General features: G+C 41.9%; 4 protein-coding genes across 5 annotated transcripts; 1 reads left to right on the top strand and 3 right to left on the bottom strand.

Moving 5' to 3' along the window:
* Positions 1–2,674: 2,674 nt before the first annotated feature.
* On the bottom strand, positions 2,675–8,740 carry COX20 (cytochrome c oxidase assembly factor COX20). The gene is made up of 4 exons (XM_074168340.1): positions 8,502–8,740; positions 6,331–6,445; positions 6,124–6,187; positions 2,675–5,566 (listed from the first exon to the last, which is right to left on the bottom strand). The coding sequence occupies exons 1-4, from the start codon at positions 8,532–8,534 to the stop codon at positions 5,425–5,427; spliced, it is 354 nt and encodes a 117-aa protein (XP_074024441.1). The 5' UTR covers positions 8,535–8,740; the 3' UTR covers positions 2,675–5,424.
* A 21,330-nt stretch (positions 8,741–30,070) lies between these two features.
* Positions 30,071–45,499, bottom strand: DESI2 (desumoylating isopeptidase 2). The gene is made up of 5 exons (XM_074168401.1): positions 45,461–45,499; positions 38,417–38,489; positions 36,455–36,548; positions 35,607–35,748; positions 30,071–33,714 (listed from the first exon to the last, which is right to left on the bottom strand). Exons 1-5 carry the CDS (start codon positions 45,497–45,499, stop codon positions 33,481–33,483), a joined length of 582 nt encoding a protein of 193 aa, XP_074024502.1. The 3' UTR covers positions 30,071–33,480.
* Positions 45,500–49,460: 3,961 nt separating this feature from the next.
* Positions 49,461–72,557, bottom strand: CATSPERE (catsper channel auxiliary subunit epsilon). The gene is given in 9 exon segments (XM_074161645.1): positions 49,461–49,640; positions 53,588–53,687; positions 57,611–57,727; positions 57,729–57,862; positions 57,864–57,919; positions 57,922–58,081; positions 62,692–62,796; positions 63,880–63,957; positions 72,225–72,557. Coding segments are annotated over 9 exon segments (1,263 nt in total).
* ADSS2 (adenylosuccinate synthase 2) lies at positions 72,260–111,748 on the top strand. 2 transcript variants are annotated; one of them, XM_074164391.1, is made up of 14 exons: positions 72,528–72,723; positions 86,355–86,465; positions 89,926–90,028; positions 93,031–93,099; positions 93,853–93,903; positions 96,114–96,180; positions 98,165–98,272; positions 98,574–98,655; positions 100,448–100,574; positions 103,363–103,517; positions 103,951–104,075; positions 105,124–105,221; positions 109,947–110,096; positions 110,841–111,622. In XM_074164391.1, the coding sequence occupies exons 1-14, from the start codon at positions 72,556–72,558 to the stop codon at positions 110,891–110,893; spliced, it is 1,467 nt and encodes a 488-aa protein (XP_074020492.1). In that variant the 5' UTR covers positions 72,528–72,555; the 3' UTR covers positions 110,894–111,622. The 2 variants fall into 2 exon arrangements, with proteins under 2 accessions (XP_074020496.1, XP_074020492.1); XM_074164395.1 differs by lacking the exon at positions 86,355–86,465 and having other exon boundaries at positions 72,260–72,723; positions 110,841–111,748.
* The last annotated feature ends 32,431 nt before the right edge of the window (positions 111,749–144,179 follow it).

The following is a 144,179-nucleotide window of genomic DNA, read 5'->3' as shown; positions in this document are numbered from 1 at the left end:
CTTTCCTTTAATCACTGAAGTAACATAACCTAAACGTTCTGTTGGCAGGGACCGTGGGCACCCCGACTGTGAATTTTGTAGAGAAGCCACGAGCAAATGGGCTGGGTGGATCTCTCACCCTGCGTCCGCAGCATCTGTGCAGTGCCACAGTGATGAGGTGGTGGAGAAAGACCTTTCTCGCTAGGTCTGGCCACCTGGCATAGGTAAAGGTGGTAAGAACTCTTGCCCTGGATGATGGAAAGCATGAATATCACCCAGAGTTGTAAAGCTTTTAGGTGAAATCTGAAAACCTGTCGCGCACATATATGCAAGATATCTCATGGATAAATGCACACCGTGATCACCAGAGCTGATCACAAGCCATCTGAGGGGAGACCTCATTGCCCTCTACAACTACCTGAAAGGAAACTGTAGAGAGGCGGGGGTTGGCCTCTTCTCCCAAGGGAATAACGACAGGACCAGAGGAAATGGTATGAAGCTGCGGCAAGGGAGGTTTAGATTAGATATTAGGAAGAATTACTTTACTGAAAGAGTGGTCAAGCACTGGAACAGCCTGCCCAGGGAGGTGGTGGAGTCACCATCCCCGGAGTTATTTAAGAAACGTGTAGACATGGCTCTTCAGGGCATGCTCTAGTGCCCGGGATTGTTGGTTTGTGGTGGGGTGTTGTGTGTGAGGTTGTGGGTGTGGGGTTTAGTTGATGGATGCTGCTTTTTTTTTTTTTTTTTTTTTTTTTTTTGGGGGGGTGTTGTTGTTTGGTTGGTTTTGTGTTGTGTTTTTTTGTTTGTTTGTGTGTTTTTTTTTTTTTTTAATGTGGTTGGACTCGATGATCTCAAAGGTCCCTTCCAACCACTAAGATTCTGTGATTCTGTGATTCTGTGATTTGCCATCAATAGGAGAGATGAGGATCTGTTGTCCGGGGACCTAAAGCCGCGTTGGCCGAGAGCGCACCTGCTGCTTTTTGTAACAGCATTTCACAAAATAAACAAGTTTAAAAAATAAGCAAAGCGTGCCTATCAAGGCCAGGCTGGATGGGGCTTTGAGCAACCTGCTCTAGTGAGAGGTGTCCCTGCCCATGGCAGGGGGGTTGGAACTAGATGATCTTTAAGGTCCTTTCCAACTCTAGCCATTCTATGATTCTATGATTCTATGATTTCCCTCTCTCCAGAGCATGAAGACAGAGAGGGGGAATCTTTGGTTCTGTTCGACACGTTACCACAATATACAAGCTGGGTATTTTTGGAGCTGTGGCCAGTCTGAAGAGAAAGAGCCCTGCGGTAGTAATTGTCTGCTCCCACGGCACATTTGAGGTTCTGCCAGTGGGCTCCTGGCCCGTGCAGGAAAGTTGAGGGCTCTGACAGTCTTGCTCACGATAGCTGACAGAAGCCAGCAGGATTAAAATACCCTCCTCAGACAAAGAACAAGCAGATACAGGGATGCTGTGACCTATTCCCGCAGGAGCTGCCAGACCCACTACTGGAGGGCTCTCAGGAAAACTACGCAGAGCCCATGAGATAAAAATAGAGACTGCGTGAAAACGTGGGGGCCTACGAACGGTCTCGGCCAGGGTGGTGCTAGCCGGGAATAAAAGTCCTCAAACCATCTCATCCAAGGCTCTACCTTCTCCTCACCACCCTGCTCCCCGCCCCTGTTTGAAGGTTTAGCAGCCATCCTTGCTTCGTGTAGTATTTCCATTTTAAGCCTAAGAAGGATAGATGTTCCAAGGCCTTGAGTCACATTAACTAAAACTCAGCTCCACATCTGGCATTTAACTAATTCTTGGCTCTTCAGTTTAAAGAAAAAAAAAAATCATCAAAGGATCATCTTCTTGATCATCTGACCATACTGTAAAACCTTTGTTTTGATCATTTTTGCACGGCAATAACAGATTTCTTTCAGACTTTAAATGGAGCAAACCAAACAACTTTCACTGGTGACCACTGAGCTCTTGATCTAAATGCCTCGATAGGGGAACGAGAGAAGTATGGGAATTAGTCTGCTAAGCTGGGGAAAATCTTTCACTTGGGAGCTCGTTACAACAAAGTTCACACAGTACTTCATTATATCCTGGGTGGCTTACACCAGAAATAATAAATGTAATTTCCCCCTCCACCTCCCAAAAAATCACCCTACCCAAAAGCCCAACTCATTTGTTAATGCCAGGAGGTGACCCCTCCTTTCTAGTGCTCCAGGATTTGGGGTGGGTGGTGACAACACCGGAGCTGGCAATTAACCGATTACCACCTTCCAGCCTGTTGCCTTGCCAGTGACCTTCCCTCGGGAAAGGCTTGGAGGACGCACACCCTGCTTGCTGTTGGGAGCCCCCAGCCAGTGCTCCTGCCCCCCCCCGGTGGCAGGCAAACACCTTTTCCCAAGAGCTATCGCTCCTGTGGGGACAGGACAAGCAGGCGTGGGGGTGACAATGGGGCCATAAACCCAGCTATTGATTTTGGTGGCCTTTTAGATTGCTTTTAAGGGAAGATTTTACTAACTTCAGGGATAAAAACTAAGCGTGCTTGTCAGTCACCGTTCAGTGAGCAAGTAAGGTAACTGTCAGTAAAACAAGATGTTAGCAACTTTATAGCTTATAGTTGCTATACTTCATTCTCTCCTTTTTCAGGCTCCGTCAGAGGGCTGAAAACCAAACACCTTCAAAAGTAGTATTTCTCTTCCTTTGTAGTAACCGTCCAGTAGGTTTTAATTGGAGCAATGTTTTGAACCTCGATAAAGCAAGAACTACCACATCTGCCAGTAGCAGCAATACTTACAGATATCAAGTCCAACAACAAAACACCGATGCATGCTGTGTTTCCACCAATAAATTAGATTTTAAAAATTAGCATTAATAGGGATATGGCTCACTAATTTAAAAAACAGTTAGGAAACTGTTTTCAAATGTTACAATTACTTCTATTAAGTTACTACAATTTTTATTTTCTTGTGAATGTATCCCAATTTATGACAATAGCTTTGAGATTGGGGGGGGGCGTTGTCCTGTCCCTCACCCTTCCAACAGGGGTTTGTAACCCACCACTCACTTTCAATCCACTTTCCAGTAGTGGATTGAAGGAGGAGCCGCACTGGCGCTTGGAGGAATTACATCAGACTTCCTCCTCCCCCCGCTCCAGCCCCTGCATGTTTAACCATGAGCATTCTTCCCTCTGCTACTGCGGGGCCCCCCCTTTCACACCAACCCAGTCCTCCTCACAGCTTCCTTGTCCTACCCCCTCTCCTGCCCCACGCAGCAAAAGCTCTGATTTTTGGTTAGCTCAGTTCCTCCTCAACTTTTACTAGGTAATGAGGCTCAGACGTGTCAGCCAGGCTGCCTGTGTCTTGTCTCTCTCCCCATTTTTAACATCTGGCACGCTCATTTTACATTTTGCACAGTGAGGCAGAAGTATTAGATGGGTTATCTACGCAGCCCAGATACCGCCAGGAATTCATGCTTATTGGCCAGAATTGCTAATACTGTAGTTAAGCTGCTATTGAGCTAATAGCCTTAAATGCAGTAGCTTAAACCAACACCAATTAACACCGAAGAGGATCTAATGCTGCAGTTTTCCCCAGATTTTTTTAATTTACAGCATCATAAAGCTTCTGCTTTTTTATACACACAGTCACAGTACTTGGGCACTTTGAAGGATGCATTTCTGTGCACGCTAACTTCTTTCCTATCAGCACGAACCAGCATTCTCTTTTTTCTCTCCAGCCCCTCTTTGCCAAAGAGCACATTTTCATCCGCGTCCCTTTGTTTCCCAACTCCCCAGCTGAACTATGACCTCGCAGGCAAAAGACCGCCTGCTTAGGTTGCAGCTCCTTTTCTTAGGTCAGATAGGAAAGAACTCCACCATGTATTAAAATAGGAGCTTGCTAAGCCCTGGCTCACGGAGGAGTTTCCCACTGCTGCTCCAAGGGCTTTAGGAGGCAGCACCTCCTACCCCATCCAAAGAGAAGGAGCCTCCCTTCCCCCAGCACACAACCAGGGGAAACATTTTTCTCCGCAGGATTAGAGTCTGCTTCCAGTTAACCAGTTCTGAGTTTAGATTTTGCCGTGAGGACAGAAAGTGTTTCATTGTGCTAACTCAAGTTTTTTTTGGAGACTTTTTATATAAAACTAGTGAACTGAACATCCTCCGTAAAATTTATCTTCATTGTTTCCTCCAGAAGAAAGAGGAGGAACGGAGGGAAAAAAAGGAACCAGAGTATACAGGTTGGTTTTCTTCTTGTAAGAGGCTAATCCACAGAGGGTAAAAGTTTAATTATCTTAGTGTAAATAGCATGTTTGTTTAGTGCTCTTATGTATATTTAGAAATTAAATAAGTAGAGCAATGCTGCTGTTCACATCTGGATTCGCAAACCTCCCCACACCTACTTGAGTTAACAGATTGCAAACTCTCTCAGACTAAGTACAGGGTGGGGGGAACACACCATTTTTGCTCAGTGAATGCCTTTAGACCAAAGAGTGCTTACAGCGTAACATACTATAAATCGTTTTGTGAAAAAAAGTAAATACATTGTGTCACTGGTGTAGACAGAAGCAAACAAGGAATCACCCATCTTTTTACCAATATGCAATTAGCTCTAACACTGTATTTCTAAATAAGATGGTTTCATTGAAATTATAGTTATTTCATTTAACTGAAAATGTACAGTGAAATATACAAGAACATGCCTTTTTAAAAAAAAACCAAACTACTGACCATTGCTACTTACAAATAACATAAATTATTATTCCAGCAATTGTAAGGAAATTACTTAAATAGGAGAGCAAGATTTTTAACCAAGTAAAAAGACTAATTACTTACACAGCTTAGACTGCTTCTGAAGTGTAATTTTATTCTTAGCTTCACACAGACGGAACAAAAATGGAAATCCTTCAACTTCACAGTGTATATAAATTATGTGAAGTTATTCTGCAGCTGCAATCTAACAAAGGCTACTGAAATCACCCACCTTGCACAAGCAAAGCCTTTACCTACTGTTTAAATATTCCTGTTTTTACAAACAGCACAATGGACAGTAGCACTGAAGGAACAGCTGATGAAAATATTTTCCTGTATTTAAATGAGACATAAGTACAACTTTGCTAAAATGAACCATTTTGTTTATAATGGAAGTTAAAGCAGTCCCAAAACACTGTCATTAATCGTCTGAGACCCTGTAGTAGAACATATCAGTTCCCAGATGTTTAACAGGAGATCATTCTTACCTGTGTACATAGTCAAATACACAGATACATACAGACATACAAAAAAAGGCTTGTACACTGACTTAAAAGATTTGCTGTGAATTTCGTGCTTGGATTTGTTAGGAAAGCCAGCATGATTTGTCAGTTTTAGGCACCTCACACGTTTACAGGGAAGACTGCCATTTTTGGACCACCTTCTCCCAAAGCTGTATTAGAGCACAGATTCCTCTGTTGCAGACTATGAATCACTTCCTTCAGTGCCAGTTTGTTTTCTTTCTGGATCAAGAGAACTGCCTTCAAATAAAATTTTGTTTCTCATTCCTTCTTTAAGCATCCTTTGCCGGATCCTGTGTTGGGCCAAATTGTACCTGCAGTAAAACCTAGAGGAGGGGATGAAAAGAAAACACGATTCCCTGCTTTACATAAGTGACACTATCAAATCAGAGTTATTCAGCCAGTTGAAAAGTTTGAACCACATATAATAATGCTAGTAAAATTCTTTATGAAATGATGCACAATGAAACTACTAGAGTAACTGCTGTTTCTTTAAGGCAAACATTAAGCAGGCGCTGAGGAGCAGGATATACAAGTCCAATGGAAAACGCTAACTTCTGTAATTTGGATCTTAATTTCATGACCATTTAGTATGCTGCCTATATGATTAGGACAGAAGGATGGCATGTGTGAAGGAATAAAGAAGAAAGATGGAAATAACTGGGTGGTTTGATAAGAAACAACAGCAAATTAGAAAAAAAAATGTAAAAATTCAAAGGCATTGAACTCTTTTAAAAAAAGAAGTATTTCAGGGAGAAGGAAGAGGACACTTTGCTAGGCAAGTTTTTTATGGAGTTTCAAAAACACTGTGAAAGGTCACACAGGGATCATGTACAAAGCAGCCAACATAAGTCTGTCAAAATTCAAGAAGCGTTTTACATACCAGTATCCTAACATTGTGCAAATAAAGCCACCAACTGCAAAGTCACACGATCTTCTAACTCTACCTGAAAGAAAAACAAAAATCCTCCAAAAAATCAGTGAAATAACTTTGGATGTCTTCCCATTATTGATAAAACCTAACAGCAAACAGGAATTAATTTTTCCTTTATATATAAATATATAAAACCCAAAAGGAGTAAGTACTTACTAGTTGCTAAAAAATGTCCAAGACCCACAACTAAAGATCCCACGGAGCCATACAGCACTGATTCTCGTGAGCATGGGACACTATTAACATCAAGAAATCCTAGGAGTTTAAAGGACTGTAAAAAAAAAAACGAAAACAAAAGCAAAACAAAACCACACCATAAATTTAAAAAATTACATTTGTAGAAGACTATGATGCCAACTCAGCAAAAAGTGAACATGCACAGTCTGTATCTGAGCACAAGTGAACATGCACAGCTGTATTAGGAATGGCTTTGGAAGAGTTAACTATTGATTTAGGCAACATCATTTTGTACAAACCCGTTGATCCATCCTTTCTATTGAATCTTATAAAAGAACTATTTCATTTTTCCCTTTTCATTCCCCAAAAAAGGAAGGGAAAAATCCCTTAAGAATCCAAGATCTCTATTCAAACCAACATACATCACAACAAACAGGTTGCTTGTACGGTTTGTACAGTTACAATCAATTATGCAGTTAGTTATGCCACGTAATTTTAATATCTGAAAAGACAAATGTGCTTAAAAAAAGTGCAATTACTGGAGAACGTGCATGTAGTAGAGCGCCTTATACTAAGCACTGCATAAAAACATAAACGAGTAATTTTTAACCTAATCCTATGCACAGGCAGGGGCTGTGCACATAAATTCTTCTATACACAACACAGAAGTTTTTAAATGAACCTACTGGTAAAAACTATTCAAACTATTTCAAACTCTGTCTCACATCTATAACCTACTCTAGCTTATACCAATCAGTTTTCTATTTGATTTTCAAACGGTAATTTCACAATGGCATTCATAAACCCAACTGTGAACTGACAAATACATTTTTCATTTCAGAGATGTCTACACTGGCTTCTGCATAACCCAAGTTTTCTATCTTGAATATTACTAGATTTCCCACCTGACAAAGATCCCTGCAAATGCACATTGGCACCTCAGGCAGAAGTGGGAAGCCACATACAAAAAGGCCTCAAGATGACTTGGGTCAGGGTTAAGGTGGCCACACTGAAGTAACATCTGCACCTCTTTCTGCTATTAATTATTTTGTTAGGGATGGTGTCAGAATTAGTCTTCATTCTACTGCGTTTGAATCCTTAGACCATTAAATACCACATGTGCAACTGTATCAACTAAAATGTTGAAAGAAGACTTTTAAATGCTTTTGATTTTTTGTATTTTATTGTACTTGGACAGAGTAGATTCTGAAGATGGAGTACTATAGTCAGCTATGTGTGGAGGGCTGGCAACTCTGTGAGACAAGTCACTGTGAAACACCTCTGACCGGGGCATAAGGGATGGCAAGCATCTGATAACAGCTGGATTTGGATGCAAGTATGGAAATCCCCATCAATAATTTTATCTATGTTCCCTAGGGACGACCATCAGCTGTTTCCACATAACCCCTGTGTGCAAATGAGATAGAAAGGATTTGGTCAATGTTGGTCCAGTCTCCTAATGAGTAATTTCAAGTACTCTCCTACGGAATAAGTCACTTGATATGTTGCTGTTGTTGGCTAAGAAGGTACTCCTGCTACAGCCACGCAGCATGATGCATCCTTTTAAAATAGTATTTCACCTGTTGCTATACTTGAAATCACTTGTTGTGACTCCATCCACTGCTAAATACCGGCGTTACGAAGGCTCAAGTGTCACGACGGCGTTTCACCCGCGGGAGGGAAAGCCCCGCAGCGGCGTCCGTGGAAAAACAAACACAAGCCCCCCCACCCCGGCCCGGCCCTGCAGAGCCCCAGCTCCACCGTCGCTTTCCGTGTATTGTTTCCTCATTATTTCCTCTGGAGCAAAACCAGCGGGGGATCACCGCTGCCCTGCGACACCCGCTCCTCTCCCCGGCACAAGGCTCCCCCTCGCCTTTCGGGGGCGCGGGGAGCCCTCCTCATCTGCTTCATCCTCATTCTCCTCCTCCCAGCGCCCGGCTGCGCTTCAGCGGAGCGGGGGGGAACCCTCACACCGCCTGACAGGCTCCGCGCACCGCCTCCTGCCTCTGTGGGGATCACAGACCCGGCCCGGACGAAGCGAGGCGGGACCACAGCTTCCTCAGCCGCCCGCCTCAAGCCGGGCCGAGGAGGGAGGCTACGGGGTGGCAAGGACCCGTCACCGTCCCTCCGCCCCCTCCATCCTCCATTACCTTCCTCGGCTCAGAGTCGCCCTCGCCCGCCATGATGTGACAAGCGCCTTCCCCGCCCCCGCCTCCCGCGCACCAGCGAGTCCGGACTACGGCCGCCTAGAGAAGGCAGGGGGAGGGGCCGCTCTATCCGCCCCGGCCCGCCCCATCTCTATGGTGCCCGCGGAGCAGGGGGGCCGGGGGGGGGCAGCCGAGCGCGCCGGCGCCATTTTAGGTCTCGCGCTGAGATTCCAGCAAAATCCTTTGTTCGGTGAAATGGGTCACGGCGCGGGGCGCGCGCACGCACGCACGCACGCACGCGGGGGAGGGGGGGAAGGAAGCGCGGCGCTCGCGCTTATCCTGCCCCGCCCCGGCCCGCTGGGGGCACGCGCCTGCGCCGAGCGCGGTCGGCGGCGGTTGTGTGGCGCGGTGGCGGGTGCGGGCAGCGCCCCGCGGGTTCGGCGCCGCACAGGCTGCGGGGCAGGGCCGGCCCCTGCCGTTCCGCCGCCGGGGTTCCCCGTTCGGTGCTGCGAGAGGGGCGCTCCGGCACTCTCACGGGCCGGCGCCGTGTTCTCAGGCCCTTCCTGCGTGGGGAGGATGGCGCAGGTCAGCCATGCGCTTCCCCGCCGCGCTGTGGGACGCGGCCCTTCGTGCCGCTGCCGAGGGCGTTGAGCACAGGTTCAAAAGTAGCTGGCGGCTCAGGGCAGCACCATAAATCCTCGCGGAGAGGCCCTGCCGCAACCCAGCAGCCCGGGGGCCTAGGCCTCAGCCTGTCTTGAGCTATTAAATCTAAAAGGGTAATAGCAGGACGAGGAGAGGTGAACGTGCTCAATGAGTAGCACCTACTGGGAGAAGGTTATAGGATGCCTCACGGGGTGCAGGTAGCCTGAAGGACACAGATGTCATGGTCTTAAAGGTCCCTTCCAACCTAGAGGTTATTTTCAGTCTGGGCAGGAAGGAACCCAGAGTGCTGGGGTGGGATGAGGAAAAGGTGACATGCAACTGGGACATAAGTACCCTGGTGGTAGGGCAAAGGAGGTGGAGGAAGAATTGTTTCAAAAGAAGTGAAGATGATCTTGTGTGGGACATTTTACAACTAAATCTGGCAAAACACTGTAGTGACTTCAGGAAGGGGAAGTTCTGTGCTAAATTAGGTAGGCATAGTGGAGACGAGGCCTTTGATAACTAATTGTACCTGTAGTAATATTTGAAGAAGTAAATAGTGCTGAGTAATATAGGGCAGAGTTTTATAGTTCTGCAAGAGACTGTAAAAATGCATTTTGCTTCAAGAAAACAAGTGTCCAGTCAGTAGTGAATTACAGGGTGGGTTCAATTTAGGACCTTTTCCATCTCGGCAATGAAATACAACACAGATGAGAGATGTGTAGTACTGCTCTTTGATTTAAAAAATAGTGTGTCTTGAGGCATGTAACTTTCCTAGGAGGAATGAAATATCTTGAGACCTTGGGTTTTTTGTTTGTTTGTTTGTTTTTAATCCTGTGCTAAATAAAATGGTCTTTCGCACACTGAAGTTTAAGCCAGTTTGAATTTTCTCTTACTACTTGTGTTTCCAGGATTTTAAAAACAATGCACGTTTACACGGAATTGGTTTTCATGTATCACTAGTTGAAAAGTCCTATTGTACGTTTGCATAAGCTATTTTAAATCTCTGATGGACTAGAAACAAGTCTCAGTCCTTTCCAACAGTCCTGGTTTATTACTGATTTAACATCTTCATAGACTTTACAGGCAATGCTCAGAACTCATGGAAGACACTGATTGGATACATTTACTATCCATTTTTAAAGAATCAGTAAACATCACTTGAATTGCGAGTAGTTTAGCCTGTACAAAGCTATTGTGTATTATGTATGTAGAGCTGTAAACATAGGACATCTGTTATAATACGTGAAGAACAAAATTACTGATACAATCTCTCATTGGAAAAGTTAGTAATGTATGTTTTTTATCTTGGTTTAAAAAATGGAATGGCATTTTATTAAGCAATGACAAGCGTTGAGGAATATAGTAAGAAATCACAAAAGCATGCTATTACATCTGGGATTAACAAGGCCACAATGGTGAAAAATGGGCATTGCTCTTACTACTGATGAGGTGGCCTGGCCTGCAGAAGTTTTTATTTTGAAGAAGAATGATGGAACAGTTTTTGGTTTTTTGCTTTGAAACAGGCAATTGGTTTTAGAATTAAGGTGCTGGAGAGTGGAGCGCACAAATAGAACATCTTCTGCCTGATAGTCAAGAATAGGCTACGGAGAAGCACATAGTTTTCCCTGCATGTCATTTACCCCTTTTCCAAATACCCGAGTCACACAAATTAGACTGAAATATGCGTTGGCAGTAAACATAACATTCTGTTTTTTTCCCCCTTTCATTAGTACTCATTAATCTGCTTTACTACTGCACCTCACAGTTCTGCTTCATCTGTTTTAGAAATTGCTCTACAGTTACTGCCCTTTGTGGAGCTGGAAGTACGCAGAGCTTGACAGTGGTTGGGGTCAGCGAAGACACTTGAGCTGGAGCCTCCTTGGATTAAAAGCGGAGGTGCCGCTGACACGATGCTTTGGGAAGGAGCCTGCCACCTGCAGCTGCCATTCCCTCCTGGCCCGGCGGGACCTGAGACCTTTGGGCACACCGGGGCACGGGCTGATGTCCGGCTCTTGAGGAGGGCAGGGCTCTTGAAGTGCAGGCCTCACACTTCTGCTGCTTTTCTCCAGACATGTTTTGAAGGCTCTGGAAGTGGGATGTTGTTTTTCACATCCTGGATACAAATGAAAATGCAGATAACTTGTTCTAGCTAGCTGAAACGCAGGGTTCAGCCTGTGAGTTGGTGAGGCAGGATGAGGTTGGGCGGCTGTGCGGTGCTGTTACGTTTATGATGGTGATAGCAGAGGGAATGTGAGAGCTGTTGAAATATGCCTGCTGCCTTACCAACGTGATTTGCTACAAGGGCTGGACCAGCCTTTGATTAAACCCTTGGTACAGCTGGCCCAGCAGAGGCCCATCCCAGAGTGTCTTCCCTTGTATCCTGCTCGAGTGTCCTACAGGGAAGGTGATTGAGTAAAAGCCCTGGCCTACATGCCTGCCTTCCTCCTTTGACAGGGATACTGCGCTGTTTCTGGAAGCTGGGCACCTTGTATATATGTTTGGGACTGCTGCCTTGGTTTTCTGACCCTAGTAGACAGGACTAATAAAGAAAGATACTTCTTTCCTTAATGACCTTATCTGGATCTGGAGACCCTTGGCGGAAGCTGCCTATGCATGCTTGGTTTTATCCGTCATAGCGTGCTGACATCTGCTCTTAGCTGTTTGAACTTTTCCTGTATTTATGCAGTCCTTATTTTTATTAATGATGTTGATCAATAAGGTGAGGCATCCTTTGGTCTGAAGCTGCATACCCGTCCATTCCATCCTGAAATTGCCAGCTTTGGAATGGCTTGGATTGGTCTTTGGCAGCAGTCCTTGTTGTGTCCCATCACCCTTCACCTCCGTGGTTAAAGGTCAGGCCTGGCAAAACTCTTGCCAGTCCAGCAGTGGGAAAGAGGTCACCATGTACAGGACATGGGGCAGCGGACAAGAGGCCCTCATGTCACAATGGTGGCTTACTGACTTCTCCGGTGCTGATTTCCTTCATCACACAGAGCACTTTCTTGAGGAGTCTGGAGCTACATACAAGGATCTCGTCACATCTGAAACAATTTGGGCTGTACACCCTAGAAGGAGGAAGCCATCACACAAACATGGAATTTCCTACCTTTAGCACCTCTTGGTCATGTAAGTAATTCCTATACCACAAGCTGTTTATGTAGCCTTGTGGAGAAGCAAGCACTTGCAAAAGATGTGACAGCCTGTCCTAAGAAATACAGTTGATAGGCGATAATGGATGATAACCACTCTATGTTGATGGCTACCATAGACCTTTCAGATAACTAACCTTCAGTGAGGTGAATTGGGCATCTCCCCAAGGATTGCATATTCCGCCCGGCCGGGTAGTTGGCGAAGGCTCTTCTCCCGGTCTGTCCATAGCAGTTGTTGCTGGCAAGCGGGAGCTGCTCTGTCTGTTGGTATGAAACCGCTCTCGGCTTTGCCTTTCAGCTCCTCATGTAGCTTAAGCTGTTCCAAGGTGGGCTGCTGACACCAGAGGTGTCTGGTCCAGGCCTTCCTCTTCTTTGCTGTGCAATCCTGCCTTCTCCTTTGTACCACCAGTTCTGCCACCTGATGCAGCTGAAAGATTAACACCACACAAAAAGCTGTTTCGTCGCCATTGTGAGGGGGGAAACACACTGATCTTTGAGAGCAATACGGATTTAGATCAAGTGCCTCAAGAAGATGCTCTGTTGCAGATGTTGTTTGGTAGGTAGCAGGCCATGAAGTTCCTGGGCGGGTAGTTGAGGCATGCCTCAAGACAAATTTTGGAGATGTCCAGTGGGATTTATGTCTCTTCATGGTCACCCTGAAGCTAATTAAATAGCAGTCGAGCAATTGCTTGTGGTGGCCATTTCATAAGCCGTGAAACCAAGGGGTACTTAGAATTGCCAAAAGTCAGGAAGAGGATGGCTATTTCACTCACGTCCTCGGTTGTCATGAGTATGTTTGTCCTTCAGGAGGAGGATGTTATGTTAGTGGATGCTAGTGTGTAGGAGTTAGGTATTTTGATAGTTTTGTGGTGGTAAATAGTTATTGTGAAGGTAAACCACCCTGTGGGGACAGGGCAGGCACAGAGTGTGTGCCGGCTGCTGTTGCCAGGGCAGTCAGCAACCACGCGCGTGCAATTCAATAAAAAAAATTACTTCCCTTCCTCCGCCAGCATTAATGCTAATGCAAATTAAATTTCAACTGCAAGACAGTTTTATTCTGAGTTGGCTTTGCTGATTGTTTCTGTAGGTTGACTTTGCCTAACTTGTTCCTAACTGCCTGTACAAAATGGTCTTTTCAGCTGCAACACGTAAGAGATGTTAGTTCAACGTACTTTTCTAAAAGCCAAGGAAATAAGAGCAGGCTTCTAATGGCTTTATTTCTTCTGCCAGATCTTTTAATCTGTTCATCTAATTCAGGCACTTGATTCAAAAAGAAAGAGGGGTTTATATAAAAAATGCTTATATAAAACATAGCGGTTATAATTGCAGCTATGCTGTTAGAGCTACATTTAGAATTCCCTGACTTATTAGTAGCAATTGGACTTAAGGATGCTTCTGACTAAAAATAGAACCGAGGTTTTCTTAATTAACAAATATTTTTCATATGGTGTAAATGGCTTCTATTTTGTCTATAAAGCATGTCTTTAATGTATTGGTGGCAAATACTGACAGACACTAAGCTGTCTTGTATGGCACTGTAATCCACTTCAAGCGGATAATGGTAGTATTTATTTCTGCCTTTTTTTGGTCCCTTTTTTTAAGTTGCAACTTTGTAAGATGTAGAACTTGTTTTCTGAAACTGAAGACATTAGGAGATACATGCTATTTCTGAAACGAATCTGAATAATAATGACTTAGTAACCATAGGTTTATAGGAATGGGAATGTGGAAGGGTACTCTTCTCTTGCGTCAGAGCTACTTTACTTACGCCTGTTTCATTCCTAACATGTCTATCTAACTTTATTTTAAAACTTCCCCTTCGTTTCACATATTAATTTTTCAAAATACAGTAGCTGTCCTGAGGTTTCTATCATGAACAGTGTGGAGGGGGGTTATTATGAACTCTGAGCCTTGTGTTCCACGTCTGTCATATGAATGTGTCAGGCTTAATCTTTATTAATTCCTGAGGGAAAATTGGAGACTAGAACTAATAAGATATTTGTATGGTAATTGTTTCTTTTGGGATGTGGTTTCTGAGAACTCATAACAAACTGAAGAGGGTTGCGCCAGTAAGAAATTTATTTAGAAATAAGCTGTTTAAACAGCACAACACAACTAGAAAATTCATAGGGGAAAAAAAATATCTGTTGAAGGCTATTAAATGCTCAGGCACCCTCTCAGGGGTAAGAATTCCCTCAGCACAAGTCGCTGGCGGCTGCAAGGGTATTCTGAGGCATCATCATGGTGTGCTTCTTCTGGCCCTACAATTTTCCCAATATATCCAACACTAGGTAAATTAACTTTTTGCATTACACACTGTGGCTCTTGCATTTTTGCCAAGATTAGGCTAAAGCCCAGAGAAGGGAAAGAACCTTCTTATTGCTTTAATGTACTGTGGTCTGGACAGCCGGTTCATTTTTAACACAGACAGTGATGTAATGTAATGATATCACCGAACTGAAGGGTAAGGGAGAAGCGGTGTGCCAGGACCCACTTTGACGATGTGTTTTGCATGCAACATGCCGTTAAAGTAGATGTATAATTAGCAGCACACAGGGAAAGAGGAGTCACATTCGAGGAGCAGTCTACCAAAGTAGACACTCAGACAGCTGGAGAGGATGTTCAGAAATGATGGCATGTATCAACTACAAAAAAAAAAAGGTACATCAGGTAGATCTCATTATATTTTGGGGTTTTTTGTTCTTTTTCTTTTTCCTCCTTTTTTTTTTGGGGGGGGGGGGAGGAGTAGAATCTAAGGGGTTTGGGGTTTTTATTTTAATTTTATAATCAAGTACTGAACATTTTAGAGTAGGTTTCACTGACTTATCCCCACCCCACCCTGTCTGGTGACACGACTATCGGCTGGTACCCTGCCAGATGCCAGGTGTTTTCTTCCACTGGAATTGACAGTACACTCCTAAGACAGCCGCCATCCAAAATACATGGAAAGGTTCAGAGGAGTCAGGGTATATTTTTTCATTGTGCTACAAAGGCAGGTTTCAGTAGGCTAGGGCAGGGTGTCCTATACAAAATAGCGCACCTTTGGCAAGGGGCAAAAGAAAGAAAGCTCATGGCTTCAGAAGGATCTCATAAGAAACAGCCAGTCTGCAAGGCTGAGATTTGAGACATCAAAGTCAAGTACAACATATTATTTCCCAACAGTTGTTCCAGATTTGCAGGCACCTCAGGTGTCCCGCTGTGGTGTCCAGATTCCCTGGCAAGAATTCAAGGTTTTTCTCATTTGTGACAGGAATGACTTCATGTCTTGCACACTGAGAGTGTTGATTTAGCATATAAGAATTTCTGTACCTGGTGTGGTTTCTGCTGCTTTCTGAGAAGGATCAGAGATTAAAAATACTTCCTATCTTGTTGCTAGTGATTTCGGATCCAGTATTTTTTGCCCTTTTCCTGATGCCACACTGTGACCTGGCCTGAAGGCTGAGTCAGTCTGCTGGTGACTGGCTACGGAGGGCTGCAACCTTCTGTCAGATTTTTGTTCTGGAGGATCCTAGTGTCCTACCTAAAGCATTGGGTGCTGGGCTAAAGTCTCTTACATCTATGAATTAACTCTACAGAGCAACTGATGCAAGACAGACAGCAAAATTGGGTGGGGGGCAGAAGCTTTGGAAAAGCGTAGGGCAACTGGAGCTCTCTGGGTTGCTGGGGGAATTGTTCCTGGGTGGACCCGGGGGATTCGTGTGCACCCTCCACATGCACAGTGGTGCTGCTGGGGAAGCCTTCAGGAGTCTCCCTCAGTGTAGGGCCCAGTGCTGTTATCCTCACCAGTGAGAGGGCTAACTGCTCCCTAAATTCAGTTTCAGACTTCCCGAGCGTGAGCATCTGTTCAGTGTCTGCTGATGGATGCAAAAGGTTTCTTTAGTTATGCTGGTAGTTTTATTTTCCCATACATTTTCCCATGCTGATATAGTTTTATTTTCCCAGCAAGTCAGACTTGTGCCTTCTCGGTACCTCTGCAGGAACAAGAGCAGAAGCTAAACATGTGCTTAATTACCTTACTTACAAACTGTTTAAAATTCTTGGAGAGCTGGATATAATTGATGTCTAATAGATTAGTTTTTCTGGTCTGCTAAAGCTAAAATAGCCTACAACCAGCCAGAGCTAGCTGGTGAGTTATTCTTCAGTCCTGGGGAAGGCTGTGTTGGCAGGAAGCTTCAACGAGTTTCAGCAGACTCAGTGCTTCAGAGAGGGGCCATTTCTAAGGTGAGGAAGGGAAAGGAGCGCTTATTTTGATGAATGGTCCTTCAGAGTGCTAACTTTGGCTTATGATAGTATAGTTCTGAATAATAGTGTTGGTTATATCCGATTCCCATCTCGTCCTTGTGCTTAGGAGCGATACGTGTGTTCCCATATTTTATGGTTTCCTTTTTGCATTTGTTTACCTCCTGTGAGGGTACTTTAAACTCGACGGTCAAGATGATCATTGTGGTACAGCAGCTTGTCTTAAATCCCCCATCTTTTTCAAATGCTTGTAATGAATATAGAAAAAACTAATGCTGTTCAAAGTTCTGGGTTTTGTGGTTGGTTTTTTTTTTTGTTTTGTTTGGTGTTTTTTTTTTCCAACCTAACTACATGCAGGCCTCAGATTAATTTGGAACATATTAGATGTCTCTTTAAAATCTTATCTGTAACTGGCATAATTAGCTGCTCAGACGAGCGTGGCGAAAGACCAATCACTAAGAACTTCAGGCATTACACTGTTATTTTTAAATCAAACCATGGAACAGTACCCAAAACCTCACCATTTCATTTACTAGGTCTTTCTCCAAAAAATGCAGAGCTGCTATGCACTCAGAGAAGTAGAATTTAAGCATTTTGATTTTATTTAAATCTTGGTAACCGTCAGCTCCTTAGTTACCAGGGGTGTGTCTGCTAAGAACAATCTGTCACCTGTCACTGGGCTTTTAAATGACTGTGATTTCAGATCCAGAGCTAAGACAGGTAATTAACGAAATCGTGCAGACTTCAGTTGAGAAAAGTGCTAATTGTTTTTATGTTATCATTATCCACAAGAGTGCTGCTTTTTCAGTTAATTTCACATTCTTGTCCAATTTCAATTTATAGTTATGAAAAATGATATATGGGCTGATTCTAGCTCATTTGTAAAGGTGTATCAGCTACAAACTGTCCAGAATCTGGAAATTTATATAAATGCTGGTTAAACTGATTTTTTCCATAATTAACACAGCTCACTTTCTGGAAAGTTTCTAGAATCCATTTTAACAGACATACACTGGTATTTCACCAAAACACTAAGCTACCCAAATCCTTAAAGCTTACAGATAACTTCAAATTTATTGAGGTTATTACTAAGATTTTTTTGGGAAAAAAGAGGTCAGAGTACAGACACTGAATTTTGACAAGTGCTAAGAAATCATGTCATCAGTGAAGAACAGCAATATTAAATAAAAAAAAAAAAAAACGCAACTTGTTTTCTTGTCCAGAAAGATAAGAAATTGTTATTGAGCCTCTATCCCACTGACAACAAAGTTACCATATTTAATGGCACTATAAACTCAGGAGAAATAGGGGTGGGAAGGGATCCCAAGACGTCATTTTGTCCAAAATTGTATAGGAAGTATGGATTAGATGAAAACTGCACACAAATCCTTTTTGCCTCTAGCATCTCCCTTGCGTATGTACACCTTTAGGTCATCATTACAAATGAATGCTGCCACCAAATACTTGTGTGCAGGGAGCATTGAATTTCATGTATTTAATTTTTAGTACCAATATACTATCCTGTTGGTGCAGCCTGCTTTCACATCCAGGTAATGTGTCTGATCAGAGTAAATCAAACACCTGGGAAAGCTGTCATTTGGAGGACAGGCACTGTACCTTGTATGTCTTCTGTCGTGAGTCGGGGTGGTCTGTGTGCCTGCACGGAGCAGGAACCTGAGCAGCCTGAGCAGGATAGTGGGAGGAGCCCCATGAACTGAGGTCTCTCTTCGTTTTTAGACCCACTGAAGAGCAGCTGTAACTGTTCCCTTCTCTCATGGGGAGCCGCTGCTGGCTGCTTTGTTGGTCTCCCCTCCACCTTCCAAGCCCAGTATTTGCTACAGCTTTGGTTATTCCTGGGGATCTTTGTGCTTGCGGAGCTATGTCTATATACCTATGTCTATATAGCTATGTCTATAAGGGAGGACCCTAGAGAACAAGCAGCGTGCCAGTCTTCCCGACCGCCTCTGAATTGCTGATAATTGCTGTGCCTTGCACGACCTTGGTGAGGCAGCAAGACACTTCCTTGGTTGGCTTGCGACCCACCATCCCATCCTCACTGGCTGGCTGTGTCCTTTTTGACTTTCCTTTTGTCATCTCCTGGCTGAGGGCTTTGACAACAATATTGAGAGCCCTGAGGAACCATGCCACATTTCTCCAGAGTTCTGGATAACCTGTCCTCACTTGCCTTGAGCATACTCGCCTGTTAAGAGAGAGGAAGGCTATGGAGCAATACACGATGGCTTGTGTATTCCTCCCTGTAGAAAGCAGTGGTAGAAGACTGCTTTTATGCTACTTTGTGAAGAGCTGACAGGAAAGGGACCAGAGATGGTGTGTGGTTTGCTTAAATGATACTTTAAAAGGAGTTGTGGAGGGAAACTGATAAAGGCTCTGCAAGCAACAGCCACAGATGAGAACTTCGATAAAGGTTAGAGAGGTGGGAGGTAGAGCTGGTGGCTCCTGCCCTGGAGGGTTTGAAGGAACCTTCTCAGTAAAGAAAATTCCTCCTCCCCCTCCATGATCAAAAGCTTTCTCTCTCTTTTCCCCACTTCAGCTCTCAGGAGAGGTCACCTTTCCTTCCACTGACAGCTTCACAACCCCACATGCCCCATGCTCCCTCCCCGGTAGGGTCCTGATAGGCAGACCTCTTCTGTCCCAGAAACTTTGCCTCCTGCAGGAAAAAGCAGTGAGGTGTGCAGGTATCTTCACCTCTGTTTTCCAGGGGAAGGTTCTGGACAGCTCTTCATCCAGGGTCAGGAGAGGCCATCAACAACCCTTGGACCACATTCTCTGCCCCTTTCCAGGTTCCCCAAAATGTGCAGCTCTAGGCAAAGATCAGACATGTAGTTACAGAAGTGAGTCAACAAAAGTGTCTGAACACCACAAAGGCTTCTTAGTACCACCATACCATTCCCACTCCGTCCCAACAGTGCTGAGCCCCTCCTACAGATCTCGTTGTTGACCTTCCATGGTTAGAAGGTAACACACTTAGTCCAGGCTTAGTTGATCAGTTGAGAAATACTCAGTTTCACTGCTTTTTTGAAGGTTCCTTCCTGCTTCAGAAACTATTTTAAAATTGTATTCAAAGTTCCTCAAGCTGCTCACCAGCAGTTACTGACCAAGGAGGTTCCATCTGGGGGAAAATTCTTCCAGTTACTGGAAGCAAAATTGTTCTCACCTACGTGTTGCCCTCAGAGGAAGTGAATGCATCAGTCAGATTAAAAAAAATAAAATACCTCTATTGTTTTATCACTCATGGATACATGGATTTCATATGTGTCATTTGCTCAACTTGCCTGCAGCAATTTTGGGTGTATATCTGCCAGCCTCAGTTTCTTCTCACATTGCTGAGGCTACTCAAGTCAGTGTTCAGTGCCAGTATCAGAAGGCCCTGCTATTGTGATTCAGGATAGAGTTCAGTTATTACTGTGTGATCAAATTGGATTTGTCAATGTCTCAGACAATTTTCACTTAACAAGTTGTTTTTTACAAGGCTGATGGGTGATTTTCCTGTACTTTGTGTGCTGCTATTGAGAAGGAACACTGGGAACCAATTTTGAAACTCACTCTCCACTCCCATAGTGACTGTAGGTCAAGCAAATTCTAGACTGAAAATTGTTTTTGCAAGTTGATGTGTTTGGCTGAACAGAGGTAAGAAAGACCAGCTGAACAGCCTGGGAGTCAGACGTGAGCACTCATCTCCTGATCTGAGAGTTTGACTGTCTCAGGGGCAGCTAGAGGCTTTGACAGCACAGAAGAACGTAAGGACTCGCATCCCTGAGCAGCCAGTGTTGCTGCCTGTGCTGGGATGAGTCAGCCAGCGCGCTGAGCTGACCTTACGCTGCTATTCTCCACTTTTTCTCACATGGCTGTCCAAGGCTGTTTTATTAGAGTAGAAAAGCAATTAAGTCTGACAACAAAACTCTTTAAACTACATTGTAAGACAGAATGAAGAAGATTTTGAAAACAAATCTATCCTCTACTCAGTGGGTCATTACAAGACAGATAGCCTTTCCTCTAGGGTTCCCTTGAATCCCTCTTGTCTCCTATCCTGGCTTCTGCCTTGTCTTCTCAACATCTGACCAAGCTTCCTCCCTAAATTCTCGCTTTGATACAAAACTTGGCTTCTCTGTTTGCTGTCCAAGACCTCTGTTATGGGATACATCTCCTGACTCTGTTCAGACCCTAACCATTTAGACACCACCCTGATGGTATGCTTTTCCTAGCAGCTCCTAAGTGCTAAGCCACGGCTGGACCAGCTGGAGCATGAAGCCACGCACTTTGCAAGATCATCAGGAGAGTGACTGAGCTGTTCTCTCAGGGAACGCCACCCACGTGGGTAAGAGGGTTTCGGAGGAGATAGAGTACTTCGAGACAAATTGCTCATCCAGAAAGAAAGGTAGTAGGCTGGAAAGCTGATTCCCTCACATCAGCCTCTCCCTTCCCTGGCAAGGCTCCAAAAAGCATCTGAGCCTCTTCTGACATGAGCTAGAAGGAAGATTCAGAAGGAAATCTGGGAAAGGCTACACAATGGAGAGCTTACTCAATCCTGCGAATCCTGTCCATGCCAAACAAGTTTCTTTCAAGAATGTGTGAGTTTCATTACTCCCATGACAGTATTAAATCAGCTGGAAAAATACCTTGTGTTTGGGTGGCTAAGGCAAGAGGGACCCAGTGCCAGTGTGTAGGCAACTGAGTCGAGCCCTGACTGTCCAGCAGCTTGAGTCTGAGGAACCCAGGCCACAGACCCCTCTCTGCATATTTAATCACTGCCTTATACATTGTATAATGTATTCTTCTTTTGCTGTCCTCATCTATGGAATGACCATCATGTTCTTCTCAACTAATTAATCACTTTCTTGATAGGCTGAGCATACATGTAAAATCAAGTAATTGGCAATACCATGCGTCTGTTCACACTGTGTATCTTCAAATGACAGTTAGACTTCTGAGCTACACGTTTCTTCCATAAAATACCGTATCTGTCTTCTGAGGGGCTTTTGATCTTTGATGGACTATAGACCATCACATTCTGCTTCTTAATTTAGTATCTAATTGCTTATTAGACGTACTGTAAATTTCTTTATGACTTCTGTTACATGGCTACAGTAATTAGTGTTTATATTCCCAAGGCCTGCATAGCAGCGCTTTAACACTGCATAAGGAGATGAAACACTCCACAACAGGGCACAAATTGCTCCCAGGATTTCTAATTTTACATCCTCAAGTCATGTGGAGCCTTGCTGTGGGAGTCTCTCCAGAAACAGGGTCATGGGTAACCCGGTATCATCATTTTGAGTGGATTTCACAGCAGAGATGCAGAAAAATATTCATGAGAAGCTTCCAAGATCGTGTAGCTTTCACTTCACAGAGGAACACGAGGACTTTTCAGTAGTGAACACTTGCTTGTTAGTGCTATAATCAGCTGTCATTTGCAGGACTTGAACAAAAAAAGTTGATGTTTGATTTGGCTGCCTTCAGCATTTCTGTGTTCTTGACTATGTTATTGTAAAATATTGGAGCAACTTCTAGAAACATATCAGAACTCATGCTAAAAATGAATTCCACCCTGCTGACATCTGTTTCCAGATGTTTTCTCTGATTTGCCTGATTATTATCCACTGGGAAGGCTGTTCTTCCACTGAAGCGATTACCTGCAGGTGTTAGCACTGCATTAAGTTGAACATGCGCAGGGTGAAGTCCACACGTCTGTTCTGCCACCTTTCAGAGGAGATGGGGAGTTGCTGCTGTCGTGGTGGGCACAGCTTGTCTTCACACTGCTGGTTCTGAGCATTAACCACAGGTCTCCGCCTGGGCTGTGGCATTTCTCTTGTTAGGCTAAATGCCTCTTTATATTTTCATGGACTCTTTCCAAATGAAACTTGATCGAGTAATTAATAATACTTAGGGAGAGTTAAGCTTTTTATGTTTTGGACGTTCTCCCGCCAATTATGCCATCAAAGACTGGCTCGCTTTGTTGCTACAGAGCTTCTCTGCGAGGCATGACTTCGGTTTATTCGATAATACGTGTATTTCTGAGAGCAACTTACGTAAGAGTCAGCTTACCCAAACTTTGTCTTCATATAAGACTGATTTTTGACCACTCGGTGGCGATGTCAAATATGAAAGCAAACACTGAATAAAGTGTCCCCCCGTTTAGTATTTGGGTAAGAGGGACAGGCTGCCTCGCAGTAGCTGCACTGGTCTGTAACCTGCCATTGCTGCCTTTACACCTTCTACGCAAGGTGCTGCAACCTACTCTCCTTGCAGCCGCTTGGAGATCTCTCCATGCCGTCACACCTTGCTGCTGCTCCTGCTGGTTTGGCTTTTCCAGGGCAGACGACAGATTTCAGCCCTCAGAGATGGCAACAGCGCTGCCTCTTGTACCGGTGTGAGCTGTACCCACCGGCAAGGAGCTGACGGGACCTAGAAGTCCCTGCTCCTTCCTCCTCCTCCTATCCCCTGCCTGGGGTTTGTGGCTGTGCTGGATCTCAGCAACGTGGGGCGGGCCACGCAGAGCTCGCTGCCGACAGGTTGTCTCGGGGGAACCTGCAACTTCTCTAAAAAACATTTTTACACCACACGCAGGGCAATGAAGTGATGAGTCCCTCTGCTCTCCTTAGAGCAAAGCAAACCAGTTAGCTTTAATCTTGGCATTTTCGTAACATCATTTCTGCAGCAGCCGGTTTCCATGGAAACCAAGAAATGTCTCTCAGGACCTACAGGAAAGACAGCCACTGACCTGCTTGTCCTTCCCCAGCCCGTGCCACTGGGCTTCCCTCCACTGGCCCATGCACACCTCTCCTGGTCTGAGCGACACGGGAATAATTTATCTTTCGGTAATTTTACTTTTCAGAAATGTCTCTTCTAATGCTTGGGGAAACGGCACTTTCAGAAGACTCTAGTGTCTGAATTTGTGAAAATATTTACTTTGTAGCCATCTATGGTATGTGGGTTTCAAGGTCTCAGTGTTTTCAAGCCTTGCCAGATGCGGGGAAGAGGAGCGAGACCCAGGCTCTTGACCCAGGCTGGGCAACAGAACTATTTCATACCATAAATGTCACATTTGATAGAAATTAGAAAGTTTGCTGAGAAGTTCTCTCTCTCTCCCTTGATGGCAGAGGTCCAGAGAACTCCTTGCCCCGGTGCCGGACCCCTGAGCCCTTCCCTTCCTCCCGAAGCCACAGCGCTCGCAGTGTCGCACATTTGCTGTCTCCTGCTGGGAGTGCACAGCTTCCTGCTGATAGAATGGGCTGAGTGTAATCCTTGTATATTTTATATGGTGTCAGGATCAATACTGGTTCTTTAGTACTATTAATGTGAATTATTTAGTCTTATTCTGTTAAATCTGTTTATATTTCAACCCTCAGGTTTCCTTGATTTTTCCCGATTCCCCTTCCTGGATGGGGAAGGGTCATTGGGTGAGAGAATAATTGTCTAAATGACAATAAATTGTTTTGAGTTCCTCAAACCGTAACAACACGCATTGCTTGTTGCCGTGAGGGGAGAAAGCCCAGGACCAAAGGCTTCAGCCCGTTCCACCGTCAGCAGTCTGAGTGCCGTGGATCCCCCAGCTGCTGCCCGTCTTCCTCCTCCTCGTCCCACCTCATCCCGCCTCTCCAGGCAGCTTGTCCAATGGGCGGTGACAGGTTAGGGAGCAGTTGAGAATGAGTAATTTCTGGAAAAGCTTCACAAAGTTAAAGCAGTATCAAAGACGGTCAGCCAGCATGAGTCTGCTCTATAGGGCAGGTTCCACTAGTCATTGTAAATGGAGGAAGACGTATAACATAAGGGATTATATACATAAATTCAGGTTTGAGTTGCATGAGAAATCCTTTAACAGCTTCAGAAGATGCCTAGGAAAATGCTGTTGCATTGACAGGACTCAAAAGGAAAAAAAAACATGATTTCAGTGCAGCCAGGCCTCTATTGTCAGTATTTAGTCTGTTTAGCTAAAGTATTTAAATGCTAGCTTGTAAAAATACACAAAATGACAGATATAATATCTTTTATTTTTACAAAAAAACGCTGGTAAAAGATGATCTAAGTAAAAGTGTAATGCGCCACTAAATAAAACTACTCATCCCCAGTAAATACTTAATACTTATTAAATAATATAGAACACCATCTACAGTACCACAAAACCATCAAAATGATTGTTTCATCAGGGACAGGGAAAAAAATATGGTGATTATGGCTGTGCCTTGACCAGTTACAGAGGGAGCCAGGGGTGAGGAAGGGCCTCGAGGTGTCTGCACCCCCCCTCCCACCACTGTGGCAGGCCCAGGCCCCAGCAGAGACGGGAGAATTTGCAGTTAAGGTTATGTTACCTACTTCTCTTCAAATGGCTAAAGGGCACAAGGTGCAAACACAGTGTTGTGCCTTTTGAGGCCAGCTTTGAAGAGCGAAGCTGTACAAGCAGCGTTAGCATCAGTCTGTGCTTGTGTTATATCCTTATTGAATTCTCCTGCCTGGGAGGTGCTCTTTTCCAGCCACAGACCATGAAGGGATCGGCGAGCAGAGGGACCAGAGGGCTACTGTCTTGCGGGGGCGATGCCTGAGGTGTCCCGGCACTCTTACTCTGGCATGAAACACGGCAGTGCCAGGCGGATGCTTGCTTGGGACCAGCTATGGGATGACTTGTAGCATCTCCATAATCAAGACTATGATTTGTATCAGGAGAATTAGCAACTGGCACCAGGCGTTAACTAGGTGTCGACGGGTGGTTTTTTTGGACTTCATTAGCCTTGAAGGCCAGCTCTTCCAGCCAGCAAAGAGCAGTGACAATTTTGGATGGCCTCTGTGGCTGGGCCCTCTCAGAGCAGAGCAGCCGCCACCAGTGGCTCAGCCTGTTTGCCCGTGGTGACTCCTCCTTTGCCTGGCTACTGGGGCTAAATGCTCCTTAGCATGTTTGCATTCTCCTGAGCGTGATCCCTGTGCCCACAGGAGGGAGAGGTGACTGAGGGGAAGAGTCTGTCATTTAGCCCCATGGTGGCTGAGCTGTTCCAGCCCCACAGCCAGGAGTTTACCACAGAAAAAACAGTTTCCACCTTTACTCTTGTTTGAACATCATGTAATTGTGGTGAAACAAGCAGAATCCTGCCTTCTTGTTTAAACAGGAACATTGTGTTTTGCAAACATCAGAAAATCCCTTACTTTCCTCTCAAAAGTATGAAAGCCAGGCTGCTTCCTTCTTTGTTGCTTGTCCAAGAAAACCAGGTTATTGACAGAGTGCCTTAAGCATGTCCCAGTACCAAAACCTGCAGTAGAACCTTACCCACCCTGTTGCACCCTGTCCCGTCCCATCCCGTCCCATCCCATCCCATCCCATCCCATCCCATCCCATCCCCTCATCTTCCCTTCCCTCCTCTCCCCTTCCCTGTGAGGGACTGTTACAGGAGCCAGGGTTGCTGCACAGTTTGGTGGGACAGCGTTTCGTTCCCCATTCAGTTTCAGAGCCCAGCTTTGTTATTTTTCAGGCTTGCTTATCAGAGTCTCACGGGATGGGAATGGAGGGGAGCCCTCCCTGAAGGCTGGCCGTTCCTTTGCCTGCTGCCGGGCAATAAGGGCAGTGCCAGGATGGACAAAGGTTTCCTTATTCTGAGGTCATCATGGAAGGATGATGTCATCAGCACAGGCTTCCATAGCTGAAAAAGCAGAAGAGCTGTTAATCGAGTACTTTGGCTTCTCCAGCTGCCTATGGACATGGGGATTCTAATGTTTCTCAAAGGCTGGCTTCTCAAAGTCAAGTTGCCAGTCACTAGTACACTATTAGGGTGGGTTTTTTTTTCCTATACAACTGAAAGATTAAAATTTATGAAGGTGATTAGCTGAAAAGTAACCTACTTCAGCACTTTTTTACAACTTGCAGACACGGCTCAAAGGCAACCGCAGCTCAGAAAGTTGCCAAAGTCACCTTGGGATCTGCGAGGAGGGACAGAATTGAGCTTTTCCAGGCTACCAGGTATACGGACATTAAACGAGAGCCTGTTTCAGGGCTGGGTGGGGGGGGGTTGCTGCTACTTTAAGACATTCTCAGTAAAGCTCCCCACCAGACAAGGAAAAAGCAGTATCAGTTAGCTCATGACACAGTCAGGAAAGAGGGCCATGACCTATAGGATTCCCTGGTCTGCAGGTAAAAGGCAGGTCCTCAGATACCATTTAGGAAGTTCAACATCTGTAGAGGACAGAGTGAGGGAGAAAGAGATGAGTCTGAGGAGCTGATTACTCTGGATGTGCTACATATAGGTTATGCCATGGGCTAGGACCTGGAAGGTGCATAGTCCAGCTCTGAACAGATTCCTCTTTGTATTTGGTTTAATTCTGCAGTATATTATCAATAAATAATTAAATGTCAGTATATTTAGTGTAAAAGCCTTTTCTTTCTCAATTGAAGACAATCTCAGCAATATTAGCACCAACCATTACACCTTTGAAACTCAGTGCAACCTGGAGAGGTGCTAGAGGCTGCCTGTCTCTCTGAGGGATGCTTTGCAGGTTCCTACACTACACTCAGCTGTACTCTCCGAAAGCATGGGGCGAGCGTGGCATCCCCATGTGCGTGCCATGGTGTGGCCATTTCACCAGAGGAGCCTTTGTGTGGGGAGCCGTGGGGCAGAGGCAGCTCTCTGGGCCACAGGGACCGTCCTCCCTTTAAACCTCTTAACGCGCACGGAAGCCATAAGGCTCCTGGGAGGGCAGAACAGCTTAAAGAAAGCAATTGCAGGGGTGAGAGCATCCTCAAAAGCTGGGAAACTCCCTGAAGCATTTCTCTGCCCTCAACTCCAGGGCGCTGGGGGTAAGAGCCAGCCCGAGCAGCTTCCGCTCGGCCGGTCACCCCGACTATCGTTGGTTCTCGTTCAGTGCTTTTACTAAAATTTCCAGTTCTCTCTGACATGAAAAATAATTGACCTTTACAGTTGTGTTTGAGCTGGCTATATTGCCACCAGCTCTTGCTAGTCCTCACTACTCGGGTCATATTTGCTTAATGGCACGTGAATTAATTTGTTGGAAGCTGACGCTTCACCGCAGGATTAGTGAGTGACTCTAATATGGGGCTGGTGCACGAAATTTAAGATGCAGAGCAGCTTTTGGGGAGGAAAAAATAAATTCCAGTGCTCTTGGAAATCTTCACTTCTGGGATGCTATGACTGGAGTAATGAATGAGCTAAAGTACAGAAGAAAAATAAACTCAATTCCAGCTATTTAAAGGCTCAGCAATGCCTTCCAGGCGAAAAACAAGCAGCTATTGTGTGCCTGTGCTGGGAGGGCTGGGGGGAGGCAGCGTTTCCCACAGGCAAATTAGGAATGGGAAAAGCAGAACAAAACCCGCAAGCCTCAGAAGCCCGAGTAGGGAACACAAGCCATTTTCTGTTCGACATGATTTGTGTTGTCATTAGGTGGGCTTAATGGGGAATTATTCTTATTCTGGGAGGAAAGCCCGGCTTTGCTTGAGCTAACAGTAATGACTGTTCAGACCTGGGAAACGTGAGGGAGCCGGCCGAAACCGCATTGGCTGTGTCACTCAGGCACCCACTGGGAAGGGAGGATCTCCTCCTCCCCGCCGTCCCTCGCTGGCAGTGGAGGCTGGGCACGTTTCGCTACAGCCCGATGAACACTTGTCTGTGCCCTGTTTGGCGTGGGGGATCTGATTCACGTCATTCGTCTCACTGTAAAGGAAGACCCGCATTGGCCGCCGTGCTGGGACCAGACCCAAGCCCCACAAAAGGTGTGTGTTTGAACCCCCACACTGCTGCCCCACAGTCACCTGGGGCAGAAGATGAGGCCAGCATCATGGCTGCGGGAAAGGCTTTTCTCATCTGAGGTGTCTTGAACCCCTGCCTAACCCGCCTTCCGAGCTATGGTGAGCCCTGGCAGGAACCGTTTGGCAACACAGTCGTGGCTTCTTGAAGTCCAGTACTTGGGCACCTTGTTTCAGGCTGTGTAAAGGTGAAAGGGGATAAAGAGGTAAGAAAGGGTCCCTGAAAGGAAATCTTAAAAGTTGAAACCCATGAACTGAGTTTGAACAGCCCCTGCGGGGCGCACGTGAGGCCCCTCTCTCTCAGCTTCCTTGGCTTCATTCAGAAGACACCAACAGTGATTCCTCTCCCTTCTTTCACACAACCGCCCGGGCTAGGAGCAGCTCAGCAGGTAATCAGCAAGTGCATCAGGCTTCCTGCTTTAAGCGCTGCAGGACTGAGACACCGCTTGGCAAAGAGTGTGAGAACCGCTGGCCACCCGTCCTCCACCTGCGGCCGGAGCCGTGTTACCTCAGCTCTGCTTCTCCTGAGCTGCTGCTCAGCCACGGACAGGGATGGAGAGCTGGTCTGGTGCGAGTAACCTCCCTCTCTAAGGAGACCTGGAGACACAGGTAGCCCTCTACCACCCCCAAAGCAAGCTAAAACGGCACCAATATAGGAATCTTGCATTTCTTCACGGCTAGATCCTGGTTTAGTTTGAGATACGCTAATTTTAGTGGACCAGATCATGTGAGAAATATGGGATTCCTACTCTAGACCAGCAGGAATCAGAGTTACTGGTGGAGTAGAGCTGCTTTCTCAAAGCAATGCCGTGGGCTTCCCTGACAAGTTGTTACACTGAAAAGTTTGTTGAAGTATTTTTATTAAATCAAACCAAAGGGTATCAGAGAAAGTCAGGAATTATCCAATAGCCATTTTCATTGCCTTATACGAAGTACTGTGAAAGAAAACATTTATTTTGGGGGTGTGTGTGTGATATCGCTAAGGTGCCTTTAGCCATAAAAAAGCTTTGCCTGTTGAGAAGCTGCTCTGATGGCAGATTTGCACCATAATCCCTGTGTGCCTGAAGAAACCATTTTAGAAATGTCATTTGAAACATTTTTCTTCAAGAACGGTTCAGTTAACCTTGGCTACTCACCCATTAACAAACAATGCAATATATATTTTTTGTGTATTGATCAGCTTCCTAGGAGCAGTCAAATGCCGCAAGTGAATTTTTCTGGAATTCACAGTTTTAACTGATGAACTCCGTAAAAGTTATCAAGTTTCCTTTCAACAGGAGTGGGAACGGCCCAGGTAGCAGTGGCTTCGGCTGGTGCTGCTGTTGGTACTTCACTGTAGCCCAGGTCCTTCTGCTCTGCTCAAAGGAACTGGGAGGTCACAGGTGTCACAGCCCCCCCACGCCTGGTGGCTGCTCAGTCTGGTGCAAAGCCTGGCAACAGATCCACGCGTTCAAGCAAACTGACAGAATAAGGCACGTCGTATCTGCAACATATCCCAACCCACCCAGGTGCTTGGGTATCCCAACAGCTGTAGTTAGCACACCAAACCTGAAAATATTTTTAGTTTAGTCTATTAAAAACTACTGACTCTTGATAATTCCTCAGAGAAACCAAACTGCAGCTCCTGATACCCGTGTCAGAACATGGCCTGTAAGAAACCCTTGGATATTTTTACTATCCCATGAAAACGTCTTTTTAAACCAAGATGAGCGTGGGTGGCACCAACAAAACAAGCTGCAGGTACCAGGGGAATAAGACACACAGCCAGCTGTCTTTTTTTTATAAAAGTATTTTTAATAAACCGATGGATTTAAGTTTCAGATGCTAGACAACTTGTTGCCATGTACAGGTAACAAAAGTCAAAATTCTTTGAATTTTATACAAATACTATGTAGTCCTGTAAACTTGTATTCAAGTTTACAAAAAAATGCATCAGTGAATATTCAACTTGTAACCAACTTCCAACAGTGAAAATTCTCATGTATCAATAGTGATCAGAATTGCATTGCAAATTTTAGAAGTAATGCAACTATGTTTTTACCAAGCCACTCTGGAGTTACTGGTGCAGACTGACAGTACATTGGATTTTTTTTTTTTGGCTTGCTGAACAGAAAATGGCATTTAAATAAAATGACTTCGAGTTAAAGAATATAATACGTATCAAAAGCACTATCTTACAGAAAATTAAATGAGAATGAGAAAGTAAACAGAGCAGAACCCTGAAGTAGTGATATTTTTCTACCCGTTTTGATGGAAAAAAACTCCACAGGTGTCCAGCTTTCTCACAGCATTTTGGAGTGTTCTAGTCCTAGCACAGTGTGGTCATTAGTCGACTAAAGTAATCCCTGCTTGGCAGTAATGCTGGTGAAAGGTAACTTGCTCTATTGCTAACAAATCGGAGTAACCACTGGCAGGGTGACTTCTTGGAGGCATCCAGCGGAGGCTGAGTTGACAGCACGCGACTAAAGTTACAGTACCGCTTGCTTTGATACAACATCCAACAGCCTTCAGGGTTCAGGTGTCAGTTTCCTCACAGGATTTACAAATGGATGGTTTTGAAACAAAAAACAAAAACGCCAAACAGGAGCATGAGACAGTATTTTCACCTGTACAGCTACCAATAAAATGAATGTTTTTGTTACAAACTTTCCAGTCTGCTTTATAAAAAATAGTCTTAGTTTTACTTCTAAATAAAAACTGTGCTGTGATCTGTCACGTTCTTGCATTGTACATGCTGTAGTTGTGTGTGTTAATGAAGGTGTAGAGATTTGTGACCTAGCGCTCTGGATATATCAGAAGCCTAAAAAGCTGATTTTGGTACACAAAAGTTAGGTAGCAATGAAAATTCATTCTATTTATTTTTCCTAAAACCTAGGAAAAGCTACAGTACATTGCTAGATCAGTGGCCTCAACCCTGAGCTGAAATAAAGGACCTGCCTTGGCCAAGAGACTTAGTCACGTTACTACCACAGCTGCACAGCAGGGACGAAATAACCTGTCTGCGGCCCGTTGCCTGAGCTGTAAGTAGTGTGAGATTCAGTTCTGTAATGCTTGAGAGTTGACTGGAGACCACCATATTCATTTTCACTACAGGACAAAAAGAAAGGAGAACTGAAATTCGGAGATTCAAGTGAAAAAGCACTCAACAGGGAGAGTCAGTATGTCCAGCTTCTGGAGACCAAACAGAGAAGGTAATTAGTGGCAGACTTGTCAGTCTTAAGCGTTTCCCACTTGGTAGAAGAGATTATTAAAACACGTACCAAACTGCAGTTAAAGAGACTTCTACTATTATCCCACTCATTCCAGAAAGTCTCACTTGATTTTTTCCCACGGAACTGAGCATTTCTCTCTCTGTACCTACACTGCATCACAGAAGATGAGTGAAACCTTAAAGACTGGCTAACAAAGGATTCAACCCAACTGGCAGCAGAAAAGCTTCCGCTCGTTTCCAGCGCGAGTCGGAGTTGGCGATCATAAGAATTCTTTCCATGATACAGCCTACGGCACCTTCCTGTGGGGTTCAATGGCACCGGCTACCCATGGCTAGGAACATCCGTAACATGAAGCATTCTTGCCTCCTAAGAGGACTTCTTTTTCTTTCCTTTAGAACAGCAGGAACTGTAGAGTCAGTATTTCACTTAATGGAAAAACTAAACCCAGCAACAGACTGAAAATAAAGCTTGGAAGAATCATTTATACTTCTAGTAACGCGCACTTCCTCGTGAGCTGATCAGTTTACGGATGGTATGGTTTTTTGTTAGTTTAAGGCAGCAAGTCTTACAAAATACCCAAGCTCACCTCCCTCATGTTTGTGCTACTGTATCCTTATGTGCACAATGGAACCTCACTAATTTACACTAATGACTGGAAGAACCATTAATTCTCTTGGTAAGTGAACACGAATAAGGCATTCCATTATATATTCTGATCACTAATTATAATTTAGTTCTAATTATAATCTACCAGCAAACATACTTCTGTGTTTTAGAAAATAGTATCTCTTACCTTCAGATATAATTATGTGTGCAGATTAGTGGGTTCTGCTGTGTAAACACGCAGGTGCATAAGCAATTTTCAGGTTTTTCTTCATTACATCTGACAAGAAAGCTAACGCCACAGACAGAGACTGTGGGAAAATAAATTAGGATTTCTCTATAATTTGTGCAGATATGCACAACTGGGCAGTAATTTATAGCTCAAAAAAAAAAAAAAAAGGACATGAATGTTTACAAACTCAAATGAAGCAAAATCAGCAGCAGAAAGCAAGGCCATTCCCCAACCATAAATGGCTTGTAGTACACTATTCCAAACTATATGAAACAAACCAAAAAAAAAAAAAAAAAAAAAAGAGAATACAACTACTAGCTTTTACATACATACAAGTTTGAAATCAAGTAAAGCAAAGAGTGAAAAATTTGTTGATGCTTCTAACAGATGATATACACTGTCTAAATCCTGGTTGAAGTAGACTGAAATACAGACAGAAGATGGGATGCAAACTACATGGTTCAGTTTAAAAAAAAAAAGGGACCAATGTGCATTGTAATGAGATAGAAATTTCCCTTCATATGTGCAAAAATCCAGAGTTTCATTAATGTAGAGGTCATAATTCTAGTAACAGATCTTAGACAAAACCAGTCTCCCTACATTCTGGAATCTACCTGTTTACATCAGCCACTCTAAGTGCACAGTACCCTGTTCACACATATAGCATTCAGCAGTTTCTGGCATTTCTCAGAAATTTAACGTTCACCTGCCTTTAATCTTGAGAACAAAGGGGAGAGTTCATCCAGGGCATCATACCACTGCTTTGGAGTTATATCAACAGTTAAACCAAACTCAAATTCTTTCTTCTTCCGTGGTGGCAGGAGTCCTTACAGGACTTGTAAACAGCAGTACACAATACTGTAAACAAATAATTTAAGTTCTGCTTTTTACAAGATGTTAAGTTAACCCAGGTCTACCAAACAGGTGAAAATGAAAAGGGTGGCTTCACACAAAATCCTTCCCTTTTCTCCCAGCAATTCTTTTCACTACATAAATAATCCTGAGCTGAAACAGGGGTTGGCGAGAGCCTTTTTTGCATATAAAAACAATGTTCTAGAGTCAGCTCTCATGTTCTGTCAGGAAGTCAATTGCTGGAGAGATTAAACTGAAGTAATTCGAACCGTTTGCTACTTTGGAGGAGGACTTATAATTTGGTGTGGCGACCAGTTCTAGACCCAGATGCTGAGCTTGCCAAGGAAGCTGATGCTGCTGCATCCTCAGCTTCCTCCAGCTCATCGTGTAGCTCCTGGCTAACGCTGGACTGGAGGGCTGCAGGAGTGAGCCACTCCTTCGGCAGACAGCTTTGGAGAAACGGTATACAAGAGCTGAAGTAGGCAAGGCGATTCACCCATCGTGGAATCTCTTTTCCACACAGAATCTAGGAGGGAAGGGAAAAGAAAGGATTAATTTGTCTTCTGCATTCAGCAGCAACAAAACTACAGTACTGTAAATAAAAAGCAAAGGCTGCGGCAGCCTTACAATTTACTTATTGCAAATGCCCGTCAAGAAGCACTCAAATTAGCTGCACTAAGACAACTTTCTCCATCAGTGAAAGCAGCATCCAAAGTCTCACAAGGAGACTTGTTTTCCCACTGTGAGAGTTTGACACATGGTTCTACACTTTTTTTAGAAGTCCTGAAAAGCCTAACCACCTCACTCTTTTTGAATAACTTCTATAAAAGGCATAGAAATGAGTTAAGGTATGCTTTCTAGTCACCGGTAATTCCTTAGAAACAGAAATTGCAGGAGAAATCTCACTATTACAAAAAGCACTCTGAAATCAAGTGGTCAAGATGATGGTGTCAATAGTACAGTTCCATGGAGTTATGCATACAGCTGAGGCTATTTATTGTGACGGCCTCTGGTGACTTTGCACAAGACATCACCATCTTACAGCACCCAGGCAAGGCAGACACACACTCAGGCTCACTGGAACAAGAGAAGCTGTACAATGCAAAGCTGGTTTCAACTCCTCAAAAATATATACAGCTACATTAAATACTTGTTTTTACTATACACCAGTTGTTAAATGGTTTCATTGTCACTCTCAAGGAGTGAGCTATTTAATTAACTACCTCCATATTCACTTCTGGTATCACTTACTCCAGTGCAAATCTGGAGAAAATCATAGCTAATAGGAGCATTAGTCTGCTGTAACTGAGCAGCATTTAACCTGTAATTATATCCCTGTTTTTATAGTCAATTTGAACACTAAATAGGACAAGACATAAAATAGAAACAACATGACCATGTGGTTGAAATTATGGCAAAAACCTGGCCATATAGGCCAGATTTCATGCCAACTGCAGCTTTGTCAGTGTCTCACCCTACTTACTTGTACCAGCATTGCACATGAATCATCATCTCAATAAAGTTTTTCAGTATCACTGGAAGATCAAACAGTCTACACAAAACACAGGCTATACACTAAGTGTGCATTAACTCGTTTGAAAAAAAAGAACAATTAAATTTTATGGAAGCTCACCATGGAAAAAATAGCCACCCCTTTTTTGGAGTGCTTCAGTGAAACATTAGAATAAATTCTGACAAGCAGAGACTGCCAACTACCAATAAAAATCACAACTGCCATTCCCCTCTGTCCTAGGTGTCCTAGGTTACTTCTTCTTGACCCTTTCCCTTGTGTTGATACACACGTGAGTGATCAGGCGTTCAATCATACTGGCAAACCGATCATGTTAAAATAAAGCTGAGGGGAAAAAGCTAAGTCCACTTGACTCCAGTCAGATATTTTGCACGACTACTCAGGCATCTACATATCCAGGACGCAGGTGCTGGCAGAGCAGTAACTTGACAAAAGCCTCTGAAGCAGAAGATTAATATTTTCTGTGAAACTTCAATGCCTCTGTTATTCTTTAACAGTAGGTCATAACTTTAAAAATTATTTTCAGTGTGATGGTTCTGTGGGGAAACACTGATAAAAATAACGTGGTTCTATCTTCAGTAGTGATCTTTAAAGCATCTGAAATGCTTTTGAAATCCTCTTAATACTTGATTTATTAGGTCTCTCAATTAGGAATGCACCCCTGCTCGAACACAAACTATGTACGACAACAACATTTAGCATCTTTAGCAGCAAAATCTTGTGCTTTCGACATAAGCACAAATAAAACCTGAAAAACGGAGGCATTTGCCCAAGATAACAGACATGGTAAATTGGAAATTAGGCCAAACGCTCCAAAGGACAGGAAGGAGATGAGGCTCTGTAGCCACCTGGGAAGCACCTTTCTGTAGATCTTCATGTTTGTTTACCTCGGATAAAGCTGAAGAAAAGTGGTTGCAGTTTTTGTGCATTAGGTGATAAGCATTTCCTTTGAATTCTTTTCCAAGCTCTTCTACTATTTTTTCTATGTCATCTTCCATAAAGTCAGTACTGCCTAGAACCACAGCCTCCCTAGAAGAAAAACAGAGTAGAAGGCGATCAGGTTTCTGTGATATAGGTGGATTACTGTTCACACAACACTCAAAAATCACCCCACTGTAGGTGGTGAGATCTTTCTGCCCTCCTAGAATAACACAGATTCTTCCTATTCCATTTTACAGCACCACTTTTGTCTTTAGCATGAGAGATTATTTCCACCTGTAGCTCACTTAAGTTATTTGCAACTTAACTCTGACAAACACTGGATGCAATTTTTCCCTCTTTTCCAAATGATATTGTTTCTAAGAGACAGCTGAGAACAGATAAGAAATTGTAATGCAGGGAAGGGTCAAGGCAATCACACTGAGAAAGTAGAAAAGAGACATGGAGAAACCTTGAAGAGCAGCATTTTTCAGCTTTTTTGTTGAATAGATATTTCGCTACCTCAAAAAAGTTACCCCCTTGTATATACTGTATGAATAGCAAAAGCTAGACACAAGTCCACATAATTTGTACACATTTAAGGAATTTAACAGTATGCTAACAATAATGTTCTTTGCTGTAGACACTTCACTGTCTCATCACTTCCATCCATCTTTCATTTCTAAGAAAACACAGATTTCTCAGAAAGTCAGAAATCCTGTACTATCATTCAACACATCTATCCTCAAAAATAAATGCAACACGTTGTCTTTTTAATATGCCTTCTCAAAAGCAAGAAAATAGGTATCTTTCTTACTTAAATTTAAATGTTTCCCCCAACTCAGAAGCATTTCCTGGTGAAATTTCAAATATTCCAGAAAATGGGTATGGATGACCACCATAGGCAAATTCTGAAAGAGAAAGCGGAGATTTAACAAAAACGGCATACAAAGACAGTAAAAACTAGCAGAGCTCACTGACTGGAGGATCACTTTACAGGGACCTAAAGCTAGAAACCAGACAGCTAATTTACATAGGTAACAAATGCAAGGAGCTAGAAATCAATACCTTTGTTAGTTACTAGTCAAACTAATTAGAATTTCCTACATCAGTGTACAGGTTTTACTTGAATAACTTTACAGTAAGCATATATTGTTTTTCAATGTATAAGTGAGGATTTACAAGCATCCTACCAATGAATGCTCTTTATACATGGTTGTCCGTAAGAGTCCACTTATGTATTTATAGATTAGGGATTCAAAGTACTTGCATCCTCAAAGGTGTGATGGCGCTTCTATTCAGTGCACACTATGGTTGTAAGTGTGGCAGCGCATAGTGGCCTAATCGGTTCTTTAATTTCTTGATTTGCAAGAGTTCAACTGTCCCGAGTTCTTTACTATAACAAGAAAGTAAACCAGTGCATGCTCTGAAGTCTGCACGTAGCATCTACTGGCATAAGCACTCACAGTACATGAAAATATCATGGTGTGCTTTAGCTTCCTTCTGTGTCTGTGAGATAAAGCCGCATGCCACACCCGGAGCGCAATAAAAAGCTTTAAGCATGACTTCACGCTTCCTTTCCTCAAAACTCATAACACACCATCCAAGTCTAGCATCCAGTTTTGTGGATAATCTTTTTTACAACAGGTAAATAAATTAAAGTTTGATGTACTTTGAAAAATGCAAGTCATTGTTCTAGCAGGGGTATGACCTGCTATGTGAGAAACCTCTTATAATCTGAACAGGAAGGGAGGCACATGGGTTTGGCACAGCTCAAGAACTGGGTTTCAGGCACAGCACTATTAAAAGTCAGGTCTTTCTGGTTTGGATTAAAAAGAAATCCAAAAAAGTTTTAACAATAAGCATTGTATTTTGTCAATTTGTTGCTTTGATAACACTTGCAAACCCAGTTACAATGTGACCATTATAGTAGCTGAAATGTCTATAGTTTAAGACAACTGTGTGCAATGTGGTCTTTGGACTGCATGCCACACCTTTTGCTGCTTCCCCTCACCTCCAAACACATTCCAAAAAAAGAACCAAAGTAGATTTTTCTTCTTTAAATGGAGGCTACTTTTAGCAACACCATCACCTCAGAGCGTCACTACATTGCTGGGCAAGAGCACCTCAGACCTGAGCCTGTGCTACAGCAGGCTCAGAAACACCTTCTGGCAGCAGGGGGGATTCAAAGTGGCCTGAACAGAGCAGGAAGATGCATCCCCAAAGTCCAACCTATTTAGCAAAATCGGAATGTATTGCCTTATTTATCACAAGTGCATCTTTTGTGAACAGTATGCATAAGATGCCTTTTAAAGAAACTGTCTCTTCAAAGCAAACTAACCTACCAATAAGGAATAGACTTTTTTTCCTGAACATCATGCACTTTCAAGTGCCTATCTGCAACAGACTATTGTTTCTGTAGTTAAAAATGACCTCCTTGCACTAAGCAGTGGCAGAATACTGAGAAAACATGATTCAACCATGCTTACATGAAGCATATATTTGTTTTAACAACAGGTATTTCAAAACTTAAAGATTTCTAAGCCTAGCTGAATAAATTGCACACTTTCTCACAGTTGTATAGCTTCATACAAGAATGCAACATGACTACCACATCATTCATATCCAAGGTTTTTTCCAGAGGCAGAAGAGATGAGAACTTCAAGAGAAAACAGATGAACACGTTTCAGGAGCCAGACTTCCCTCATTACCTGAAAAACCTTTTTGAAATAACAGCATTACCGGAACACAGAGTATGTTATGTTCTTCTTGTACGTACCTCGGCCATACACCTCTATGCCTGAATGGAACACTCCAATTCCAAGGGAAGAAGTATATTCATTCATCCAGTACTAACAGGAAAGAAGAAAACAAAAGAGACTCTAGTTAGCTTCCAATACAGATTTGTTTTCTGATAGCAGACTGACATGTATTTATTCCCCACATCAAAATCACGAAACCCTACCGCAGAGGGAAACTGCACAACCCATTTTACAGGAACAGAACACGCCGTTAAAACTCCCCAACTATACACAGTGACTTAATTCCATTAGGTTCTACTCCAGTGTTTTAGTGCTGTCAATGTCTCTCAACCCAGACGACCGTACCTGGGAGAAATCCAGATCCGCTCACAATTTGTCGACAAATTACAGGTTATAAAGTTTTCCATGAGGTGGGATACATTCTAGAATCAACTGCAGTAATTTTGCAGGAGCACTCCTTTTTTTAAAAAATAACGTCAGAATGTAAGACTGTAATATACAGACACCAACTGTCATTTACAGCAGTGATCACACTTGTTTATGACCAGATGAGCACGAGATATACTCAGAGATATGTAAGATGAACTGAAATTACTTTAGTGTATTTTGTCTTTGACTACTCAATTGGTGGACACCACACAAGAGACTAAGTTCTCTCCAGGCTCCTGATGTATGTATCTCCATACATCAGGTGTAACTAAGTCTTTTGCATAGGTCTAACACCTCTTTCCGACCTATCACTTTATTGTAGCCAACAGAAAATAGTTGCATTTCAAAAGGAAACCAGGAAGTGATAATTAAAAAAAAAAAGGGGGGGGGGGAACAGGAAAGAAACCCCCCTTCCCTTAGTGCTTTCTCTTCTCTTTTTGAAAAGCAGGAGCAGCAGCTATTAGCATCATATAGGAGCTAGCTATTACCCTCAAGACCTTAAAGATGCACAGATTTCTGGAAAGACAAAACCTCAAAATTACTGTCTTTCCTTGGCTACATCACCACCCTCAAAATATCAGTCTCCAAGCAGTAAGAGTTTTCAACCAACACAATTTAAAAAGGAAACTAAAACAAAGGCTAAAAAGAAAAAGCCTCAGTCGTGTCCTTAAAACTGACATTGGCTAGCAAGAAAAAACTCTCAAAAATACAAGAAAAACATTATTTTGTCAATTATTCCAGCAGTGGGATATTTCCTCCCAGGTCGTCTGGTCCCAAAGGGCACCGCTGAGAACTTCTTCAAAGCAGAATTCAAGAATTCAGCTGCCAGGCAGGACACAGGCTGAGGTAGTGCCCCCAGCAAATTCATATTTATCTAGCAAACAGGAAGAAAAAGAAGCTATCTTATTTACACAACCTGTTGACATAATAAGTGCCTTCTGATGTGAAGTCACTATTAAAATGGCACAACTGATGATAAATGTAGAAGGTTACAGGTATCACACTTTGTTAAGCGTGCTAGCTGGCATTAGTGCATAATTTACAGGGCCATTACAGACATTATGGCATATAACGTGCATTTCTGAAAGCTAGTTTTCTCCCAATAAAAATGATTCACTAAATTTTGGACTGAGAAGCTATTCATGAAAATCAAGACACGTTAAATGGCAAGAAGAGCAAGTCAGGCCAAAAGTTACAAATTTTCAGCTGTAAGATATGGATGCATTTGGCTTTTACAGTCATCCTTATTCTAAGTATCATTAAACTAAATTAAATGGTCCCCCACATTCAGTTACCAGCAGCTGCCAAACATCAGCACATGATTTTTTTCCAGCCTAAAATTCACAATTTCACTAGCAGGCAGAGGACACAAATGACTTATCTAGATAACAAGATGCTCAGGATTTGATGTTCTCTTCTATAGTTGTGGGAAATTTTGTCAACGTGAATTAGCAGAAGACAGATTTTGCTCCTTATATTTATTTAAAGTTAAGGCTCATAGAGATCTATGGATAAATTTTGCTTAAGACAAGACTTTACCCTTTGCTTTAATTTCTGGCTTTGTCAATGCAATGCTATGTTGGCTAGTGGGGTATGGATGACTATACTAAATCATCACCTCAGTCTATTGAAAGGGCTTAGCAGTTCTTTCCTTCCTCTAGTCCCTACGATGAAGCTGCATCCAGAAATATACTGGGTTAGATCTACTTTGTATAGAAAGACATAGAACAGGGAGAAAACAAGGAGAGGGGAAGGAAGGAGAACAATGTTCAGACTACCCAACTAACTTAATGGGTTTGCGCACATAAAAAAAAATTGGATTCTGTTCATTGAAGTGAAATCAAAAGCCCCCTGGAAAATGGAAGAGCTACTTCAACGTAAACCTGTTTCAGTTCTGAAGCCAGTCCTATCCCATACTTTACCAGCTGACCATTTCAAAATAGTTTTAGGTTTATATTTATAGTCAAAGCTGTAGGCACATTCAATGTACAGTTTGTCAGCACAGGAAGAAAGTGTGTTTGCTTAATGAGAAGGTGTATCCAAATGAACCTAATTTAGAATTAAGCTAGACAGGGTCCCTGGTCTTTCCTCTCCTGAACACCCATTCAGCCAGAAAACTCCGAGTCCAGCCTCTGAATTCCAAATAATCTGCACATCACATACACATTGGATCTGTTAATGCCAAACAAGGTTATCGCTGCTCTCTGGAAATGGAAAAAAAGCTACACAAGATATCCCCTAAGCAGCAGAAGTAATAAAGCTGAGTTGGTTACTAGGTGGAAAAAGAGAAAAATTATTCATGCTCCTCCCCTCCCACAACCCCGTGAAACAACCTAATGCAAGGTATAGGGAGAGGACAGGAAAGTGGGTCCCCAACCCTCCCCATCGATCCGTACAGAAGCAGGCGAACGGGATGGGTGTTCAGCAAGTCCAGCGCTATTCAAGCACACATTCCTCCTTATGGTGGCACCTAAATACAAGGGGCTCACTGGACTACAAAAAACTGAGCAGCTTTGGAAAAAGTGCCTAAAGCAAGCTGGCACTTCACTTAGTATTTCCAGTAAGAACAGAGTAGGTTAATTGAAGATAAAAGAATTTCAATAAGGCAGAATTACTTTCCCCCTAGGAACAGTAATTATATCTAATTATTACTTAATCTGGATCAGCTATTGGAAGGTTGGTCACATTTTTTCATTGAACAAAACACCTTATCTCACTGAACAAAGAAATGCAGGACAAGTGCAACTTAAAATATGCTGAATTTGGCTACAGCCAAAAAGATTATATATGACTTACAAAATAAAGATTGTAAATTAAATTACATCTATATAGCTTGCTGGTTCAGTAATATGCTGTAAGTTTTGGAATCCCAAACTGGTCCCAAAACCTACATCCTGGCCTCCATTACACAAACTGGATTCCCTTCATTTAGTCTTGAACGCATGAATGTCTAGAAGCACAATGCCATATCCTCAATATTTTGCAGTCAGTCGGTCTTGTAGAACAGGGATTCATGTTTAATGCAACCACCAGAACAAAAATATTAGAGAAGTATTTTTCTATGTGCACAATAAGGTCATGTCATTGAAATGAAAGAAAAACACTAATCCCAGTGCTTCAAAAATATCTTCATTACTTTCTTCAGAGCTTTCATTTATGTTAACACTTTAGATTGTTATAGCCTTCTTTGACAAGGGGAAAAAAATAGGATGCTACTTTGGGCACAAAAAACCTAGACTCCTAAAAATAGCATGTAGTTAAAATGAAACTATAAAGTACTCTGGTTCTCAAAACACAATATATCAAAATCTTCACTCTACCCTTTTAATGATCATAAAACATTTTTCAAAGGCGTGAACTGCGGCACGTAAATATGCCCTTAAGCTTCTCTCTTGCCATAAAGTTACCAGTACTTGAAAGTCCACTTTCTTGTACAGCACACGCAGCCCTCCTCGCCCTTTGGTTTTATCAAAGATTTTTGCTTTTTCAAGCGCTAAGGACAACAGAAGGGTGTACGCTCCAAAACCGACTCAGCCCTGTAAGGAGTTTCAGCAGCAGCAAGGTCACCTAGCATTCCCCTGTATATAAGCAGTTGTCTGGGAAATGAAGCTACAGTTAGCACACAGGTTAAAATAAAGCTGTTCATACAACTGTTGCAATTATAGTAGTGTTGATTCTGTCATCCAGGTGACTAACAAATAGCGGTCTCTTGTTCCAAGACAGAAACAAAAATACCCAGTTCCAAACCTAAATTACAAAAAAAACCCCAAACCCACCTCCAAGTGACACAAAACGTGGGAAGCAAAGAATAAACCTGCCAGTGCCTCAATACACAGTTTGCAGTATTTGATGAACAGCTATTATGAAAGATTCTTCCCTTCTCCCCCCGGCTCTTAGAGCCCCCAAACAAGACAGTATCATTGATTTCAGCAGGCTGCCTACATGCAGTAACGTAACTGCTATGCAACATTTAAGTGAGGTGTTAGTTTAAGCTCCTGCTTCAAACAAGTTTAAAATGGACTGAGACATCGTTCAGCGAAAGAAGTTTGAGGCAGGATGTACCTCGACAGTGTAGGAACCTCAGCTTTTCTTTCCAGTTTAAAGAAAATCTATTTCTCTCAGGGTCAAATAATGTAGACATCATTATAAAACACCACACACAGCTGAAGTAGGACATAGAAATATTCTGCTTAGTGGTCTATGCTTACACTACATCTAATTTGTGGTGATGTACAGCTTCAACAAATACCACAAATGCAGATCAATGCACAAAAAGTCACCCCTCTGTGTCATCCAACATCTGCAAACAAGTGCGCTTGCTTGCTTCTTTTGGAGTGTTAAGTTCCAACCACAGATGGTGGCTTTAGAGACTATGCTACTTCTTGATGTAGATAGAGCCCCACTAATCACAACAGGACAGCCATCAGTCCCCACCATGCCCCAAGGAAAAGTATGACACTACTTTTCATGAGCACAAACTTCCTTTTGCTTTTTTTCCCCTTCCTGCTTGTCAACTGTCAGCCTTCCTAGGATGGCTGGAGTAAAGCTGATCGCAGCAATTCAACTCTGGAGGAAAAAGAAAGGAGGATATGGGTTGTCGCAAAGACAGGTAAGAAGTAAGAGATGAAGGAGAACCATGTGAATGGAAGAGTAGATGATCACAAGAGAAACAGAAGAGGCACGCTGAAGTCACACCCCACCAATGCTATCATCATCATGAGAATGAAGTTTCCCCCAGAAGCCAGGGCATGACTTTCCAGGCAGGCACTTACACAGAAGACAGTCCGTTCTGTGCACTGGTCACAGCCTGCCTGTGAACCGGGCCCAGGCGACACCGCACAGCTAAGCAAGTCTTCCTGAGAACGCTGGGTCTTCCACCTTGGTGAGTCAGAAGTACGTCAAGCCTTGACTTCAAAGATACTATCTTATGTAAGAGTCCCAAAACTCAAGTCCTGCTTCTTTCTCTGTACAAATATTTATAGTTAATATATGCAAAACCATCTCTTTTCATGCTAAAAGAGCTTCTCCAATGTGTATTTTTGAACTGTAGCCCAGAGAAGTCATACATATGCATGTGACAGGGCATCCTTCCCTCCCGAAGTCTAGTATAAATAAGGCACACTGACTTTTTGTCATATCAGCATCATGTGTGAGCTCAACCAGGTGAGCAAAGACACCATCCCCTCTCTCAGAAAAAAGACACCATTTCCCCCCTCTCAGAAAAATCACAGTGAATAGACTGGTTCTGTCTCCAGTCTCCCCTCATTCTCTACAAGGAAGGAAAAACAAAGTACAAGTAACAGGTTATATTCGCTGGAGACAGAACTTGGACATAGGAGGGGGGCAAAAAAAAAAAAAATCCTTTGACAGGGACACCGATTTCTGTGATGAATATTAGGGTGAAAGAAAATAATGGTAAGAATCAGGCTAGTTCATACAATTTCATATATAAATGTAATTTCAAGCCAGACAGCTCCCTATTGATTGCTATTAAATATTTTGGCATTTGAGCCTGAGTATTTCCAAGCAAACAAGCTGCCATTTCTCTCTGCCAGCAGCCACAGATCGTACACTATACACCTCCACCTTTTTAAACCACCAAAAGTTCACTTCAAAATGGTGGTGGTGGCAGGAGAGCTTACCCAAAATAAGCCAAGTATCGCAAACACAGTCACCTAAAGCCAGTTGTGAACCTTACTGTCCCTCTCTCAGTAGACCCAAAATGTGGTCAGAGAACTAGTGCTACTTGTTCCAATTTCCAGCGATTGAAACGCATTAACGGATAATATTTTCTTAATATTACTTATCCGCACCTCCTGTTCCATGCAGGTACTTACACCTCATTTGTTACCATGGCATCTGAGCAGCTTCCAGCTGAACGGAAGACAATACAGCAGTTGCTGTGGGTGTCACAGAAAGATTACCCAGAAGGGAGGGGAGGGGGGTGAGCTCACAGGGCTGCAAATCGAGCTGGAGAAACTCCTTTATTTCTACCAAGTTGCAGCCATACCAAAACTGTTCAAAAAGCCTGGTCTAGGAAAAAAAAAACAAAACAAAACAAAAAAAAAAACCAAACAAAAACCCCCACGTTACTGACACTGCGCTAAAAAACTCCCATCCCTACAGAGACAGTGGTTCTCCCCGGCTAGTGTCCTGCTGGAAAATCGGCCACTTTTACGGTTTTCAGGCGCGGGAAAGTCCCCCCCCCCGAGCCCTGGGGACAACAACAGGGTCGCCACCCTTTCCCAGCGCGGGGGAAGAGTTTTCCCCGACACAGGGCGCGGATCGGCCCCTCGCTGCCAGGCCCGGCCCGGCAGCAAACTTTTGTAGCGCAGCACAAGAGATTAGTAGAAACTGACGGACACCCCCCCCCAGCCCCCCAATTATCCACACACACACACACCCTCCCCGGGTTCGTTATCTCTCCTGCGGGAGCCCACGGAGCCAGCTCCGGCGGGGACGGGCAGGAGAAGGGCAGGAAAAGTTTCCCCCTCCCCGCCCCCGACAGGGCGCTCCCCGCCGCGGCCCTGCCGGCACGGGGGGCCGGCGCCCCCGCCCGCCGCCACAGGTGCCTGCCGGGCCACCCTGCCGCCAACGGCCCCGGGCCGGGCCTGGCGGCCGCCGCGGCTCACCATATCGTAGACGTTGAGGATCACCAGCTGGTTCGCCATCGCCGGCGGCCCGCGGGCGCCCCCCGCCCGCTCGGTGGCTCCCGCTGCGGCGGCGGCGCTGGCGCTGCTCAGGCCGGTGGCGGGGCGGTGGGGACCCCCGGGGGCCGCTTCCTCCTCGTCCTGCCTGTTGCTGCGGGGCGGGGGGGGGCGGCGGGCACCATGGAGCCGCCGCCGCGGAGGGACCGGGGCCTCGCCCCCGGGACGACGCGCTCAGCCCGCGGCCGGCGGCGGGGGCCGGGCGGCGGGGGCGGGGGGGGAGCGGGCGCGGGCCCCACCCCGGTGGCTATGGCGGTGCCGGTGGCGGCGGGAAGGGAGGGAGGGCAAGCGGGAAGGAGGAGGCGCGGCGGTCAGGGAGAAACGCAGGCAGCGCCTGGCGCTGGCGCCGCCGCCGGGGCCGCGGGACGGCCTGGCGGCCCCTCCAATGGGCGCAAAATGGAGCCGCTCGAACCCGCCCCCATCTTCCGCGGGGAGCGGGCCGGCAGGGAGGACTACAGCTCCCGGCGCCCAGCGCGGCGGGGAGAGGGAGGAGGACTACGGCTCCCGGCGTGCCCAGCAGCCCCGGCGTTGCTCCCCCTGCCTTTGCCCACTTCCGCCATGGGGGGATGTCGGGGTGGGCGAGGTGGACGGAGGATGCCGGTGCGGGATGCCGAGGGCTGTCGTGGCGCCTTCCTGGGGTCAGACCCCGACCCCGGAGCTGACAGGACGGCCATTTTATGCTTTCCCTCTTCCAGCGTCTAACCAGATTCAATTTCATACAGACAACTACTGCCCTTTCTGGCACGTTAAAAAAAAGTGTGGTTTGCAACAGGCTGTAGATGCGCCCTTGAGGGGAAGGTGCTGCAGGAAGGGGGGTGTACCGCCCCGGGGGTGTTCTGGCTCCTACTGTCATTTCTGGCTGTGGGTGTTTAGATGTTTAGCCCCCCTTTTCAAAGAATCATAGAATGGTTTGGGTTGGAAGGGACCTTAAAGACCATCTAGTTCCAAACTCCCTGCCGTGGGCAGGGACACCTCCACTAGAGCAGGTTGCTCAAAGCCCCATCCAGCCTGGTCTTGAACACCTCCAGGGATGGGGCATCCACAACTTTCAGCGCCTCACCACCCTCACGCTAAAGACTTGCTTCCTGATATCTAATCTAAATCTCCCCTCTCTCAGTTTGAAGCCACTATCCCTCATCCTATCACTACATGCCCTTGTAACAAGTCCTTCTCCAGCTTTCCTGTAGGCCCCCTTTAGCGGAAGGCCGCTATGAGGTCTGTTGCGAAAACTTACCAGAGGTTTGGCTACTGGTTGTCAAAATATGACATTCAAACACCTGAGAGACTGGTGTGTAAACCTGGTGTTTGTCTTGGCCATATGAGAGCTGTTGGTGGTAATGCCTTACATTGCCCGTGAAGGAGTGAACCTGTGGACACAGGGTGTCTGTAATTCCTTTGGGTCATGTTCTTCAACTGCTGCTTTGGCTTTGGCTGGCAGCTAGGAATCAGGTTGGTAGTTACTAAACAAAAAAAGTTTTGTGCAGTAAAGCTGCTTCTATATCGAGGAACACTAAGGAAAATATGATTAAATAGTTAAAAACTGCAGGCGTCAAAAACCTTATCTGAAAAGACAGGGATTCCATTTCCAACCAACAGTATGCATTAACTGGAAGAGAGGAATACAAATGCTGGAATGACTTCCAGGGAATCACTTAGTCTTCGTTCTCTCCTGTTCGTTGCCTGTCTACAAGACGCACTGTGAAGAAAAAGGAAAGGAAGACGTAACTTCTAGCCTGTCGTGACAGGAGAGAGAGATAAAATTGTATGAATAAAGCCAAAGAGTAAAGCTCAGTGTCATTTATTTGACTTAAAAATTGAATTTTGATATTTAAGTATTAGTCTTACTACGTAGAGCATTAACACAATACTACAGCTCTGACTTCCTTAGTGATGCAGTTTATCTTTTCACGCCGTTATCTGCAAAATATAGGAAAATCCTTTTGAGCAAAAAGACTGATTAGGTAGGTGTCAGAAGCAATGTTAAGCATGCATGAGTAATGCAGAAAGTTATGCTTTATGTGGTGCGTTTTATAGCAGTTAGCGTTTACCTGAGTAGTTTGGAGAGTGCGAAAGTATGGTATGGGGATACTCCAGGATACGCACCAAGATCAGTCTGGCAGTTTGGTAAAGGGGCAGTGGTCAGTAGTGGGCACTGCTACTGTTACCAAAGACAGGCCTCTGCTTTGTTGATAAACATATGCTAACTTAAATGAGTGAATTTCTGAGCTTCTTACTGTGTGAGAAAATAGTTGGTCACCGAGCTGACAGTGATAAGGATGGGATAACAAGAAGTAGTTAATCACCTCAGGGTTCTCTCATACGTCAAAATATGTACTCCTATACTAATTAGGACAGAGCTGTGGCTACTTCAGAGGACATCCTTACCATCCTCAAGAAATTGGCAAACTTACAGTAAACTTTTACTGTCCTGAGGTGACTCAGTACCTTAAAAGGATAATGTGAGGAAGGGTATCCCTACCCAAATGGCCACCAAGGAACTCACGCCTGCGCAGAAGGGTTTTGTAGATGCTGCAAAATTTAATACGCATGCACAAAAAGGGCTATTCAGTCATCATCATGAAAATGTAAGCCTAGGTGGAGCTATGTATTAGGTAGGCGGAATAATGAGAATCTATTGTGTATAAATAATGGGTGAATGTCCCCAGTAAGGTGTGCTAGGTTTGTGGATTCCCATCTAGCACCTGATGTCGAATAAAGCAATATCTCCTCTCTAAACTGCTTCTGGTTTTGAGAGCTTTTGTTTTAGGTAACAGTACCACAAAAGAAGTATAATGTGTGAACCCAGGGACTTCTGTCTCCTAAAACTGAAAGCCAAGCTGCTTGAGCCCTTAATAGGAACACAGAAAATCTCCTCAGGGAAGAAGACAAATCAAAATCATTGTCTACCAATCTATACTACATTTACTTTATGCCATGACATTTTCCTATCCTTGTATGGGAGAAATACACTTAAAGAGCAGTCTGGTTTCTTGTCTTTATGGAAAATGCCAGTCTGTTTAGTTCTCAAAGGTGTAGAAATAGGCAAGATTAGAGGAGCACCAATTTTTAGCCATGAAAGAGAACTGAGAGGAGACTAAGGCACTTTAGATTCACAGAGAGATGCAGAGCACTCCACACAAGTGTTGCTACAAACCTCCTGTATGTCTCCTGCATTTGGTATACACACAGATAAGGTATGGTATGCACACAGATGTGCAAATGCTCCAGAAGGAACTAGGGGGCTCTCACCCATCCTTCAGCCCATGTGACCATCCTCTCTTAAGGGAAGACCGACTGCATGTTCAGTAGGAAGAGGCTGTTTTCACTGGAGATGAAATTTCAAAACTGATTTCTGATTTTTTCTGATTTCTGTTTTGGTACAAACTGTACTGAAGTAGATGGGATATGAATCATGCAAAATGAATCAGTAAAAAATGATTAAAAATGCTCATGTATTCTTCATGCCAGATTTGTACAGCTTTTATAATCTTTATGAAAATTTTCATAAACTGTGAATATCACATGAAGTGATCATGAGAAGTTCAACCATTTATGGAGCTTTATTAAACTTATTTTAGGACAAACAGAACAATTGCCCTTAACAGAATAAACTTTACAAGGTGTCTTAACTTGCCAAGAAGGCAATTCTGACTAGAAGTGCAAAAATGTCCTCAGCTGGAATTAAAAAACAGACTCAAATAGGACACAACTATTATAACAAATATTGTAACCCTTACATTTATATATTGAAGGCGAGAATAAGATTGAGAGGATGTATAATCCAAATACGTACTTTAGAGGTAGAATTAACATTTGTTAAACAAGAAGTAAAACACAGTATCAAAAAGAATATCTTCAGGAACATACAATATTCCCTCTATGGACTGTGCTGTTCATTGTGGGAACTGAATTACATTTTATCGTGTTAAAAAATAGACAATAACCTGTAGTTCTGATCTAATATCCTCACTTTGAACACATAAATGGCACTATGACTACTAGCCCAAACAATGTAATTGTTCAAAGTGTTGTTTAAAATTGGATACTGCTCATGCAGTCCTTTATTTGTACTGTTCTGATGAGACACAAAACAGGATCTGTAATTCTGAACAGAAACAATGCAAGAGTTACTTATTTTTGAACTAGCTTTGAAAAGCAATTAAACACAGATTCGGTGTGGTGGGGTTTTTTTTGTACAAGTAGTGGTTGAAAATGATTAATAGATTCTGCTATGTAAATGTTCAATTGAGCATAAATTAAATGCCCATATGAACATAAATTATATAATTCAGTCCCTTGACAGAGCTATTAAGAAACTGCCAGTAATTTACTGAGCACAGTCCTTACAGTAACTGTATTTCTCCTAAAGACATCATCTTAGAGAACGTTCCAATATTAGAGTTGTAAGTCAGTCTGTATTCAGTTTATCATGTTTAGTCTATTATACAGATCTGAAGGCTACCACTAGACAGGAGAGACAGAATATAGAGAACTTTGAAGATGCCTCAATTTATTTCTGAAGACCTTCAGAAAATATTTTCCTCAATCTGAAATGGGCATGAAGGTGCTTCAGAGTTATGGCTAAAGTCCCGGACAAAGCACTAGTTCTGTGAGTGTTACAGAACATGTTCTCTCTTTTGCCATCCAGCTTGGCTGCTTGAAGGTAAAACCACCAGATGACATGGTTCATACATTCTCTTTACATTCTTTCAACTCATAACACTTGTGGGTTCCTGGTATGCCTTCCAATGGGAATCTGATCAATCAAACAGCAAAAATAAAAAGAGGTTGTTCTGTGCGCTTCTTCAGATGTATTGTCTGTGTGTATGTGTCTACATTTATACCATTGGCATGTGTATGTAAGCTCTGCTAGTCAGAAAACCATCCTGTTAATATAGATATAAAAGGTGCACTAACATGTAAGATGTGAAGGGTTGCTTCTGCAGAAGAATGAATTTTAGGAAAAAAAAGATGCATGCAAGCATTTCTTTGGCTAAATAAAACTTTAAAAAGTCTTGGGTAAGAGTTTTATGTATGTTCTAAAAGTCATGTTATCTTCATAGAAAACCAGGAAAAAGGTCAACCATGAGACCGAACTCTCACCTACACTAATGGGCCAAGGTGATGGTGATTGAAGAGGTTATTTTAGTGGATGGGTTTAAAAGAGGCTTGTAGACCCATACACAAAGGATTTTCTTATTAAAAGATGCAGAAATTTAATTAAGGTTCCATTAATAGAACAGTTTGCTGCTGCTTTGCTTCTTCAAAAGTCTACCATCAAGAGGGAGGGAAAAGTAGATTAATCTTCACATAGAATAATCTATAACCTTAACTGTGCAAGGCTCAAAAAATGGCGTGAAATGAGCTGTCAGAGCTATCAGAGCTCTAGCAGAACTAACAGAGAGACCAAAACTCTTCAATTTGAATAGACAGTAAAGAACCGCTGCTTGGAGGAGAGCTTATAATGGAGAATATGATCTTCATGATTAGCGAGCTGAAAGACTTTTCAACTTGCCTGTCTCAATAGATCTTCTGGATTCCTTTCTCCTGTTTACAGGAATGTTTCTCACTGGTAAGAGCCAGGTTATATTAACCCCACTGGCATCCACATCCAAACAGTTAGATGAAAAGGATTTAGGCGGAAAAACATATTGCAAGTTGGTATAGTAGTAGTGGAAGTGTCCTGGTATTTTGGACTGAAAGTCTCAGAAGATCCTGAAGCCAAAGTTGCTGAGGCAAAGTTAAACTGTTGAAGGCCAGCAAAACCACTTGATCTTCCTCGTACATTACCTTGACAATCTCCTACGAAAGGCAGGAAACCAGGGGAGACGTGCATCTGCCCTTCTAACCATACGATCAGGAATGAATCGGATGCTGACCTGAAAGCCAAGACTCCCCTAGAACATAATATTGAAAATATTATTGATACAAAAGGCAAAAAGAGCAATAGCGAGTAAAAAGAACTCCCTTCAAGTTGCACCAGGAGAGGTTTTGTCTCAATATAAGAAAGAATTGTTTTACAATGAGAACAACCAGTCACTGGAACAACCTCCCCAGGGACGTGGTAGAGTCCCCAGCGCTGGAGGTGTTCAAGATGTGACTGGAGAGGGTGCCAGGTGATCTCATCCAGGTTCCCTTTCCCATGAAAGGTTGGACCAGATGATGTTTCGAGGTTCCTTCCAACCTGAGCTCATCCATGATTCTATGATTCAGAAGTATTTTACAGAGATATTTACATTTATCCAGAGTTATATTTGTGATTAAGATTAGATTCTAGCAACAAGAAGTACAAATATTTCAGGGTTTTTAAATATGAATTGATGCATAAAAGCAGCACCATTTTTCTTAGAAGTATATTCTAGTGGTAGAAGTATTTTAAATAAACAGATGTAAGTGTAACGATGAGATAGATTTCACCCTAAATTTAACTATAGCTATGTTTCTAGTACCAAGACCACAGATAGACTACTAAAAATACCTACTGAATTGTAATGACATTATTGCCCCTTCGAACAAAAGCCCAAATCTGGGGGGGGTTCTGTGAAACAATTTTTGTTTAGATGGGAAATAAATGCTATGAAGTTGACATAAATGCCAAGGAAACTACTGACAAATAGGATATCCAAATGGGATCCTTTCCAAACTGACATCGGTAACAAAACTGTGTCTGACTGATGTGGAGAGGATTTCAGGGAAATTTCTGTCTCTCTGAACAACACAGCGAAGACAAGATTTTGCAGAAATTTCAAGCCGGATGCTCCGACCTTGTGCACAAGAAAGAACATTCTTTTCTTCATTTTTTGGGAAGGATGAACAATTTTTGTTGCTTACTCTACTTCCACTGGTTTGAACCCACTCTTCTTCTGACAGCTTCCTGCTGTTTGCATCTAAGGAATATCTTTTTTCATTCTATAATCCCTTCTGGCTTCCTGTCTAGCACTCTTCTTTGTGTTCCACTCTTCTGCATCACAAGAGTTTCAATTACTCCTATTGTTGACCACAAAGAATGCTTTACTGAGTACTCAGTGATAGCTTTGCCTTTTTTGCAGTACAATAACTAACAATGCTGATAACGTATTTTCAGCACAAAATTATCCTTTTAGATTGTTTTATGGTTAGCCCAATGCAGTATTGTCATATGAGCTTTATTATACCCTGTCAATTGTTCACCGTGCCCCCTTCCTCCAAGGATATTAGTAATGCAAGAATATGAAGTAAGATAACAATAGATTTTATTCATGCTATCACCAGCTATTTCTAAACATACATTTTCACACCTTTGGCCTCCATATTTTAGCCAATGTAGAGTTTTTACTTTGTTTAAGCATCATAAGATGTGCTTTGTACAGACAACCTGCCTGTTAAAAATATAAATTAAAGAAAAAAACCCCAAAACATTAAAAGTGTGAATTTGAAATGTGTATCATTTGAAAGTATGGTATATGAAAAGGCGACATCATGCTTCAGTACATTTGATATACTTATCTTTAAGAGATAATTGTTTGTCATGGTTGCAAATGAATAAGTAGGATCATGTCCAAACCTCCAGCATAACTGTATATATACACATAGAAGAATGTCAAAGAGTTCTTTCATAAATTGGGCTGTCAGAGGAGTTCCTGTAACAGTATATGTAGATGAGAAGTTGCCTTAAATACCCTTTGTCATCCTACCGAAAAAGGAAACAATGTACTAATTTTAATTATAAACAGATCAGGCAGAATTAGTTTTGATAACCATGTGGATTAGTGCGTATCATTTTTTTTTTCTCTTTGGAGAGAAGGCAGTCTGAAATGTCAAAGTCGTCTTTGAAGTTTCATTTCCCAAACCATATTGTATTTGGCACATTTTTCTTCTGTTTATTGTATTGTTTCGATATACCTCCCACATGCATAACTTTGAGTAGTCTATGATATGAAATTTTAAAATGTTATGCAGCTATATGCATCCATTCAGACTAAGGAGGTCTCAACACGTGTAAGAACAGTCATACTTTGCATGTAGAATATTATGCATAAAACATTTAAATTACATTCTCAGTAGATAGCTTGCTTCTTTCATGAATGAAGTGTACCCATAGTCAGTTCTGCCTTTCATCTCCCATAATATCAGATTTGCTTCAACATTTCTAACATAAGAATCGCCATCATGTCTGTAAAGCATGTGGAATGTGACATCTCAACACAGCAGCACAAACACACAAACAGCCTTTGTATTCAGCGCTGTGGGTGGGTGGGTGAGCACGTGGAGCTGCCGCAGCTGTGGAGGGTAGGACAGGTAGGCAGCACGCTGGCAACAGGCTTTACTCTAAGGCATCTTAGGGCATCTTGCAATTACAGCACTGATGTCGTGCAGCAACACCCACTGAAACCAAAGCATCCTGCACGATGTGTGAAAAGGAGCAGAAAGATTTGATAGCATTACTCTTGCCATTGGACTTGGATGCTTTCTGCAGCTTCACATCCCTACATGACTGTGGTAGAAGCTCCCTTCTGGTCCACAAACTGCTTCATACCTTACTCATCTTGGATGCTTTTTTGTCAATACTGTACTGTGAACTTCTCTCTTCTGTACTTCTACTTAGACAGTGTTTCTATTCTTTTACATGATGTTAGTTAATTGGAAGGAAATGAATTGTAGTGAAATCCTCCTGGCAGTGGGTCAGGATTTGCTCATAAGAATCTGAGAAGCATTGTATTTATTTTTCAAATTACTTTATCAAGCTACAGTGCATACCTGATGTTGTAATTTACATGCATTTTCAAAGATGCCAGGCTGCAGTTCAACTGACATAATGCTGCTGGTTAATTCTCTACAAAAGAATCCCACACACAAAACAAGAATTTGTGTTAGAATTTATTTTGAAAGAAGTGAGTTAACACCAAAGAAATGAAACGCAGCAATTTCAAGGTCACAGAATCACAGAATCACCTAGGTTGGAAGGGACCCTTTAAGATCATCTAGTCCAACCAATGAAAAAAAAAAAAAGAAATAAGAAAAAAAACAAACAAAACCAACCAAACAAAAAACAAAAACAACAAACAAACAAACAAAAAAAACCCACACAACACACCACACACAACCCACACAAACACCACCACACCACCCAACACTAATCCATATCCCTGAGCACCATGTCAACTCCTCTCTTGAATACCTCCAGGGATGGTGCCTCAACCACCTCCCTGGGCAGCCCATTCCAATGCCTGATAACCCTTTCAGTAAAGAAATATTTCCTAATATCTAACCTGAACTTCCCCTGGCGTAACTTGAGGCCATTACCCCTTGTCCTATCATCTGTAACTTGGGAGAAGAGACCGACCCGCGCCTCTCTACAGCCTCCTTTCAGGTAGTTGTGGAGAGCGATAAGGTCTCCCCTCAGTCTCCTCTTCCCCAGACTGAACAACCCCAGCTCCCTCAGCCTCTCCTCGTAAGACTTGTGCTCCAGACCCCTCACCAGCTTCGTTGCCCTTCTCATTTCATTTGGAGGCAAGAGGCACCTATTATTAGTACTTATTATTTCTTATTTTATTATTACATCACCTACGATGTCAGTGATCCATTTTACTCCCACTGTACTAACACAGGTATAGTTGTGGTGTTCCAGGTGGATGTTTGAGGAACTATGAGAGTCAGTCCTGGCAGTCAGTGAATTATAAATGCTTATTGATTCCAGAGAAACAAATTTGACATTGTTAGACCTCCTGGTTACTTTTTAAATAACTCAGCAGCTATCCAAGGACAGACTACAATTTTTCAAGAATAAATTTTGCTTTGGGAGGATGGATTAATGATTGCTGTGAAATGGGTCTTTATAGATAAATACAAGTCCAACTAAAGTGAGGTAGTGAAGACAGCCTAGGAAATGTGAACACATGAAAGATTTTTCTTTAGTTTGCAGACAAACCACATTGTGAAATGCAGAAAAGTCAAATTTGGGTGGGAGGTTGATCACTGTTGTGGGAGATTTGGGCATATTATTGAACCCATTAACAGGTGCAGTAGAATCTGGAATTAGGAAAATGGAAATAAGCAGAATTACAGACAGCCTATCTGAAGTCACTTTTTGCAGAACTCTGGCTTGTGTTAAGATGAAAAGCGTAAGACAACCTACTGTAGCACTGAAGCTGAAATCTGTCAGTCAGAGACTGTTGACTTGGGCAGCCCTAAAACAGAATACTTCGCTGGTTGCTCCTGCTGTAGTTTTCCATAAAGAGATCAGTTTCAGGAAATCCTTGGTCCTTGCAAACAGTACTGAAGACAGCTAATGTATTTCCCATCTGTGATATGCGATTCTGAAATGGCAAGGTGTGTTCACCAGCATTTTTAGCGCTCCTTGAAGGAGAATATTAGAGGAGAATTGGAAGCTTGATTCAAAACTTTTAAAGATCAACCATTTCTGACAAAAGAATAATCAGGCTACTTTGTGCTGTGATGCAGAGCATAGTGATGATATTATCAGATGTTCATAGGGGTCTTTATGGCTCTATACTTCAGGATATTAATTTAAAGACCCTTGTCCTTGAATCCTGGGCTAAAATCAGCAGCATGAATTCTATAACTTGTCAAGAAGCAATCCATTTTGACTGATTTGGTTGGAGGAAAAAAAGGATGGAATGGCATATCCACACAGACATTTTGAGGATCCTGCCACCATTACAGGTACGAGCTGATAGAGAAACCAAACAGCATGCTGTGGGGAGGGAGCAGGGAGGAGGAAGTCAGAAATAATCAAACATCCTTAAATGAAGGGCTCAAAGATGGATTCACATTACAAAAGTGAGTAGGGAAGTCACCTGCCTGAAAGCAGCCAGATTTTACTGCATGGGGGTGCTTTAGCAAAACACAAGTAGGAAAAAAAAAATAAAAAAATTAAAAAAGTAGTAATTTCTGCTCATAAAGTAAGCTTGATAAATTTGCTACTCTGAGTTAGAAGGCAGCAGAGGAATATGTGTGCTAATTCTAGGCATCCAGACCCTTACAGTCCTTCTCCCCAAGTGCGCAGAGCAAACTGATAATACATGTTTGTTTGCCTTCTTCATGAATCATTTGTCAAGATCTTTGGCTGGATACTTCAGATAACCAAAAATGTAAAAATCTTGTCTTGGATAGAAAGCAAAAGCAGTTATTCAAAACAAAATGCAATACAGAGTCTGAGCGCATTACCAATTGTCAGATCAATTTAAGGGGGCACATGAGACCGGCAAAATAACTTCTAAAATATAATGGGTGTAATTATGGGAACAAATAAAGAAAAGCTGGTAGTAAAGCACAAAAATCACAGTAGTTAGGACTACTTTTGCTTTCTGAGTTACCTCAGGACATTATAATTACCTCTGGATTCTTCTAAATAAAGCACAGTAAATTTAGTTAGCTAAAGCATTTCAGTTCTTAGGTGACTACTTTGTGACATATGAAGCTTTGAAGCCTCTGAAATATCAGGGAATTGTAATTGATTTTAAATATAAGAATGAGGTCCAACCACCCATGCATCTATGGAATAACACTCTCCCAACTACATTAGTATAGTGGCTTAGTCTATCTGATACCATATTCATCTGTGCTTAAACTCTAATGCTTCAAAGGAGAGTGAAAATAAATGCGCCTTCACTTCACAGAGAGTAATTTGACCATTCTGTACCATTTATGACCAAAGTGAATGCCTTAAAAAGTCAGAAATTTGCAAAATAATCACTCTTTGATGTACTGCAAAAGTTGTAATGACATTTCAGTCACCTGCTCTTGAGAAAAATCAGGGCTACCATGCCATTAAACTTCTAGTCAAACCGAATTGGACAAAAATAATCAACTTCCTGTAACAAATGCTAAGGCTGAAAGACAGAGTTTTCTTACTAGAATCATACTGAATAGGGGGTGCAAGTGAACAATACCTGAAGAATAACAGTTTGCTAACTCTCTTCTTGGTATGTCTGTCCCTCTAAAAATAATTTTCAGTCTTAACAGACCAAATGACTACTGTCATTTACAGAAAGGTAGCTTTGGTGATCTCTTACTTGAAATTCCTTTATCACTTAAAAAGCCCCCAACTTACTAACTACTTAAAATATAATGTACTTAACCAAGAATAATCTGGTGAATAGTGCTTCCATGAGACCATTCTGATAGAGAAAGCTTTGATCCAGATACTTGAAAATATCCATTATCTGTGTTGTTTTTGTAGGTGTAGTAAGCGTCATCCCTCAGCAACCCAGATGATAATGCTGCATTTATGTATATCATCCTCATAAGAGAACTATGAGGAACAGGTAAGTAAAAACTTCTTAAGATCCAAAATTGTCTGTCTTCATTATAAACTGCCAGAAAAAGAAAGGCTGGAGGAGCTGCAGCCACTGCAGATCAGAAGCAATGTACTTTCAGAAGGATCGAGTCATAACTAACACCCTCTATAGATAAAGAAGCAGCATTTGGAAAATTTAAGAACTTCACTAAGTTTGCTGTATTTCCTATTTTATTAAATGCTTCATTATATCCCAGGTAAACCTCAGTAGATGCCCATGCTGCCAGAGTAGTTAACTGTTTTCCACTCTGTTAAAAAAAAATGACACAGTGATTAGGCAAATAGTAACTTCTCTTAAAGTTTATATCAAGGATGTACATAAAGAAATCAAGATGTTTCGGGATACGTTTTCAGCTAATATAATTAGGAGAGCTTCACTGAAATTAATTCACAAAATTAAGCTGTGATCCTAAAAACTATTTCATATGGGTGCACAAGCTCATGCAGTGAGAGCCACAGACAGTATGCAGACCTTATTTCAAAATATTCTTTAAATAAATTTGTTGCTGTCTGGTCATTTGTAATTCTAAACCCAGCATTACATCAATGAAAAGTAGATCTGAAATAGATTCATCCAGACATTTAATGAAGACCATCCATACCTTAAATAACAAATAAGAACTTAACTGCAATGGATAGACAGATAAACACTAATATCTTGAATGTATTCTAGTTATTTCACTTTCAGTAAGCTTCTGTTCCTCTCCAAGTTTTAAAAAAATTATTAGCTTCTCATTTATAAAAAGCACTATTTATTAAAAATATGATTCCATTATCTGTTAGAGCCACATCACTTACATTGTTATTTAGGCCTTGGGTCAAAGCATCTGAGGAAACTTTTATTTCTTTGTAAGTTTTGAATCCATCATTTGTATAGAAAGTTTCAACATTTAATAATAAAGCTGCTGTTGTTGGAAAACATGCAGACCATTTAATGAAGAGGTCAATATTTTGGAGGGAACAGAGCGAGATGTAATTTTCCTTCTAGGAAATGATTGTTTGGGCCTTTGAATGATAAAAGGAGTATCTAGAACAAAGCATTCCTGAAATACTGTTGGCTTTCCATGTATTTTTGCTATGATGTCATCACATATTGCATGTACATTGACAGTCCGTACTCTGGAAATGGAAGAAACAACAGATAAACTTGAAAAATTAAAACTTCAGTCAGTTGAACTGACTGAAAGAAATTCAGCTACGTGATTAATGTCACATTCTTAGAAGAACTGCATCTACAGTGGTACAAAATTATTTTAAAATTCTGTTCTAATTCCAGAAGATAGATGATGACATGAAATAAGGGAGAAAAAGACCAAAATTTGCCTGCATTTGGATTTTTAACTTCTAAACTTACAAAACCAGGCATATTCCTATCTCAGTGCTGTCTGGGAACTGTACTAACTGAGAGAATCAGGAAAAAATAACAAAGCATATTATGTAATTTTATATCCTTACGCTTATATGCTTCACTTGCCTATGCTCAGTATATTCCATAGAATTATTAATGAATTCTACTAATCCATTCATTGATGGGTTTCTTACAGAGATCGACAATCTGTGAGGCCCTCCCAGTTACAAGTACATCGCAGACTGTCACTTTATTAGGATGTGCATTAATATGAACACAGCTCTAGTAACTCCAATACATCAAGGCTGGAGGAAGTTTGAAACTTAAGAGGTTTCCTTGACGGACATTCCCAGGAAACAGAGAGTGTGGGTAATGCAAGTTAATTGAGACAGAGCAATTATTTGTTACTTTTCAATTAATAATAGCTGCATACCTTTCCAGTATTACTTCCCGAACTTCAGTTGGCATAATACTAATTGTTCATTAAATACATAGGATAATAATGGATCTGACAGGGTGCAAAAGGCCAGCATCTCTGAAGAAATCAAGACCCAAACAGTTCTGCATCTATCAAGATACAGCAGGGCTGACAGAAACTTAAAAATTGAAAAATTCAGCTCAGTATAAAGCAGATCTGTGAGGAGTATAAGCTTTCTAGTTTGGGCTTTCTGGAGAAAATGTGGTGCAGAACAGAACCTATTCCTATACTTACAAGTGGCTTTGAGTTTCCAGAGAAGCTGCTGCTTAGTTTTAGAGGGGACTTAAGAAGCCTAAGAGCCTTTTCACTGGCTGTTCACCAAATACTGAGCAAAACTTGGAGTCTATCCAAGGTTCCAAAAGCAAAAGAAGCTGGTTGGTAGCTCAGTTAGGATTGGTCTTGTTTCTTTTTCTCTCATTTCACTGGAAAATAAGTCTCCTGAGAAACTGAGTTTCAGTTTTCATACCTTGCCTAGTGATAATCATCCTGTCCGGTCTGACTAGAATTTGAATTAGTCTGTGGGCTCAGTGCTCTCAAGAGGGATGCTAAAGATACTCTTGCATATGATTATTGGATATAAGTTGTTTCACCCCAAACTTACATCAGTGTTTTTCAATCAACAGATGTATTAACTTCCAGACTCATCTCAGTAAGTTAAATATTTTGAAAAGCAAAAATGATGCAAATTTCGTTCTTGTAGGTGTGAACACAAGTGCCCCTGGCTTCAATAAAAGGTGTTTCTGCAAAATAACCAAGCATATGTGAGATGATTCAGATGAATCAATAGCTTCTCTTCCTTATTTGGAAGAAAAAAGACTATTAATTTATAAAGCAATTTTATTTTCTCTTACTTGATTATTCTGCACTTCAGTTGTCTAAAAAAGCAGCAGTTAATAAGATAGGAAAAAAGTAATACCAGAACTCATACCATTAAGAAACAATGCATATGTTCCCATTTCGGGGGGTGGGGTGAATTGTTTAAGCTCTGCTGTGAAAAATGCGGTAGAAAAAGCCCATCTGTGGTTACAGCAACTTTTGATATGGAGTGTTGCTATGTTGCCATCTAGTGACAAAATAGAAAGGTACAATAGATAACGACGGAGGGCAAACCAAACCTACATAAACAGTACTACCTACTCCATTAAAAGTCATACTTGTTTCTTGCAGTATAAATACATAGCACTAATTACATGCCGAGAGTAAACTCTTTAAAAAAAGAAGGTACAGTCACAAAATAGTAGTGAACTTCTTATAATTGGCATTAAGACAGTGTGTAAAATGTGTAAGGATCAGATGGCAAATATGCTGCAGGAAATGTCTGCGGTGGAGAACCCCTTGTAAAATGTAAACCCAGAGTCATTCTCACCACCCCATGACAAAATTTAGCTCTGATGTATTTGTATTAGCTTCACTGAAAGCCTACATAGGAAAAAAAAAATTACAGATCACAAAACTTGTGACAAATACCTTTAGTACATATAACTCCCGGTATGTTCACATCACCATTATTTACTGGTTGGTTCTATTTTCTCATGAATTCACAATCAAATAAAAACTGAATTTTTGTCACTGCTGACCTGTTGTGTTTTCATGGCACACTGCAAAACATGGTGAATGCTACGTACTCTTGGAAAGGAAAAAAAGTAATTGCCCTCAAATGCAGTAAGCAGTGATAGAAGTAGATCAACTGACAGTATGGGAGTCCTTTTATTAGTTCTAATATTAATTGCTCCAACATTCTAGAAATAACAGTGCGGGAAAGTTTCATCAGGGGCTCCAGCACAGAAAAAACAGGAATTGAAGGGGATGGCACTGCCTCGGGAAGCTCTTAAAATGTCAGGTTTCTCTGGATTCATGCATTGCCTTTTTTTGACTGTCCAGACTCACCAAAATTTTACAACAATCCCTTTATTTATTTCTAAGAAAACTGACAATAATTGCTTATGAAAAGAAAGAAACTAATTAATCCTTTGGAATCCTATATGATGTTCCTAATTAAAAAGCTCCTATGAACATCTCCTGATGGTGGATGCTGTAGTTGAGGAGGTTCTGGGATCCCTTTCACTTTTCTCTCACTTTCCAACCACCTCCTTGCTATTCTATTTCCTATCCAGAACATGAAATCCCCCAGTCAAAGTATGACTGTAATGTAAGCAAGCATTAAAAGAAGAATTAATACTTTGAGTATTATTTTATAACATATGTTTAATACATATTACTACAGCCATTGCCTTACTACTGCTCATCAAGGGTATAGTTAATTGTTGATTCACAGAAAATGCTGAACTCTTCAGCAACAGGTGAAGAATTCACCTGCTTTTGCACAAATACCTTTATTCTAAACAAGCTAGCAGAAATACTGTAAACAGTTTAATTGAACCTGAATGATACTCTTCCTGAGCTACCTTATTTCTTTTTTGAAATTGTGCCTGAAATACCAGCACATAAAGTATAAATGTGCAACCCTCACTTAAAAGTATAGAGAAGGGTGAAGAAGAGTTTCTGTCCAAGATTTTTTTCTAAATAAGGATGAAGTGTTTGGTACAATACCTCACACATGTTCCGAACTTCCAGGAATGGAATGCCAGAATGGGGGGGTTATGTTTAACTTTGAGCTGACACCTACAACTTGACAATTAAGACTTGAAGACCATTCAGTAAAAACGTTAAGTGTTTTTTGAGTGCAGTCTTGCTTTCTACTCCATGAGTTTCTATACATATGAAGTAGAATAATTACATGCAGTGAGTTTTTAGGACTGAGAGAAAAGCCTACATAAGTTTAAGTACTATGATGAATGAAACAAAGAACAGCTAAACATGTAGATGACAAGCTCTCTTCAAAGAAAAGGAAAAATGGCAAATTATTACTGAAGCACAAAGTTATCTCAAAGTAGAAAAAAAGAGACCCAGACATGGGCCTCTCATCAACAACTCTCATCATGGCCCTACTCATCAACACCTGTTTGTAGAGTCACAAGTGTAACAATTTTAAACAGCATTCCACTAAAAAAAAAAAAAATCAAATAACCTACCCTAATTTTGGATGCTCCTGAAAATAGGAGCATTTTTTTTAAATACGTATGAACAACAGGTTCCTGTCTCAAATTCCAAAACAGCCTGCTGAGTATCTGAGATCTCTGTTTAAGTAAAATAAACATTATTATTAATTATATTTTTGTCCAGCTAGTATGAGGCTGTTTGTGACAAAATTTCTCGTTTGAAATTCTGAAATTGGAATAAGCTTTGATATTATAAAACAAATTTTCAAACAATGACATACAATTAAAATAATATTTACTCAATCTGTTCATTTCAGAACACATAACACTCAGATTCAAATTGTTTTCTCTGCTTTCTACTCATAGCAGCAGACAGAAAACAAAACTTTCCTGACATCTAGTTATCTAATTACAAAAATGAGTTCACAATACAATAAATATTGTTACCTTTTTCTTCTGTCTCATTTTAATATTGAAGATAGTAACAAAGGTTAGAAAAATTCAACAATATAATGATGGCAACTTAAAATAATAATTTTAAAAATTTAAATAAATGGTGGTGCCATGCCTGCTCACCTCATGTCAGGTACTGTACCAAAGACAAATTACTTTCTGCCATTTGTTTAGGTCCGAAATCCACTTCTAACAAAATTTATGATACCTGTTAATCTCTACATGTGGGATAATCTCTTAAATGAATCTCCATTCAGTCAAGAGATCTATCTGTAAAGATCAGCTTTTACAACAGGTTGTCACATTTTAGGTCTAAATTAAACCAGTAAATTGAGATCCCTGTTTATCAACATAGCATGACTTCCACCAGGCTTTTGCTTAAACCTTTTTCCAACAGTTTGCTAGGCAGGTGCATGAGGAAATCTGAACAGAGACGTCTGTTTAACTGTCACACGTTACTGCCAGTTACAATTTCTGGATCTAATTTTCACAATGACTAAAATTCGACTGAATCACTAAAACTTGCTAAGTATTCTATCTCTAGGAAATAGACAACAGGTTTCCCCTCACTCATTATACGTGTGTTACTGCTGCAGTACTAACAGGAGAGAAAACCTTGCAAATCTATTTTTCTTAACACAGTAAAAGGAAATAAGTGAAGATGTATGCAGGCAGTATATTTCAATAAGACATTTCCACTTTCAACTGGTAAATTTTCACAAGACATGCATTTAAACTTTTTTCTTAAGTGGTATCATTTTAACATACTTGTGATGGAATAATTGCAGTGTGGTTCAGTTTGGAAGCATCTGCACTTTCAGGATCATATATCCACAAAATTAACCTCTAACAAGTAAAAAAACAGACATAAGTTGATAGTTTTTTAACAAACACTAATATTCTATCACTGCAATAGCATTTCTTCTTGTGACAAGACAGAAGATAACGTAACAATATTAACTTAGGCAAGGCATATGCTGCAAGCTAATCTTGCATTCTGTTTCTTTTTGATGTGAAGAGGCAACAGCAACCGAGGGAAGCAGCACCTCCTTTCTCAGGAATACTGGGGGGAAAAGTAAGAATTCACGCAGAAGAATTTTTTGTCCTCTGATGCTGTCATACTTCCCTCAGAAGCCCTTCCTCAGTCTCCCTCCATTTTTATGTGCTATGAAGCTATACACACCCTGTTCTGCGGCAGCAAAGGAAGGGAGGATTAGTCATATTAAAACAAAACAGAACTTGTTTCTTGTCAAGGAAATGTTACAAAGCTGTTATTTAAATGTGCATCATGTATGCTTCCATGACTGGCACATAGCTGACATACTGTTCTTTCAGTCAGGAAGAAGGCAAACACCTGATATTCCCATTTCATGGTACATGCAATGGGTATAATCATTCCATGAGGCAGGCTCACCACCTTTACCGCAAAGTACAGTGGTGTAAGGATGTGCACAGAGGCACTTATCATAAAACAGCTGACATGCTGCAAGTTTACGTCCTACAGTTCGCATTCTGCAGTTGCCTGTTCATCTACTCAAATCAAAATGCCAAGTCTTGCAATCCATCGTTGTAGGGCAAGCTGAGTAATCAAACAGCTGCTTGCTCAGAGGGGGCTGAGTAGAAGAACTGGCACAGGGAGAATACAAGTTTGCTTCCACAGCTGTGAAGTTCAATCATTTTTAGCAGACTGCAAACTACTTATGCAGCAGCTCCCTGAATTCAGTTTCTTAGCAAGGACACTTTTTTAATTATTTAAAGTTTTCATATTTCTACACGTGATCACAACCTCTCTCACAGTCAAAGAGGGGGTGAGGTAGGAAATAATTTATGTTATCATCTCTTCATATTAAATTTGGCAAATGTTATGAAATAAGGAATTCTATAAATAACATGATATTACTTTACTGTACCAATGGAATATTTAATCAGATTAATTGTATGCCACACACATTAAAAATCTCAAATGAGTACACAAATTCAAAGAAATTAATAATAGGTTGGTCTGCCATAGTCTGCCATCAATCATCCTGAATTTGTGTCAAAATTGTATTCCATAAAAAGAAAAAAAAAATGGAGAAGAGCTAGGATAAGATATAAGGCCAAAGAACACATTCAAACTTAAATTCACCTGGCTTTCACTTATGCAGAGTGGATCTGTTCTATGAAACCAACAAATTACACATTACTTGAAATTATCATTTAAAAGCTTGCCATTGAATAAAACTATTTTACATGATTTAAATCAATCTGCTTATATGAGATGTGTATACAGTGTCTAAAATAATGTTTTTAACATATTGGGTTTGGGTATTCCACTGCATAAATATTTTAATATTTGAAGAGATCTATATTTGCTGATGTTTCTCATTTAAAAACCTACTCTAAGCATCTTTCATAGGCTTTTTCAAAATGTAGCTTCCCTCTTACCAAAAATATGTGCTATTTAAAGAAAGCATGTCTTTTGAAAAGTTCATCATATTTAAAGTTATCAGATTAAAAAGATCAGTTTGCAAGGAAATATTAGAGTGCACAGTGGAGACCTTGTGTTATGCCCTGTATGAGGAGAAGACTCCCCTCTCCAATGAGGGAGACATGTCCCTCTCTGATGACATGACAGAGAGCAAAGGGCTGCTGGTGTTCGAATTAGGGCTCCGAGTCTTCTGCACTCTTGTTGCGGCTGGAATGGGTAAGGTCCAAGGGCGAGCGAAAGGCAGGGAAACCGCTATTTTGGATGTCAGAAATATGATGGAATTAGGATTGCATGAAATCAAACCTCATTAAACATCCTGGATAAAATGTTAATTCTGATGAAGTCAATGTGAAAACATCCAGTGCCTTCAAAATAGGTCAAGAATTCATCACTCTGTCCAAGCAGAAAAAAGAAGCTGTAGACAAGGATCAGAGTTTATAATATGGAAGCATGTTTTAATCACCACTCAAGTAAAATGCTAAAAATCTACCAATTATCTTCAAATTTGCTGAAAAAATTCCATATGGCTACAAAACTAAATTTGCCGTTTTCAAGAAAAGACACAAGTCAGCCCAAGCCAGGACACAAGTAATTCTAGCTAGTGTGACTGAAGTAGGAGAAAAAAGTCTGATCTGTAGTTCTTCTAGGATGAGAGATTGCTGCCATTAAGGCTGTCTTTGGCTTCTTGTCAGTCACATCTTATTTAAGTTTGGTAACTGTACTCAGGGCATTCCTTCCAGCAAAACAAAACAAAACAATTAAGTAATTGCTTTCTGCAGTAATATGTGGGAGATGCAGGAAGACATTCTCAGGCAATATTAACAATAACCAAAACAGAAAACATGCAAGAAAGTTTACCCTGTGGTTGACAGAAAAAAATCCAAGTAATGAGCTTAGTAGCCTACTATACAAATCAGCAGACAAAACGGTTGCATGGCTTTGAGGGCAGGTGCATGATGCTGTGCATTACACGGGAATTATTAGAGGCATTAAAAAACCACGAAAAAGAAAGCTACTGCTATTTATTTCTATTATGCTTAGAGAAACAGGACTTTGTATATGTATTTTGTAAGCAAAAGTATGCCATTAAAAATATTTATAGCATTGTAGATGTTTTCCTCCTAAATAAACAAAGTGAGGCAAATACTGGCAAACTCCATGGATGATAGAAGAAGAATACCAGTTGCTGTCTTCACCTAAAAACTACTGGTTTTATTCAGGAAATCTACAGAACTTTTTCAGTAGACTCACAACCATCAAGCTTTTTCTTTCCCTTTTCCTGGTGCTTCCGAGTATAAGGTGATCATAACTCTGGTAGGGCTTCCTAGACTGACAACCACCAGGGTTCCTGTCTGGTCCTACTATGTTAAAATACATGCTCTTATGCTCCACTACTCATTTTTTCTTGGCCTGTCTAGCACACTTAAAGAGCATGCTCTCTCCCCTCACACAAGTGGCACCTTCTGTTCAATTATTTTTAATTCCTGTTTGTTTGAGCAGATGTTTTTTAGCTGCAACTTCACTCTGACGTAGCCTTCTTCAGAGACGTTAGAGTGTGCAGGGAGACATGCTTATGTTCTAAGGTTTAAACAGCACTACTTTAGTGAGCAGGATAAATACACATACATAGACAAAAGAATAAAGTCTCAGCCTCATTTTTCTCCCTTCTCATGAGCATTCTTTGGAATCCTGGAACGGCATTCAAGATATTTTTAATTCTACAATTGACTCCTTTCAAGAAACACATACTTCTTTCTGGCCCCTGCAATCAAAATACCCCTGTATTCTACAGTAGACAGGAGGTTCTTCAATAACTTTCAGACCTGTTAGACATACGTCCTCCCAAGTCTGTCTCTTTTCTTTGTAATCTATTGCTCATGAGCTGCCTTCTGCAATTCTGTCTTGAAACACTGATTTACCTTGGGCAATGGCTGACTGTGTTTCTGTTCAGTGCTACATCTGAATCCACGTGTTAATATCCTTCATTTTTAGACCTGTACTAAGTACAAAAGTTCCTCTTTTCACCTTCTATGGATTTTAATTCAGTATGGAAACAAAAGAGTTCTCAATTTGATCCATACATATATATACACACAACACACAACATTATTGTACCTACAAAAGTAAAAAATTCCAAACTGTCAGGTTTTTCATTTATTGAAACATGTCATTAAAAATATTATGCCTGTTAGAAAATGCTACTATTATACATTTCAAAAAATATTTACATAGAAAAAAAACCCCTCCCTGTCTGTTTGTGAAGCTGCTGTCACATACCTCATGAAACAATTAGAATGATCAGAAGCAGGGAAATACTGCTCTTTATCCTCAAATGTCTAGAAGACAGAAACTACCAATGAAATCTCAAAAGTATCCTATATTATCTGAAGTATTCTCCCACTGAATTCAAAATCATCCTATTAGGGTAATGTTTACGATTTTTCAAATTCTTACATTTTCTCTTCTGCACTACATACGTCAAGAAATTCGCACTCAATAAATGAAGATCCTTCATATTCTAGATATATCTAACCAAAGAGTTAAGAACACTTCCTAGTGTGTGCAAACGTATCAAATGTGACATGTACAAATACTACTTTCTAATGTTCTTAATCTCATTTTTATCACGATAAAAAGGTTAATGCATGTAACAAAAATAATTAAGGGACATTTTAACTGGAAAAAATAATTTAAAATGAATAATAACAAGCAACAAGCAGGGATCAATTACATTAGCACACTATTCAAATAAAATTATGTATGTCCTAACTGTATAATGATTTCTCTTCCCCCTAAGCTAAGCTGACAGCATGCTGGAGAGTCTGAAGTGCTACAGATGCCAACTGTGTCTGGCACAGCAATTCTTAGACTTTTTTTAGACTATGGCACTATCAATACCCAATATTTTTTGTGAGCCCCTGTACATCTTAACATCAAATTAAAACAGGAAAATACTCTGAAGGTGATGTAAATAATCAGGAAGTAAAATTAACTTACCTTTCATTGAATGTTTTAATGAGATTAATGTGTCAAATGTCAACATTTCGTTGTTTAACACAGTTTTATAGGACACCTGCAGATTAGTTAACCATGGCCCACAGACCACTTTTCTGCAACCACTGTTCTACTGTAGATAAGACCTCAGTGTAAAATATGTAAGTATTACATCATTGTCACAAGCAGAACCAATTTTAACAGAAAACTCATACTATGGCCGATGTGCCCTGACATCACAACGCAATTAAGAAGTATTAATAAGGAGAAAGAACTAGCACCCTATGACCCATTGGCCATGCTGAGCATTAGCTAATAGCCCAGTTGGCCTTCTTGCTTGTTACGGCATTTTCCCTTCATTCATGCTCACCTTGACTTTCTGAACTACTGAAGTTCTTATCTAAATTCTCCTCTAAACTACTTTGTGCGTCAATTTTTTTAAAAATACATAATCAGATTATGTGGGATACTTCATCAGAATAATTGAAAACACATAGATGTAGCAATTCCACATCTGAGTGAAATGCAGATCTCACACGGCTTCCTTTCAGTGTCGATCTATTAAAAATTCCTGTCTGATTCTCCTGCAATGTATTGGAGGAGGCAGGAACTGCAGTCATATGAAAAGCCTAAACGTACCCAAATTTAAGTGGAATTTGTGATCGGTGTAACTGCCTCAGTTCTTCACATCCAGTCAATAACATTGAACAATTCATAAGACAATACAACCTAAACTTTATCAGTGTACACTTCTACCATGGGTTCAGTTTTACAAGTCAATCCCATATACCAGGTTGCTAATGCCAGAAAAGACAGTCACATTCTTTCATTCCATGAACATAAACACTTGCCACTTTGTGCCACCTCTAAATGTCCACGTGACCTCACAGAGCAGATTCAGCTTGCCCAAACAGCCAAAAAAAGTTAATATAGTCCATACATGTTAGAGCAAAAAAACAGTACTGTAACATTGCATGCTCTTGCTGGTTTTCTTGCTTATAGTAAATGAACCAAAGTAAGTGCAATTGGGAGTTTCTGCGCAGTTTTTTTCTAAGCTCTTACTTATACTACAGCAAACACCTGGTTTTGACAAGGGGCATTAGACACTTGGGTTTGTACTTTGGTCAAGAGTTACCATGTTATAGAACTATACTATAAATACAATTAGTGACTTGTGTCAATAAATAGTATTTAATATCTTTTACAGTATTAGAATGAAAGCCTCCATTTAGTTTGCAAAGAAAAGGGGGTGAAAGAATGACGGGCCCATAATACCATACATTAAATAAAAATTCTACCTTGCAGTACCAATCACTATTGATTAGCTTGAACTTCATTAAATGCATATAGGTTTTCTCTAAGTGAAGACTTCATATATGGTTTTCTTCACTGGTTCTCTATGTAGCAAGAAAATATACCAAAACATAAATCTCAAAGCCCTGCTACACCAAATAAAAATAGCAGAACAGTGGATTCGTGTGCCTGAGACCCCTTTGGAAAGTGTCATTACGCTAATACCACATTGCTAGGACACTACCATGATCCCCCTCTACTCTGCACTGGTGAGGCCACAACTGGAATACTGCATCCAGTTCTGGGCTCCCCAATTCAAGAGGGACAGGGAACTACTGGAAAGAGGCCAGCAAAGGGCAACAAGGATGATTCAAGGATTGGAGCATCTCCCTTATGAAGAAAGGCTGAGAGAGCTGGGACTCTTTAGCCTGGAGAAGGATGAGGGGAGACCTTATCAATGCTTGTAAGTATCTAAAGGGTGGGTTGAAGGAGGAGGGAGCCAGACTCTTTTCAGTGGTTGCCAGTGAGAGGATGAGGGGCAATGGGCACAAGTTGGAACATAGGAGGTTCCACTCAAATATGAGAAAAAACTTCTTCACGGTGAGGGTGACAGAGCCCTGGAACAGGCTGCCCAGGGAGGTTGTGGAGTCCCCTTCTTTGGAGATTTTCAAGACCCGCCTGGATGCAGTCCTGAGTAACATGCTCTGACATGCTCTGGGCAATCCTGCTTCGGCAGGGGAGTTGGACTAGATGATCTTTATGGTCCCTTCCAACTCTAAAAAGTCAGTGAAATTCAGTGAAATGATAGGCTCAAATTTATTTTGAGATTCGAGGGAATATTTGTGTCAGCAATAGTGAGGTGTTAATGTGATTCAGCTATACTGGAAAATCATATCCTAAAACATTAATCTAGACCATTGCTTGAGGAGTCACGAGATGATCTACAGCATCAGAACTGAGTGCACTAAACCAAAGTTTGCCATTGTGTCAGCAAGACTGGAGAAACCCACTTCAGCAGCTCCTTGTGGCTTTTAGTGACTTCCCGCAAGCTCTGTGCTTGTGTGCTTTCTGTGATGCAGAAAACATTGCTGGTTTTTTAGCATAAGCAGACAAAAATATTAATACTATGAAGTATACTGAATGTTTAAGGAACTATTTGCTCTTTAAAGTATATACACACAATTGCCATATACTTTGAAGTATATACACACAAATCATTTGCCATTACTCAACATCTTTGTACTCAACTGCTTTGTCATAGCATCTCTTTGCACTGATATTCAGGATTTAGATATTTTCAGTTGTTTTGTGTTTTTTTTTTTCTAAAAAAGTTCTCTGTCAACTTTTTAATTTTCTTATATATCTTCCTAGGTTTTACAAGACACAGTTAAACTTGGCACCAGTGGCATTTATAGATCCTCAAATTCTTGCTTAGAGTAAACCTGAAGGAGTGAGGAAGCAACTAAAATCCAACTCTACAACATGTCAGACTGCTGCAGATTGTGGCTGCTCAGTGACTCAGGTTTTTGAATAGCTGTTTTAGCAATAATTACATCATTCAGATTTATGTCTTTTTAATAGCTACTTTACACAAAAAAATCTTCCCCCAGGGGTGTTGATTCTGTGAAGCAGGAAAGAATGAAAACAGCCACTGAGACATCAGTTCCACTTCTAAACCCTCAAGTATGCATGATGAAGGCATTACTCTGCAATGGGTTTTTTCCATTATTTTTTTTTCCTCATGAATAAGCTCGGGGCCATGTTCCGGTGTCTCTGGAGAAAATGGCCTCTTACATTGAGCCCCTGGTTCAACAAACGTTAATTTACGTTCTTAAGTCAGCAACACAACCCACATGGGCAGAGCTGTGATATGCTGCAAACGCACGTTCGACATCTGTGACGGATGTAACACGGGGGGACAGAGGGACCCACACCAGTGCTGGGCCTTCCATGCTGGCAGCGACCCGAGGCACCGGCCCGCGGTCAGGAGCGGTGCAGGGACACCTGCAGCGGGTCAGGCCGCGGGCTGCAGCCCCCCAGAGCGTCAGCTGCGGGGAAGGGACACCACAGGGTCTGTGGCCACCAAACCCACCGCCGCGGCTTGAGCGTACATTGAGCCCAAGCCAGACCCGACGCACAAAGGCCACCCACCCTCCCGGGCTCCCCTTGGCGCGCCTTCCCTTCTTTACACCTCCGAAAGACGCAGCCGCCACCCGCGGCGGGGCCAGCAGCGCCACGGCCGCCCCCTTCCGGGCCCCCAACCGACACAGCCTCGCGCCGGCGCATGGGGCAACGCACAAGTAACCCATCCTGCCACAGGTGCGGCCCCCAGGCACAAGCGCAGCCCAGCATGCACCGCATCCGGCTCCGCACGGCCTGCTGGGTAATGTAGTCCGGGCTGGGAGCAGCGGAGGAAGAGGCGCAAGAGCGAGGAAGGGAAAAAAGCCGCCGACAGCGGCGGCGGCGGCTTCGGTTTTCGGCGGGGGAGCGGGGCGGGGTTCCGCCTGAGGGCAGAGGGGTGTCTGCTTGGCGGGGGAAGCTGTGCTGGTGGGGCCGGTAGGCGGCGGCACCTGGAGGCAGCGGCACCACCGCCCGCCCGCCCGGGAGGAGGCGGAGGCAGGGGGGAGCGGAACCGCCGCGCGCTGCCGCATGTGCCTGGAGCGGAGCCGGAGCGGGCAGCTCGAGCCATGGCGGAGCATGGCGCCCCGGCGCCCGCCATCCCCAACGGCGAGTGCATCGCCCGCCGCCCCGGCAACAAGGTGACCGTCGTGCTGGGGGCCCAGTGGGGCGACGAGGGCAAAGGCAAGGTGGTGGACCTGCTGGCGCAGGACGCCGACATCGTCTGCAGGTGCCAGGTGAGGAGGAGGAGGCGGTGGCCGGGGCGCGGGGGAGGCCGCGGGTGTCACCTTGAGGCGGGCGGCCCCGGCCACCGGACCCACCGGCTTCCCGGCTCCGCGCCGCCACTCGTTCTCGTCCCCCGGGCGCCCGCCTCAGCGCAGGGCCGGGCGGCCGGTGCCTGGTGAGGCGGCGGCGGGGCTCCCGCCGCGCAGGGCGGGTGGCGGGGCAGGAGCCCTGGCGAGAGCCCCGCCGCCGGGCTCCGCAGCACTCCCGCTCCTCCTTTGTCCCCGACCCGGCGCCGGGAGGAGGAGGAGGACGAAGGCGCCCTCTTCGCCTCCAGCAGGAGGAATGCGCCCGGGGTCGCGTTTCCCCGCCTCAGGCCCGCCGCCGCCGCACTCTTTGTCTGGGGGGCGCCGGGAAGGGGCGCGCTCGGCGGTTCCCGCATCGTCGCTAAGGGGCCGGGAGCCCTCCCCGGTGGCGGCGGCGGCGGCGGCGTGGCCTAAGCCGCAGCGATGGTGAGCGTGCTGGGCTGGCCTTCCCCCCTCGAAGGGGGCAACGGTGGCCCCCGGCGCGGAACCGGCGGTTCGTTACAGGATGCACGTGAGGGTGTGCGTGTCGCCCGCAGCATCTCGGTCCCCTTCAGGTAAAACTGGCTTTTAAAGGACTCGCCTACCCTTGCTTCAAGTTCATTGTCGTGTCAATGAAATCTCACCTTTCTCTGTTGATTTTTTTTTTTTTTTTAAATTTTTCTTTTCTGTACGGAGGCCTTATTCCATAAAAAGAGCAAAAAAATTGAGTCTAGCCTGCAGGCACAGTACTCTTAAATGCCTGCGTTAAAACAACACAGACCTGAGGAGATGCTTTTCTTAACGTTTCTAGTGTAGTAATTCCATAGAGCACAACATAGTGAACTAAAGCCATGTGTGGTTTTTTTCTTGAAGTTAAGAGAGACAGCAGTGTAAAATGCCTACAGCAAGCGCTGACTTTGTGTGTCATTATCTGCATGCTTTTGTTGAATGAACAAATTAAATTTGCTCTAAAATAAATATGTTTTGGAAAAGTGTACTATTTCTAATGAGAACTGCACATAAAACGGGTGCTTTCAAAACTAAGTCAGTTGCAAAGCTGACAAATCAAAAACTTGAAGTTTGGAGACTTTGAAATAAACAAACATATCTGTTTTCACAAATGAATTACTTTTTCCCTTGTATCTTGTTGTTTGTATTTTTTAAAAAAAAAAATAATAGAATCTGATGTGCTGCTGTGGCATGATTGCCTGGTTTTGTGGGTTATAGAACACAGTGACTCAGTTTGTCCTTTACAACTTTGTTCTTGAAACTTGAAGGACATCTATGTGAGCGCGTATGTTTAATGTTCAGAAGTTTCGGTGGAGAGAGAGGGGCAGACAGTGAATTTTTGTGTGCATGTGTTTAATGTATTTGTTACTGCTTTTGAATCAGCTGGGTAAAGGATCAAGAAAAGGAAAAAATTCGCCATTTCTAACAGCTTGTTGATCCTGCTGAAGGAAGGAGTTTTTCTTCTTTCTTCCCTTTCCTGTTGATGCTGTGCTGTCTGGGTCTCCTCCCATGCACTGACTCTGGCACTTGAACACTTCTGTAAGTTGACTTAACTCGCCAAAATGGCAGGAAACTATTTTTCGTTGGATTTACTTTCTATCATTTCAGTAAATAAAACTTGATTTAATTGGCTCAGAGGACCTTGATGAAAAGAGGACCCCAGGACAGGGTACGCACAAAGAACAGTTTCTCAGAATGACAGGGGAAAATATGAATATTCTTTTGGTGGTACTCAGCTATTAAATTATCTTGCTATATAAGCAAACATATTCTAGATGTTTTTGTTACTGCTGATAAATTAGAGTATGATTCTTTTGCTTTTCATAGTGATGCAAATCCAGAAAGGAAGACTGTAACACACTTAGTCTGCCCCTTGTTAATATCAGCTTGCTGTAATTGGAGCTTCTAATTCTTATTTTGCCATTATACTGTTATTCATTCAAGGATGGTTCTTTCTATTCATTATGCCACAGAGTTGCAAGAATGCCTGTGGAAGAGATCAAATATTTCTAGCGTGTTCTTGTGAAAAATTTATTAGTACAACTATTTTCTTCGAGAATTTGGGAAGCTGTTGTAGCAGGTCTCAGATGTCTTGGAAACTTGTGTTATATTTTCAGTGAAACTGGGAGCTCTAGTGTGGCTTTCATGTCACTGTCCCTGGTTCTGTGCAGATGCAGAGCATAAAAAAAATAGTTCTGTCCCAGAACTGAGAATTGATTATCATTGACTTTTACAATGCCTGTAAAGGCTTTGCAAGGAGTTGTACTCTGAAATCTATGGTCATACCTTCTCGTCTCCTACGTAGCAGGTGTGCTAATGACTTCAGTCACTTGTTTAACAAGCTGGCTGTGGTACAACTTTGTACAACTTGGCTGGTGCAACCAGCCGAATAAATGTGTCAGTAAATAATCTGTATTATGGCTCTATTTCATCTAAATACCATCCTCCAAAGTATTTTATCTTAGGTTTAGAGGTTGTTAAAAGGATTCTTGTGCTCAGTGCAAGAGCATGGGATTTTCTCTTCAGAAGACAGATTCACATTTATCAAAAGTAGTATTATGGTTTCAAAACCAACTGCTTAAAGAGACTAAACTAAAATTAAAATACGTCCAGGGGCTGTACGTATGTTGTTGCTAGTGCAGCTGCACTGACAACTCTCATAGTTTCATGAGGGCGCTACTAGTATAGAGGGTTCAGATGCAGGTAACACAGACATGTCTACATGGCAGGCAAACTATGTATTTGTTTTTCCACTGTTAAATTTGAATTGGCCTTAATTTACCTCGAGGAGGTATCTGGTAAAATGACACTACTGATAAGTACAAAAGTCTCACCAATACATGTTTTAAATCTGTATCTGCTGTTCAGTAGCATACAGAGCAAAGTCTGTTTACCTGCTGTCACATAAATCATAGTCCAGACAGTAAAGTAGAGCAAGAATTGGTTTGAGATTCAGGAGCAGTTGTCAGAAAAACTGTGCTTTTGTGTTTTTTGATTGACAGTTTCCTCTTGGTAAGCAGCTGGCTTTGTTGCCATTTAAAAGTATACCTTGTATTTTTGTCAATTCCACAGGTAATGGGAAGTAAGAGGAAAACACTCTTGTTCTGATTAAGCGACTTCCTACCACTGCAGAATGCAACCAAATTAGGGAATTTAATTATCAGAGTTTTATTTGTTAGTGGATATGGGAATGGCAAATTAATGCAGGCAAATTATTTTAGATAATTGCTTTACCAAAACAAATGCAGTGCCAAAATACACTATGGATCTCTTACATTAACAACGCCTCCACGCACTCACCCAATCTACCAGTGTATGCATGCAGAAAAAAAATGTAGTGTCTGTGCTGCATGATTCCGTTCTCACTCATTTCATCAGCAAATTTTTGGTTACTTCCTGTTCTTGACTATTGGAGGTAGCTGATTTCTAAGTCTTTCTAAGTTTATATTCAAGCCATGCTCCCTATGCTAAAGAATCCTATTTTCCTGCTTCTTCAGTTCTATTGTACATCTTATTACTACTTTAAAACAGAATCACAGCTTCTTACAAAATTTTCTCAACTGATTTCAGTATGGTCTGCCTGCGACTTACCATTACTGCTCTGCTTGCTGTGGGATCCCTTTTCCTCTTCCTCCCCGCAAAGAACAGTGTGTATAGTGATGCCATCACTGATCACTTGATATGTAGCAATTACAGTACACCAATCAGAGAAGTTTTCAGAGTACAGATTCTCGGCGTTAAGCAGTTAAAATTGATCAGCTCATAACTGCTGACTGAAGTCATACCAATGCGGCCTAATACCTCCATATCACTAGTCTGTATATAGCCACATCAGAAAAAAAAACACAACTGTGATTTTCTTAGCTTCCATTCACCAAGCCTACCTGTTTTTCTTTTTCTAAATATTCTCATTTTAGTCTAGAGCCTTTGCAGGCCATGCAGAATTAGGAATAGCAGAATCAGTAGCTATAGCTGTTGGTGCTTTTTTAGCTGCTCAGGCATTCGATAGGTGATGTCTAGCTAGTGCTCTCTTTTTTTTTTTCTTCTTCTTTTTTTTTTTTTTTAAGTGCTGAGTGCACTTTTGGACCTTGTGGTTGTTGGCAGCATGCTGATAATGTGCTCTGGTGAGGAAAAAGGTCAGTAAAATGAGGTTTTTTTGGCCTGGCCCATCAGTGAGTCATGCTTTGCAGACCTGCTTTAGAGCATCACTGACAGGTGATCTTTTGTTATTGTAAATAGTCACACAATGTATACATTATTTCAAATAGAACAGTTGAAATCTGATTTTCTAGTTCATAAACTTTGTACCATTAACAAAGGAGATCTTAGTAGCACTAAAGAGCAAAGTACACCTTGATCTACTGGCTTCTTACTGTTCTTTCAATCTTGCAACAAAAGCTTACTGTGTGTGCTTGGTTGGTTAAGATGCAGTACTCTGTAGCAGCTTGTTAAGATTTCAAAAATATTTTTTATTCCTACTGTACTACCTTACACATTTGGAAGATGTTCTCTGTAAATGTTCCCAAAGTCACTTTTCATTTTTCATATCCTTTCTTAAATATTTTTGTGAAATGTAGCAAACATCAGTGGGTTTTTGTGCACTGAAGCAACATAGTGCTGGACCAATCTGTGCCTTCAACATTTTTCTTATTCCTTATCTGCCTGCCTCCCTTATCTCTTCTATCTCTTAAGGATAGATTGGTCTTTATTCTGGACTTGGATAATGAATCCTGTTCCCTGCCTAACATGTAGGCATTGCAACAGCACAAGGTTTTGCAGATCAGGTGAAACTAAGCCAAAACAATCTCTAAAGAGTCCTTCTGAATGTTGTCTTTCAATAGCAGTTCCTCAGAGCAAGTTCTATCAGTATAGAGAAATGTATGGAGTTTTTTGAGATTAATAGACTTAAGTAAAGTTAATGTTTTCATTTGTTAGGAGAAAACAGGTGAACGTGTAAAACAATGTGTTTATTATCTCATATTCTGCCTCAAACCACACTTTTGATCTTGTTCTGATGCAACAGTTCTTGTCCTACATATTGAAAAACTTCTGAAGTCTAGCCAAAGTTTTAGAAACTTTTATTAAGCATGTAACATGATGGCTCCTTGAACTAGGTTTAGATCTTACAAACATGAATGGATTGTCAAGGAAGAAAATTGCGAGCTGCTGGATGTTGTTTATACTGAAATCCAGGAGTAGGTTATACAGTGGAGTTTGTTAGCTGCTAATTCATTTGAGGCAGAAGGGGGAGAAAGCAAGAAATTAATCACAAAATCTGGGCTGTGAGAGAACAAATTAGTTATGAAAAACTTGGTTACTTTTTTATTTTTTTAAAGGGAGATGTTTTAAAATCTAAAGTTCAAAATAGATTTTTGGCAATATGTATTAAAATGAGAAGCAAATAGCCTAGTAATTGCAAAGCTATGTCTAGTTAGAGTGCATCATAGGGGTTCAGATACATCTCTTCGCTAGACTGATCAACTTTTTAAAGGTGTGTTCAGCATTCCCAGAATCCGGTTGTGGCAAGAAGGAACCTTTCTTACATTTCTTGTAAGTAATGGTGGTATCCAGCTTTCTTGATGTATTTCTCACTTTTCATCTAAGAGTTAAATGCAAATGTTTACAGCCATATGATGCCAAAGCAACATTGACTTGCTTCTTGCCCAACTTGGCAGTCACTTGTATAGCTAGCTCAGAAACAACAGTGGTTGCCCTGAGCTAAAAAAGAATGCTGGAATGTGGTAGCAATAAAAGTAAACTGTAGAAAAAATTATGCACACACACATCTGATGGGGAGAGTTGAAAGGAGTGTATGGCTTCTTCCTTAACATAGCATGAGATAACATCTCTTTAAACTAGACAACTAATTTCTATTCTAGAGGAGGTAACTTGAAAGACTTCTTTGCTCTACCCTGAGGCATCATATTTTTGAGATAGACAACTTGGCATGATCATGTCATAAGAAAAGGCAGTGATTGTCATCATATGCATTTAAGAGAACTATCTACCCAAAAAGTTTATGTCAGTATTTCAGAGCTACTTTAAATACTTTTGTATTTAGTATCTTTATAGAGAGCCATTCACAGTGTGGTTTTAATAGTAATTTCAGTCTGCTTTTCTAATTAAATCTTTTTTTCCCTATGCACCTCAACTGTTAGGTAAAGTTCCAGTAATGTAGACCAGTCTTAGCAGTTATGAGAGTACCTGTAGGCAAGGCATCAGGGTTTGAACTGCTCTCTTGTCTTGGTATGTTCAAAATGGATTTAACTGTTGCGGTTATTATACTATAATATAGTCTGTCCTTGTAGTCAAGGTCAGAAGATATGCTCTGAAACTAAAACGCGTATTTTCAACTTGCATAGATCTAAAATGGAGAAAGATGTGCTCTCGTTCCTCCATCTTAGTTTCAAATGTGTTATATTTTTTATGTGTTCCTGCAGTGATTTCTTACTTGCATGCTCTACTTACGTATGTACAGATGCCTCATACTTCAGCAAACACTTTCTTGTCTAGCACACATGGTACACATTTACTCTTGTTCTTTGTGCTCTACACAAAGGCTTTAAAAAGCAGAGAATGTCTTACTGTTAGATTATTTTTTTTTTTTTTAAGAGGAGTAGTATTTTTGCTTTCAGTTTATGAATAAGCAACTCTGCTTTCTTTTTGTTTTTGCTTGCTGCAAGTTGGTGCATTGATGTTTCCTATTAAACTGCACTTCCTTTCAGAAAAAGAAAAAAGGAAGGGGGGAAAAGAAAGTTTAAAGCTAGAAATGAACTTAAGATTAAGAGTGAGGGTCTTTCAGTGAATGATGAATATAAGTGTGTAGATTTTTCCTGGAAGAGTCCCATGTGACAGGAAAATAGAAGAACTGCCAATCCTTCTTCCTTAAACTGGAAGGACAAGTGGTCAAGTCCTTCGCATACTTTTCAGGTAAATCAGTGAGATTGGCTACAAAGCCAGGAGTATGGAACCTTTCTGAGCAAACTCACCAGAGGAAAAGTTCTAATTCAGGATTTCTCTATCCAGATTTGTGTATGGCTTTGTATCGTTTTCAGAGTCTTTTTGGAAAACTAGGTTCCATGCTTCCTCAATCGTTGGCATCACTTAGCTTCAGATGAGCTCTTACATTAGCAGGCATTGCGTATAAAAAATACTGGAGCTTGTAATTCCCAGTTTGACTTTTTTTTGTTGTTTTTTGTTTAATTTAAAACTTTTATGTCCTTGGTAAACATCAATACTGTTTATGTTTATTTATAATAAAGTATATTTCTGGAAAGCCAATTGAGTTATTCTTGAATAAATGACTTCTTAGGAAACATTCTGGTTGTACCTTCATATTTAGCAAAACCCAAAACAAAACCCCAGGTGGTGGTTATTTCAGCTTCAGTGTTCTATTAGCTGTGTTTTGGTAGCGGCTGGTTAAACACTGTAAGCTTCAAGTCTTACCTGATAAACTTTTTTGCACTATTTTAATTTAGCAAGAAAGTAATCTTTTTTGTTTAAAAAGAGCGTCTGTCTGTAATCCTGACAAAGGTCTGATGCAAAAAGGCTGATGAAGTAGTCATCAATTAGACTTCCTGAAGACAGGCCTAAGTCATTATTATTTTGTCAAATTAACGTCATTAAACTATCAAGACTCTGCCATAACTCCAAAAAAGATTGGTTCTTATTTGTCCAGTGAATCAGCTCAATGCATGAATGTTCCCTGGGGGCTTTTGACTAGTACAGCAATGCAATTCCAGAAGAAAAATTGTTGTTAAATATTCTTATGAATGTTCCTTCTCCATGCTTTGTACATGATTTGAAAGTTGTGCTGCATGGACAAAATGTAACAAGGTAAAGAGCTGTTGTGCTACGGGAAGGTTCAAAGTGAGAAAACTTGTCTTTCTTTGAGGTTGTTCATACATTCTTTTGAGTTTACTGGTTTGGCTCCAGAATACATCTTTCTAAGAGTTACACTTATAAAAATTGTTTTCAGTCTTCAGAGCTGGGGAAAAAATGATAATACTGTAGTCAGGTACTTGCATTAATATTGTTGCTAGTTCTATTCAGTTCTTTAGCTGGCAGTTAAGATAATTAAAAGCTATAGATTGCAAAAATTTTGCATAGATAGGTGAAATGCTTAAAATGATTTACCTTAAAATTACCATAGATGTAGAAGTACTGTTCAGTCAGTATGTTTAAAATGTAGTTCTCTTTGATGCTATTGATTAGCTTTCGCTATATTTTCCAGTGATAGTGTCTGGACCATGGTACAGTATTTTGGTAACTGGTGTGTTTGTATCGTGTGTGTGAGTGTATTGTTTGTGGTAAGTGTTGCCTTCCAGTGCTTTGATAGTGTGTTTTGGCTGGCAGGAGTCACTTGTTTGATTTATTGAAACTTCATGTGTGTTTCCTGTAAAATGTCAACTAGCAGATAATGACCTTTTTTCCTTCAAAATTAGTATTTTCAGGCACTCAAAATTATTGCAAAAAGGGTGTTTCCTAAGAATGTTTATCAAACGGCCCCCAGATGTGCAATACTTGCAGCTGCCTTTGCTATCGTATTCCCCCTCTGTGCATTTGTAACTGATTCTGTTCATGTTTGCCAGGAAAGGTATGTTTTAGAATAGTATCTTGTTTTGTGTGTAGTACTGACTAACCTTATCTAAATTGAATATATGGATGCAGATTCTTGGGTGCGGTGCTTATACTGAGAAGGATTTTTAGGCTACTTGATCTTTCTTAGCAAGCTGAAGAAAGAACTCGACTTTTTTTGTTGTTGTTTGCTTTAAAAAAAAATAAAATTTCTGAGCACCTTATCACTGTAAAAAGAATATTTCACAAGTGGTATTTCATAGGGAATGTTTTTTGGAATGAGGCTTCTAGGAAGCAGGTAAATAAAGGGTTTTGTTACCAGCATAGCTGTCCTTCTAACAGTACTTGTGTGATAATTTGTCTATTAGTATGCACCTTTCTGTCAGAGTCCTGTATACTTAGCTGTTCTACATGTTGAATAGCTTGGATATTTCAGGATTACCAGCTACTGGTCAGGGATCATGTGGTTTTTCAGGGAAGTGATTTAAGCATACCACACCAGTGAAATTGGAATAATGCCTTTTTAAAAAGCTTATGCATTTAGTTATCTTAAAACAACAGGTTTGTCTTAAAATATTATGGATTGAGTAATGATCTTATGCCTGACCTTACTTTCACTCTAGCACTTAACGACTTAAAATACTCTAAAATAATAGTATGATTTAATAGTGTCAGGATCATGAAAGGAGACAAAAGGCTACTGTGTCTTAATAGGATTTTAGATTGTTCATCCTTCAGAGCGTCAAACTAAGAAGTCCCTAAACTAAATCCATATACCGAAATGCATAGGTTCACACTTGTTGTTCATGATGACTTTCACACTGCATCTCCAAATAAATGGAAATAATTTTTTTTCATTCCAATCCAACTGGCACCCTTTTGAGCTGGAGACATGCAGAAGTTTAAAAAAAAAAAACAAAACAACAACAAACAAAAGAAAGAACATCACAACAAAGCAATAACCAAACAAACCCCTGAAAAACAACTCTTTAAATAGTAAAGTTTCATGGTTGAAGTGGTTTTGTTTTGTTTGGTTTGTTTCTTTTTGCATCAAGGCTATGATTAAGATGCCCAACTTCATAATTCCATGAATTGTTTGAACTGATATTGTTGGGGGAAAAATAAAAAACAGGTGTTTGGTTCTCCCTGCACTTTGAGCAAGCTCGTGTTTTCCCGTTAGCAGCACAAATGTTGAATGTCACCTAGTGGCAGTTACTCCTTCAGCATTGCTGGCGGCAGTGTAGGCAGCAACTGGTCATCTGAAAACTGGAGGCTGGTTCCAATCATAAAACCAGCCACCCAACTTTGGTGTGTTATTTGGTGACCTGAGCAACAACGGTGGGCCTAGGTATTGACTACAAGGAAAAGTCAAAAGTTAAAGAAGGACACCATTGTATTTGTATTACTTTGTATTACAAAGTTCATGCTCCTAACAGTTGAAAAGTTGGGGAAATTCCATTAGAGACACAATTTAACATTGTAGTTTGGTAAAGCTGTGATCTGCTGATCCCTTAGTTGCCAAAGAATCCTTAGGGAGAGAGAACTGTTCCAACTGAAAGATATGAGAACAAATAGTACAAGCAAAGGAGAAAGGAAAAATGAACTGAATGCTTTTAACCTTTTTTAATCTACCTCAAAATACAGTGCGAAGAAGATTGCTGACTGCTCAAAATCCAAATTTGGGAACCTCAGAGTATGCTAAAACTGCAGTGCTGTGCCTTGACAGAGATGCACAAGTAAATGGTGCTATATCTAAGCAAAATACTCTTGGGACTTCAGGAGCAGTAAGCCTGTGTTAGCCTCTTGATAGGAGCGTAGTGTGTTGTTACTGGTTCTTACTGCTCTTTGTTTTGTGTAGCTGCTTTGTTGCTTGATGGAGAATCTGCTTTATGTTCTGTTCTTTAGCAAGGTATGAGGATATTTTTCCTATATACTGAGTTTTCTGTGATGAAATGTGCTCAAGTCCAGAGGTTGTTTTCTAATGTAAAGAAAACCTAAAGAGAAATGGTTTGTCTTGGTTTTTTTTTTTTAGATTAGAATTTAGGGAGAAGCTTGTTTATATTCTTACCTAAATAGCCTAGTAATTACCTAATCTAGAGATATATTTTGGTGTTAAATAAGCAAGAGTTAAGCATTATGCATATTCAATTTTTGAAGTGCTTAGTCTCTGGTGTAATACTAACAAGAACTGACTTTTTTTTTTTTCTAATAAGTTCCAACAATATACTTCTAGTTCACAGTATCTGAATGCTAAGTGACGCAGCCTTTTGGGCAATAGACATCGGGTTTTCTGTTGTGTTTGTTGTCTGACTTTGTGTCCTTGGTATGTTTCAGTGATGATGCCTACTTAGAAAATTTTCAGGTAACGAGCAGATACCTTTTGCCATGACTTCCAGAATGAAGAGACTTAAAAGACACTGGAATATTCTAGATTGTGTCTATTGAAATGAGAAGCTCATGGTGTGTAGGGATTCTGCTGTATGTATCCAAACTTGAAGGATGTGCACAGGGGTACACTTAAATATGCAAAAAAAACAATTTATCTCCTCTGTGGTAAACAAATATACACAGTGTTGGCAGGATAAAAATCAGAATTAAGTTTCAATGATTAATGTTTAGACTATTACAAATTTTTAATTATTTTTAAAATTATGACATTTTTCTTAATGGCTGTTTAATCTGACAGACATGAGGCTTGGGGAAAAGGTTCTTAAATTACTTTTAAGAGAGACAGTCTTATTTCAGTTCAAAGTTTTGCTTCTGCTGTTCTGTCAGATGATCTGAAGGTTTACAATACTGTATCTGATATCATAACATCCCATGAGATGCAGAAGTGAAAAAAGAAAAAGATGCACAAAATGTTTTTAGGAAGCACTTAAAGAAACAAGTGGAGTGTTTTGTGTGTGTATGTGTGTGTGTAGATGGTTTGTTTGGTTTTGTTTTTTTTTTTTCCTTTGTTAATAATGTGTTAGATGAGTGGGGATAGATGACTCTTGCAACAGCTGTATCAGAACATGGAAACCATGGAAGCAGAGGGAGAGAACACAAAACTTTATGAAGAATGTTCAGTGGGTTTGTGTTTAGTGGGTACTTGGACCTGAAAGCTCTCTTCTGGTCCCACCTATACCTCCTATCCTGAACTGTTTTTTTGGCCTTCTGCAAGTTCAACTTACCTAAAAACTGCTAAAAGGATCTATCTTTTTTTTCCTTCAAAGGGCTTTCTTACTTGTCTTTTGCATGAGGTATTTGTCTTTGTTGTATTTCAGAAAGCCTCTTTTGCATAATTTCGGAATAAAATATTGCAATACCAAGCAAGTAAAGTCTTGAGTCTGTTAGACATTCCTGGCTATCTCATGCCAGACATTCCTGGCTATGTCAGGTCCTGCCAGACGAACCTGATCTTCTATGACAAGATGACCCGATTGTTGGATGAAGGAAAGGCTGTGAATATTATCTACCTGGACTTTCAAAAAGCATTCGACACTGTTCCCCATAGAATTCTAGTGGAAAAACTAGCTGCACATGGCCTGGGCGAGCATACGATCTGCTGGATCAAGCACTGGCTGGCTGGACGGTCCCAAAGAGTGGTGCTCAATGGAGTTAAATCCAGCTGGCGGCCGGTCACAAGTGGTGTTCCCCGGGGCTCAGTGTTGGGGCCATTTCTGTTTAACATCTTCATTGATGATCTTGATAATGACATAGAGTGTATCATCTGTAAGTTCGCAGATGACACCAAGTTAAGCAGGAGTGTTGATCTGCATGAGGACAGGGAGGCTCTACAGAGAGACCTAGATAGGTTGGATCGATGGGCCAACATTAATGGTATGAGATTCAACAAGACCAAGTGCCAGGTCCTGCACTTGGGCCACAACAACCCCATGCATCGGTACAGGCTTGGGGAAGTGTGGCTGGAAAGCTGCCTGGCGGAAAAGGACTTGGGAGTTCTAATTGACAAGCGGCTGAATATGAGCCAGCAGTGTGCCCAGGTGGCCAAGAAAGCCAACGGCATCCTGGCTTGTATAGAAATAGTGTGACCAGCAGAAGTAGGGGGGTGATTGTGCCCCTGTACTCAGCACTGGTGAGGCCACACCTGGAGTATTGTGTCCAGTTTTGGGCACCTCAATACAAGAGAGATATCGAGTTGCTGGAGCGGGTACAGAGGAGGGCAACGAAGCTGGTGAAGGGTCTGGAGCATAAATCATACAAAGAATGATTGAGGGAGCTGGGACTGTTTAGTTTGAGGAAGAGGAGACTGAGGGGTGACCTCATCACTCTATAACTACTTGAAAGGACATTGTAGAGAGGTTGGTGCTGGTCTCTTCTCACAAGCAAATAGCGATAGAACAAGAGGGAATGGCTTCAAGTTGCAACAGGGTAGGTTTAGACTAGACATTAGGAAGAAATTCTTCACAGTAAGAGTGATCAGACACTGGAATGGGCTGCCCAGGGAGGTGGTTGAATCACCATCCTTGGATGAGTTTAAGAGTTGTTTAGATGTGGTGTTGGGGGATATGGTGTAGGGAAAAACTTTGTAGAGTAGGGTAGGTGGTTGGACTCGATGATCCCAAGGGTCTTTTCCAACCTAGATGATTCTATGATTCTACGCTATTTCTTCTTATTGATTACCTTTCTTTTTAATTATGTTTTTTTTTAATCCACACAATATTATTTCTCTTCCTCTGGCAAAGCCAGCTCTGCCTTGGCTGCCTGACCTCTTCCACAGCCTGTATTCTGACTTCCAGAGGGGTTTTCTCTGCTACTGTTCTGCAGAATGGGAGGAAAGCATCCCAGTGAAGAATTCGTTGTTCAGTGTGCCACTGTTGCCGCCTTGTACCTCTCATGTATAAGAAGTCATTCCCCTCCCCACTCTCCCCATGTGTTTGTGCAATCCATCTATTTGTAGCTGAATCCAGAGTTGCCTTGTCCTAATGAGTGTGTGTGTTGGCCGTGACACACTTCTTGTCTCAGCTGAAGGAAATCTTGCTGTTGTGCAGGGAGAACAGGAAAAGGAGCCACTGCTACATGCATGTACTGTTTTCCAGACTGAGCAAGAACATCTTTTGGTCTTGCCACACACTTGGCCTCTCTGTCTGTGTTGGCCCAAGGTAGGTGTTTCAGTTTTCATATGGCTAGGAGATAACTCCTGTAAGTTTGAGTACCTAGAAGGTTGCAGAGAGATGGTAAACTGATTACTATATTTAGTTAACTAGGAAGTATTGCCAGCCTCAAGAAATGACTTGTATATCTTAATTTCCCTCTGGCCAAAGCTTTATAGAATGTATTGAAGATCATTTGAGCATGAACTTTGTTTAACTAATAGTGAAAATAAATTCCACAGTTAGTTCTCCATTAATAATGTTTGAACATTTGAATCAAAGGAGTGTTAGCTTGAGTGACATAACTGGTCCCATTTGGTTTAGTGTGATGAGGGAGGAGGAGCGAGAAGTCCAGATGGAAAGCACTGAAGCCAGGAGTGACTTCATCAGCTTATGCCTTGAATTATGCGCAGAGTCAATACTTGCTTACATTACAAAGATGTTGGCATTATCATCAGTTTCTAAAGGAGGAAAAAAAAAAAAATCAAACCAAACCCAAGCCCCGCAACTTAACAACAACCCACCACCACTAGAACTCTGAGTTCAGGTTTTTGTAATAAGTATTGTTTACCAAACCGGCGTTGTGCAACATCTGAGCACACAACGTGTACACTTTACTGCTAGTTCACTGTAAGTGTACAGTGTGAACCATTCTCTTAATATATTACAATTCCTAACTGTGTAGCTATACACTTGAACTTCTACAGGTAGGATAGCTTACCTGTAAATCAACAGCAGAATTTTGAAAACTGAATTCATGAAATGCTGTTGTTTTAGTGCTCTCCTAAAATATGGTTTGAAATTAAAAATATTTTTCAAAATGATGCATTGTGTCAGAATGACATCAAAAGCAGGATGAGGACTGACTTAACATTCTACCAGACAGCTGCTATCAATAGCACTTTTGGGACCGAATCTTTTAATGTCAGGGGCATCATAATATAAACAACTAAATTCTAACATTCAGATTTGAGTCTAATCTGAAAATAAGTTTTTGGAAACCTTGAGGTATTAGTATGTGTCCTGGTTTGAGGTAAAACAAAACCAATTTCTTTTTCAGTAATTTCAGTCAGGATGGCCCAAGAGTGTGTTCAGATAGCAATTTATCACATATAATATCAAGTTTTATACTTGAGTCTCTAGCAAAATCCCTTAAAGTATAACATGCAGAAATATATATATTAATGGCGTGATTCTAGATGAGGTATGAGCTGTGCTGTGTGTGTAGTTCAGGGTTTAAAAGGTAACATGGCATTTTTATTCTGTCAGCCATGGTATATTTTTTATTGAGCACAGAACCAACATACCTTGGTATCACTCAAGAGTGCAAGGGAGAAATCTTGATGCCACCAAAACCTAGCAGCTGTGTTCCATGGGGAACAGAGCCTGAGTCTGCACGCTGTACACCATTTTAAGCAGGTGTACTTGACTGTAGGTGCTCCTTTAGTACATAACTATTCTTTTTCCCCCAAGAAAGGTTTTGCTTAGGTTCTCAAACACTGAGTGGAAAACCAGTGTCTTTTCTTACTAAAAAAAGCTTGTATATTTTATGTATGTATATATAACTTAAGAGTTCTTAGAATATTATCTAGTTTTGGAGTAACTTGCAGTAGCTCAAGAATATCAGCGTTGCATTTCAAAAATAGTTTTAAATGTAGTTAGTTAACATCCTTTTAAATCAAAGCTGCAACTGTAGAGGTTGTAGACCACTAAATAACATTTTTTAACATCTACTGTTGAGTAGAAAGGATGGAAGGAGGAGGAAGGTTATTACTGAACACTTATAATTTTCTTAAAAGGATAAACTTAAAAGGTTTGCTTTATTTATGCATTTAATGTGTTTCACATGTTGTGAATTGAAAATTTGGGCTTCTATGATAAATTCAGATCATTTGCAGTGAAAACCATCTGCATCCGTAAATCTCTACAACTTCTTCAGGGTACTGGTCCCTACATAGAAAAACTGTACATTACGTTACTAAATCATTTAAAATTTTCTTAAATTCGGAGATTTCCTTTGTTGGGTGAAGGTTTGTAAGTCTTCTCTCTGTTCACAAAGGAGGTGGGACGGCTGTAAGTCCTCAAATAATACTGAAATTATGAGAATTTTCTTTGGTAGGTTCACTGAGCTTCACTAGCTTCACAGGCTTTTACCTGTGGGATGTGTTTACTAACTGGCACAAATGTTTGATTTCTGAGAATATTCTTTATTTGTTATGTCAGATATATGGCTTTATGTATTGCATTCATGCTTTGTAAATGTTGTGTAAGTAGCAAGTAGCTGTTGAATCTGTTGCTTAGAAAAGACTTTCTGTGATACAGTATTCTGAAATATTTCAGATTTATAATTCCATAGAGTAATATCTCATATAATTTATTTTTTCTTCTTTTCCTATAACACCTTTCTTCAGTTTGTCTTGTGCTGAAAGAAGGCTTAGATTAAAAGTCTTTCCTTTAAGGCTCTCCTTCTGTGAAGCAGTTTGTTTATTTCTGGTGCAAGGTGCCTCTAAAGGATGTTCCTCTGGTTATGACGAACGGAACCATTTTGCATGCACCCTTGTCTTGCACAAATGACTCAGTCACAGGAGAGTGTTAGCTTATTTTCAAAAGTACAACAAACAAGAACTAGGGATATTTGGTAACTATTTTGTAATCTTTTAGTTTCATAAGCCTGTCTTGACCCTCTTTAACACTTGGTCACAGGCTTCTTTTTGTATTTTAGATGTATTTCAGTTTAACAAATCTTTTAATACTCGCTTTGTGGTAATAAAAAAAGCTAGAAATGTTAAGTGTTAGTTTGATGTAAATGGTTTCCTGTAAATTACAAAACCACAATCGTCTTAGTTGCCTCTAGGTTCACCCCTTAACAGCATGTTTCAGATATAAATGACTTGTACTATTACAGACCTCTCATCACTGAGGATGTATAGAATGAATAAGTTAACTTTGCAGGTTACTATTAATAGGAAAACACTTGAGAGACTTATCTTTCCCAATAACTATATGGTTTTATATACTGAGTTTTACTGATGATTTTTCTTTTCTTTGCAAAGGTTGTGGTTCTATTTTTAATACTTACACTCCATAGCTGTAATAGGAACCTAGTAAAACTGGTGATGGCTTTTAGAAGATGGTTTTTAGAAATATTTGCATATTCTAGAATACTTATGCTTCTGTCCAATAATTTTTAGAAACGTTTTAATGTTATTCCAAGTTCTTGTACCTTTAATGAACCAAAATACTGTCCAAAGTCTATATGACAGATAATACTGATGTTGAAATTGTCAAGTTTGACAAAACAAATTCATCTGATTTCCTGGGATATCTTTTGAAACGTCTTTTTGTCAGTAACAGAAATGAAAGCTGCAGGATTGGAGCTGGAATTGATTTATTTCATCTCTATACTGTGTGTTCGTTTGTCTTTAGTTTCAAAAACTATTAATGTTTCCCCCCTCCCCCCTTTCCCCAGGGAGGCAATAATGCAGGACATACAGTTGTTGTGGATTCTGTGGAGTATGACTTTCATCTTCTGCCAAGTGGGATCATCAATCCAAAAGTCACTGCATTCATTGGTAAGTGGGACATCTCTAGAAAATAGACAATACTGTAGTTACAGACTTCTGACATATTAAAATAACAAAAATATATCTAAGAACATACAGGATCAGATTTTTCTTTCTCAGATTCTCATAGGATTGAACTGCTCTACCATCTTGTTAATATTATCTTAGCTCAATTGTGAAGTTTGGATTATAGAGGTTTCTTTTACTGTCATGGATAGTTCATCTTTGTTTTTATCTGTCCTATCAATGCAAACAGCTAGCTGTCCACCGTGTCTTCATTCTCCCATACCCTCTTATTTTTTCTACCAATTATTTATTTTATTCTCAGAATTCCTCCTCTCTGTTCTAATCTTCAGCCCTGCTGAGTAACTACCAGTACCTTTTGAAACATAGATCTTTCCTCCCTTTTCCATTGGATTGTGAAATGAATGTTGACTCCAGAAAGAATTCTGCACTATGCTATATTGTTCTTACCAAGAAGTCCTTTCAGGAGGATATGTTAGAAGTTTTAGGGCAGTGGCAGTACTATGTGATGTCAGGATCTATGATATGTTTGCTTCCTGAAAGGGGGTTTAGATTGTCCTGTCTGTTGTCCCTACAAGCTTACTTAACCCTCCCTCTCTTGGAATCCTGTTTCCAATCCTACGTGATTTTTTATTTCGAATTGCATGTGTGACCAACCTACTTAATTGTGTAGCCCTTAAAATTTCCTTCTAAAAATGGAGGTAAATATAAAACATGTCTACACAACGTTATAACTATGCATGTGCTTGTGTGCTGTTTCACAAACCAGGTGAGTCTCTGGGTCACTAAAGGCTATGACCTATCCACATTTCCATCCTGCTTTTTTGATACCCAGAGCTTCTGTCCCTTACACAGTGTACTTTTCCCAATCAGGACTATATTGCTGTGCTCTTCCTATCTTCTTCCTGCGTTATCTCATTGCTTTGAGCCTGTACTCTTGCCTCTCGGCTTCATATATGTGCCAAAAGTAAGTGGGCATTGACAGTTTGCTAAACAACATAGCAACTAGAGAGCCTCTGTCGCTAGCTACTTGATTCATAAACAGTACTCGCTGAATTCTTGGGTCCAGCTTGCAGTGACTGTATACTCAAGGTCAGCATTAACTCTTTACTTGATGGGAATTGGTGGTTAATTGCTTTTTTTCGGCTGTTATATTGTGACTTGATAGTGGGATAGTTTCAGATCAACTTGCCCTGCCTAATACTTCTACAGAAATTGAGCCAATGGGCATGGAAATAGATTTGCTCTGATGCAGGCAAGGTTGGGATGTTAACCGCTTCTAGTTTTGAGGGCTGTGGCAGATGATACTACTTTTATTCTGTTACTGTATTGTGTTTCTTTAAAAGGTTGTTGCTTGAAAACAGTAAAAAAAGGATGTTCATTTGTCATGTTTTGTTTGATAGGCTCGGGGCTGAGTAGAAAAGACCCCATCCTTTAGAAGTACAGTAGGCAGGAGAGAGCTTTTTACAAATCCTCTTGCTGTATCTGCTATCTCAAATCTAAAGTCTTGTCTCAAATCTAAAGATTGTTCTTCTAGCATCATGGTTTAACCCCAGCCAGCAGCTAGGACCATGGAGCCATTCACTCACTTCCACCCAGCTGCTGGTAGATGACATGAGGGAGAAAAAGGGAAAAAAGCCAGACCTTGTGGGTTGAGATAAAGACAGCTTAATAGAACAGTAACGGAAGAGAAGATAATAATGGTAAAAGAATATACAGAGAGAGTGATGCAATACAGCTGCTCACCACCTGATGATTGATTGCCAAGCCCGCCCTGAGCAGTGATTGCAGAACCCCCATTTATAAACTGAGCATGACATCTATGGTATGGAATATTCCTTTGGCCAGCTTGCCCTGCCTATGCTCCCTCTCGGCTTCTGTGGGAAGCTGAAAAAGTCCTTGACTTAATATACACAGTACTTAGCAACAACTAAAACAATCTGTGTTATCAACATTATTCTCATACTAAATCCAAAACATAGCAGCTACTAGGAAGAAAATTAACTCTATCATGGCTGAAACCAGGACCATTTGCCTTGTGTTTAAGATCCCTTTCGGGGAAGAAAAAAAAAAATTATCTGGCTTAGGATTTCACTGAAAGGGCTTATAGGTTAAAAAAAAAAAAGGGCAAGGGCAAAGTGATTGGATCGTTATAATAGATTATTACTATTGATTAAGAGTGTGCCTTGAAACTTATAGTGAAGAAGTCTTAAGTATTTTGGTGTTTAGAATGCTTTTATCTATGTGAAATTAGGTAATATGCCAATAATTTGAAATGGCATGTCCGTTCGTTCTTTAGCTAGGTGTTATCATACCGATAGCTTTGGATGTAATGATCTACTAACTAAGTTTGGTATGACCTTAAGATGTTTGGTTTTGCTATATGGAAGTGCTCTTTCTTGATACTGAGTGATGCTGGTTAATTGAATGAGCTAGTCATCTTCTGATCAATATGACAGCTGTAGGAAAGCGAGCTTGCTTGTGATAGAGCTTTTCCCTGTGTTATTTTTGCTAGTCTATAAACAACCCCAACTCTATATACGGAATATTCAGTGTCTGTTTACAGCAGCAGAGTGCCTGAAGGGGATGCTAATGTTTATAATGATGATAGAAAAGTGCTAAGCTTTTAAAAAACAATAGGGTTATTAAAATGAAGTGCAGGGAGGGAAGTTAATTTTAGATATGAGGAAGAGGAAGTTGCATTCTGGACTGTCCCATGATGCTGTTACGGTTTGTCCTGATCTAAATGGAAAGTTTGTTAAGCTTATTGAAAAGATTAAATGCATGTAGTTAGAAATGCATACTTTAGGTGTAAATCAGTCTTTTACAGATAAATTCCTAAGAATAAAAATTGCAATGTTTAGGAAGTTTAAAAACGTAAATAAAATACTCTGCATATAAAACTTGAAGTGTCTTTGAATTGTTTGGAGTATTTTTTTCCCTGCTCAAACATAATTAATTAAATTTTGTGTAATGGTTTTCTTCAGGAAATGGTGTTGTAATTCATTTGCCAGGCCTCTTTGAAGAAGCTGAAAAAAACTTAAAGAAAGGAAAAGGTGAGAAAACTTTAAGATACTACTCTTAGAATAGTTTGTGGGGCGCTCCGCAAAAGACTTAGAGGTGCCTCTGCAGAGGTTATGTACAATGTGTTTTTCCAGAACTGTTTAGCTGCTGGAGTTTCTGACAGGAGTCTTGCTTGAAGTCCCAGGGCCCTCGTGGGAAGACAGACAAAAGGACTCTCTGTACAGTTTTAGGAGAGAACATGTTCTAAATATGAATTATCCGCAGACATTTTTATTTGCTTAAGGCAATGAATTTAAGAAGTGAAACTTGTTAAAGTGTGTTGTTACCTGTTCATAGTCGTTTTACCTCTTACAATGTTAGTGTACAGTTTGATGATACATGTTAATATAAACAAATGCTGTGGTAATGACTTTTTGATTCAGAACTCAGTTTTTGGATACTTTCTGTTATGTCTATGGCTGTGCTTGGCAGCACTGTGCTGCAAGTGAGGTAAATCAATGGTCTAGATTGTTAGAAAACAAAAAGCTCCTAATTGGTTGCTGAAATTGAAGAACTAATAAAATAGCTAGAATTCTTCCTCAGAATAGGCCTGACTTTCTCAGCGTTATAGACTGATGCCAAGTTTTAATTATTGAAATCTTCTTTTTTTTTCTCCGGAATGTGATTGCTCAATCTTTAAATAGATTGACTGAAGACTAAACATGGAAAGTGTTTATCTTTTATACATCAGAAGACAAAAATGCTGCACAAAACATAATTTGAACTATTTCATTTTGTCTTTTAAGGGCTAGAAGGCTGGGAAAAAAGACTAATAATTTCTGACAGGGCTCATATTGGTAAGTTCCTGTTTGTGGTTTGTTTTTTTGTTGATTTTTTTTTTTTAATCTTTGTTTTCTCTGACCTTTTCATGGCAGTATAAGCGTGACAATTTTTGCCATCTCTTTATGTAGGTATGTACTTTTCTTTGGATTAAGTCTCCGTATGCTGCTTTGGTTTATTGAAGATCCTAGAAAAAAATCATTTGCCACTCAGGACCCTCCCAGGATTATCTACTCTTTAATTCTATTCCATAAGCATAACCTAGTCAGGAAAACAGGTTCACTTTCCAAGCCAAACATTAGAGGCGCAAAGCAGTCAAAAAGCAGTTCAGAAGTTAATTGACTGAGGGATTCATTTACCCCTTGGGTGTGAAAGCAGAGTTCCTTGTAGCAACTTTTCTGCTCAGAAACCACGTGTCTGGGCGTGACTCCCAAAGTCATGGGCTTCCTACCAAGTAAATTGCCACGTACTCAGAAAGGAGTCTTTGTGGAAAGGACTCTATAGGGATGGGGAGAATGGCTGCCCTCCTCGCAAGGAGCTCGTCAGTCGGGTGTCGATTCCAGCCTGTGTTCCAGACATCTCTGCAGTTCAGAGCCTGGAGTAAAATAGTGTTTAGAGGTGAAACCACCAACACAGAGCTTCAGAAGCTCTTCCTGTATCACTCCTACAACATCTTTATTACATAAATTCATCTCTTAAAGTAGATCTTTAGATATTGTAATATAATAGTTACATAAGTGCATGTGTTAGGAAATGGGCTTATTGCTGCTCTGGTAGTCATTTTCGGATGATGCAAACTTTTTAGGTCTTTATCAGATAAAAACATTACGCCAGAAAAAAGGTTTTGTGTTTTGTTTTTTTTTAACTGATCTGGAATAGCTGAGTGAGTGAACATGTTATTTCAGAATAAATACATTTTTACTTTGGAGTAACTACTGACTTAGAAATAGTTAAGTAACTGTTCCTCAGTTACTAAAATCCTGTCTGGGATTAGAATCACTGTAGGTGAATTACTTGGAAATGACTAGATTATTAGAAAAACTGTTCTGCGATGATTATATTGCAATGGTAATAGTGTGAGGTTGTCATAGCTAAACAGATCGTGAGTAAAAAGGACCAGTTATTGACTGTCACTTATCATGACTCAACCTCTTAATGTAAATGAACTTTCTGTTTAGAAAGTTTTGATGACAATCTGGAGATCTGTTGCCATGATAAATATGCCTTCTCTAAAATGGGCATTGGCAATCTGTGAATCATTAGTCTGTAACAAAAGATCAACTGAAAATAGGTTCAGGCTGCTGGGGATAATCTAATCCTTTAAATTACGGGCATGTGTGGAAATGAATGCAAAAATAAATTGGTAACACAAACAAGGAAAACCAACTCTTGTTCTAGAGAGACTAGAGCACTTGTTAAATGAGTCTGTTTCTTGCATGTTTTCCTGTATTTCCTGTGTAATGTGTAGATTAGTAGTTTAACTGTCGGGAGATAGTACTTAAGAAAAATAAGATGGCTTCTGTTAACCTGCAAACTGTATTTGAAATGAGTCCTGTCAGATTTATTTATTTTTATAATTTTTTTTTTCTTTTACGGTAGAGGAAGAATTGGTGCAAGGAATACCTTGCATAATCTTTGTCATTAATAATATGTAATGCTTTAAAAAAAACAGGGCTTCTGAAGGTGACTTCTGTTTACATAACAGACGTTGGTGAGAGCTTTTGTATTTCCAAATGTATTTTAATGTATGTTGTCTAAAATATAAAAATAAAATGGTTTAAGAGATATTTAGAATGTTTATTTAAAGTTCCCACCTTAAATTTCAGCAGTGTGACTTTTTCACTATAACCTGTTTTCTAGGATTTTTTTCAACTACATGTTCTCTTTGTTTGTTGTCCATATATTATTTTGGGCCACTACAAAGCTGAAATGGCTTAGTAGTTAGTCTGTGGGCGGTGTATACACAGTCTGCAAGTATTCTACAAAAGAAACCCTACCAAAAAAAAAAAAAGTCTCTGAAAAAACTCATAACTTTTCCCTGTGAAAAAGTGTAACTTGTAAAAAAGGAGAAAAAAAGCCTCATGTCATTTTATTTACCTCTCTTCACTGTGTATGTTTTTATTTTCCACGTTGATAAACAGGGCTAGAGTTAGTTTCAAGAAATTGTTACCAATATGGTAGTTTGTTTCACAGAAATTTTCTACTCAACCTATTTTTATTTTCTTAGTATTTGATTTCCACCAAGCTGCTGATGGCATCCAAGAACAACAGAGGCAAGAACAAGCGGGAAAGAAGTAGGTAGTTCTATTTTGTCGAACATAGGATGACTTAGTACAAACATTTGATTTAATACACTGGACTTTTGTTATTGTTTGTCATTGAGTTTTAAAAAGTATTAATTATCCTTGTAACTTTTCAGTGTGGAGTATGCAGGGATCATTTCTTACACTTTTATCCTCCAGTGGCTAGCAAAAGATTATATTCTTAGTGAAAGGGTTGTAGTCTTGATATTTTGCCTTAGGAAAACATTCCTAGTTCCTAATTTGCTTTATATATATAGAAGTAGCCTGCTAGCATGTCTAACTATGGCTTTGACTGTATAGCACATTTGTTATTTAAATTCTTTTGTGTCTAACACTTTAAAGTTTATCATGATAAATAGTAAGTTTATTTTATATTTTAACTGAATGCTTTTATCTGCTCAAATTTAGCTCAAAAACAGTCACAAGTAAGGCTCATGCAGCTTCCATTGCAGAAAGATTATAGAAAAGTTAATCTAATACAGTATATTATGCTTATACAATTGTTTTAACTTCTGTAAATATAGTGTTCTGAAAACTTAGCTCTTTTATGAATTGGTATGTCTTAATGAAACACAATAAATGGGAACCAACTCCTCCTTAAAAATATTCTCTATGGAGGGTATGAATTGGGGTGGAGGCTACAGTCAATTATCTAACTCACAATGTTCAGGTCTTGTTAAATGACACTGTGCGATGCAAAGTTGATTAAAATGTTTTTCTTTTTGGACTGAAGGCAAACATACTACTTCCTGAGTCTAATTGGAAGAATTTGGTTTTTTCCCAAGATTATTGTTGTGAATCTACTCCAAACTACTAACGACATAACTAAAATGAATTGTGTACTGATTCTGAACTGTATTTCAGTTAATTCACATATCAATTGATACCCTTTAAAGTTTAGATGTGACCTGTACCTTCTACTTCAAATGGAGTTCTTCTTGAACTGACTTATGGTATGGCACCTTCAAGGCAGTTTGAAGAAATCTGAGCCACTCTGCATATGCAGAATTTATAATTGAAGAAGATAAGGCTTTGTGTGTCTGCTCAGGGGAGGGAAAAAACCAGAAAATGGTTAAAACTGAGTGGAAAACTAGGTTTAGCAATGTGCAGCATGCTTCTGAAAATGCTGTGCACTTGTTCACTTCTCCTTAAAAAGTTAATCTTTTGAGAGTGATGGGGAAGATGTTTGATAATCTGCCTATGATGAGTGCAGTTTGGCTCTATCTTAATAGATATTTAGCAAGACTGGCAGAAGATACTTTCTAAACTAGCTGTGTTTCTCTGACAGTAAAGTCAGTGCAAGTAAGTTGTGTCTTATGATATCACTGACTCAAGCTGAAAAAGGCTTTTCAGGTAGAGTGGGTAGGTAAGGGTAAGAAAAAGAATTCAGGTTTTCAGAAACGGCTGCAGTGGAAAATCTATTCTTGAACCCTAACTTACAGCATTTTGAGTATCATTGTCACTCTTAGATGCTCGGCTGTGGTTTCTGTTTTCCTGGCTCCAACTGAGGCATTTAGAATTGAATTAAATATTTCTTACATACGAACTTGAAATCCATACTGTTTATCCAGTTGCTTTATGGAGGACTTTCTTCAGGTCTTCAGGACAGTTTTTTAGGAAGGTATTTGGTTATTTCAGTTCATAGTACTGAAGGATGTTGTCTTGGCATTCGGTTTCGCAAGTGTAAAAATTGGGAATTGTGTTCAAATAAATATGTAAGAGTTCACTAAAGCATGAAAAGTTTACTGGTTTAAAACCGGAACTATGTAGAAGATTAATATATTGATGTCTATAAATAGTGATATTCTGAAATGAAGTTGCATCCTAAAGTATCTTGAGTTTTTAAATGCTTAAAATGAGATTCTAAATCCTCACAATTAACAGCATTTCATTTTATGCTAAGGATGTATTGGCTTTAAAGAAAAAACACTTTAGTTGACTATCAAGACTAACTCCTGTTATTATCTTTTGAAAGTTTGGGAACTACCAAGAAAGGAATTGGTCCAGTGTATTCTTCAAAAGCAGCTCGAAGTGGACTCAGAATGTGTGATCTTGTTTCTGACTTCGATGAATTTTCTGAGAGGTAATTCCTGTATTTTAATGCACAGTTGTAAATATAGTTTTCAGTTTCTGGGTAGTACCCTGTGTAAGCAATTACATCTGGTTGGTGTTACTTTTTAAATTAAAATATATTTTTAGATATGAAAATAATTCTATTTATAATTTAATTAAATTATATATTTATAATTATTAAAACATTTTATTGTTTGAAATTGTTTAATCACCAAATAATTGCAGATAATGTAACCAGTAAAACCTAAGGTTGGTGGGGGCATGAGGAAGAAAACAAACAAATCCCTTAGTGAAGCATTTTTGCCTTCCAGGTTCAAAGTGTTAGCCAATCAGTACAAAGCGATATATCCTACCTTAGAGATAGATATTGAAGGAGAATTGAAAAAGCTCAAGGTAAGCCTGTTTCTCTCTGTTAAATGATGTAATCACTGTGTGCAGTTACTGATACGTAAATCTCTTGGTGCCTGACACTTGTGCTTGTGCGAGGAGTTAAAACATAATACTTATAATGAGAAATTGGTATGTATCAATTTTAAAGAGTCTGGTAGCATCCTTAAAGACACTTTTGACCCTGCTTTATGCAGCATTTTAAAACTTGGTTTCAAGAGAAATATTGTAAACTTGAAGAAAAAAGCTTGTAAAGAGAGAATTATTTTTGACTTCCACTTGCTTAAACATATTGGCTAGGAGAAAAATACCCAAGATTGTAGTCAGGGAAGGTATGTTTCATTGTAAAGCAGAATATTAATTCCTTGCGTCAGAAACGTAAGAACTAAAATAAATTATTACTTTAAGTAATAAGCCTTAAGGGAAAAAAAATACTGTCTAACAACACAAAGAAATGTAAGTTGATAGCAGCAGATCTACTGAAGGCTAATTGCCATCAGACTAGTCTCGTGGTTAGTTATGAATTCTGATTTGATGTTTTCCCTGCAATTGAGACAGTTGTGGGATTTCTCACTAGAATCAATTCTCTTATGCCTCATAGTGCAATTTTTGCGGTGCACCCAATTTCTTATTTGAAAAAAAGTTATCAGGTGTCTTACCCTTACACAGCCTTTTTGTTCATGCATTTTATAAAAACTTAACTGTATGAGATTTTTTTTACCCTTAGAAAACTTCAATCAAATTTGGCAAATTGTTTAAAACCATTGAGGTATGTGTGGAACAGGGCAGGGGGTGCACAGTTACATATTTAATTTTTTCAGGCCAAACAGATCATCCTTCGTGTACCTCAGTTCCCACTAAACTCAGGTTGCAAGCACTAGAATGGAGTATATGGGAGTTCTTAGTACTTATTTTGTCTTATTTTTAATAGTATCTATTATACATGTTGAGTTGTAGTATTTTTATCAATACGTAGACCTAAAAATCAGTTTCAGTTGAGTGTTTTATAATGCTTTATAGTTTACTTAATACACATTAGAATTACAGAATATCTGAAACCCATTTTTATGGTGGAAACATAATATGTATTTGTAGCTCAAGGAAAATTGCTTGCACTTGATGTTTGTTTTATCCTAATACACTTGATTAAATTCTGAAAGAGAAGTTCTATTTCATGTGAAGTGAATCACTAGAATGAGAACTTCTGTATGTTCTCATGGGGAAAAAACCTGTGTACCAAGTGTTAATCTGAACATTGCTGGCTTCTTATATCCAGATACCCAGCTGCATTCAGGTAACTGACCCTGAAGTCCAATAAATAACTTTTTACTTACACTTACAAACATACCTGTGTGTATATATATATCACAATTACTGCTGCTTTACAATTTTGTGCATTTGTTGACTTCAAATGGCCAGAAGTGGAACTCCCCACATGGTTTAGGGGGAGAAACTTTGAGCACTTGGAAATGAAATACCAAATACAGTAAAGTATTGTGATTACACTCAGGCATGAATATTTCTAAAGCATTTCAAAAGTTTGGATTTTATTTCTTTTCTCCCCCTTTTTTTTCCCTCTTTTTCTTTCTTTCCTGCTAGGAGAGCATACATATCTATTGTGTAAATCTGTTCTTCCTTCGCTTATTTACACATTATGGCATATTTAGCATTTCCTTATGTTTGCTTTTCCTTTTCAAGAGGAATACGAGCATTGTTACGAGAGAGCAATAGCACTTGTACTCTGGCTGGCTCTGTTATAATGAAATTGTACTATACATTGGTCTTTTGTATTATTCAGGGCTGCGTGGAAAAAGTAAAACCAATGGTAAGGGATGGTGTGTATTTCATGTATGAGGCTCTACATGGACCACCAAAGAAGATCTTAGTAGAAGGTGCAAATGCAGCACTGCTGGACATAGATTTTGGTAGGTATAACCTTTTTGAGACACATGTTGCTATATGCTTATGTTGTGAAAGAAAAACACTAACCATAAATTCTTCTGTGCTTAGCTGTTCCTATGGAGTGTTTTGTATTTTGGAAGAACAGTATTCTCTATGACTAACAAATAATCGGGGGGGGAGGAAGATCATTGTTTAATCAAATTCTTTCAAAAAGCTTTAGACTCTCACAAGATTAATTATTTGAATGACAGTAATGATCAGGTGACTTTTCTTAAATAGATTGTAGCTATTACTTCAGTGTCTATAAATTTCATATGAAATTACTCACAGTTGTATACATCTATGGAAAGTACTTGAGAACAAAAATGGAGGGCTTTGAGAGGCAAAGTATATATGCAAAATAGTTGTTGACTTTTGAAGAATCAACTCGCATTTTTTTTAAACCCTTTATATAACACTTAGTTTTCCACTGTTTCACGATACAAGGAAAGATGTTTGGGATCTGGATTGCTAATGAGGCAAGAGTGAAAAGATTATCCCAATCAATTTGAAATTATAAATGGTGCAGTTTTTCTTAAAATACTGCGATTTTTCTAATAAAACATATTGATAGAAGCAGCTTATTTTTAAATGAGATTGTTTGTTTGTTATCATTATATTGTAAGGACAGATAAATTATTATACCTCTGTATAGGCATAGCAACCTATGTGATTGGCTCCTGCATTTTGCCACAAGAGCCCATCAGTCTCACTAGCCTTGTAGCTGCATCATTTTTATTTTTGGAAAGATGCTTAAGCTTGAAATTGAAGCCTGTAGGGACTACTGTCAAACGAATACATAATTGACACGTACTCTGCTTTCACTGGTAGGAGTTCTAATATTGGGCATTTTCAAACATACTGAGTTTGAAAGCCTCTTCTTTTAAGAAGATATGTCTAAGACTAGTCACTATAACTGTAGGCATGAAGTTTTCCCAGGATAATCTGAATATTGAAAGAAAATTCCTTTTTTAACAAGTCAAAAAAAAAAGAGAAGTCTTCAAATAGCTTGTCACAGGGAAATATTTGATGCAAAACAGATATTTAAAGAAAATTCTAGAGGGGGTTGTATTTTGCAAGTAGTGAGGATTTTAGATTTCATATAAGTATAGGAAATGCAAATAGTCTGAAACTCATCAGGTATGTCTGTAATACATCAAGTTGTTTGGGTCATTTAGATTTTTCTCCTTCCTGTGCTGTGAGACGCACACACAGAGAATATCTCCTCTCTTTAGGTAGATACCATCAGTGGATTGGACACTCGGGTTTACGGTAGACAAGTCCTAAGTCAAAAGATTTGTCAATGCCAAATTTGATTATTGACCATTCTGAATGAGGCTATTTACCTTTTAATACCAAAGTGAATTTTATGAATGTGTGTCTGTTGGCAGTGGTGGTGGTAAATCCCCAGCCTTGTAGTCTGTCCTGCTTTTCTGGAGGGTGTAATGAAGCTGGTGTGTGTGTGTCTGGGGCTGGGGGTGGAGGTGTGTGGTCATCTGTGTTTTTAAACACTGAGTGAGGATAAACCAATGTCAGTATACCAGCTGGGAGCTGCAAATGAGTAAGAATTGTCTCATTGACTCTGTTTTCTACAGCCATTAGCTGTATTTACCTGTCAGTAAAGGAAAGCTCAACTACTGTGTTCTAGAGAAAGATGACTAATTACTGCTTGCAAACTGCTGTTATGTATCACCTGTAAGCCTGTGTCTTTCTCTTGAGAAATTCGAGTTAAGCAAAAGTACTTTGCAAGTTCCAAAAAACATCTAGCAAAATCCATCTGTGAGGGACTTTGACTTTTTAAAGTTTCTGTATTGCTTTCAGTTCCTTTTATCTTGGCTGTTCCTCTCTTACCCATCTCTGACTGTTATACCAAAAGAAAAACAAAGTCTAAAGCACCAGGTAGAAGTCCCTTGCTTGTATGTAGTTACTGTGTGGCTGAAGTATTCATTCACAATTCAAGTCAACTAAGGGCTGGCGTGCTCTGTTTCATCTTCCATTACTTTAAAAAAAAACCAAAAAAACCCCAAAAAACCAAACAAAACAGTGCAAACTGAAGAATTTTGAGATGTTTAACTCTTGTGTCTTTGCTGTCCAGGTTGCTTTTTAAATGAGGCCTGAATATTTAACTAGAGACAAACTCTCACCACTAATTAACTAGACTATATTCCAGGAGTCTTTTTTTTTTCCCTTTAATTTTCTTTAAATGTGGAAATAATTTTTTCATTTGATTATGTAAGCAAAATTGTTCTTTCCAGAATTCTACATATCTTTGCAATTTCTTTTCCTTATAATGTGCTGACCAGTTTGTAGAGCTTGTATTTTATTTTTTCTCCCAAAATGAAAAATGGTAAGCCTGTATTTTCTAACCTTTTAATACTATTTTCTTAAGAGTCTCCCTTCAAATTTTCACATTGTTCTATTAGTGAGTATATTTTATATAAGATAGCAAGGCATGGATTTCTGGTGTCTTATTGCAATTTTTAACTTGTATGATCATTCGGAGTTATGTAGTCTACTTTTGCCTCTGTACCAGTTAAGGTGTTAAAGATTTCTACCTTTTTCTATAAAGAACGATGAGACACTGTACGTGTAAAGCTCGTTAAATATGTTCTTGACCGCAAAATACATTTATTCTGGTGTGAGTTTTTTTAGTGTTGTGAAACGTAGGTAAGTGCAGTACAAGTACTATTTCTCACCGGGCTAGATTTATTATTTTTGTAATAGTTTAAAACCAGTGTTTCAATAAGTTTTTAAAATCAATTCTTTTAATAGGCACATACCCTTTTGTGACTTCATCGAACTGCACAGTTGGAGGTGTGTGTACAGGTCTGGGCATGCCTCCGCAGAATGTCGGGGAAGTGTACGGAGTGGTGAAAGCATATACAACGAGAGTTGGAATCGGTGCCTTTCCTACAGAACAAGATAATGTGCGTATTATCAGCCCTAGGTGTGACCTGTAACTGGGTGACATAACTTGGTGTCTGTTTTATGTTAAAACAGTGTTACCAGTTAAATGCAAGTAGACAGCAGTGAGTTTGAATATTTCCTTCTCCTGATTCTAGACTGAGTTTACAGGATTGCCAAATCTTAGTGTCAGTTTCTCAGACCTTCCTATGGAATAAAAGGCTAGAGCAGGAACAAATTTCGAGATGTTTGCTCAAATAGCATTCTCTTGAATTAGAAATAGCATTTTGTATTTTTGTTTCATACCAATGGGCAACTTTGTGAAAAATTGGGGGAAGAACTTTTAAGGTAATTTACAGTATCGTAAAATGTTGTTAAGTTTACACTTGCATGATGTATTGCAATATTTTTTTTTTTTAAAAAAAAGGATCATGTAATAGTATTGTTCTTTGTTAGGAAATTGGAGAATTGCTGCAAATGAGAGGTAAAGAGTTTGGTGTTACCACTGGTAGAAAGAGAAGATGTGGCTGGCTGGACCTTGTGTTACTCCGATATGCCTACATGATTAATGGATTTACTGCGTGAGTTATTTTGACAGCTTTGCTGACAATTTAAAATAAAATCATGAAATGCTACAGATTACTGCAAATTTTACATATACTAGTTAGTAACATTTGGACTGTTAGTATTGATTTGTTGATTATTTTGATAAATGAACTGTCCCTCATTTTTCCTAGCATTAAATGTTTTTATATTTTAGGTTTGCATACTTGTAAATTTTTCTTTCCTTTACTTATAGCATATAATTACTTAAAATGATCCAAGAAGCACTTATGTATCTTGATGCTTCAAGCTACCCTAACCTCTGCCATCCCACCAAACCCAAAACAAATGCATCACAAGGGCCTTAAAACCTGATATAGTTTGTGGGGTTTGGTTTTGTCAGTTTGTGTTCAAAATAAGACAGATGGGAAACCATCAATATCATCCGCAGTATGCATAAATGTAGAAAATTTGGATATGGCTTCGGGATTTTAATTAAAATGAAAAATAGGTGTCTGAAACAAAACTGGCGTAAAATTTCTAGATCAAACTGTAATGCATACTTTACTTAAATTTTTCTGGTTTTCTTGTCCTTTGTGTATTTTATTTAAAATAGGATACAGCCAGGTATTTACAGAGCCAGTGTTTGATTATTTTGATGCCTTCACTGTAGGAACGGAACATTTGGCAGAGGACAGGAACAGACAGCAACAGGCATCATGCTATGAAGCCATCTTAAATGAATGGTCATAAAGTGTCTTGGCAGCACCCTGACCAACTAAAATTCTTACACTTAAAGCTATAGACCAGTCACTTTAATTGGAGAATGCCTGTTCTTTGAATTTTGCCATTTTCTCATAGTACTAGATCTAAGGATGCAACAAAAAGGCTGCTTAAGTTGTTTTTTGTGGGAGGTTTTTTTTTTTTGAGTCACAGCAGATAAATAGTTAAGTGCCATACGAGCTGTTTTTCTAAGGGAAGACAATCACAATGTGCAGGAGTAAATTTTTCTTTTGGTATTTTTACAATGGGATTAAGAGTTGAGAGTTGTTGAACTTGTTTAACTGGAGTAATGTTTCTTTATAGATTGGCACTTACCAAATTGGATATCTTGGATGTGTTTCCAGAAATCAAAGTTGGTGTTGCATACAAACTAGATGGTGAAATCATACCTCATTTTCCTGGTAAGACTGCTTGTTTAACAATTCTAGATTTTTGTGAAATGTAATCTGATACAAGTAAAAGTCAAATGCCTTTAAGTAAAATTTATGATAGGAATGTGTTACTTCAGCATCAAGCCATTAATGTCTTCCCAGATGCACCAGAGACACCCTGTACCTGCACCTAAAGACACCTATACCAAATACTGTCGTGCGTCTACTAGAAAGATGCAGAGTTCTGTATAAAGCTTCTTAAACGTAAACATTGTTACTGCTTTATCCTTTTCCTTTAATACAGTCTGCATTAACTTCAAGCTAAATTGAAAGCTTTTTTCATACTCTAAGCCCAGTGTCTTAGTCCCACTGCTGTATTTATCCCCTCGTCTAGTAAGACAAGTCTTCACTCAAGTGTGCGGTGAACCACATGAGAGAAATGATCCAGTTGAAAAGCCAAGTTTTTCTCTGTTATTTTTCTAACAGTTCAGTTCCCTTTAATGGTTCACAGAGCAGCCAAAACCCTGTTGCACCTACGCAATTGGAAAAAAGGGAAAAAAGGTGGGGGAGGAAATGAGCAATTAGTTTAGGTGAAAGCAACACTATTTTCTAATACAGGACCAACATACATCAGCTTAGCGTGATAGAAACTGTGGCTTCTGAAGAGGACAGCGGTCATTTCGGTGACCATTTTTACCTGAAAATTGTATCTGCCTGTTAAAATATTCAGATATCATAAAACATGGTTTTCATGGATAATGCATCTTTTTCAGTTTGCTATAGTAGAGATACTCCAGAAAAAGAACATGAAGCAGTACTAAATATTGTGCTTTCTAATTTTCTAATGTGCACATAGATGCCTGTTTCCATTGTAATTGCTACCTCAGGGTTTAAGGCTGGTCACAGGTTACAATTTTTCATATGATATCATCAGCAGAGAACTTTTTGTGGGTGAGGAGGTCAACTCTAGTAATCAGATACAACTCACAGCAGGATTTACGTAGTATAAAGATGTAATTATGTATAAGGGATTAAGTGTTGGTCTGTCAGTAGTCCTTGAAAATAGCACATATCTGTTGGGGAAATTCATAAGAAATTAACAAAAATTCTTCTGTTTCTCCATGTGCCTTGTGGAGTTCTCTAATTGATTTGCTCTTCAGTATCTTCAAACAAAAGTGACAGTTACAGTCTGAATGCATACTGAATGACGTGGCATGCGCTTTTTTGAGGAGATTTATAGTCATCTTGCCCTAAACCAGGGAATGCTTTTCCCTTTTTAAAACTTGGATATCCCCTGATTGATACTGTTATCAAAATATTAAGGAAATTTGTGTGTACTTTAGATGGCCTTTGAACATAATTGACATTGCACATTTGAATTGAGAACTACTCAGTTAATGCTTAGTCTGTAGCCCTGGGGTCTATTTGGACTGTCAATGTGCTCAAGCCAGGATGACCTTCTCTGGCAGTCCATCATTAAAGATGACATAAACAGGTGGCCATGTTTTCCAGTACTAAGACTTCAGTGATTACTTCTTCCCTGCCCCATTTATTGTGTGTCTCAGATGGGACCTGAATCTTGTTACAACTCCTGAGGACAGATTTTCCTCCCTGTATATGCCCAGATAGCAGGTAGCTGACCTTTGGTCAGAGCAGCACAACGTGGCTCACCTGCCCATTTTCTTTACTGTATGAACAATTAAGAATTCTGGTAAAAAATTAGTAGAAGCTGTCGTCTTTGCTGTTGATGTGCTGTCTTAAGCGTCAGGAAGGAGTTTGAGCTGAACTTCTGGTAAGCTGGAAGATGCTGTCTCTCACAGTGCCTCTCTGTTCCACGCCTCTCTCTTTGCTATACTCCTCAACATTTGGCAGCATTTTCAGCACATATGCTGCAGGTTACTTATTACCCCTGCACCTGACAAAAAACAAAAGGTAACTTTATTCCCACGTTGTGTTTTTTGGACAACTAGATTATTTCTGATTTGTACGTCTCTGCATGCTGTGCACTTGTATAATTTATTTATTATTTTTCTTTAAATTTGCCACTTTGGCATTTTGAATTTAATTTAAAAGAGATCTAGTCTGGGAATCTCTTGCTGGCAGGGTATTTCTTTCTCCCCTCCCCACCCTCCCACTCTCTTGGAGATGTTAGTGATTTACCCTTCTTGTGAAATGACTGTCTCTAAATTAGGAGCTCACACAGTGCCCACGATCTCAGGAAAAACATGCCATATTTCATATATTGTTCCTTTTTCCAGCTGGATCAGAGAATCATACGAATCTCACTCAGTTTTTTTAGCTTAGATTTCTGTGGGCATTTCATAATCTTCTGTTAAGAAAGAAGTGCGAATGTCTTGTAAATTTACAGCTGACTTCAGTTAGTATCACTGAGACTGTAGCCTTTTGCTATAGAGCTGACCAGTGTCTCCATTTCTGCTCAGTTGTAAGAGTTTATGAAAGAAAGACAGAACTCCCTGCTACCTCTGAGCTCATCAATTTAAAAGGAATGTGAAAGCCATGGTCTAGTCATGCTAGTATCTCCTGTCCAAGTTCCAGTGTCAGTTGATCTCAGCACAGACCAACACTATCTCTCTAGCTCAGGAGAATTTGAAAACACGGATCCTTAGGAAATTGGGGAATTAGTTGGTAGAAACTTTACTTCATGCTTGCTTTTTTTTGCTTCCTTGTGCTCTCTTCCTGGGCATCTAGTGTAGATTAAAGAGCTAAGACACCGCGCTAGATGCACCTTTGGTCTGACTTACATCACTGGATTTATGTTCAGTTTCTGGAAATTACTGGAGGATCTTTCTCTTACAGTGATGCCAAGATCCCAAATTTCATCTGGGTTTTTTTGAGTTGGAAGTAACATCACATCATTCACTCTCTGAATTATAGTACCAGACTACCAGTTATTGTTATATCCGCTCTCTTTGTTATCTAATTCAGCTGTTAATAGGGAATATTCCAGAAAGCCTACAAGATAAATTAACTAAGGGAAGAGCTGAGAGAAATCTAGATGGTGACTGCATATGTTTACTACTGAGTTTATGGCTTGTGTTTACCAGTAATCATGTTTTATCACACCTGCTGGAGCAAAATGAGAGAATAATTTGAAACATCAAGAAACTTATCCCTTCTTTTTCTTCTCTTTTGGGGAAGTAAGGAATTAAACTAATACAGGGGTATGGAAGATTGTAGACAAGATGAGACCATTCAATTCTAAGTGCTTTCAGCTTTCTCCCAGGTAGCCTCATCACAGAAGTTTAAAAGCGAAAATGCCTATGGACCTCCAAGATTAGATGTTCGCTCACTTTCTCCCCTCAGAATGAGGGAGGCTAGTGTCTTATTCTAGACTATCTGCAATGCCCAGAGATTAGTTTGTGGTATTGCACTTGGAATATAGCTGTTCTGTTTTACAGATCATCTGGACAGCAAACATCACCTCAGTTGTTATTGCTGATGACATTAAAGCGTTATCCTAGGCCTCTGCAGCCCAACATCCTTAATGTGCCTGTCTGTTTATCATTTCCCTTAACCTGTGAACGCCTCAGTCCAAAAATTGTGTGTTTCCTCGCTGTTGTAGGCTTTGAAGTCAGTAGAGCGTAGTCTTCTTTCACCCTTACTACTCACCCTAGTTCATGAAGGCTGTCCTTACAACGTTGCTACTGTTGAACTCTTGCTTATGCCAGCACAAATGATTCAATATGCTGAGTCTGAGTTTGTTGGCTACGTAATGCGCTGGAGGAGGATAAGATATGGTTTTGTATTTGTACCTAAACCCCTTTCCCAAGTTGACTAGCTATCTTTGCGGGAGTGACTTGATCTGAAGCATGGAGCCTACATAGTGGTAATTACAGTGCCCTTGGCAGAACCCTGTCTTTTTCATGAAGACAAGAATGCCTGACACCTCCTGCTGTCTTTTTTATCAATGTATTTTAACTATTTTCAGGCTTAAGCCTTTTGTTTCGTTGCCCAATGTCATTCAAAGACTAATGTTCAGATATTTACTGGAATGATTCAATGCCAGAACAATGTGCTTAGCGTCTTTTCCAGTACTTGAAATCATGACAGGATTCAGAGTTAATGGACAACATTGTAGCAACTTACTAAATGACAGACAAAATGGAATATACTCATTGCTTCTGTTCTGAGAAGTAATTGAAACAGTTACTGCTCATACATCATGTGGGACTCTACACTGGTTAACAAATTTGTTGTAGAGTTTTGGGGCAAAGGTTCTGTGGGCATCAGAAGTACATTATGTATGAACTACATCTTATAACTATGTTTAGTAAAAAGTAGAATCTTATGCCATTTTAGAATATGTTTTATCTGCCTGATAGTTACAAGCTGGTGCCTAATTTTGTTTTCACATCATCAAATTCCCTCATGAAGGGGGAGTTGGATCTTGGTGTTTGTTCAACAAAAAAAATAAATCAACATTTTGGGGAATGACTTTTCCTGAAAAGCTGTTTTCTGAACTAAGAAGATTGTGGTTTAAGCAAAATATACGCATGTGACTGTGAGCATTGAAATTCCTAAAGTCTAAGTCCTGATAGTGACTGGATAATTATTTTTTTTCCTCTGCTTTTATTAACAAAAAAGAACATTTCATCACCTTCGGTGCTGGTATTTTCTTATGAGTAAACCTTTTTGTGTAAGAAAAGAATAAAAAAACGTTATAGTTACGCATTTAGTGGTAGAGAATATATAATCTTTGTAGATGTAATATTTTTGTTCCTGTTTGCTTCTCAGCCAACCAGGAAGTCTTAAATAAAGTAGAGGTTCAGTATGAGACACTCCCAGGATGGGATACGGACATATCAAATGCAAGGACTTTCGACGAGCTGCCTGTAAATGCACAAAATTATGTTCGCTTTATAGAAATGGAGTTGGGTGTTCCTGGTAAGTAAAACAGATTTTGTTGTTGTTTTGGTTTTTTTCCTGCTCCAGGAAACCTATCTTGTACTTTGCCTTAACTGAACATTCTAAATATTGAAAACTATTTTGTAGCTGTGCTCATTCTGATGTACCTGGTGATACTTGCAACTATTGTTTTACTACTTTTTACTTATCTATTTAGCTGATGGATTGAAAATTTTCAAAAGTTTTACTTTGCAGTCGTTCTTTGTTCAACTGAGATTTTTATAACTTGCTTAGGTGTTTTTCAGATAGCTGATTATAGAGGTTTAGTTCTGCTGCCCTTATAAAGTCAGTGGGACTTCTGGTATGTTGTGATTAAATATGTGACAGTAAGAGGTCCTAAACTAATAAATTTCTCTTATGCTGCCTATTTAAGATGATCCTGTAGTTACATCCAAAGCTGGGATTTAAGAGATGATGCAAATCTTTACTTTTCTTGACAGTTTCTTTGTATCTTTTTTCCTATTATCAGGAAAACTGATTTATTTATTATGGCAGCTTCAAGACTGTTCCTGCTTTTCTAAGTTACCAATGCATTCTTACTTCGAGAACAATAGACATAGTTATTGTTTCTTAATGTACTAATAGTATATGCTGTGCTTTTCTTCAGACTATGGTACTTAAGATCTTAAGCACTTAAGAAGATAAATTTGTATCTTACTGTAAGATACAATCTGATCTTGTGTTGTATTACTCAAAATAAAAGTTTGCTTTTCTCTCCTGCAGTTAAATGGATCGGAGTAGGGAAATCCAGGGAATCAATGATCCAGCTGTTTTAAAGATTTCAGATGCATGGAAGAAAGCACACTCCTCAAAAGACTGCTCATTCTTAAATGCATTAGTAGCCCGCAAAGCAAAGATGTTGGAAAGATAGATTTTTGCATGGAAAGAAATGCTAGAGTTGATACCCCCAAATCAATCGCTACTCCTGAAAGAGACTTTAACATGAACCTGTATCAGTTCTTGTTCAACTGCAATTTCCAGGACACTTGTCATTGTTGTTCAAGGTGCCATCAAATTTTCTTTTCTTTACCTAATATTTACTTCATAATGTAATTCCTGTTTGAAAATCAAAGGTAGCATTACTTTCATGACTGTTTGTCTTTGTTATCCTCTCTCTGCTTTTGGCGGTGTTACTTCCCTGAAATTTTAGACAGTAAAAATAATGCAGTTTTGCACAGAGAGTTTTACATCCTCATTATTTGTATTCCTAAAGCTGTTGTATTCTTAATGGCTGCTCTTGTGAGTGATTAAAGAGGGGAGTTCTGATTTTATAATGCTATAAATGCTGTCTAAATTATTGTGTGATCTGTTTTTTAAAAAAAATCTGTGATGCCAAGTTGTTAAGAATGTCAAGGTTTTTTTAGCCGTGTAATACAGAAAACTTACTCTTTGTAACTCACAGAGGACACTCAAGTGTTACCAGGAAGTGTGCCCAGAAAGTTAGAAAATTGATATTGTAAAAATTTCATTTGCGATTATTAAAGAACTGTTCTGATTTTGAGTTAAATGTTTTATGATGGTACTCTTTTTTTTTTTTTTTTCTGGTATTTTAAAACCCCTGCACTTCTCTATTTCCAAGGCACATATCTCAAACTGTTTCCCTAATTAAATGAGGTTATATTTGTATTTGCTAAGAAGTCTAACATTTTGATGCCCTTTTAAATTCTTTTCTACATAGCCAATAGAAGATCTTTCTCTGGAGAAATGGCAAAGCACAGACACTGTTGTAATTATAAATTCAAGATGCTTCAGAAATAACGTTTAAAGTATTCAACGTATTTGCTTTAGGGGAAAATAACAAGTATTGACCTCATGACATCTGACATATTTTGGCTTATTAGTGTTGGGAAATGTTCTAGAATTATTTTAATTTATAACCATTATTATATATTCCAAAGAATCTGATTTCTTTTGGAAACAACCCAATAATTACATATTCCCTTTCCAGATTTTTTAAGAATGACTTTGTTTTTACACATTATACTATGGTATCCATGTGCTTTCTTTTCACTTCAAATAAAACTTAGTTTTCTACAAAAAAGTTTGTATTGGGGTGGGGCAGTGGTTTTAGATTTTTTTTTTTTTTTTAGTATTTTCAGCTATGCAGGTGAATATAAGAAACTTTTAATGCAAAATAAAAGGCCTTTGAGATTATGTCTTAAGTAACCAGATGTTGCCTGAAACGGAATAGATTTATTGGATTGATGATGCTGTTGAGGTGTTCAGCACAGTGCTTGTGTTCTCAATTAACATAAAATAATATTGCTTATCATAAGGGGAGGAACAGGAGGGTTGAAGGATAAAACTACTGATATTTAAGGAGCATTTCGTAAGGTATTGGTTGCATGTGGCAGAGCAGTTAGCAAGGTGTGCTAGGTATTTTTCTTGTGTAATATGTAGAAAGAGGAGGATACCACAGCATGCTGGAAAACTGGCAAATACATTGAGAGACCTTTGTATCAGCTTTGCATGTAAAGATCATTCTCCTCTGCATTAAAAACGGAACAACTTCATACTCGTTCTTTCCTGGAGGGGGTGAGGGTCTAGTTTTGCTGTCAGCCTTGCAGTCCAGAGAGAGCCATACCATCCCTCCCTAGCTAAGGGCCATCCTGAATAAAAATCTGTTCCTAATTCCCCAATGAAGAAAAGGAGGGATATAACTGTGTGAAACATAAATGCCAATGTTCCTTTAGAAGGAAAAAAAGCAATATTACTGTTTTTTAGGCAATGGAGGGAATTTGCCTTGCAATGTGAACAATAAGTAAGAACTATTAAGCATTCTTGTCTTCCTGTAGCTGTAGAAGGTACTAAGCGGATTTGTGCTGTCAGTGAAACTACCAGCCAAGGACTGGGGGTCCTTGAACTAGCTGGTTCAAGGAGTGAATAAATAAATAAAAGAGGGCATGCTTTCTTTCTACAGTGAGTGAATAAATGAGGGCTTACTATGTAGTTACGTTTCACTTCTGCCAAGGAGAGACCTTCAGGTTCAAGGCCTGCTTCAGTTCTTCCACTGTTGTAACTCCACTGTACAAACCTACGCTGTTTTTCAGTTGGGGAATTCATATTCCCAGATGCGGCAGGATTTGTAAGCAATATAGCTATAGCCTAAAATGGCAGAAAGTATTTGTGCAGTTAAAGAAACAAACCAGAGTCCTCTTGGATGCAAGAGTGATTTATGTTCTTTTGCTTTCTTTAAAGTTCATCTGATTCAGTTTCTTTGATTCTTCTGTTCAAGTGCAGGCCTGGAAAGTTGAAAACATCCTCCTACCAGTACTTGTCCAGATAATATGTGGTCCAGGATCTACTGGTGTATATTTACTCTCGTGACCTGAAACGAAGAATTGTTCTCTCTAACTATCAGGTGGTTAAACTGCATCTGTAAAGCTTATTATGTTGTCCCTCAATGCCAGTTCCTCACAAGCTTTGCTAGAGTGAATTCTTGGAGTGGTACACAAACACTGTCCTGGTGTCCAAGAATGATTATAGAAGGGTTATATTCTACCAAATTCTCCGCTGCCCCAGCGCTACTCATTTATACGCGTGGAGAAGTGGGCTGGGACGTGTTATCACCAACCTGAATGTTGTGGAAACAAATGTTAAAAGTTATGGAGATTGTTTCAAGGGCTGTGTACTCTGCTCTTGAAGCCATGCTACTTACAACTGTGGAACTGAGGAGGAAGAAGAGAACAGCCTAGTACTCTACTGCTGGCAGTGTGTTTAGCAAGGCCAAAGTCACATGTCTTTGAAGGCGCTTGTAGTTTGTCTGTCACAGGGTAGTAGTAAGCTGTAATAAAAGGGAAAAACCTTTGTACTTCAATGACAAGTGTGTATTTATCAGGCCCTTCCTGTATACTCCTTTCCTCTGTGAAGTCTCTTCTGTTGCTAGCGGGTAAGGGGAGAGGATGGCAGCATAGGATAGTAGTTGAAATTGATTCTTCTCCACGTGTCCCCTTCTGCTAATGGGATGTTTACAGGAGGCACGGATACCTGTTAGACCTGACAAGGCTGATGACAGACAAGGTATTTTGATCTCATGCCATTCTTGCTGCCACTGAAATATTTATGAGTTTGATTCTCCTAGGCTTGAGCAGTACTGCAGCATTTAATAGCCTTTATGTCCCTATGGTTTAGCGAGTCTCCTTTACTAACTAATAGGAGGGGAAGTGAGGGATACTACTGCTTAGCCTTTCCATTTGTGTTCCACTTATAATTGGGTTTTGGCATGTAGCTAATGGACAAAACCTTCAGATAAAGTGGCAGACAGATAATGTTGATGTAATGCGTGACAGCTGCTTTCATCTGTTGTCATCCTGGAAATCTACTTTCTAATAGATTATAGTTTCCTTCTGCTGTCATAGCCAGCTCCCTTAATGAAAAGTAGTCAAAGGTTTGGCTGGTTTAGAAAAAGTAAAAGGCAAAGTAGCTGGGGATGAAGACAAGGGACAACTCGGATCTGGTGAGTTTTCTTGTGCCCATTCTGCTCCGAGTCTCTGAAACAGTGCAACTTAATAAACCTAGCGGTATAGTAATCAAGCACACTTGGTGTCTGACAGCTTTTCCTACTTAAGGCAGACATACATACACACAGATGATGCATTATTTGCAGAGACTTAAAATTTTACACCATTTTTTGTTGGTCTGAGTGTTACGACTCATTTGACATGTCATCTTTAAAATACCTTGCAATAAATGCACATTCAAATATCTTACATTCAACTTTAAAAAGGTAATGTTGAATTAAATCCTAATGTTCACTTCCACTTAAATTATTAAATCAAGTGTATCAAAGCAATGTATTTTCTTACACTATATTAGGTTTTTTTTCCAGTGATGAACCAATTTGTGCATACATCCAGGTACTTTAGCTCTTTTGATGCACGGTATTGGCATTATCTACAGTGTGTTCGAGTAACTTTTTAGATAATCTGCACGAGTACATATAGTTTGCCTTGTTTTTGTTTGTCAGTTGCCTTCCGCATGTTACAGAGGGGACGGGGATACCCGAGTGTTGGTAGTGGAGAGAGGGTATGGCTTTGGGGGACAGGTGGCAGCTCTTTTTTGGAAAAAGATGACTTTTCACTTTTTTTCTCTATGCAATTTAAGATTAGTTTGTTTACAGCGGAGTGAACCCCCCTGGTTCATCTTCTGTGCCCCCCTCGGCAGAAAACCCAGCGTGGGTTACTTACTTGTGTAGTGATACGGCAAGTCAAACGCTGCTCTGTATGAAGTTTGACTGTACCAGTCGATGGCGGGCTTCTTCATTTGTTGAAAATACACGTAGTTCCTGAGAGCTGAATTGTCAAAGTCAGGTTGGAATAGAGTTTCGGCTTCATAGTTTACTGGAGCTGGTTGCAGTTTGCTGAAAGGTCTAGGCAAAAAGCATAAATCACTCTGTAATCTCATGCTGACATATGGTATGTAAATACCACGATCCACCCAAAGGGTAGCCAGCATTGTAAATGTATTTTCTAATCTCCTGCTGAAATGAGCACTCAGAATAATGCAGCTGTAATCTAATAGATATTAACAGCCTGAGAATGTACAGTAAGACCTTAATAATTCAGTATTGTTCGATTGGCTCCATCTGACTTGTAATTAGCATGATAAGGGTTGTTCTCTTGCAGTCGAGCAACTAACTGCATTAGTTTAATATTACTAGAATTTTTAAAGCCTCGAGTTCCCAGCAGAAATAGCCTACAACATTAATTTTTTTTTTTTTTTAATGAAACATTTTGAAGTTGATGTGCAATACAACAAATTTTCATAGGGAGCTAAAAAAACCCAGCATTTTTTTTACAACAATTTCCATTCTACATTCTGATACACATAATAAATTCAGGTCATGCAGCACTCCTGGTGTTGCCAAAAACTTTTGGATGTAGTTTTTGGTTTACTCTGCCTGGATTCTCTTGTTCCTCTTTTAGGCCAAAGTTACCAAAAAAATCATTAGAAATTGTTGCGGCATTGCCCACAACAGGCATAAAGGGAAAGGCTTATTCCACAGGTCTTACGGATTTACTTTTACGCACAAGCTTACCCTGGAGCTCCTCTGGTTAAGTATTCCTTGTGGACCCGCCCTACTTGCCCGGGATAGAAACCACGGACATCCTTTCCAGTACGAACAACTGAGCTGATGAAGGAAGCAAGTAGAAAATAGTGAAGGTAAAAGCAGGAGACTAGAGAGCAGGAATCCTACCCAAGCTGTGGAAAAGCCATATTTATTTTTGTCTCAGTACAGAGCTTATAAGTGAATAAGGGAATGACATTGGTACCAAGGCAAAATCTTGTATCTTTTGGGGGAAAAAAAAAAAGTTACCTTTGCAACTGAATGCTTTTTATTTATTTATGAAATAAAAGCTGGGTGGACTTTTTTTTTTTTTTTTAATCCCCCCCCCCCCCCCCCAAAGTACCCTTCTGAAATGCCAAGAATCTTGAGCAGATTTTTCTGCACAACTGGTAGCCTGGCCTGTGTGCGTAATGTGCGCTGTGTGGTTCAAGAGGCTTACCCTGGTGGCAAGATCGGTGCATGATCTATAAAATCCCTTAGTCTGTTTTCGGAGTACAACATGCCAAATCCCTACAAACAATGACGTAAAATGTTAATATTTTTTTTGTTAAGGAACTGCTGATGGACCTAAAATAACTTGCTAACATGGCTTGAATGTATTAATCTCCATTTTGGTAGCAAAATCTGCTATGGAATAGCATATCTATTAGGAAAGAAACAGTGTTCGCATGTAAAAGCAAAGGTTCTACAAAATGTTAAATTTTGCAGAGATAGGGGAGTTTCTAGAATGAGTTGCACAGTATTAGTGGCAGGTCTTAGAGTAGAGACACATGCAGGAACCAGTTAACTTATTTAAATGGAATTTTGTAATTCAGGACAACAGTATGCTGTTCTGTGACTCAAAGCAGAATTTCTTTGCAGGCTGATTCATTGTATCAGTGAGTCTGATGGTCTGCTCGTTTGTCACAATTAACTAATAATTTATTCTACCTCCCAAGGAATGAAATTTGGCTGCTGTGTATAAAACAGTGACTCACCAGTATTTGCAAAACAAAGTAGATGTTTTCTGTGTTTTGTTGCCCATCAGAGTCGGTGAATTATATTTTGGCCACTCCATGGCAACTACTTCACTGGAGTGTGAATTAATATTGCAACTCTAGGAGCTGGATGTTAAAATCAGTTCTCACCAGAGACCTTAGTCAGACTATTGTTTTGAATAGTATCATGACACAGCTGTCTTAGAAACTCCTTGAATACATCCACAGTTTGATTTTTTTTCTAAAACTGAGACCATTGCATCTTCTACTTAGTTGTAGAGCATGATGTAAAAACTCCTTATCCAATTCAGTCTACAAAAGAATGTATTTTCATGCTTTAGATAATTTCAGTCAATCTTGGAAAATGTAGCTATACAACATACAAAAGTGACAACTCCAACACTCACACACAATATGAGCTGTTGAGAATCACTGTTATATTTACCAACATTTCCATATCCCTGTCAGCCAGTTCTGCACAACTGTTGTCCTCATCATAGTCAGCAGCACCAACAGAGATTCCTCTCCTCTCCCCGGGGGTGATTCTTCTCTTCCAGTTTTACCCTTAGTGTGGCTTCAGCTGGAAGTGTTCCTCATCCCTCATCTTTGGGAAATGGGGGACGTTGCATCTTCCTTTCTCCAGCAGGAATCATGTGTTCCGGTTGCCAACCCAGCTACCTGAGATAGTGCCAGTAGCCACCGTGTCTACCACAGAATCGACAAGCCTTCTTCCAAACCTCAGGCTGCTTACCTGTCTCCTGGTGTACACTTCAAAGGCTCTCATCTCAGAATTTATCCTCCATCCTGCATACATCCAGGAATATTTTTTAAATTTGCTGTTTGAATGCCTAGGTTACAGTTTTCTATTGTAACTTTGCAGGTAAAACTTTAGTTACAAGTCTCAGAAGCTTTTGAGACCTGATGATTCTTTTTCCAGGATGAAATGTATTCTGCTTTCCAAAACCGAGGAAGCCCAAACCAGTAAAGTTTATTTAACTAAGTGGTATTTCTGTTTACAGATTGGGTGAAGACTGGGGCTGCAACGTGAGCTTACCTTTCCTGGTTTACGCACAGTGGGGTTATGGATTTAGATAAATCATGGAAAGAAGATGAGGAAAGCTTGCAGGCACAGCGGTGGGGGCTGTCTGCCTGAGCTGCCTCTCCCTTCCCAGGCTGGTGCAAGTCCCTCTACCTCACTAAGCCTGGCTTTGTGATGGAATGGAGGAACCACCCCCGGCGTTGAACAGGGAGCGCCCCTCGGCCTTGCAGGTGCGTTTCCGAGTGCTGTTTGAGCCAATTTACTCACGGTGCTGCAGTCGGCTGTATACACAATCAAATGAAGGAGTGGTAAGAGCCTAAGGAAAGCAAGAGCTAAGACAGGGGAGGGGAAAGGCCAATCTATCAGCAAATTGCTTGGAAACTTGTGTCCCTGCACACCTGAGCCACCATCCTGAGCGCTGCTGCACTTTGGTAAATTAGACTGCGGTGTCTCAGGTTGCGTAGTCCTCAAGTTGCTCATCGATCTGAGTGTTGGAGCATCTCCTGGCAGTGGTGAAGTTCAAAGAAGAAAGTCAAAGGGTGAGAAAACAAAAAGGATCTGACACAGGAGGACTGAGTCGGGTTGGATCTTTAAGGGTAAACCTTTTTCTGATGTTTTATTGGCCGTGCTCTCCAATACATCTTACTTGGTGCAGACAGAAGGTAAAGCTTTCTTTAACCTTTCTGGAATCAGAAACGTAGGCGTAATTTGAGTCTGGATTTTTTTATGCACCCTTCTGTCACATGAGCTACGACCTACATCTTAGCACTGAAATAGGGAGACTTCAGGAAAGATGAGGTGGGGCAGGGAAGAAGGAAGAGCTTTACTTGCTTTGTGACACACAGACCCCTGGAGCCAGGAGGGACCGTGAGGGGCTTCTAGTCAGTGGGGCCTGGGACGTGAGGAGGGCTCTACCTTCGCTGATCCAGACAGACACTTGCCTAAGCTCCTCCTCTGAGACTTTGCAGCCTCCAGGATGATCTGCTCTGGCGTTTCACTATTAGAAAGTTTCTCCTGCCATCCACTCGGACCCCACCCGCTGCAATTTAAGCACGCTGTTCGGTGGTCTGTTTCCCATAGAGAGGGAAGACAGATTATTCCCTTTTTCTCTGCAGCAATGTTTTGGGTATTTGCTATGTCTTGGTTGTTTTTTCCTTAGGCCAATCAATTCTCAAGCATTGCTTGGAGGTCATTTTTAGAGATCTCCAATGCTGTTGGTCTGGTTTTTTTGCTGTCACTGGGGAGTTGGGAACTGGATATGGTCACAGTTCACTCACTGATGTTTGCAGTGCTGAGTGGAAAGGATGGATGGCATCGTGTATCTTGCATCAGGAAATCTAATTATGGATTCTGATATGATATTTCCCATCTTTCCAATGACATAACTTTGCTGATTCATATTTTGGTCCATTTTGCATTTGCTCTATTGGTATTTTTTTGCTTACATGTAGAAAGTTGCCCACAGCCTTACTGCATTGCAGCCTGTTTTTCTCAGGCCATTTCTCTGATTTGTTAAAATAATTTTGAAGTGTTATCCTGTTTTCTAATGTACTTTTGGTTCTTCTCAGCTTTGTGTTATCTGCACATTTACTAAGTACACTCTCTATCCCATCACTGATTTCACCAATGAAAAATTTGAGTTGTATGACAGCAGGACCCATTCACTGAATACATCTTGCTGTTTTGATAGTGAACCACTTTCCAGGGTGTGAGTTTTTTCCCCCTGACCAATGCTGCACCTACCCCAAAGCAGTTTTATCTAGACCACATTCCTTCATTTGCTTATGAAAACATCCTGCAATGCCAAATGTCTTACCATTTGAGCTGATACCAGTGGCTTGGTAATGATGTGAAGAAAACCTCCTGATCTTCACCTTGTGGTTGCTGAGCCAAACCAGTTCTGCCCCTAAATAGGCAGAAAATGAACCAGTGAAAAATAAGTGAGGAGGTGCCTGCAGGTTCAGCAGGCTGACTCGGCCAGTGAAGAGTCCAGGGAGCAAAGGAGGTGCTGCCAGGGAGGGGATGACACTCAACCACAACAGTAACTTCACACTCAGCCAGCATTGGGGTCTTGCCAAAGCCTAGAGGTGGAGTTTACCACTTGCCATGAGAAGAAAGGTTGAGTTTGCCTGTAAGATAGAGAACTGGGAGGCAAATACAAATGAAAACCTTCATTATTTTCCAGCTAATTGTAACTTAATAATAAATAATGATGAAGACTGAAGTGATCTTAGGTAATTTTCTTTATTCAGATGATTTTTTGTGCCACTTTTTTTTGTATGAGAACACTCTGAACATACTTGCTCAGTCAACCGCAATTCATGAATTAATACGGGTGACAGCTCTGTGTACTGAATCACTGAAAAGCGATTCAAAAAATGTCATACAATTCTCATACGTGTTCGCTCTTGCTTGCCTTGATATCAAGCTTACTCCACAACAGGGTGGAAAGATGGGGTTTCTTCATGTCAACCACCCGACTGGCTCCAGACTCCCTGCAGGGGCCTGGCTCAGCTCTCATCCAGAGACAGGCAAGGATGCTCAGATTCAGTGCTGGCGTTTTGCAACCCTTCTGTCTTTCTGTTTTCTCCTCTCAAATGAAATATTGTCCACCCAGTAATGTTGACGCAAGCGGAAACTTGTTCCTGGAAGAGTAGCCGGCAAGTGGTGGGACAGGGCGGGAGTCGAGGCAGAAAGTGATGGTGGCAGAGGGCTGGTCAGCCCCGGGCTTTGCTGGGTTGGTGGTTAGAAGAGAAAGAGCAATTTACAAATTCAGCACAGTCATTAGGAGAGAAAATTAGACATAATAAATAAAGAAACCTGCAAAGTTATTTTTATACTCTTTCTTGAGGCCAGAGCTGGGGTTTAAAAGCCCCCTGGCTGCGACATTAGTCCTGCTTATGGCTGTGGTCTGTGCCCCAGCAGCAGGCGAGTGGGAGATTTCATTCCTTATCGTAAGAAATCCAACTCATTCCCATTATCTTTTTATTTCTTAAATAAAGAAAAGGAAAGGAGCAAGAAGTTTTACTTCTTTCCTGTCACCTAACCCACACCAAAGTTTCCCAACACCACAATTGTGTTGAATCTCAGGCTAAACACTTGCCTTCAGATCCTGCCCCATGCAAAGGGGTAGCTGGAGAGCTGGAGTTTGCTGACGAGCTGAAAGCGAGCACCTTTGCCACCTGAGAGCAGCCGGACATCCCAATCCAGTGCCGGGCAGCTCGCCCTTTGCCAGGAGACAAAGGGAGCCGTGTCTGAGCCACGCTGAGGCTGCGCTTGCCGGAAGAAACCCAACAATTCTTATTTACCAAATTGACAAAATCCTATCATCGCAATTAAGGGGATATGTAATTAACTGTGTCTTAATTACAGCAGCTGCCACTTCATCTGAATGCAGCAATTTGCAGAGAAACCGGGGGAGATGCTTTAAATTCATGTGTGTACACAGCGCAAGCACAAACAGCGCTGCGTGTGTGGCTCCTGGGGGTGTGATGCCCTGCCCCAGGGGGCACGGAGTGAAGGTTCAGGCTCGCTGGCTGCTGGCCTGCCTGGCCAGGGTGGCCTCTGGAAACACCTCGGGGAGGCAGAGCTTTTGAAAACCCTGCTACGAACCTATCGCCCAGGGGGTTTCAAGCACTTTGCTCCACCTTGGCTTGCTGGGCTGCAGGGCTGAACGCTGCCCAACGCCACAAAGACCACCTGATAGAGAAACATTTTTAAAGACCTTCTTATTCCTGACTCCTGGCCTCTGCAGGGGCACGAGCCCCTGTTGTGTGTGCCGAGGTGTACTGGTTGAGATTAATTTTGTAGAATCATAGAATCGTTTTGGTTGGAAGAGACCTTTAAGATCATCCAGTCCAACCGCTAACCCAGCACTGCCAAGTTACCACCAAACCATGTCCCTCGACGCTAAATTTGCTTGATCTCTCACCGTGCTCTTTCACAGCCCCATCACCCTTGTCTGACAGGAGCAGACCATGCACAAGGATAGTGGTAGCGCACACTCTGCCAGCCTGTCTTCTTACTGTCCCCTCACCGGCCGTGCTGCCGCAGAGCAGCTGTCCCCGTCCAGCCACCGCAGGGCTGCAGAACATTTTCAAAGAGCTTGCACTCTTTGCTGCTGCAGCCTTCCCCGGCTTTAAGCGACTCACTTCCCGGGAGCCACTGTGGATTCCTGAGATGGTCGAGTTTTCCCTCCTGAGGTATCCAGAAGGTTGTGGTGGTGGTTGCGGGTCTGCCTGGGTTTAGCCACCTTTTCTGCCTGCCTCAGCGGTTGCCTGGTCCCACGTCCCACCCCTAACCAGGACTTGGTGACTGGCTGTGCTGGTTTAGGGTAGTGAGTTGCGATGAGATGGACATGGTTTTTCATGCCTGGAGAGACAGCATGAGGTTCCCTGTTCTTCTAAGGCAAGAGGCATGGGTGCTCAGTAGGTAGAATAAGGGTGCCCATCCACTAAGATCTCCTTCCAGCTCTGCTGCCTGACTGAGACTTTTCCTGGAGATCATGCAAGGAGCCATGTTATCCCTCTGTGCCTGAGCTTCCCGCCAGTAATGGGCTCAGAGAATTCGCTTGACCTGGGCATGCAGCATCGGTGCCTCAGGTACAGCTCACAAACACTGAGCTAAGCCCAGAAGGTGCTTATTGCTGAACTGCAGCTTGGAAGGAATAGGACTCATGCTACAAAGGCTAAGGACTGCACCTGCTGAAGTTGGTAGCCATCATTTGGGCTCCATAATTCATTGTCCATTGATTTGTCCTGTATGTTTTACATGTGAAATAAAGCTTCTCTCTATCCAGCCAGCACAGGAAGGATATCCTGCTTGGTACCAGCAATGCTCCTCCAGTTTCCTAACTGAAACCTAAGCTATTTTCTGAATATTTCAGTACTGGGCAGCATCAAGAAAGGCTGGCTTATTAATGTGCACATCAAGAATTTGAAAAGAAGGGATGACATCCCGTCACCATTTAAATGATGGCATCAGTTCCCATGGATGCTGGTGTGACCAGAATTTCACCAATCACTGCTACTCAGCTGTCACAAGCTATCTTCTCATCATGCTATGGGCCTCTGGATTGCAGTCAATGGCACTTTGAGGAAAAGAAAAACAAAGTTAAAACTTGTCCATATTAATCTCTTAAAAAGCGCTTAGACCTTGTAGTTTTACATGCTGGATGAGGCTTCATGGAAAACTTATGACATACATTTCTTTTTCTGTCTTCTTTGGGATGGAGTGTTATGTGTATGGTGTTTTTAATACCAGCTATATTTGCATACATGCATTTTGTTTCATCGACCTTTGGGTTTTGCTGTCCACATTTTGAAAGGTAAAATAATAGAATATTCAGACTCAGTTATTACCATGGCATCTGTCTGTGGTGTTACTGGCTGTGCTTTGGGTACGGTCTTAGCAGGAGAAATTAAATAAAAACATGGAAGAAAACAAAGCAGCCTTTCAGTTTGTTTAACCAAAGTGGAGTGTCTAGGCAGGAGTGATGTAATTTTCATAGCCACCGAGCACTTTGGCTTTCACCAACGTCATTTGTGGGCTCCAGTATGGGTGCCAGAGCTCTAGCTTTTGGTAATCAGACTTGGAAATGCCACTCAAAGGTTCCCATTGCTGTCCAAGTGACCTCAGCAACAAGCACAAAGGAAATGCAGAAAACATGAGGTACCAGAAGAATGCTTTTTCTCCAAGTTCCCTGTTTGATAGGTGCAGAGTTTTGTCATGCCCTACTGACACTACTGTCTTCATAGGATGCATAAAACGCTGTCAGTAACCCACTGAAGACGTCTGCCATAGGCTAAATGAATTATGTTTGCTCTCCCACTCATAAACCCGGAGAGACAAATCCGTTGTTGGTCACACATAAGAAGTTTATATTCGAGCATCTGTCACAGAGTTAAAAATGGCTTTTTTGACATCAAGGTGTTTGACAGCAGCGAACATCTGACATCCAGGAGGACTATGAAAGCCCTCCCTACCCTACCCCTGCTGTTTCAGTGGCTGAGATACCCAGATTAGAGGGACTTGCTGGTTTTTGCTAACGCACATCCCCTCTGACCCACGCCATCGCTGTTACCCAAATGCTGACCCCTCTCTGCTGGAGGCAGGCAGGGGCCGCCGGCTCTATCAAATCTCAGGGTGTGAACAAAGGACCGTGAGAAACTGGAATGAGATCACCAAATCCATTTGGTTTATTCGGGATTTGAGCCTAGGTCTTCTGGGTGAAAGTGAGTGCGTTAACCCACTGTGGGAGTTAATTCCTTGCCCAGTCATTATTCAGGCATCATTAAAGTATGCATTGTGCTGGAGGTCAAATCAGATTACTCTAAAGAATTTGGAATGGGAAAAATGCTGGGGGGTTTTCATCAGCCTAAGTGTTTGATTATCTCAGTGTTTAGCTATTTATATTGTGCCTGTCACTGTGACATGCCACTGTATAAACAAAGGGATGCTCTAAATCTCTTGTTATTTTAACGGCATTAATGTTCTTCAGCTGGGGCAAAAAGAAAATAATTTCCCCCTGGAAGATAACAGAGTAAGTGGTTTAACGTGAACAGCATCTCTGGGAAAACTGTTCTTACAGGCTCACCCAGGCAGAACGGCCCTGCAGCTCCGCATCGGCTGGCACCAACAGCCACCCAGTTGCACCTGGAGGTGTTGTTACCCACACCCTCTCCTCACGCCGGGCACAAGCCCCCACTGCTGCAAGAAGGGCAGTAGCAAAAATGCGAAGGAGGACGACAGCCTGGATCTATTTAACGCTTAAAGAGAGAAAGAGGAGCAGCACCGCATGCCACTGGCTCTCATGCACAAGTGTAACTTTGAGCAGAGCTCTCCTCTGCAGAGGTGCCTCGTTCAAATCATATGCTCTGGCACCAGGGGGGAGAAGAAACACATGGGCTGGATCAAGGAGTATTCATTTCTTGGCGATTCACAAAGATACAACTTGTAATTGCAGATCCAGACATATGCTGCCCTTATCACAGAAAAGAAAAATGCTGGGATAATAGCTCCATGCTGGAGGGGGATCAGCGAGGCAGAAGCAGGAGCGAGTGAGGAGCACAAGAAGTCAGCTCCCACCCCAGAGAAACCTGTCCAGTGTTCTGGTTGTGGCCTGGAAACTGCAAGCAAGTTGAAAACCTGATCCAATTGGTCTGCAACTGTAAAATAAGATGAAGGTGCCCCTTGGGAACACGTGGTGGCTGGGGAGGAAGTCTAAATACCGAGACTATTTTTGTGCTGAGGGACAGTGCTTGAAGAGTCTTGGTGTCTGGCACGCTCATGTGAGGAAGAGAGAGGAAGGGCAAGAGCACCAACTGACTGTAATGGAGATGGCAGGCAAAAGGACCCTCCTAATGCTGGAAGAGGACTCCAGAAATTTTAATTTGTGGGGTTTTCTTTAGCCTTGTTTCATGTGGAAACAGGGTTTAGACGTTCACTCTGTTAGCACCCTCTCCTGAACTTTCTGGCCAGCTTGATGAAGGCGATGTTCTCAAAGATGTTCAGTCCCTGCAGTTCAGTTCCTTTGTGCAAACAAGCATCCCAGAAGAAAAGACAAACCTGGACTTCCAGGAGCTCAGTTTCAGCGTTAGCTAGGTGCCATGAAGGAGAAGGTTTTATGAGCACCACAGTTGCAAAAGGAGCACTGCAGAAGCAAAACAAAGAATTGCTAAAGGGAGCGTGCACACTAGACATGGAGTAATCCAGGAGCAGGACACCCAGTTGTAGGGATGCAAGCTTCATACTTTCAGCTGCCTAGCAGTACCTATTTGTAACTGATTTCCAATTGAATCTGAAATTTCCATGAGTTCCTCCATCCAGGGACTGAAACACATTTCTGTACTTTGAAATCCATGTTTTCTGAGAACAGAACTCAACACAAGCCCCATACTTCAGGAGTTTAGGGGACATCAGAGTTGTTCTGAGCTGCACTGAGACGTACTGTACTGAGCTGTACTGAGTTGCTGTGCCTGGATGGCACAGAAGAACAGGACTGAGAAGCGTACAAACCCAAAAGCAGGCACCCAAAGTGCCATCTTCGTCACTCTTTACGTGTGAGGGGTTGAGATAGATTGGAAGTCCTCTCAAGGCACTTCCAGCCCCCTGGCTATGAGTCTGATACAAAGCTGAACCAGCGTATAGACAAAATGCCTTTGTTCCTGGCCAGTAATTCAGGGAGTAGAGACCATCATACATCAGACTAGGATCCAAGCTACTTCATCTGCGTTTCAACCTAGCATGCAGGGAGCTGGCTCTGCACGTGAAAGGAGAGATACAAATTGCTGCCTCTGTTTCTAAATATCCTTGTTCGGGTGTTATCTTCACCTTGCAGCAAGGAATCCTGGAAGAGGAGCATAAGATCAACTTCCTGAGGAGGAAATTACTTGGTGCATGGACTCCCAGTGGTGAAAAACACTTTGTGCCGGGTCAGGGATGATCTCGCTCTTGCATGTGCCTGGATTTCACCCAAGGCAGACCTGTGCCCTCATTGGGAACAAGAACCACCTAGCAACCGTGTGCACTGAAACATGCAAAACTGGGAGCAGTCACATAGTGGAGTGCCACATGTTCAGGTACTGGGGCAGTCTGGAAAAGTGTCCTTTGTGACTGCTTTTGCCTTATTCCCGGATTCATCTGGACCAGCTTCTCCTTCTACCCCTTCATTGACCTAGTGGCCTCATAGCTCCTGTACAGCACTTTTTCAGGATACCAGTAGGAATATTCTAACCTAGCAACTTCTTCCCTGTGGTATGTGATGGCATTTGGGGCTGAGCTCCCATAGGTGGTGGGACAGGAGGCTTCTGAGCCAACACATCTCTTTGGGGGAGGACCCCTAACATGCAAATACCATCAGCATGGCTTTCTTTTTCTTGTATCATGGACTCATTTTACAAGGTGAACGAGGATGACTGCATTCCTATGGTACCGTGCCTGCCTGCTTTGCCTGCCTCCTCTGGCCTGGCAGGTTGACAGGGTACTGAATTTGGCAATAGTTGGCCTGGAAAGACTGCAGGAGGGCAGGAATGGGAGATGCTGCCCCGTTCCCCTGTAGGGCCGAGGCTGCCTGAGAGGGACATAAATGAGCTTGATGCTGGCTGGGCATATCCATGTAAAAGCCAGGATCCCACTGACAGTTTGCCCTGCACAATTGTGGAACCATTCATTTTTGTTTTCAATGTTAAAGAAATATTACAGAAGAATTACACTGGAGCTTGCTAATTTAACCTCTGATGGTGCCATTTAACACCTCGGTGGAAGACTGTGATGCTTACCTCTTGTTCTTCAGCAGTAGCAGTATCCAGTGATACCTTTTGAGAGACAACTGGGGCAGAAGTGATGCTTATGCTGTGAAATAGGTCAAACGTGATGCGATACCTTATCTGTTTAGCTGTGACCCCCACCATTGCTACTTGGCCTCCACATTGATTATCTGACGGTTTTAAAATGCTTCTGAAACCTCTGCCTGTCGCCTTGTATGATTGCGTTAAGGAGTAAGCACTGGTCCTATGTCCTTTCAGCTTGGAGGATCCAATTATTGTTTCTCATTTCTGTAGCCCAGGAAAAGTGAGAGGGCCATCTTAGCGCACAGATGGCCTGTGATTTACACCAGGAGCCATGGGGTTAGGGACCATCCCAGCAGACAAGGCACGCTACCCCTTCTTTTATTGAACTGTCTGCGAATGATGTGTAGTCAAAATCCTGGCCACCTGTGGCCATTAAAGATCCAGTGGTGCTTTTTTGCAGGACTAACACCCACATCCTGAGCACATTCGGGTGGGGGCCACACACGGGTGGAAATACACTCCAGCTTCCTAAATCCTACTTCCTGATTAAATTGCGAGAAAGAGGTATTATCTCCTTCCTGCCCTGAGTTTTCCCATAATGTTATTAAACTGTAGGCAATCAAATAGTTACTGCATATTGCCCCAGAGCTGGGAGCATTTCCGCTGTGAATTCAGGAGATCCTAAAGTGTCGTTTCAGCTTGTGAAGTGCCTGGGAACTGCGCTTCCTGCCTTGAGAAGAGCTCTTCAGTCCTGTAGGGCATTTTTATGAGGCTGTAAAATGTTCACGAATCTGCTAAAGACTGAAATATTAAAAAAACAAAAGAAAACAAAACAACAAAACCCCACACTTTAAAGCTTCACCTTAAATCATTGGATTTGTATGAAAGATTAAAGCTGTTGGGGAGGAGGCTTGTCTCTGACAACTGCAACGGTGCAGCCATGTCACAAGTATGTTCTTCGTGACATTGGGCGGGAATGCCTGGAAGAGACACCAAACACATGTGGGCTTGTTCTTCCCCTAATTGCATGACTTTTATTGAGGAATACACAAAATGAGCACTTTAAATTAGACTCTGAGAGCTCTTGCTTAAACGAAGAGACTGTCAATATTTGCAGAGCGATGCTTAGGCTCACGCAGACGGTGTCCAAGTACATCGCACTTGAATGGCTGAATACATGGAGCACTCTCCTTTCTCTGCTTAATGAAAAACAAAATGGGGAGAGCCTGATTTTGCTTTTCAGATTCACTGCGTTCACGTTTTTTCCAGATGCGCCCAAACTTTGTCTTGACTTTTCAGCAACTACTTCAAATAGCAGACTCAGCACAATGGCATGTACTGGCCCAAGACTACATGAAACACAAAAGAAAAGTGTGTGTGTGGGAAGACCTTTTTCTCCAAATATAGTAGGTTTCTGCTTCTCTAATCTTCCTCTCTCTCTGGGTTGTTAGATGAAATATCCAGAGCAGACATTGACTGGTTCCGGAGGCAGAGCAGAAGTGCCTTGCCGAAAGGCTGAATTGAATTTAACATGGCGTGATCTTGCCAGGATGACTGGGTAAAGCATCCCATACAACACCTTTGTTTCTTGCACTTTTATCACAAAGAAATCATAATTTTGAAGCTGATGGGCATTATCACCCCAGATGTCTCACATCTCTTTGTGAATTTTTTATTTTACTTTGCTGGAATAGCAAAGACACAAGAGCCTGGTCTGAGGCAATTTCATGTTTCTCAGGTAGGGCCAAACTCTGTTGGATCCGCAGTGCTGCAAACTCAAAGTAGCCATAGTGAAGGCTTCTGCCCTCTAATCTTTCTGTGCTCAAAGCATTTCTCATCCATCCCAGACCTCTGATCCCCTTGGTATCTCTGACTTTTGCAGGCAGTTAGCTGTCCTCCCTTACAAAACCTCCCTCGTCTCTGACTCCCAGATGACGGGGAGGCTGATTCCCACCACAGGGGGTGGAAAAGTCTTGCACCCCACAGCAAGAACGGCTGCTTCCCTGCCCCATTGCATCCATCACCCTGCACGCACCTGCTTGAGTACCTCCGCTGGAAACAGCAAGAGCATGGGTGCAGTTCACATATCAGTCCTTCCCACCATTCCCATCTAGATCTCCATTTAGTAAAAGTCTTGTAAGCCTCCGGGTACTTATAAAGCAGGCTGGCTATTATTATTTTCCCCATATAGATGGGGAAACTACAGCTCTGATGCTTGCTAAAAGTCATACCACATGAGGACCTCAGTTTCCATTTTCCGGAACAGATGTTCTGGCCATGGCCCCAGCAGCATTCACTGGTTCCCCCGTTTCTTCAGACAGCAGGTCCATGAATGCGAGGAGATGTTTCCCACCCCAGGAACACTTGCTGGCCCATCCCCGAGGTCAGGGGATACAATTTCCAACCCTGATTTCCTGGAACAAACCAGCCATAAAAGCAGAAGTATCTGACAAATTTGGTCTGGCACAGACTGTTCAGTGCAAATCTTAATGCAAATAAGAGAAATGTCAGTGCTAAAAGAAAAAGAGTATTTAGGAAAAAGAATTAAAAATCTTGTGCTGTTTTGTGGCATTTGTGCATAAAATAATGAGACCAAATATATCACCATTGGATTTGAGCCAGATAAGTTCATAACGTTTAATCCAGCTGGTGGATCACGACTCCCTTCATTATTTAAAGCAATGCTGTGGGAAAAGACACACAGCAAAGCGAACAAGATGGTGCTTGAGCTGCCATACTCCTGGCAGCTGAACAAATGCAGCGTGCGTTTTCTCACACCAGCAGGGAGAGGAAAGGAAAACGTGGAGCTAACGAGGAGCCCAGCATCCCCTCACAAAGCAGACTGAGCCTCACCCGCTGCCATCTCCCCTGCAGTCTGGCTCTGCTTGTCTCAAGTGACAGTGTTTCCCTGCTCCTCCCGACCACAGTCCTGGGGTTTGGACAGCAGTGTGATACCCAGCCAGGAGAAGGCTGTGATGGAGCAGAGCAGTCCATCAGGCTCTCCAGCCTGTCCCTCTGATGCCAGAAGACAGGCGGCAAGCACCTACCTTGCAATGCTTCCCTAGGCACGTTCCTCAGCAGCTTAGGGATGGAGCCAGAAGTGGCAACTTTGCACAGACCAACCTTTCAGTGACTTATTTTCTTCTCACAGTTCATCCAGTCTCAGACAAACATTCTGGGTCACAGCATTGGCGTGGAGATCACATCTTGGTTGCACCCACTTGTAATACCCTCAGCCATCTTCTCCTCTCCTGGTTTTCACATCCCTCCCACACTTCTGCCTCCTTGTTTGCACCCCACCACAACTCAGCTGATAGGGCCACACAGTTTTGGCACTGTTGATTTGGGGACAGTCTACAGGCCCCACCACACACCTGTCCCTGAACCAGTCCCCCTGCCTGACCCCTGCCAGCCCCACAGGACCCACTTGCAGGAGCCCACGCCTGTCCCAGAGTCATCAGCATGTCACCATCCCCAAATGCCATGCAAGTGCCTCCAGGAGCTTTTATCTCCGAGAGGTGTCATGCTGCCTTGAATGTGAAATGATGTTTTTTGGGCTGTCGGTGCTGTGGGTCCAGCACAGCTGCCACAGCAGGGAGGACAAGAGTGCTCTGCCTAACTTGGAGTGTGTGGCTTGGCTCAGAGGTGGCCATGTGTGCACGCTTCTGCATCTTTCTGTGTAAACGTGGGGAGATCAGCTGGGCTACAATGGCATTGGCATGCCAGACTGTGCTTCTCATCCTCCATACTCGGGCCTTTCAGAAGCGGGAAAAATAAAAGGACACCCTTGCTTCATTGCTCATGATACAGAGCTGCTAGGGCAAAGCTTTTTTTATATTTCTAGGTAAAAATAAAAAAGATATCCTGGTCATGACATTTGTTTTCCCTCTGAGGTTTGTTTTCCAGGAACGTTGATTTTCATCTCACAAAGCTTGTTGGGCGTCTCGAAGAGCTTGGCACTTGTCAGCGTGGTCGTTAATTGATGCATCAACAGGGCTGCCGCATCTCTCAAGCATCCCCCAAATATATGGGATACACAGATACCAGCAAAAGCTCAAGGCACAACCAAAAGTACAAAAATATGATTAAGTAACTTCGTTGCAAATAAATTTTCACCTGCTTTTTTCCTCCACTGTCTCAATCTGACAAGCTCCTCTGTCATCCTTCCAGGCTTCCAAGAAAAAAGCAAGGCAGGACAAACATTACCTTCTATGGTAGAAAAACAAATTGACCCTTCTTTGTATTGTAGGTGAATCTTTCATTCTCCTTCACACAAAACAAAGGATATGACGTTATCCACCTATTTGTACATCAGCATGTGAGTCTTGGAGCCCAAATGAGAAAAAGAGCAGGAAAGAGAAATAGCTTTATTGAAGTACTGGGTGTTTCAGCACATGGGTGGAGAACGAGGAAGGGCAAGAGAGGTAAAAGAGCCCATAAACACCCAGAAATAGGTGTGGTGCCTTAACTGTGTGCTTAACTGCTGCCTGGGGATGGTTTCCTTGGAGGGCAAAGATTGACTGCCCACAGGCTGAGCTCAGGAGGCAATCATTATGGTCAAGGATTTTGGGCGGAGGGGTCTGGAGATGCCAGGTCTGGACTGTGGGGAGAATAAGACGGGCAGCAGGACAGTGCCTGCTCAGAGGATGCTGAGTGGCAGCATCCCGAGGCTCAGGAAACTGAGTGACTGGCTGGGCACTGGCTCCGGCTCTGTGGTTGCTGCTGGCTCTGCAGCTCTGCTGGCTGTTTTGCCGAGGCAATCTGGGGGGGGCCCACCAGGCTGCCACTTTCCTCAGGCTCCCAAATATCAAAACTCACACACGTTGAGGTCCTTCAAGATAACCACGGACCCCACCTTGCTTGCTCACTTGGGAAATGCATCCCACAGGTGTATCCAGAGGTGAGTGGGTGCCCAAACACTGCTGCTGACCCATGTGCAAGGCAGAGGAACACGCACAAAGAGCACCGTCACATTTTCTGTCCAACAGGTTTTGTTTAAAAGCCCTTACCTAGGAAAAGGGTGAGGGCAGGAAATGCCTTCTTGCCGAGCAGAGAAGTGGCACCTCTCCTGATTGTACCCTCCTTTGCTGCCATCTGCATGTGCCTCTTCCCTCTCTTATTTCGGCCAGCACGGAAAACTGTTTCCTCTACCATGTCCTCCCTCTGTCTTCTCATTTCTAGAGTGAACAAACACAATGCCATCCACCACTCCTGAAAAGTCACGTTTTCAGTAAGACTGGCCTTTCTGGTGGTTTGGCAGCAGCTGCTTGCTGGTGGAGGCTCAGCCTGAAGTGCTATCAACACCCCACGCTGAGGGCTGCTGTGGCACAGCCTTGGACTGAGCTTTGGGAAAAGAAACGTGCTTGTGCCTGCATGGTGGGGTGAGGCACGTGCCAGAGGGAGGAACAGGATGGCTGCTGCAGTGTCACCTCCGCAGTCCATGTGTGGAGTTACACAAACGCAGCCTTTCTACCCTTTGAGGCCACTTTTGGGTTTTCCTCGAAGGAAAGCCCTCAGCTTCTGCTCTACCGCTGCTTTGCATTAAGCGCCACGGGCATGGGGCCAGGCTGAGGAGGAGGATGCATCAAGGAGCAGGGGCAGCGACAGGCACTAGGACAGGGATGGCAATGGGGGCAGGGACTGGGACAGGGAAGGCCATCAGCACATGCCACAGGGGAAGAAGGCAAGAGGCCTCCAGAGCTCTTCCCAACAGCCGCTTGGAGGAAGTTGTTAGTATGTTTTTTATTTTTGGACGTCGGCCGAGTGTTAAAAGTTTTGCAAAGTGTTGGCAGCTGCCCAAGCACAAACTCTCCTGCTGTCCCTCCAGAGAAACATGAGGTGCTGCACAGGCTTGGGCATCCATACACCTTCCCTACCCTGAGGAAGATGTTGGATACGGAGGTCCAGCCCCGGTGTTAATTGGCCCAGCCTGCCAATTACCCGAAGTGCTAAAGGTTTGATTTTGCCAGGCGGGGAGGGCCCCGGGGCGCTCCGGGGGGTTTGGTGCCGGGTCCCTGCGGAGGCGGTCGAGGGGGTAGGGGAAGCAGAGGAGACGCCCTCGGGCACTCGCACACCCCCTCCCCCCCATCGAAGTTATTGTTTGTTTCTGTTTAAAGTTTCCTGTCGAGGGCAAAGGACCAACGCTCAGGGCCACCCCTGCGCGCGACCCCCGCCGTCCTACCGCGAGGGGAGGCGAGGGCTCCTTCCCCTCCCCCAGGACCCTTCCCCCTCACTCCCCCGGGGGCGGCGCTGACCCCCGCCTCCCCCGGCAGCGTCCTCCGGCCGTAGGCTCTCGGCTGCCTGGAGCCCGGAGCGACGGTGGACCGGGGCGGCGGGGTCGACGCCGGGGGCAGCGGCGGGCGGGCGGCAGGTGGAGCCGCGGCGGGACCGGGGTCGGGGCCGGGGCCGGGACGGTGGATGCTCGGTCCTTCCCGGCGGCCGCCCGGTGCCTCCCGGCGCCGCTAGGGGTCTCCCGCCGCTCACGGTTGGGCGGCGGCGGGCGCAGCCGGCGGGACCGCGCCGGGCGCGGAAGCGGGCGGGTGCCGGGGACCGCCGCCTGAAGGGAGACGCGGCCGCCGCCGCCTTTCCCTCCGCCACCGGGGCCGGGGCCGGGGCCGGGGCAGCGCCTCCGCTCCCCCCGCCTCCCGCCCGCCCCGGAGGGCGGCTGGATCCCGCAGCGCCGAGCCGCCCGCTCGTAGTCGCCGCGACGGCCACCGGAGCGGTGGTCGATGGGGACCAGGGAGAGGGGAGCGAACGGGGGTTTTTAAAGCGAGTTAACACCCAGGGCGTTAATGCACTTATAAACACCACCACCCCCTTTTATACTGTACTATACTATACTATACTATACTATACTATACTAAACAAGATATACAGCCGGCTTCTTGGCGGCACGTGGAAATGTCCTGGGCTAGGATGAATAAAGAGCTCTGCCGAAACCCCAGGTCAACGGGGAGTGATCGCCCATCGCCCCCGTTTCCTGGCCATCCGCTCTGTTTCTTTGTTGACGACCCGCCATGCACACGCCGCGCCAGCGCTCCGAGGCGCTTGCACCTTAACGGGGGGAAAAAGAATTAAAGCGATCACCGGTTTGAAAAGGGGATTTCACTTCGCTGACTGATTTTAGGGCTGTGATGAGTCCAAACTATAAAACCTGATCGAGAACCGAACGACAATCAAGAGTGCGGGAGTGGTTTTTTTTTTCTTCCCCCAGAGACTCTGGGTTTTGTTTCAGAAACTTCATAGGCGTAGGAGCTGGCTGCAAAGGTTGAACCAGATCTATTCCAAGTTTTATCTGCCTCACAAAAGTCATTTTGGCAGCCAGGGAACCGACAAGACCTGAATCCAAAACCCAGCAGAAGTTCCCTGTTAGAAACTTTAGAGCAGGAAAATGTCTAGCACTTCGAAACAATGTGGGCTTTCATGTGAAGCTCTTTGCAAAGTTACAACACAGTAAAAAGTTCTTGGATTAAACACTGTTTACTCACATCACAGGCTGACACCAAGTCCAGGTTCCTCTACCCAAGGCGAAGGGCCGGCCAGAGTGCGCAAAAACCGTCTCTAAGTGCATATTTGTGTATGGCACCAACACAAAAAAACTGACATGCAGCTGAATGAAGTAAATGCTTTTTCTACCGGAGTAGTTCAGTGAGTGCATCTGAGGCCATTCCTCTTCTCCTTTCTAGTCTGACATTTTCCTGGCCCCGTATGCTAATGGAAACCGTCCTAAACTAGCAGGTATCACCTGCCCCTGCAGGGAAGCAGCATCTCCCTCTCCTAGTACTTGCCACCAGTGAAAATTTCTGGAAACAAGTGAGAAAGCTGAGTTAAAAGGCTTTATCGTGTGCTTGTAACACTGCTGCTGAATGTGATGCAGACTGGTGAAAATCTGAACCCCTTACAAAACTGCTGTTCAGAATGGAAGTGAGTTTCTCAAGCTTCACAACACGTCCCCACATTGCCCTTCTTGAGGTCTGTGGTTTGAGGCTTTCCTCTCACCAAATACCTCTCAAACGGGGCAGTGATTGCCAGGGGAGGAAACTATAGCCAAGGAAAGTGGAATTAGCCAGAGTGTAGATGGGGTTTGTGTGTCACTGATTCCCCTTGAAAAATATGTTCATTTTACTTGTGATTTGAAATCAGCTGCAGTCTGAATTGCAGGACCCTCTGTGCTGTGCCATACACAACTGCATAACAACAGGTCAGTGTGTTCCCCACTTGATTGCAATCAGAGCGAGGTGCTTCCTTACTTAAGAGTGTCATAGAAGGCTGCAAAACCGAAAAAAAAAAGCAGTTGGACAAAGGCCAATGCTGCAAAGAACGGAACTGGAGGATATTTGCTGTATATTACACTGCTTGCAGCCTCACGGGACTGAGGATGTATGGTAGCCATCAGTAGAAAGGCTCTGGCTGTATGGGGACATCAGGACTTTGGGAGTGACACCTGGAAGCTATTAGGCTTCATACAAACAGTTCTCTGAGCCACTCCAGGAAGATCAGTGATTAAAACCAACATTAACCTTCAGCATACATACCCCGTGACTGTCTTGACATGGCAGTTTTTAGAAGAACATTATTGATCTTAATGACATCTTTTATCTAGGGAATCAAAACACCCTAATGCATGACTTCATGGCGTACAGGATAGTGGGGGGAGTTAGTGCTTGCAGGGGTCCTGGATTAGAGGCTGAGGAAGTCCCCGTTTCAGTGCTTTTTCTAATGGTATATTGACCAGCCAGGTAAAGTGCACCAAGGCATTTTAATCAGCATTTTCAGGAGAATATTCTTGTCTTGAGACAAGAAGCCTGTCTCAGAAGTCCTGAGAAGCCTTGTCTGCATCTTGTTTCGGCTGTCCATCTCTTCCTGTCTAATAGTTGTTGTGCTACAGAACTTAGATTTGAAAGCAGGAAAACTGCATGGACAGATGACCCAGAAATTTTCTGGAAGCACGATCAAGGCAGACACATAACTTCTTTGATGACTTTTTATATTTAAGTGCTTTCCTCTGGTTTATTTTTGGGTTCACATCAACAGAGCTTTCTTATTTATCTACTTCAACCATGATGTCTCCTTCCAGGGCCGCTATTTAATTATTTTCCTGTAATATGCATCTGGAAGCATTGTAGTTTCTTTCCTCTGTAATACAGTGCATGCAATTTGTTTTCTTCTTTCCAGCTGGATCATGCTTTTTTATAATTGTAGATTTACTGAAGTGAGAATCCTTTCTCCAATTAAATGCTCACAGTTTAAGAAATCATTCTCATTTAAGTGCAAAAGGATCTTGAAGCCAATCCAGGCAATACAAGGTAATCAATGTTTCCTCCTTGGTGAGGTGTTTTTTTTTTCCCAAGTTGTTTGTGTTGTGTCAGGGAGAGCACTGTGTACTCAAAAGGTTATTCATAATCAGGGAAGTCTTGGCCATCGGCTGAAGTGAAAACAGAGAGAGAACAAGCACACAGCACCTCCTGAGGCCAAGTGTCATCATCAACATCTGCCCCAAAGTGTTGGCATTCATGATGGATTTGCACTTTCCAGGAAGGGTGCTCCTGGGTGCAAGGAGTCTGGACCCAGGTGGGGTGATGGTCTGCCCACACTGAAAGGTACGGTTCAATTTTAAGGCAAGAAATCCCTTTAGTACAGTAATGTGGGGAGAACTCACAAATTTATGGATGCTGGAGATACTCTTTATCATTTGAAGCTTTTCTTTGGGACCTGTACCTGGACAGCATGTGCTGAAGATGAAATGTCAACTCAATCATTCTTCAGTGAGATGTTGTTGCATTTTTTTTCTGAAGATACATTTAAAGGGCAACTCATTTGCATAACATTTTCATATCCTTGGTCTTGAAAAGCCTTAAGAAGCCAGGACTACAATCTGAAATCTAATATTCTTACCTTTTGCGGTGGCAGAGGACAGGGGGAAATGTCATTAAAAATGTCTCGATTCTCTTTGTAAAAGAACATTGTGTAAACTGGAGAAGACAGTCAACGAAGGGTTAAAATAGTAAATAGTATTACAGTTTGGTTTTTTTTTTTATTTCCTCACTCCAGGCATTTACTGTAGGCTCTCTTTGTGAAATGTGGTGGAATTATTGTGAAGACGTGTTGTTTAAATATTAAACTTTAATGTTCTTCTTTTGATGGTGAAGCCAGTATTAAACCCGTTAATTTTTCATTAAAGCACCTAAAGCCAAATTTGTTTAAACTTTCAGTTTGCTGTCATCTTCATAATAGAAAACACGAAGTACAGGCTGCGCAGACCTGAGAATAAATAGGAGCGAAATGTGGGAGCCAGCTACAGGCTTCCCTGCACGGCGGAGGGGAGATGAAGGGGAAGAGAGAAGCAGCAGGAGGGGAAGGAAGAAGAAAAGCAGCTCTGGGAAAAGAGGATGAGGGAAGAAACGATAAGCATGTACAGAGCAACAGGAAAAGGTTTGTAAGTATTAAACACACCAGTACGGCGATGGGGCCGGGGCAACTTCCACTCAGCAAAAGGCATAAACTTGTCTCGGGTTGGAGAGGGGTCAGCGTCAGGGGATGCCACGTGCTCCTGCGGACGAGCCACTGTGGATGGGTGAGGGACCTGGATTTTCTAAGCCAGAGCCGGTGCCCTCACAGCATTGCTAGGGGGAATGAAAGGCAGTGATGCTTCACGGCCCAGTCTGGCCCCTAGATGCATTATTTTATCTCAGCGTGATGGCGAGATGTGTCAGTCGGCTCCCACTTGCTGCTCCTAACGGTGAGGGCTGCACCTGTAAAATCGCATCCAGGCAGGAGTCTGTACCTTCACCATTGTTTTGTGATTGCCGGCGAGAAAAATAACTCACAGGAGGTGTTTGTGTGTGATCCTTTGGAGCATAAATGATTTTAAGCTGTGGTTGGCGGGTATGGTAGTGGCTGGGCAGGGAGATGGAGTAGGAAGCGCTGGATGAGGCTGCATTTGCCAAGCAGGGAGAAGGATTTTACAGTAATTGAGATGTGAAATGCTGAGAGTCTTGACAAGAGTTTTAGCTGTACAGATGGGTAAGGAAGGCCATATCTCAGAGATGTTATGCAGAAAGAATCTGCAAGCGACAGAGAGCGAGCTTGGATGTGAGCCCAGGGGAGGCACCCGCGGGAGCCGCTGCCCAGGTGACTCCATGGAGCGACAGCGTGGAGTGACGGATGGAGGGAGAGAGGGATGTGTGGAGGGACGGAGGGGTGGGTGGGTATCTGAGTGAAGGAACGGAGTTGTGCAGAGCTATCAGAAACTGAGGGATCCCCAACAGGGAGAGGCAAAGGTGGGCAGCCGCATTATAGCCCTGCCGGGTGCAAGCTGATGGCTGCTTGTCCATGCCAAGCTGAGAGACTTCAGGTTTTGTTATGGGCAGGAGACAGGTCTCCAGTAAAACGCAACGTCTGGGAGACAAAATAACACGTCCCCAAAACAGATATCAATGAAAACTTCAAACACCTTCTGGTTCTGGGGTATGAGGATCCATCCAAAGTCTTGCTAGCTGGACTGGAACATATGGAGGTGGTGTTTCTCCCTCTTCATGCCCCTGCACAGATGTAATAGTTGATGTCTTTTATGGCTAACGAAGGACTAGCGTCATGCCCTTCATCCAGTGAGATTTCCAGCTACACAGCAGACCAAAAAGCCACCCATTAATATTTAATATAGGCTATTTTATTAGAAATAATAGGGAAAACAGGCCCATATTTAACTTTAGTTATTGGTCTCTTTTTTAAACACCACTTTTCCATTGTTTTAACCAACCCAATTAACCCCGAGGGAAAAGTCCCACTCAATTTAATAAGGATGACATTGACAAGGACTTATAGACATGTTATAGAATGACTACAAAATCTAAGGGGTCCTGATACACAGGTGGCCTAAACTGAGCTGTCAGCACATGAACAGTGAAGTAAACAGGGCGATCAGGGATGCTGCAGCAGGGGGATGCAGTCCAGCCAGCTGACGGGGCAGTGAGTGAGCAGCACTATTTTCTGTTGGATTGTGCATAGCAGCCCAAAAAACTACATTTCTGTCACTGGTCATATTTTTCACCTGAATTATTTAAGGCCTTTCCTGGAAGGGCCATCTCTGTGTATTCCTTTTTTGCTCTGTCCTTTTCTTCCTCCCTGTTTCCCTTCCCTCTTTCCCTTATGTGACCAGCTCATTTGCAACATTTCTGCTGCAATCCCACAGAGATTCATTTTCACTTTTTTATTGAAAAATCAAAATCTTTGGAATTAAAAGCTCCCAATATTGAATTTTCAATAACAGGTGAAAATTATGCTCTGCACGATGATGAGGAGAAGGATGCACTGAGCTGTGAGCATGGTGATGTGGGCACCAGCAGGCTCACGTTTGACCCACACGAGACAACCGGGGCAAGTATTTAAAGAAAAGGAAAAAAGCAAAGGTCATTTGGGAAGCGCAGCAGAGAACACGGGGGAAGGAATTTTTCCATTCAGGGCGGGGGTGGTAGGAGGACCACCGTTTAATTGCAAAGCAAGAGCAGGGTGTGCAGTTTTTGGGTGATGGATACATTTGTGGAAAAGCATCGAGGACTTGAGGGTTCCCCGTAGAGGAGAAACAGCTTCATAGGTACCACTCTGGCTGCTCCTAGCTACCCTTCCCAGGGACGTTGTGCCTGCAGATGCCTCACTGTGCCCTGGCATGTGGCGAGCAGTGGGACGGTGGGTGGTGGCAGCGATGGGTGAACCTCTCTGCTGCAGCAAATGCAGCGAAGCAGCCGAAGCCGTTTTCTTTATGAAATCTTCCACCACCAAACTAATGCAGATGCAGCAGCAGCGACATCGCCAGCTACTCTGGCACCCGGCGTTCCTTTAATTACCATCCAGCCTTGCTCCGAGCGGGGTTAAGCAAGGCCACGGCGACACTGCCAGTACGCACTGTGACTGCTCGCCTGGACTCACCAAGGTATTTGCATTTTGTGCTTTTCTGGGCGCATCCTCCTTTCTCCGTGGGGCCCTTTGTGGCTGCCCGGATGTGTGCCCAAGAAAGAGGTGCATGTCTGGGGTGACTGGAGAAGCATCCCTGGGAGCCATGTGCCAAGAGAGCAGCCCTGTGCCTGCTGGGCAGTGGGTGGGGAACCCCCCAGGTGCAGGGGAGCTTGGCCACCTTCACCAGGGATCGGGCCTCGCTCCCCAGATGCAATGGCTTGCACTAACCAAGGTCAACCAGTTCCCTGGCTGGTGTTTCTTTAGGTTTCTTTTTTTAAAGTTTCTCTTTCAACCAAACCCTCACCTTGTTTTTCATGTAGCATCACAGAGCACACAAAAGCAGGGCTGGACAGCCTGGGAAGGCAAGTGCAGAGCTGGTGGAGAGCTTTCTGGGGTGAGTGATGGTTAGCAAGTGGAGAAGAGCAGATGAGGTGGTTCCCTTATGCCTTCAACCACGTCACAACAGGTTTTGCCACTACCTCCCTGAGAGCACGCTCCTGCTCAAACGCTGTTTCATTTCCTGCCGAGCTGTTGTCACGGATGGAGACTTTGAAGATGAGGAAAATCATGTAGGTCTGAGTTACCAGCTAGTGAGGTACTCCAAAATTAATTTGGAAGAGCCGTGTTCTGCTTCTCCCCCGCTCCCCCCCCAGACCCCAGCCCCGCTCCCTGCAAAGTCGGGGGGAGTTTTGCTGCTGGCTTCAACTGCTTTGGGTCCAATGCAATTTTGTAAAAAAACAAAATACACAGCAAACCCCGAGAGTGTCTGGGCCCTCGATAGCAAGCACCAAGGGTTTTGGCCGCATTATCCATGTGGGAAGCCCTCCCCAGCCTGAAAGGAGCTACCAGGGATGCCCTGGCACCGCAGTCCTTGGCCCTGGAGCGAGCGGCCACGCATTGCCTGTCCCCGTTGGGCTGGGGACCCTCAGGCTGCATTAGCTGTGAGCCTGCCCTGTGTGAGGAGGCAACAGGAGGAAATCAATTAGGAGACAAAGCCTTGTTTAAAAATTTCACTGTGGCTCCCTCCCTCCCTCCCAGCCGGCCCCGGGTCCTTTCCCAGCCGGCCCCCGGGAAAGCAACTGGCGGCAGCACGTGAGAAGCGCTGCAGATGGATGGTGTGTCACGGGCACAGCTGGACGGATCTGGCACGCAGGTGTCGGTCCAGTGCCTGCCAGCTGCCCAGCCGCCGCCAGATATTTGTGGCCGAGGGATGAAAGGGGAGAGGAGTCTCCCTCCTCGCCTGGAGCACAGCGAGGGTGGCAGCAGCGCTGGGGAAAGGCAGCAAACCTTTCCCACAAAATTCTATGGGGACGGATTGCCCCACTGGTGAGGACATGGAGGGTCCCAGGGCTGGATGCGGTGGCTGCTGCTCTGCAAACAGGGGCACCTCTGGCAGCCCCACAGGCATGGCAGAACCCACCCAGCATGGCTGAGTGTGAGCATGGGGGAAGCCTCCGCAGGAGGTCCTCTCCTGCCCTGCTCAGGTGGAGGCAGTCTCAGGGCAGTAAGAGACCATCTCCTAACTCAGGCAGCCCTGCTGCTGTCCCAGAGGGGTCCTGCATCAGATGGCATCTTGAGAGACAGAGAAATTAATCATGGAAATAAAAGTTGGTAGTTGATTAGGTACAAAATGGTCACAACCTCTTTTTTTTTTTGGTGCAAAAAGAAAACTTAAAACCCAGTACTAATTAGTGACATTTGGTGCTTAGGCTGCTAGAGATTACAGGCTGAATAACCTGGGAGAGAGAACAAGAAAGATGTTAATTGTTATTGCTGAAAGATATTTTCTTAAATGCCCTATCCCTAAACATAAAGGCTGGTGAGGCTATGCCTCTTTCATTTATTTAAGGAATAAAACTAACTGAAGTAATGTGTATATATTTGTAGAGAAACACGTGTTTGTGCGGGTTATATGTGGAGTGTGTGTACATACTTGTGTTTGCATACACACGTAAATGGAGCTGGAAGTCCAGGAGTAAGGGGCGAGATGCTGCAGAGCCTTCCCTGGCCACTGGACATGTACACCGGTGGCCTTCAGGAGTGGACAACAGGAGAGCTGGACTTAATGTTTCCTTCCAACCTTCGGCATTTCAGTGTTGACTATGATGTGTGGACGCGCATACACCGGTGGAAGAAAGGGACGTTGGTTGCAATAAATATTGCCTAGAAGCAAGGAGCAGCATAGAATTGGTAAAATAAAAAATAATGGCTTACTATTATACAAAATTATAGTTAAAAGCAATTAATGGGCTTTTTTTAAAGCATATTAGTAGCACAGGAAATCTGAACAACAGTGTGTCACTAAATGAAAATCATAAACTGTCAGTCAAATATTATACAAAAAGACTTTGCAATCAGTAAATATTCCTCTTGTGCATTTGGGAATGAACATACGCTATATTCGCATCCCAAAAAGATGACAATGATGAGGATGCCTGGCTTTCCAGTCCCATGTCAGCTCATGGCACTGTTAAGGACAAGCTCCGGCTCCACAGGGTGCCAGGCGGCACAGAGCCCCAGGCAGCCCGCCCTGGAGGGCAGCGAGGGGTTTGGCCAAGGGCTTCTCCAACAGCTGGTGCTGTGATTGCAAAGTCTCTGAGCCTATCCCCCACGCTGAGCTACCAGAAAAACTTAACCCCCCTGCCCAGGACAAGTCCTGCCCCCCATCTCTCTTTGCATATTTTGTCAAGCCAGGCTTGCGCAGAGCTGCTGGAGAGGGGTCCCTGGGGGACAGCAGGGGGTCCTGCTTTGGAGGACTGTCCGACCTCCACCATTGCCCTGCATACTGAGCCCCCCTCTCCTCCCACTGCCTGGACAAAACCCACCACCCCTCCTGAAATGGGAGAAATGTCCCTAGCCAGCTGACTCTGGTTGGTTGCCCTCATCAACCGGGGCAGCACACCATTTAAAGGCTGCCCTTTGAGAGCAGTTCCCCTCTGCGTGCAGTAACTGTGTTTACCATTAATCATTTTATTAATGGGACTCTCAGTGCAGTTTTTTTTTTTTTTCTGAAGCGCAGCTTGTATAATAAACAATTACAACAGAGATTTCAATAGCTCCCATTGCAGACTCAACTTTAGCCAACATCTGGGAGAATCTCTCAAGATGACGTTTATTATCCATTTTCTGCACAAGAAGATGCTGTTGGCTTCCAACAAGTCAGCAAGCAAAGGTTATTCCTTCTCTCTTTAAAAAGGCTGTCGGAGCTTTTTCATTTCTCATCAGCTATTAATGGAAATTACAAAGAAACTTAATTTTGGTTGGTTGGCTCCTAACGGTTAGACAAATTTAGCTTGCCCCAGCCATGAACCCCTTGTATCTCCTGCAGGACTGTCTCGCTCTGCTAACATCCCGCACACCGCTGCCTCAGCCTCAATACACAGAAACATTCCTCTGCCGAGCTGAGCCCTTATACATAATATTTCCATTCCTCTGCCCAGCCTGTGATGTTTGCATGTTATCTATTCCCATCACGCCACCTGCCTGCACTTCAGAAACTTTGGAGATGTACGGTACCTGACAGCTGGCAATTAAGGGTTCAGCCGGGCTGTGTAGTGATAGCGCCTTGCCCTCCCTGAAGAATACAGACTCTCTTCCTTCAAGAGGGCTGTTGATGTATTCAGATTGCTTATGTCTGTTTTTCTTTATGGAGAAGGTGTTTTTTGTTTAATTGCTAGGTCCCTTTTTCTAACTCGCTGGAAGCTGCAGTAAAGCAAGTCACTATAGAGTTTAGCATCA

This window comes from Numenius arquata, chromosome 2, assembly GCF_964106895.1.
Source record: "Numenius arquata chromosome 2, bNumArq3.hap1.1, whole genome shotgun sequence".
In the NCBI taxonomy this organism is placed as follows: Eukaryota; Metazoa; Chordata; class Aves; order Charadriiformes; family Scolopacidae; genus Numenius; species Numenius arquata.
Note: the sequence above shows the minus strand (reverse complement) of the source record. Positions and strands in the feature narration are given on the sequence as shown.

Coding starts and splice junctions, on each gene's coding strand:
- COX20 (XM_074168340.1), bottom strand. CDS start 8,534: ATGGCGGGCGAGGGCGACTCTGAGCCGAGGAAG. Junction 6,188..6,330: donor TGGACATTTTTTAGCAACTA/GTAAGTACTTAC, acceptor TTTTTCTTTCAG/GTAGAGTTAGAAGATCGTGT. Junction 5,567..6,123: donor TGCACAATGTTAGGATACTG/GTATGTAAAACG, acceptor CCCCTCCTCTAG/GTTTTACTGCAGGTACAATT.
- DESI2 (XM_074168401.1), bottom strand. CDS start 45,499: ATGGCGAACCAGCTGGTGATCCTCAACGTCTACGATATG. Junction 36,549..38,416: donor CATAGAGGTGTATGGCCGAG/GTACGTACAAGA, acceptor TTTCTCTTTCAG/AATTTGCCTATGGTGGTCAT. Junction 33,715..35,606: donor TTTCTTCAGCTTTATCCGAG/GTAAACAAACAT, acceptor CTTCCCTCCTAG/ATTCTGTGTGGAAAAGAGAT.
- ADSS2 (XM_074164391.1), top strand. CDS start 72,556: ATGGCGGAGCATGGCGCCCCGGCGCCCGCCATCCCCAACGGCGAGTGC. Junction 90,029..93,030: donor AAAAGTCACTGCATTCATTG/GTAAGTGGGACA, acceptor GGTTTTCTTCAG/GAAATGGTGTTGTAATTCAT. Junction 104,076..105,123: donor ATGATTAATGGATTTACTGC/GTGAGTTATTTT, acceptor GTTTCTTTATAG/ATTGGCACTTACCAAATTGG.